This window comes from Ovis aries, chromosome 11, assembly GCF_016772045.2.
Source record: "Ovis aries strain OAR_USU_Benz2616 breed Rambouillet chromosome 11, ARS-UI_Ramb_v3.0, whole genome shotgun sequence".
Lineage (NCBI taxonomy): Eukaryota > Metazoa > Chordata > Mammalia > Artiodactyla > Bovidae > Ovis > Ovis aries.
Genome location: NC_056064.1, coordinates 40,034,809 through 40,171,825, shown reverse-complemented (window position 1 = coordinate 40,171,825; position 137,017 = coordinate 40,034,809). Strand labels below are relative to the sequence as shown.

Sequence of the window (137,017 nt, the reverse complement as noted above, 5' to 3'; positions counted from 1 at the left end):
AAGAGATTCATTTGGAAAGCAAACAAAATGAATAGCCCTCTGCTCCCTGGCTCAGCCCTTGGCGCACACAACGCCAGAGAGAGAGAGGGAGGGAGAGAGAGGAGAGACAGAGACTGCTGCAGCCTGAACACAACAATTGTAGAAACCATGTTTATTTTTAGGCAGCTGTAAGGTATGCTAGCACTATAATATCCCACCAACACAGCTTTCCTGATATCTGGAGTATGTTTTAACACATCAGGTGCCCTTAACTACTGCTACAAGGGTAATAAAATAAAACAAGTCTATATAGTCATGCTCCTCAGAAGTACAAAGAAATAATAAATGACTTCCCTACATCTTAAGATTCTAATATAGGGGAAAAAATTTCGGTCTGCTTAATACATTTAATAAACTTAATTTCCCCTGATGCCTTAAAACCCTTCCAGTTTCTAAACACCATGCTTATACAAGGGAGCTGGTCAGTAGGTCATGTTTTATAACTCCGATTCCTATTAAAACAAAACAAAAAAAAAACCTGTCTGAAATCAAAGGTGATGATTCTCCTAATATCATTTTAAAAAGCTAAAACAGGATTCCACTGTGAGTCACCTCAACCCCTCTGCCAATGAAAAGGCCTACTACTCTATCTAGATAAAGATGCTACAGCAGTGCTTAGAGCAACAGCTGCTATGGCCCTCTCCTCCAGAATGCATTTCTAACGCAAAGCTCTTTAATTTAACTCCTTCCATAAAGCAACCACATATGCATCCCACCTTTTCATTTTTCAACCCCTCACAAATCAGATCTTTCCCACTCAACGTCTTTCCCACAAGTCTGGGGCTGTCATTTTAAATTAACCCTTTGGCACCTGAAACCTCCCCTCCCCCTCCTCCTGGGAGGTTGCCCTTTAACCCTTCCCTCAAACCCAACGTGTCTGTGAGCCTGGCTCCCAAGGACCCAGCTACTGAGAAGACTCCTTTGCTGGTGGCCGACCTCCTTACCCCTAACTCAGGGATACCTTAACCTCCTACAGCCCCCTTCCCCCGAGCATGCGCACAACTCGCTCCTCGTCCCGAACGCAGATTAACCCTTCCCGTACCGTGTCTCTCTCTGACTTCAGCTCCTCGATCTCCTTTTCCTTGGCCTGCAGCTGCTGCTGCTGCTGTTCGATGAGGTCCAATTGCAGCAGAAGGATCTGTTTGAGGCAGGCGGCCTGACTGGAAGCTCCAGAGCCGCCGCCACCTCCGAGAGGGCTCTTCCTCATACTCTTCCATCGGCCCTCGCTGGCCGCCAGGGTTCCGGCGGCGGCGGTGGGCGCGAGGGGTGGCGGCCCGGGCAGAGGTAGTGGTGGGGGTCCCGCCGGGTCCGAGGCGGTGGCAGCTGGGGGAGCCGCCCCACCCTTGTCCCCAGCCCAGGGCGTAGGCTCTTTGGCCGCCGCCACGAGAGAGCCCGTCTGAATGGGCAGCACCGCCTGATACTTGGGTCGGGGACTGCAGCCGGCTCCGGCTGCCGCTGGCTCCCCCCCAATGCCAGCTTGTTTGGTGGCCGGGGGTGGACAGGGCAAGGGCACCGAGCCGCCCCAGCTCTCTTCCTGCTGCCCGGGGGCCGCCCCGGCCGGGAGTAACAAGCCCCGGCCCTTGCCGCCGCAGCCGGCCGGTGAGGGCGCGGGGCTCCCGCCTTGGGAGGAGGCCAGCGGGGGCCCCGGCTCCTTGAGCTTACGGTGCCGGGGGAGGAAGTGGGCTTCGGCCGCCCCAGGTTCGTCCTCGGGCCCGCCCAGCGCCGCAGCCCGCTCGTAGTCCAGTCGCTGCTCAGGGTTGCCGCCGGCAGGGGCCGCGGCCGCCTTGAACACTGCGGATCTCATGGTCATAGTGGTCCGGAGCAGCGTCGGGGACCGAGACGGAGGAGGGGGTGGGGAAGGGGTGAGGTGCGGGGGGTCGAGGACGGAGGAGGGGGAGGGGAGTTTGGCGGGCTCGCCTCAGCAGCGCGGCAGCAGGCCTCGGCTAGCGCGGCTCCTCCGGGGCCCGGGCGCCATCCCGCCGGCGTGCGGAGAAGTGGAGGCCGCGGCTGAGGCCCGCCGCCGGCCCATGGGGGCCTCGCCGCCGCCTCTGCTGCCGCCGCCGCCGCCTTCGCCTCAGAGGCAGAAGCTCGCACCCAGCCGCCCCCGAGCTCATCCCCAGAGCTCGCTTCGGCCCCCCCTGGCCCGGCCGGGCCCGCCTCGTCTCCCCACCCCACACCCCCCCTTCCCCGCCCCGGCCCCCCGCCCCGGAGCTCGCCTCAGCCGCCCCGAGCCTCCATTTTCCCCCCCCTCCTCCTCAGGAGGGGGTGGGAGGGATGGGTCCGCCCAAAGCCTTCCTACTACGGGAGAGGGTCTGTCGCCTCACCCGGGGGTCTCCGGACTCGGGGTCCCCCTCCCCCACAGTCACCCCCGATGCCTCAGCGTTTCCCTTTAAAAAAACGGAGCCGCTCGGAGCCGCCACAGCCGCAGCCGCCGCCGACCGGAGGGCGCATGCGCCGGGAGAGAAGCGGGCGGGAGTGAACCGGGAGCCGAGAGGAGGGAGGCGGGCCGCGCTATTGTGAAAGGGGCCGCTGTCGCCTGGAGGAGGGCGGGCAGGGGGCCGCGGGGGCCCCGGGCGCGGGGGGCCGGCGAGGGGAGGCCGGGAATAAGGGGCGAGGACCGAGGAACCCGCGGAGCGGCGGGGTGAAGGTGGGCTGCCGGAGGAGGGGCGAGCCGGGGGAGGGTCCGGAGGAGGGAAGAAAGGGCGAGGGCGGCGACGGGCTGCAGGCGAATGCTGAGGCTCCGGGAGAGAGAGAAGCGCGAGAGTGGAGTTGAGAGGAAGGAAGGGGGCTTCGGGAGGCAGATGCGCCCTCCGTGGAAGTGTATCGAGCGCTCCATGTACCCGGCCTGCGCTGGGCGAACCCTTTCCCGGGCACGTTGGCAACAGGCCTGGCCCTCACCAGAGGGGCCCCGCTGCTCCGCGCGCCGCCTGGACCAGAGTTAGGATGCAGGCTCCTGTTTGAGCCTGTGGGTATTTTCTGGGCATAGAATTCTAACCCCTCCAACCCTGCGCTCCCCAGCAACCCAACACTTGTATGGGAGAGAATGAAGTTCTTTGTCTCTAAGGGACCCAGATGAGAAACGGAGGGGACCTCTGGTACCCCGAGGGAGGAAAATCCATGATGTCTGCTGCCTAGGGAGTTGTTGCCACCACCTCCCTGAAATGAAGTATTGCCAACTACCAACAGTTCTTTCCCAACGGCCACCTCCCCAGACTTCTTAAGTCACTTCTAGCGTCTTCTGGGGGTGTTCATGAAAGACTGAGGCAAAGGAAGTCTTAGAAGGGATCTTTACCTTTACGGAGAATAGAAATACTTTAGGGTATTAACGTATGCTGAGCACTTTGACCTCTCTGTGTTCATTTTGTATCTGTCTGTAACCTTTCAGGCAGCTTTAGCCAACAAGTTCTTACAGAATTTCTCCTGGAAAGCTTTTAAATAGTTTTTATTGATTTTTCTTTTCTGTTTAGGTGGGATTTTTTCCCCCCCAGTCTATATGGAGATGACAATGGCAACCCACTCCAGTACTCTTGCCTGGAAAATCTCATGGGCAGAGGAGCCTGGGAGGCTGCAGTCCATGGGGTTGCCAAGAGTTGGACACGACTGAGTGACTTCACTTTCACTTTTCACTTTCATGCACTGGAGAACGAAATGGCAACCCACTCCAGTGTTCTTACCTGGAGAATCCCAGGGACGGCGGAGCCTGGTGGGCTGCCGTCATGGAGTTGCACAGAGTTGGACACATCTGAATCAACTTAGCAGCAGCAGCAACATTATTTGGCCTCATGTGAAAACCTCTAATTGAAACTGTGTCTCTGCCCTGTGAGCTCAGAGCATGAAGCACTGCAAACTTTAAACAAATGGATGGGAATGTGCTAAGAAGCCAAGGGAGCCACAGCCCTCTTCTGCCAGACTATATGGCCTCAGATCTGCAAAGGGAGTATTTGGGAGTTAGGGATACCAGTGAAGTGGGGGCCATGTGTGGCAGGAGGCATATAGAATATGGTGATCTTTTTCAGTGTCAAGACCTTCAATACCATCTCTACACTGCTCACGTGCTCAGTCATGTCCGACTCTGCAACCCCAAGGACTATAGCCTGCTAGGCTCCTCTGTCCATTTTTCTGGCAAGAATACTGGAGTGGGTTGCCATTTCCTACTTCAGGGGATCTTCCTGACCCAGGGATCAAATCGGAATCTCTATACTGGCAACTCCTAAATTTAGATCTTCTTCCTAGGCTCATTCCCTCACTCCAAATCACATATTCAGATGCCTAGGAAACATATCCACTTGGATGTCTAATAGGCATTTCAAATTTGTGTCTAAAATCACACTCCTGAATTTGCCTCACCTAAATCCTGCTTCTTCTATAGCCTTCCTCTCTCTCTCACTTCATATCCAGTCAGTCTTCAATACCATTGCCCTTCAATATGTATATCCAGAAACATACACCTTTGCAACATTTCCACAACTTCCACCTCGAGCCATAATCTTTTCCATAATCGTATCTCACCTTTTTTTATTGCAGTAACCTTGTAATTAGCCCCTCAGTTTCAACCTTTGCCTTCCCCCACTGAGGTCTGTTTAAAACACAGCAGCCACAGCGAACCTGATATGAGAACATGTTCTTTCTCATGACTTCCCATCTTGGAGTAAAAACAAAATTATCCAGAATCTGGCCCCCAGTACAGATGACTTTGGCCCCTACTACTCTCCCCCCTCACTCAGTCCCCTCCTGCCACACTCACCTCTTTGCTGTCCTTCACACACACCCAGCATGGGTCTGCTCAAGTTCTTTCACTTGCTATTCTCTCCACATGTGTCACTGTTTCTTCAGATATTCACATACCTTCCGATTCATTGCTTCAGTTTTTTACCAAATATCTTTTCATCAAGCCTTCTTTTCTGGCTATCTTATGTAAACCCACAACCTTCCCAAATTCCTTCCCGGGCCTTTCCTGCTTTAGTTTTTTCATATACTTATTACTATATGAAGTGAAGTCTCTCAGTCGTGTCCAATTCTTTGTGACCCTGTGGACTGTAGCCCACCAGGCTCCTCCATCCATGGGATTCTCCAGGCAAGAATACTGGAGTGGGTTGCCATTTCCTTCTTCAGAGGATCTTCCCGACCCAGGTATCAAACCCAGGTCTCCCATATTGCAGGCAGATGCTTTAACCTCTGAGCCACCAGGGAAGCCCCTAATAGATAATGTTAGATACTACTATCTAACATGTAATTTATTGTGTTTATTGTCCTCTTCCACTAGAATGTGAGCTTTATGTTTTCTTTCTCTGTTGTCTCCTTAGCCCGTAGAAATATATCGGCCTAAAGTAGGCAGTTAATAAATATTCACTGAGTGAGTAAATGAGGTATTTAGATATATTAAGAGAAAGCATCTACCCTTGACCTTTAGCTTGGTTGACAATGACAGCCTTATTAATAGGGTGTAAATAGTGAAACCTAGGGAAGAAAGAAGTTATCTAGAAGCATAAAGAAGATAGAACATACTATCTGGAGGGAACTGAGGAAGTGACAACTGAAGTGGGTCTTAAAGGTTGAGGCCATAGGAGGACATTTCAGAGTTGAGAACATTGCAGATACCTGGGATAAAAGGATGTATTGGAGTAAATGGAGAAGTCGCCTGGACTTTAGCTTGGATAGTGGGGGATACAGGGGATAAAATAGGTGAGGCGTATTGAGACTGGATTATTGAGGTCTGAAGGCCCAGTTAAGAAATGGATACAGTCGACCCTCCACATGCACAGGTTCCACATCTGCAGGTTCAGCCAACTGCAAGTTGAAAATATTCAGGAACAAAAATTCCAGAAAGTTCCAAGAAGCAAAACTTGAATTTGCTACAAGCCCAAGAATGATTTACATATCATTTGCATTGTGTTAGGTATTGTAAGTAACTAGAGATGACTTAGAGGATATGCATAGGCTGTATGCAAATATATACCATTTTATATAAGAGACTTGAGCATTCGAGGATTTTGGTATCCTGAGCAGGATTTTGGAACCAATACCTCTCTGAGGGACTTGAGACAACTGATTTATCAGCCAAGGTGGAACACTGAAAGATTTCCAGCAAAGTGTGGAATAATCAGATTTGTGTTTTTGAAAGCTAGTATATGTTTGTACTGAAGGCAGGAGACCAACTTGCAGGCTGTTAGTTCAAGTGAGAGATGATAAATGGTTAATCTAAGGCTTGAAAATCTAGTTTTCGCATTTTTAATTTACAGAACTTTGTAATCAATTGGAGAAGGAAATGGCAACCCACTCCAGTACTCTTGCCTGGAAAATCCCATGGACAGAGGAGCCTGGTGGGCTACAGTCCATGGAGTCACAAAGAGTCAGACACGACTGCGTGACTAAACTTTCACTTTCTTTGTAATCAATAGAAACAGTGAGGAGGGCATGAGGGAGAAGGAGGACTTTGTGGTCGACTTCTAAGACCAGGATTTGTTCCATGAACAAATTCCCTGTTTTCTTCCTCACTAGACCAAATGTTAGTCGCTCAGTCACGTCCAACTCTTTGTGATCGATGGACTTCAGCCCACTAGGCTCCTCTGCCCATGGAATTGTCCAACAAACTCAGGTTATTAGTCAAAGCTATGTTTTTCCCAGTAGTCATGTACATATATGAGAGGTGGGCCATAAAGAAGGCTGAGCACCAAACAATTGATGCTTTTGAACTGTGGTACTGGAGAAGACTCTTGAGAGTTCCTTCGACAACAAGAAGATCAAACCAGTCAATCCTAAAGGAAATCAACCTTGACTATTCACTGGAAGGACTGATGCTGAAGCTCCAATATGCTGGCCACCTGATTTGAAGAATTGACTCATTGGAAAAGACCCTAATGCTGGGAAAGATGGGGGGCAGGAGGAGAAGGGGGTGACAGGATGAGATAGTTGGATGGCATCATTGACTCAATGGATGTGAGTTCGAGCAAACAGAGATAGTGAAGGACAGGAAAGCCTGGCATGCTGCAGTCCATGGGGTTGCAAAGAGTCTGACACAACTGAGTGACTGAACAAGACCAAATCTCCAAGACTGGCATCACCTAGGAACTTGTTCAAAATGCAAATTCTTGGGTCCCACTCTGCTGCTGCTAAGTCGCTTCAATAGTGTCCGACTCTGTGCGACCCAATAGACGGCAGCCCACCAGGCTCCCCCATCCCTGGGATTCTCCAGGCAAGAACACTGGAGTGGGTTGCCATTTCCTCCTCCAGTGCATGAGAGTGAAAAGTGAAAGTGAAGTCACTCAGTCCTGTCTGACTCTTAGCACCCGCAGGGACTGTGGCCCACCAGGCTCCTCCATCCGTGGGATTTTCCAGGCAAGAATGCTGGAGTGGGGTGCCATTGCCTTCTCCGTGGGTCCCACCCTAGACCTAGTGAATCTGAAACCCTGGGTGGGATTAAGCAATATGTGTTTTAATAAGTCCACCAGATGATTCTGATTCACCTTAAGTCTGAAAAACACTACATTGGCATCTATATCAGGACCTATTATTTGAGAGCCAGATAGTAAATATTTTAGGCTTTGACAGCTGTAGAATTTCTTGCACTATTCAACTCTGCTGTCGCAGCACAAAAGACAGTGTAAATGAACAAATGGTGGCTGATGGTGAGTGGTTAAGGTACCCGTGGTATGGGGATTTAGAGGGAATGACAGGTTGCAGATTCACTGTTTGAAAGCAAAGGCTCTGGTGTGAATACTGCAAGCAGTGATCACATTTCTACCATGTTACAAAATTTTATTTATGGACACAAGTTCGAACTTCATACATTTTCATGTTATGTGAAATACTACTTTAGATTTTCAATATTCAAAAATACTTAGCTGAATTATTAGAGAAATGCAAATCAAATTATAATGGAGTACCACCTCAAACCAGTCAGAATGGCCATTATTTAAAAGTTGACAAATAGGACTTCCCTGGTGGTACAGTGGATGAGAAACCACCTGCCAATGCAGGGGATTCAGGTTCGATCCCTGGTCCAGGAAAATTCCACATGCCTCAAAGCAACTGAGGGTGTGCACCACAAGAGAAGCCATTGCAATAAGAAGCCCGAGCGTCTCAAGAAAGAGTAGCCCGCACTTGCCACAACTAGAGAAAGCCTGTACAAGCAATGAAGACCCAGTGCAAACAAAGATAAATAAATACGTCTACAAAAAACAAATTCACCCATGTATATGTAATGCCAGGCTCCTCTCTCCATGAGGATTCTCCAGGAAAGAATACTCAAGTGGGTTGCCATGCCCTCCTCCAGGGGATCTTCCCAACCCAGGGATCAAACCCAGGTCTCCCACTGATTCTTTACTGTCTGAGCCACCAGCAAAACCAAAATTTAAGGCAGGGTGGCTTAATACTGTCACTTACTCAGAGATCACATACTTCCTATTTTGCAAATGTTGAAATGTACCTTTCTAAAATGATGATAGTAAACAGCAATTGGTAGTGGTAGTTTTTTAATGTCCTTACTTGGCAAAATAAAAAGCTGGCAGTCCTACATCAGTTCCCTACATTTTTTTTTTTTCCTGAAAACTTTACAGCACTGAAATCCAAAATCTAGGATTTCACTGCTTCAGACTAAGTAAACATGCTTTTCTCCCCCAAAAGCCTGGCATTTTGAGTTTGATGTCTGATCTCCTTGATCTCAATTCATAGGATGAGGTGAATAAACTACCAGAAAACTGAAACTTGGGAAGAGAAGCTCTCTAAAAAGGAAGAGAATTTTTGCTTCGAAACCATTTTTTTTTTTTAAACTAATCGTATTTATTTATTTGGGCTGTATTGGGTCTTTAGTTGGAGAAAGTGGGGGCTACTCTAGTCGCAGGGCACGGGTTTCTCATTATGAAAGCTGCTCTTGTTACTGCGCACAGGCTGTAGGGCTCCTGGGCTTCAGTAGTTGTGGCCTCTCCGACTGTGGCAAGGCTCGGCAGATGTGGCCCATCAGCTTAGTTGTTCCGAGGCACATGGGATCTTCCCAGATCAGGGATGGATCCCGTCTCTTCTGCATTGGCATGCGGATTCTTGATCCCTGAACCACCAGGGAAGCCCTATCATTAGGTTTTAAACTGTGATAATCCCTAAACTAGGACACATAAGGACATAAGATACCAAAGAGTAAAGACCAACAGGGAGAAAATAGACCTGCTGGCTTGAGAAGGAGCCTGAGTAAAACCACAGGACCCGTAAATCGAGTCCCTAAAGAGGTCTCTGCCTATTTCATCCCTAAGGGGATAGTGACCATTTCCATTTGCCCTCTGGCTAAGTGTATGGATGGAGATAAAGCCAACACTTCAACCATTCTTCTTAAGATTTTTGGAATGACAGAATCGCATTTCCACGACCTACATTCTTTGAATGGAAAGCCTATAGTGTGGAAAGAGCATGTAGCAAGCCCTTTTACCAGTCTGGGTCCTGGTTTCCCCAGACCAAAAAGAAAACAGAAATAGATCACCTTAAGACTGCATGAAGTTGCCTTTCCCTAATAGTGGGGTAGAACTAAGTAGTAAAGAGACTTGCTTTGGCTTCTTCCCAGAAAAAGAGGATTCATCTCTGCAGCTTCCTGAGGCTCTCGGAAAGGTAAATAAAGACTGGGGCTGCGTAGCTGGTAGTAGCCCACCTCCACAGGGCACCGAAATGAGACCACGGTTGGAGAGGCTACTTTTCCCTTCTGGAGGATTGGGGGATGGGGAACCACCATGGAGCCACAGAAGTTTCCGGCTCTGAAGCTAGGCACCGGCCCAGAGCTTTCTGGCAAAGACCCTGCCCTGCGCTCCAGGCTTCCGCGAGCAGGATGCTTGCGTGCCGCTCCCCTTCTCCCCTCCGCGGGGGCCTCTCCGTAGGACACACCCTCCACCCTCTCTGCTGCCTTTTTTTTTTTTTTTTTCAAATAAAATCACAACTCAAACTCGGGTATTTTTCTCTCTCTGCCAGCCCCGCCAAAACTTTCAGCGAGTCCCGCCCACTCCACGTGGACCTCCCTTCCCTTCCCAGAAACCTCTGCGAGGACCCCACCCCCAACACGTGACCAATTGTTACATTTCCTTCTTCGGCTCCTTTTTCGCTGGCAAAAGGACTTTTAACGACTGAAACAAAAGTGCCCCCTTCAGGGTGAATGTAGAGCAGCAGCATGGGGAGGAGAGGAAAGCTGATTGAGGGCTGGAGTGCAAGAGGGGGCCGTTGCTGCCTCTACTTAAGATTATTTCAAACCCGCGTAACTCCCTGGCTGATAGCTTTACGGATCATACAACTAAAAGATGAGGCAAATTCAAGAGGAGAGATATCATGAAAGGAAATGGTTTTGGAGGAGAAGTTGGGTAGAGTTGTAATCCCTAGCTGCAAACTTGACTACCTGTACTTGATTTCCCCTAGAGTTCTTCACGATGTTGGCAGAGCTCTCGGAGACCCCCGAATACCAGCTGAGTTCTTTAATTATGTTCCGGATAATGGGAACGTGACCTCTCCTGGAGTGAGCGTTCTGTTTGTTGCCTCCTCCATCACCTCCCTTTCCCCAACAACACTGGAAACAGTTCTTCCTCTATGGGCTGTTTCCTCAAGCTGCAAATTATTCCCAGAATGGAGAATCCTCTCCCAGCATTGAGAACATTTGCCCAGGATAGGTAGAGCCCTGGAAGATCGTGTTGGAGGAAAGGGGAGGGCAGGACAGCAAAAATCAGTCCAGTGGGAAGGTTTGATGCAGAGCAAGGGGACTAACAGGAAAAGCTAGCCAGTTCAGTCGCTCAGGCGTGTCCGACTCTTTGCAACTCTTTGAACTGCAGCACGCCAGGCTTCCCTGTCCACCACCAACTCCCGGAGCTTGCTCATGTCCATCAAGTCGGTGATGCCATCCACCATCTCATCCTCTGTCGTCCCCTTCTCCTCCTGCTTTCAGTCTTTCCCAGCATCAGGGTCTTTTTCCATTGAGTCAGTTCTTCACATCAGGTGGCCAAAGTATTGGAGCTTCAGCTTCAGCATCAGTCCCTCCAGTGAATATTCAAGACTGATTTCCTTTAGGATTGACTGGTTTGATTTCCTTGCAGTCCAAGGGACTCAAGAGTCTTCTCCAGCACCACAGTTCAAAAGCATCAATTCTTCAAGTGAAGCTAAATAGAGGGAACTGTTTCCTTGGGAAAAATTCTCACAAAGACTTTGTCCATTTTTCTCTCCCCTCCTTTTCCCCAGGTGAGATGTGAGACTGAGGGTTTGGGTAGGAATTGGGGTGATGGAAAGTATGTGACTGAAGGCTGACTAGGAGAAAGGGTTGTACATTAAACAGTGCTCAGAAAAGGAAGGGTAAATTTAAAATCAGAATAGTCAGGTGCCATTTGTCCCTCCAGAGTCATAGAGGTCATGAATAGTAGATAACCCAAAGGCTAAAAGACTCTTGGAACACAAACAGGGGGACTTCCATTGTAGCCAAGAGGTACACTACCCAGGGGCACACTAAAGAGACATGTGTGGATGGGAATGGGAGGAGTCCTAAGGCACTTATTTTCAAGCGGAACAGCTCCAAGGTAATGGAGCTGGAACGTAAAGGACACTTGCTCTCCTATAACTCAGCATCTGTCAGCGCTCCCGTTACCAGGTGCTATTTCCAGAGTTCTGGGCCTAGTGCAGGAAAAGGGAGGGGGCCTGCTGGAGAGGCTGAGGGAGACCCGATGGACTCCTCCCCCAGCCCAGCTGCAGTTCCAGATTTTCGCCACTCGGGGTCTCCCGAGCTCAACCACAGCCCCAGAGTTAGGGACGCGGAGACAGAGAGCCTCCAGAGGACTGTTTGGGACGTCAGTGGTGACCCTGAGCAGAGAGGTGACTTAGGGGTCATTTGCTCTGGAGCTGCAGACCCTTCGCATGGCCGTTGGGAAGACATTCAGCCTCAGCCTTTCTTTCTAAAAGGGACTCGTGGGACCAAGAACTATAATAGTTCCCCACCTCTTAGCCTCCGAAGTCATTTCCTCCCCTGCGCGTTTCCTTCCCCTCCCCCATCCTCGCGGTAGGAGCACTACCACCATCCCCCACGGCCTGTCAGAATCCTGAGGAATGCTCTCACCCTGGCTGGGTGCCAAGCTCTGGACTTCCTGGGCTTTGGGGTGGGGCTTGGCCAAGGGGAAGCCCTTTGGACCGGAGAGCCACCCAATCCTGTATAGCCTGCTCGTGCTCTCTCTCTGCTAAGCAAAAGGCTCATCTATCATTCTCTGTCACCATCACCTAATTTCCTATCCCCATAATAGGATTTCCTTGCCAGAGCAAAACATCCACAATCTGGAGGTGGTGGGCATCCTAAACACTGGTTCATAGTGAGAGGAGGGGGTGGGGGAGAACTATTTTAGAACCTGTCTTGCCTGTTCCGGAAGGTTTATAGCTGGAAGCAGAGGTTCAGCTGCAAGGAGCCCTGCCAGGCTCCTTGTGGATCCTTCTCAGAGCCATTGGGTCTAAGGAAGTATGTCTCTTAATAGTAAAGCTTGGGAGTGGATTTCTGCATATCTGACTACTTCTACCAAGCCTCCATGTTCCTGAAATAAATCAGTTGAAATCTAAGCTTGTTGGTCTACCTCAGGGCCAAGGAGATCTTCCCAGCTGACTGGAATGGGCTCAGTGAGAATGGGTAATGGGCAAAAACTACTCCCAAATCTAATGAATATAGAGACCAGGCCTGTCAGAGACCTCTGGCTCCTATCCAATGGGTCACTGCTCAGAAATGTTTTTGCTTTGGAGGGGTAGGAGAGTCTTCTGATATTGTCCACAAATGACAAAGTGAGAACTCAACCCTGCCTCACAGTCCACCAGTGCAGATTTTGCATCCTGTCTCCCTGAAGTCATCATCTGCAGATCTGTGCTAGATTCCCAAGTTCCTGTCTTGAAACCTCAGCACCCCCCACATCCAGGGCCTAGGGGAGAGCCGATGTAGGTCATTGCAGCTGAGCCTGCAGGGCTGTCTGCTCCTTGAGCCCAGTGCCTTTCAGACACAGAGAGGAAACCTTGCAGAGAAGTGAGAGAAAGGGCTCTGTGAGAATTAGAGGAAAGCATCTTCTTCAAAAAATGAAGCATGGAGAGGCCATAAGTCAACTGGTCACATCTGAGACAAGTGATGGGAGCTCTGCTCCTGAGAAGCTACATGTGGGGAGGAGGGAAGTGGAGAGAGGCGAGGCTGAGCAAGGCCCCATCCCTGGCTTTCCCGCCCACGCTCCATTCTTTCTCTGCTTGCCTGTGTGAGGGAACCCTTCTTGTGTGCATCCCCCATTCTCCAGTCACCTTGCTTTCAAGGCTCAGGTTTCATTCTCAGAAGCCTTTGTGACTTGCCTCAGAGACCTTCGGCTTCCTCTGGTCAGTTTTTGGGTCTCAGGAAGCTAGAGTAGGCCACGGTTGTCCCCACCCTCCCCCATTGAAAGACTCTTCCTGCTTTTTATCTGTTAAACTCATTTTGCCTGAGGGTACTTCCAACCCTTTGGGACCTCCTTCCACTTCTTGACTCTCCCTACCCCTGCCATCCCACCCCCACCCCGCCCCAAGGAATGTATGTCTTTGTGTGCCTCTACGGTGCAGCCCATGGGGTCCCAAAGAGTCAGACACGACTGAGCACCTGAACTGAAGAGTATGATGGTGCTCATACTCTTGGTTTTGCATGGGGAGTCAAAGGACCCACGGCTGTAACAAGTTTGGGGTCCCCAAGGCCAGCAAAAATAGACAAGGGACCAGTTTCTACCTCTAGACTCAAAACAGTTTAAACCACAATCGATTGTTCTGTAGGAGCCTCAAGAAGAAATGTAGGGAAGATGGAGAAAGGATAAATAGTCACAGTCTTGGCCTTCTCTTTCCCTCATTCTTACCCCTAAGCCTTACCCTATCATGTCTCAGCTACTTATCCTCTCACTACTCATTTGCTCTCATTTCCAGAATCCTTGCACACAGTAGGCACTCAATAAATGCTTTTCACACTGAGTCAAACTGAATCAAGTTACGCTCCCTGGCTAAACTTTAAGATAAAGAAGCACAAAGGGAGAAGGAAGACCTTCCCAGATCCTGGGATAGAATCTCCTACAGGACTGTTTGCTAGAGAACAGAGACCCAGAGTCCTGGTTCTCCAGCATCAGACTCGCCTGTAGGACTGGGTGGAACTCAGACTGCTGGGCTCCACCACCAGAGTTTCTGATTCAGTGGGCCTGGGAGAGGACATGAGAATCTGCCTTTCTTCTAACAGGTGCCCAGGTGATGTTGACCCCACCACTAATCCTGGGACCACCAGTGGATCCTGAGCACCCCTGGCTTAGTCAACCACAGCCCCTCATCCCAGTGCTCACTCACCACGGGGACCTGGTTGGTTCTAATTTCATATGGTTTAGTAGGAAGGAACAGGTGAGAATTAGGAACACGTGACTCCTGCCCAGCCCTCCAGGGATCCCAGAGAGGGCAAGGAAGGTCAGAAGCGGGTCTCCGACTGATTATCCATTCTGTCTCTATTTAAATAGCCCATCGACTCCATCCTTATTGAAAGTCACTTCCCAAAAACATGTTTTGCAGCAGCAGCGGAGCACTAGGAATTTCCTGTGGCGAGGCAGCGCCAGCGCCGGGAGGGGAGAGGCCGTGCTGAGCGAGCGCCTTCCCTTGGCTCGGGCAGGGCCACGTGCCCCACCCCCTCGCTCGCACATGTCTGCGCCGCCACCGCCGCGGCAGCCGGGCTGTTTATGAGCGAGTTGTTGTGGTAGAAATGGAGCAGGCTGCACATGCCCGGCCCATGTGACCCCGGCAGCCCGCGTGAGTCTCGGGCCGGCACAGACACACTCGGCCCGGTCCTCCACCGACCGGAGAAGCAGGAGGAAAGATGGGGAAGAAATGAAAGGGCACTGGGCTCCCTTCCCCCCTCTCCTGGCTCTTTACCCTGCTTGCGTCTCTTTCTGCCTCTCGCTAGCCACCAGGGGAGAAAACACCCAGGAAAGCAACATGGTTTCCCCTGGGGCAGGTTCTCCTCCAAGGCAGCCCCTTGGCATTTACACAACCTAGAGCCCTAGGCCCCAAACGAACAAAAAGCCTCCCCAAGCCAAGAGCACAGAATGCCAGCCTCAGCCCTCCAACTGATGTGCTAATGGCAGCCCAGAGCCAAGACTTGGTTTCCCTGCAGTCTGGGCTCCCCGAGTCAGGCAGCAGGGTCCCTTGTTTCTAGGAAGGAGGATGCCACCCAGAGATACGGTGAATGCTGGGTCCAGGATTAGAACCTGGAGAGCTCAGGAATTTGTGGGGCTGGGGACTGGAAGCAAGGATTCTTTCTGCAGCAGTGATCTGCAGGGTGAGCAGACAGGAAAGGGAAAATCCCTCTGCCAACTGGGGATTGGGAGGAGCTGAGGGATGGGATGGGGGTGGGGGTGAGATCTGGAAGAACACTAACCCCGTCCAGCTGGAGAACAAACTCTTCCTTGCCATGCGAGAGACAAGTTCAGCCTCCATCCCTCCAGCTTCCCTTCTGCCCAGTCCTCCCAGCCCCATAGCGTCCTGTCTCAGCACTCTAACCCCAGACCCCTGCTCCCAGCCCTGGGCTCTGGCCCCCGGCCGTGACCCTGTTTCTGAACTGCAGTGCCTCTCGCTGGGATGTGAGACGACGCTGGAGTCAGGCGGACAGTAGGTTAGCAGGAACAAGCAAACGAACTGAGCACGACCCACATTTCCTCACCGCATCAAAACTTTGCAGATCCTGCATTGCAGAGCTAGCGCTTTTTTTTTTTTTTTTTTTTAATTCTCTGCTGGGCCCCTACACACGTCTGCATTTTTGCAACCAGCACAGATTTTTTTTTTCAGGGTGCAAACTGCGCATTCTAATGAGCCAAAGCTCCTTCCTGTGGCATTGAAAAATCTCTTTGGCAAATTGCTTCTTCCCACCCCCACCCCCAATTTAGAAAAAGGGGAGGGATCCCAAATTTGTGAAGTCGCATCCTCCCCCTTTCCTTCGCCTGCCCCCTCCCCCAAGATACTGCAGTCTTTCCAGACCAACTAACAGCTGCAAACCAGGGGAGAGAGATGGGAGGAGGGAAAACCAGCCTTGTTCCTTCTTTCCACTCAGATTGAGCTGGCTGTCCGGGGCTGCTTTTCTTCCCTGCACTGCCCATTGCATCCCTCTTTCCCTCCTCATCCCAGCCAGTGTTTATGTAAGCCTCCCAGAAGCTACACACGGCCCCTAATGCCTGCCTAGGGTGCAGCTCCTCCAAGGTCTATCCTGCTCACGAGGACTGTCATGAGCCTCTGGCCTCCCCCAGGCAGCTCCGAGGAGATCTGCAGAGACCCAAAGAATGAGGAGAGATGCTGGACACGGAGGTTTGAGACAGAGCTCAGGGTAAACTATGGAAATGGGGGCAGGCACACGGGCATCCCCACCCCCACCACTTCCCCTGCACATTCCCCTGTGTGTGCGTCCTACAGAGGCTCAAGGACAGCCAGTGGGCAGGTGCAATAACCTGGAAGATGACACCAGCCCTGGGCTCCAGCAGAGCATACAAAGGTCGGACAGGATGGCCTTGGCATAGCCTGCGCTGGATGCCACTGCCCTTCAACCTGGCAGGGGGAACTCCATGCCAGAAGGAGGGCATTCAGGGCCCTGATCCTGTGGTTTTGGTGGGATCCTGGGTTCAGAGAGGGGAATCCTCCTTTGAGTTCCCCAAATCATCTGCTGAAGAAGCATTGACCCAGGATGGTGAGTGGCTCTCAAAGGACTGTTTTTAGAAGTACTCATCTCTCAAGCAGGTAAATGGGGAAGCAAGATGTTGTTTCCTTATGGCATTTTATACAACTTCTGTCTGTCTTTGGTGGCCTTCCATACTCCTTTAACCAATCCATTCTTTTTTTTTTTTTTTTTTTTAACTGACGCTTATATTTGAAGTGTTAGCAAGGAAAGAGAACTTTGTTTCACTGGAAAAGTCAATCAACTCAGTGAATTATAAAGGTAACCAAATATGTAACAAGTCATTTCTAGCAATAGATCCATATCTATTGATTTCTACCAAGGGATCCATGTACATATGGTTACCACCAAAGGGTCTGCGCACACAAGGCTCCTAAGGGAGGGGGCCATCCACACAGTCTTCATTCATGGAGCCCCTGCTGAGGGTGCCTTCCAGCAAGATGGAGGTCATGCAACCCAGAAAACCATTTTTGTCGGGGGTGGGGGCCATCCCACACGTGGCTGGCGGGATCTTAATTCCTTGACCAGGGACTTGGCAGTGAAAGTGCTTTGTCGTAACCACTGGACCGCCAGGGGATTCTCATTTCCCCCCAACCAATCCATTCTTGATATACCCCTTAGAAAGAAGTGGGTTTCCTTGGTGGCTCAGATGGTAAAGAATCTGCCTGCAATGCAGAAGACCCCATTCGATCCCTGAGTCAGAAAGATCCCCTGGAGAAGGGCATGGCAACCCACTCCAGTATTCTTGCCTGGAGAATCCCATGGACAGACGAGGCTGGCAGGCTACAGTCCATGGGGTCCGAAAGAGACGGACATGACTGAGTGAGTAACAGTTTGGAAGGAAGTGCCATGGCCCTTTAAGGGGCCCAGACCTACATGTCAGTGTCCCTCTCCCCTCATCACCAGCTAAAAAAGCTCAATGCCTGCTTCAGTTAACATCTCTGTAGCAGATAACATTGAGCTCCGTCTTTTATTTACTTGGCTGCACCACATGCTAGTTGATATTTAGTTGTAGCACGTGGGAGGAGGTTCGTCGTCTTGTGTGTTTGTTTGTTTGCAGCTTATTCTGGCCCCCTTCTACCTCACCAGAAGAGGGGGCTGGAGGAGGGAGGAAGGGAGGAGTTTAAGGGAAGAAGAAAAGTGGTTGGAGTGAGTTAGAGGTTCTGGATAGCTAAGGTACTCGTGGGGTCAGGAGCCAGGGGTGCTTCAGGCTTCCCCTTCGTGGTGACACACCTCACTTGTAGCACCAGGTTGAGCTTGCAGCTCAGACATTCCACTCGATGTAATCCTTCTCTCCAGGAAGGGCAGTCTTGCTAGTGGAAAGAGTTTGATCCACAGGCTTGGGGTTGAATTTCCAACATCCCCATTTTCATTGTGTCTCTTGGTAGTTCCAAGAGACAGCTGGGGGAGTTTTAGTACCTCCAAAACCTCCATTAACTCCACTGTTATTTTTTTCCTACCATTATTTAACGTGACATCTCAGTTTTACGCACTTCACTTCAAATACAGCTTCAAGGCAAATCGCCTAGTCTCTGAAGCATCCTGGGCAAGTGAATAAATGTCTCTAGGTCTCAGACTCCCCACCTCTAAACTCAGAATGAGACCTACAACATAGGGTAGTTATGGATATTCAATGAAATAATGTGTGTAATACACTTAGCCCAGTGCCCGGCATATACTTGGTGTGAGTGCTAAGTTGCTTCAGTTGTATCCAACTCTTTGCGACTCCATAAACTGTAGCCCACCAGGCTCCTCTGTCCATGGGATTCTCCAGGCAAGAATATTGGAGTGGGTTGCGATGCTTTCCTTCAGGGGATCTTCCCGACCCAGGGATTGAACCCATGTCTCCCAGGCCTTCTGCATTGGCAGATGGGTTCTTTACTACTAGCGCCACTGGGGAAGCCTACAGTTGGTACTCAGTATATATTTATTATTCCCTTTCCTTGGAAAAAGGAGTACTGAGGTAAAGATAGAATCTGAGGCAAAACACATCCATGGAACCCAGCTCTGGATCATGCTTCACCCTCCCTTTTTCCATCTCCCTCAAAGAACAAATTAACTTAGACTTTAACCCTCCTACTTCATTCTCTTGAAATTCTTCCCAAGACATCAAAGCTCTGGGTGGGTTAGGGAAAGCTGGCTGGCCTTTCAGAGAACAGGAAAATAGATCTAGGAGGGCTGGGAATGAGTCTCTTCCAGCACAGGGCTTGCTGCCTGAGTGTGGGGCATTCCCAGGGTTTCTGTCTTGGGGTTTGCATCACCTGCGCAGGTAGGTTATTTCCCAGGGGCAGTGGTTCTCTCAGTGAGAAAGGGGCGGGGGAGGAAGACACCTACTGAAGCCTGACCTGGTTTCCAGCAAGGACCCACCCTCTGCAGTCAGTCAGTCATTCAGTCAAGAAGCAGGCCCAAGATTTAGGCCACCCAGGATTTGCACAGGGTGTTGTCCTGTTACCCACAGCGTCCTTCTGATGAGGAGAAAAGGTCTTGGATCAAACACACACATCCATACACACTCCTGCCATTCATGCTTATACTACATATACATGCTTATATACTACAGTCTCTACGATCGCATATACACACACTCGGGCCAGAGCTTAGAGCTCTCACTCTTTTCCTGTCTTCTACCCTATCTCTGCTGTCTTCCCCAAATCAAAGAAATCCAAGAGAATTTAAGACATAGTTGGAAACACACACATATAGAGGATCCCACCCTGTCCCTAAATGGTGAGGTCAGTCTGGAATCTCAGACTGTGAGGAATCTGTGCAGAAGTGTGGGCAATATGGAGCCAGATGTGCTTTGCTGTGCCAGGTCTTGGGTTCTATCTAAGCACCATTTATTAAGGGTCCAGATTCTTGGGCTGAATTTGGCTATGGGAGATATGGTACATGAGTGCACATGTGTATGTGTGTGTCTGTGTGTGTATAAAAGAGAACTGGAATGTCCAGTTGGCAGGAGGGGGTGGGAGGCCATGTTGATATACACCTGTTGTCTTAGGTCAAGGCTAAAGTGAAAGAGAGGCCAAAGCTAGATTCTATTACAGGTCCCCAAAGGCCAGACAACCCAGCCTTTTCTCCCTCCCTTTGGTGGCTCTGAGTCCCATAGTCTCTGTCCTTTTCCCAGCAGCTGTTGACAGAGAAAGGAGCAGGATGGATAGATAGAAGCTTCTAGAACAAAGGGAGAATCCTGCCTCTTCATTATTCTGTATCCTTCTCTCCAGTTTTAGAACGAAGATCCCAAAGTTACTTGTCAGGGAGAAAAGGAGGGGCCCTGTAAGAAGTTCAGAGGAAGGAGGACCCAGAAGGAACCCCCCTCCTTTGCCTCCTCCCTCCCAGCCTCCGCTTTCATACCTCACACAGACTGCAAAACAACCCAGCTTCTTGCCAAGAGTTAGGCTGACTGCATTTCAGCCCATGCTGTCTCTGCCTCCTCCTCCCTCTCACTGGCTGTAAACTCAGGGAGGGAGTCTTGACCCCTGGCCCTCCCCCCATGGGAATAAACACCAGCAAGCAGAACAAGGGGTGGGCAGGGTCACCAGAGCAGCAAACAGAGCTGTAGGTGCTAAACAGGGCAACTAAAGGGAGTGCTGAGGCTGATGGGGAGCTAGAGGTCACACCAAGGTCCCTGATTGTGAATCCAGCGGTGGCAGGTCCCTGGGCTTGGGTCCTGGCTCTGATGGAAACTCAGAAAGGGCACAGAGAGCATGCAGTGCTCTCACCTCCCAGCTTTCCCTCCAGAGCCCTGAGGGAGGAGGGAGAGGGGGTGGAGGCCAAGTTCAGAACCAAGTTTTCCTGAAAAGCCTCTTTCCTTGTTTGTCCTAGCCCCTCCCAGGCCCTCCCACGCTCTGCTGAAGCTTCCCAGCTCTGGGCCAAGGGGCTCGGGCAGCCTAGGGAAGAGCCCACTGCCTTCTCTCTCCCACTGTTCTTGGGGGCAAGGGAACAAAGCTAAATCCCAGGCCGTTGTAGGGAGTCCATCTGTCTTCCCCAGGGAGGCAGAGGGTCAGCGAGTGGTCAGGCCAGCTGCCCAGCTGCCTCCCCTTCAGTCACCATCACAGTCCTCTCTGCTTACTCACTTCCTCACCACCCAGCTTACTCCATCCCCGGGGTCCACACGCCTCCTTTTCTCTACCTCTTTGATGGCTGTGTCCAGGCATCCATCAATGCTGTCCCAGGAGTGGTCTGTGAACAAGTGGGGAAGGGCTTCCTGTGTGCAAAAAACAAACAAAACCCTCCCTAGGAGCAGTGGGACTGAGAAGGGATTAGCAGGAAGCAGCAGGTGGCGCGGGTTCACTGGGCTGCATCTAGAAGAGGCTCTCAGCTCTCCCCACACCCAAGTCCTCAAACAGGATAGACCTGGGGAATTCCCTGGCAGTCCAGTGGTTAGGACTCTGAGCTCTCAGTGCCAGGGATCTGGGCTCAATCCTTGGTCAGGGATCCCACAAGCTGCATGGTGAGGCCAAAAAAACCCCAAAACAAAACAAAACAAAAAAACATGATAGACCTCCACTGGAGACCTGCTTTCACCAGTGGGGTAGAGTTGCTCCTCTGAAGGGAGATGCTGGCTGTTTTTAACCCCTGTTCAATGTTTCACTTTCATGTCATTGCCTGATGGTAGGCAAGTGAAACTAGCAATGGATGTCTGACGTTGGGCCAGTCACTCCTTCTAAGCCTCATTCTCATCAGTAAAGGATAGGGGTTAAGATGATCTCTGTGTTCCCATATGAAACCCACACTACCCTGAAGCACTGGGGGTGGAGCTAGGGGGTGTCACTCTGCCCCCAAGCCCTGCCTTACCTCTGCTCCTTTTATTTTAGGACCTCAAAACACTTTCACCACAGTTTCCTTCCCTTGTCCTTTTTATTTCCTAGACAAAGGGAAATGACTCACGCCAAAGTCACCTTGAGTGGGTGGGGGTGGTGTCATATAAGCAAACAGGGAGTCCCCAGGGACATCCTCAACCCCCATGGCAACTCCATTCCCAAAGAGGAGTAGAACCTAAAAGGGGTCACATTTCCTTTCCCTCTCAGGACTTGGCTCTGCAGGACGTTAAGCTCCTGACTGTGGGGCTATCTCCCTCCCCAATCATCTCTCTCTCCTGTCACCACTAACCTCAAGACAGGGTCAGTCCCACAATCACGTGAAGCCCTCACGTTTGCAAGATTTGCAGAAAGGGGCTGTTAGCTTTGATCTCCCAGGGAGCCGCCAAGCTTGTCAGTCCCTCCCCAGGAATTCACATGCCTCTGCCATACAAGCTTTCCAAACACGCCACCCTGACTCTTTAACGCACTCCACCCCACAAAGCTCGCAGCTCCTCCCCGGTTCCAGCAAGAGCTTGTGCAAGGCAGAAATGGGGAAATAAACGCAGTCCGCCCACTTTGCCAACGGACTACATATCCCGACAGCCTCGGCTTTACGCAGGCGCACCGAGCTCAACGTGCCTGCTGCTGGAAAAGTGTGTCACTGGGGCACGAGGCGCTCCCTGGGATCACATGGTACCTGCTCCAGTGCCGCGTGCGGCCCGGGAACCCTGGGTTGCTGGCGCCTGCGCAGAGCCCTCTGTCCCAGGGAAAAAGGCTGGGGCAAAAGGCGGCTGAGATTGGCAGAGTGAAATATTGCTGCCGAGGGAACGTAGCAGGGCACACGTCTCGCTTCTTTGCGCCTGGGTGCCCTGTTTCTCCCCATCACCTACTTACTTCCTGACTGCAGCCTCTCTCCCTGTGGGACTTTTGCACAAGGAGCTCCAGATTCGATACCCTGCAGCGCTGCGGAGTCGTCAGGCAGTGGCACCCCGTGCACTGCAGAGACCCGACCCTCCTTGCTACCTTCTAGCCAGAAGTACTGCAAGCTGATTCCCTCCGCCCCCTTCCCCCACACTCTCTCTGCTCTTCCCATGCAAAACAGACCTCGGTGCCTCAGCGTCCTACCCTTCTGCAGGGCTGCAGTCCGGCCCCGCCAAGACCTTGCTGCAGAGTGCCTCGGATCCTGATCGTGAGCCGCGGGGGTCCACTCCCCGCCCTCGGCCAGTGCCCAGGGGGCGACAGCTGCAACTGTAACCTCCAGTTGTGTCAAGGTCCAGTTTGAATGACCGCTGTCAGCCAGTGAAGACATGACGACCCTGGACTCTAACAACAACACAGGTACTAAGATTCCTTTGCTACCATCATTCTTTCTCTGTCACTGTCTCCTCTCCTCTACGTCTTGAACAAGAGGAACTTTGAAAGGGACTGGGGACTCGTTTGGTCAGGGGATTTGCTAGTGATGGACATGGGGCTGGGATTTCCACAGCGGGTTGTTCGGCCTGGGAATGCGCCCGGAGGCGCCCCACCGTCACCCTTCAGACTCCTAAAGCTCCCTTTAGCTAGAAGGACTCAGATCGCGGGGAAGGAGGGAATGGAGAGAGTGGGTACGTGTGGTGAGACGAACAGTTTAGAGTAACTGGGAGTTTTGGAGCAGTGCCCCGAAACGCCCCCATCTATCCTGCCGCTGCAGCTGTGGCATGCCTGGACTTTTCGGAAGGAGGACCCCCTCTTTACAATCTTCCTCTTCCCTCAGAGTCCGCAGGAACTGGAGAAGCAGAGGGGCGACCCGGGTTCCAGGCAGGAGGGACTGGGAAAATGGGTCGGATCTCACTGGGGAACCCTCAGTGACAGTAGGGAGTGGCACTTGAGAAGCCCCAACAGTGGTGCTCTGCCCCAGGGAGGACACCCAGAGCGCCCAGGCAGCCCGGAGCGCTCACATGGCTGCAGAGCCGGGCCCACGTGCTGCGTTTGTTTTCATTCAGCAGAAGCCGTGGCCGCCACCCTATTGGTGGTTGCCTTCCGGCCCCGTTACATAATGAGCTCCGCCCCCCGGTTGCCCCGGCAACGCGTGATTTCCCCCCCCCCCCCCCCTTTTCTCCTCCCCTTGTAGTCCCGACCCACCTGGTGTTAGAAGCTCAGCCCAAGACCCTGACCCGGGACTCCGAGGAGGGGCGGGACGGGGGCGGGGCTACTGCTCCCGATTGACGGAAGTGGAGAGGGCGGAGCCTCGGGTACTGGGGTTCCTCGTTGGGGAGCCACGTGCAAGAGTCACACGTGGAGCTGGGACGTGAGGCCGGCTGAGGGCCTGGCTCCCGCCCCGCCCCGCCCCGCCGAGATCTGGGTGAAGCTGGGCTGACTCACCGCCCCCGCCTGCCTCCTTTTCCTGTCCGCTTGTCGGAGGGGGGGCCCCCCTTCGCCATAACCGATGCAGAGTAAGACGGAGTCATCCCTGACCTCTCGTGGCCTCATGTTTACACTCCTCAAAGAAACCTCACATCTAGCTTTCTCCTCACTCCTTTTCGATTTATTGTCTTTGCACCTACTTCACCGTACCGCCTTTAGAGTCAGCTTCTCCACAATACAAATTCCTTCTGTTCCCCAGCATCTCTTTTCTTAGTCCTGCAAACACTCTTGCCCCTTCCCCCATGAAACAAGAAGCAGCTTGCCTCCTAAGGACTTCCCCAGTCGGTAAAAAATCTGCCTGCAATGCAGGAGTCCAGGGTTCAGTCCCTGGGTGGTGAAGATACCCTGGAGAAGGCAATGGCAACTACTCCAGTATTCTTGCCTGGGAAATCCCATGGACAGAGGAGCCTGGCAGGCTTTAGTCCATGGGATCACAAGAGTCGGACACGACTTAGGGAATAAACCACCACCACCAAAACAACTAGATCTCAGAGACATAGCTGAAAGGATATAAAGTCTCTTTTCATCTTTCTTTTCTCTTCCCCACTGAAAGTAAAACTGGGGCTCTGAGAAGGGAGTTGGTTTCCTCTAGATCACAAATCAAGTTGGTGGTGGTAAATCTAGAGCTAAAACCAGACTCTTTTGAATGTGCCCCTCACTTTCAGGTTGGAAGTCTCTTTGGATGAAAATCTTAACTTGCTTTTGGGGGATGGCTGAATTAGGGCAGGTTTATTTACCACCAAACAAGTATCCCATCCCCCCCACCTCAACCCTGAAACTGTAGGAGCTGGTCTGTTGTGCAACTGTTTTACAGGGAACTGGGTTCACCCTGACCAACCTTGAGCTATTTTAGGGTGGCCCTGCCCAGCTTAGTGTGTGTCAGTGGGTGAGCAAGACATGCCTCTGTAGACGGTGGCATGGCCTGTGTCGGCTCACACGTGTCCTGGGATCCTCCCTTCTCCCACCCCACCGATGGCAAGCCAAGCGAGGTACTTGGCCAAAGGTGTGGCAGACAGGTCGCTTTTTTATCCTGCTAATGCAATGGGAACTCGGCCATCTGGTTGGCAATATAACTAGAGGGCCAAAGTCCCTGAATGGTTAGAGAGCCAAGGTCATTGTCAGCAGGCGGAGAGATCTAGAAGGGGGAATTCCAAAGCTTTAGGCTGGACAGTTTGTTCTTCACTTCCACCTCCTGCAGCTCATACTGTTAAGCCCTTGCTGGATTCAGAGATAGACTCTACTCTGACTGTTGATTTTGGAGGCCAGGGGAACAGCACCTTTGGAGATGATGTCTTTCAGTTTTGAGAGAATGTAATTGTTTTATTCTTGTAAGACCTCTGTTCCCCTCACTGTTGGCTAGCTGCCCCTCCATGGTCTCATCCCTGGCATGGTCTTGGTATTAAAATCAGCAGCTGGGCTGTTTTTCTTGAAGCTTGTGCATTATGAATGGTTTTCAGCTGCTCTCCCATCCCCAGGTCAGCTGCTGACAATTAAGTCATTAGCTGCGTTTGATACTCTAAAGGAAGGCATCCAGGGCGGAGGTGGGGGGAGCAGTACATATGTGAGATAGCCACAGAGCATCACAGAGGTCATGCCTCTAGGGAGGTACCTCACACGCAAGGCAGACGCAGAATGTCCCTGCCGAGAGTTGCAGGGCTTGGATGGCCATGTCTGGCTTATGTTGGGGAACTGCTTACTGTGGCTCTTCTGGGACTCCAAGAGTAGGGGTGCCACATGGTTAACTTCTGAGCGCCCCGCAGTTGACACCCCTTTCCCTTGTGTTCTCCTGCCAGGTGGCGTCATCACCTATATTGGCTCCAGTGGCTCCTCCCCAAACCGCACCAGCCCTGAATCCCTGTACAGTGACAGCTCGAATGGCAGCTTCCAGTCCCTGACCCAAGGTTGCCCCACCTACTTCCCACCATCACCCACTGGCTCCCTCACCCAGGACCCAGCTCGCTCTTTTGGGAGCATTCCGCCCAGCTTGGGTGATGATGGTTCTCCCTCTTCTTCTTCATCTTCCTCGTCGTCATCGTCGTCGTCCTCTTCCTTCTATAATGGGAGCCCCCCAGGGGGTCTGCAGGTGGCCCTGGAAGACGGTAACCGAGTGTCTCCCAGCAAGAGCACCAGCAACATCACCAGTAAGTCAGCTTCCAGCTGATTTGGGGGAAGGGAAGCTGTCCAGGTCTAGGCAGGGAGTTGATCCTCACGTGACAGCTATTCCAGGGCCTACTCAGGGCCTCAGGGGTTTCTCCTAGAGTTGCACCAGCTGCTGTTGGCCCCGTCTGGTCATCCAAGTGCCCCCTAGATACTGAAGTTCCTCCTCAGCTCTTCCCCCCACCCAGTCCCCAGCCAAGAAAACCTCCAGCTCTCTGGCCACTCAGAAACCCCCATTTACCTGCCTCCCCTCTCTTCCTGCAGAGCTGAATGGCATGGTGTTGCTGTGTAAGGTGTGTGGGGACGTGGCTTCGGGCTTCCACTACGGCGTGCACGCCTGTGAGGGCTGCAAGGTGAGGCAAGGAGGAGGGAAGGGCAGGGGCAGGTGACCCTCTCCCACAGGACACGTAGGCCTGGCCTGGACCAAGATGCTCACTCGCTACCCTGCTCCACAGGGCTTTTTCCGTCGGAGCATCCAGCAGAACATCCAGTACAAAAGGTGTCTGAAAAATGAGAACTGCTCCATCGTCCGCATCAATCGTAACCGTTGCCAGCAATGCCGCTTCAAGAAGTGTCTCTCCGTGGGCATGTCTCGAGACGGTGAGGCAGCACCATGGCCCCGCCAGCTTCCCCACACCCTCCCCCTTTCTTCCTTCCACTCGAGGTTTCTGAATTAGTCCCTCCCTTAAAAAGTCCCAAGACTGTGCGTCTCATTTGCAGAGGGGGTGGCCATATTTCATCAGGGCTTGGGTAAACACTTCTTTCCCATTTAGTCTCTCTGGTCCCCTCCTACCACAGCCCTACTTGGAAAACCCCCTCCATGGGTGTGGCCTTCTGGGTTTTAGTTTTGATATGGAACCCCAAGTCCTCGGGGGCTTGCCCTTTCAGGAGGAAGGAAGAGAAACATGTGAGTGTGCGTGAGAACTTCCTGACACTGCTCTCATCCTGTCACAGCTGTGCGTTTTGGGCGCATCCCCAAACGGGAGAAGCAGCGGATGCTGGCCGAGATGCAGAGTGCCATGAACCTGGCCAACAACCAGCTGAGCAGCCAGTGCCCGCTGGAGACCCCACCCACCCAGCACCCCACCCCGGGCCCCATGGGCCCCTCACCGCCCCCAGCCCCTGCCCCCTCACCCCTGGTGGGTTTCTCCCAGTTCCCACAGCAGCTGACGCCTCCTCGATCCCCAAGTCCTGAGCCCACAGTGGAGGATGTGATATCCCAGGTAGCCCGGGCCCACCGCGAGATCTTCACCTATGCCCATGACAAGTTGGGCACCTCACCTGGCAACTTCAATGCCAACCATGCCTCAGGCAACCGTCCGGCCACCACCCCACATCGCTGGGAAAGTCAGGGCTGCCCGCCTGCCCCTAATGACAACATCATGGCCGCCCAGCGTCACAACGAGGCCCTGAACAGTTTACGCCAGGCTTCCTCCTCCTACCCTCCCCCCTGGCCTCCTGGCGCTACCCACCACAGCTGCCACCAGCCCAACAGCAATGGGCACCGTCTGTGCCCTACCCACGTGTACCCAGCCCCCGAAGGCGAAGCCCCTGTCAACAGTCCGCGGCAGGGCAACTCCAAGAACGTTCTGCTGGTGAGAGCACTGGGGGTGATGTGGGCAGGGGGCTGGGGAGAACAGATTGAGCACAGGGTCGCTGGGTGTGTATGGAGGCTAAGTGCAGAGAGGATGTTCAGTCCAGTAGGAGGGGCTCTGCCTGGGAAACCCTGATCTCCACCTGGCACTTGATTGCTGCTTTACCTGAAAGACCCATCCTCCAAGGCCACAACGCTAACCCAGGCAGAATCTGGGGCCCAGACCTGCTAGGGAAGCCCCTCTGAGCTGACCTGGCTCATACTCCCCTCCCCAAATCCTTCCCTTTTCCAGGCATGTCCCATGAACATGTACCCGCATGGGCGCAGCGGGCGAACTGTGCAGGAGATCTGGGAGGACTTCTCCATGAGCTTCACGCCTGCTGTGCGGGAGGTGGTAGAGTTTGCCAAACACATCCCTGGCTTCCGTGATCTTTCTCAGCACGACCAGGTCACCCTGCTTAAGGCTGGCACCTTTGAGGTGAGTGACTGTTTGAGCTCCCTGCTCTCAACCTTGGGAAGTATCCAGCAGAATGGGGGTCTGGGGTGGGGAGGGGCCACCTTACTCTTGAGTGACTAGGAAGGGACAGAATCCCACCCAGTCCTGCCTGTGGATGGCCAGAACTTCTGTCATCCAAATGGGGTCTAATCACATCTTGCTACCGTAAAATAACACTTCAGAGTACAGTGCTACCCCCACCCCTCCGTTCTAGGCATGAGCAGATTCACTTTGGTGAAGGGCTTTGCCCAGGGTCACAGGGAGTGACAAGGCTGAGACTCAGATTCAGGCCCACTGGATTCCAAAGCCAGTGGGATGTTCCCCATCCTTCCACCCGCTCTGCCTCATTGACCACTCAGAAACTAGCCCCGGTCTTGACTAAGAAATCCAAGGCAGCACCTGTAACCCCTTCAGAAAAACGGTAGGGGAGATTTGGCAAGTCTTCCGCCCCACCCAGGACGACTGTCCCTGCTTCAGGTGCTGATGGTGCGCTTTGCGTCGCTGTTCAACGTGAAGGACCAGACGGTGATGTTCCTGAGCCGCACCACCTACAGCCTGCAGGAGCTCGGCGCCATGGGCATGGGGGACCTGCTCAATGCCATGTTCGACTTCAGCGAGAAGCTCAACTCCCTGGCGCTTACCGAGGAGGAGCTGGGCCTCTTCACCGCGGTGGTGCTTGTCTCTGCAGGTAGGTCAGGCTCTCGCCTGAGCCTGACCGGGGAGGAGGCGGACGCAGTTCGATTCAACACACCTTTTATGGAGTACCTACTCTAGGCCAGGCCCTGCACCGGGCACTGGAGATACAGACATGATTCAGACACAGTCTAGCTCAGGAGACAGACTCATGCCCAACTAATTATAAAACAGTGAGATAAGTGTCACAGTAGAAGCATGAACCAAGGGCTTTGGGAGCACACACAACTATTTCTGCCTGGGGAGCTGGGGAAGGAGGTGACACTCGAGTGGGGCCTCAAAGGACAAGTAGAGATACTGCCAGGCATAGGAGGGGGGAAGGGCGTCCCAGGCAGAGGGAACCACAGAGCAGCGGGGGAGCTAGGGCCCTGCTGGGCCTGTTCAGGGAAGGAGAGTGGCCTGGTGGGGCAGGAGCGGGGCTGGCCTTGCTGAGCCTGGGCTCCTGGTTTGCAGGCATCTCCTGCTTTCGGGTCAGGGCCTGGGAGAGGGCATTATGTTCCCCCTCCCGCCCCTTCCCCATCGGCCCTCTGAGGGGCTTCAGGGAGAGGCTGCGTGGCCACCGCTGCATCCTCGCAGACCTCCGCGTCCTCCTCCTCCTCGTCAGAGTCGGAGGAGCTCAGGGAGTCTGCCTCACTGCTGTCGTCTTCCCCACAGACCGCTCGGGAATGGAGAATTCCGCTTCGGTGGAGCAGCTCCAGGAGACGCTGCTGCGGGCTCTTCGGGCTCTGGTGCTGAAGAACCGGCCCTCGGAGACTTCCCGCTTCACCAAGCTGCTGCTCAAGCTGCCGGACCTGCGGACCCTGAACAACATGCACTCCGAGAAGCTGCTGTCCTTCCGGGTGGACGCCCAGTGACCCGCCCGGCCGGCCTTCCGCCGCTGCCCCCTTGTACAGAATCGAACTCTGCACTTCTCTCTCCTTTACGAGACGAAAAGGAAAAGCAAACCAGAATCTTATTTATATTGTTATAAAATATTCCAAGATGAGCCTCTGGCCCCCCCGAGCCTTCTTGTAAATACCTGCCTCCCTCCCCCATCACTGCACCTCCCCAGCCTCCCCTATTTAAACCACTCTCCCCCCACCCCGCTCTTTCTCTCTAGCCCCCTGATCTGTTCTATTCCTGTCTCAAATCCAATAGTTCACAGCTGAGCTGGCTTCTGTGGTGTGTGCTCGTTCTGGGGGGAGGGGGAAGGGGTGGTGGAAATATGGCCAAGGCTGGGGGCACACCTCTCCATCTGGTCAGTTTGGGGGTGGGTACTCTGCCAGCAGATGGGAGGATACAGGGAAACAGCACGCAAGTCTAAGGGGGGGGGGTGCCCAAGGGGGTTATTTTCATCATATATTTATTACATAAATATATAGTAAAATAGACGAGCAACAATTACCATAAAAATATCTTTCTTTAAAATCCTGACCCAAAACACAACGGGGGTGAAAAATCGCACATAACAGACATACTGATTGTCAACGTGGGGCAGGAGTAGGAGCCCCCAGGTCACCCCTACTGGCCCCAACCCCTCCCTGGGGAAGGGACCTACTGCCTTCCCTGTTTCTGGCCACAGCCCCCCTCCCCCCACCCCAGCACCAGCTTCTCATACATTCAGTAGCGCCTGCAGGGAAGTGTCCCCCTCCTCCCACCCAGGAGCTCCCAGGGCAGGAGTTGCTGTCCCCCTTCTGGACGGTGTCTGTGTCACATGCCCCGCCCTCTCCCAGCCCTGTAGACCCGCCACCAGGGGAAGGGGTAGGGGCTCCTCCACCCCCACCCTCCCCAGGTCTGAGCAGGGAGGAGGCTGGATGAGGTATGTGTGTTATGAGTGATGGGAGGGGGAATACTGAGATGGAGAGGCGGGTGGTGGGGGCGGGGTAGTGGTCATGGCTCTGGCACCCCCTTGTCCTGGCCTGGCCCCCTCCTCCTCGTCCCAGCAGCCCCTCCTCCCACCAATACTGCACCCGCTGCCCCCACTCTGCCTGCCCTAGTGCCCCGGGCCAATACTGGGGAAGGCAGGCTAAGCACCCACATCAAGGCCATCCCCCTCATTAGCACCAATGGCCCCCAAAAGAGGGCCCTGTCCCCCACTTCCAAAGCAGGGACTGGGACGGCTGGCTGCCCATCTAGAGCAGGTGCGTGGCACTCCTGAGTCCCCCAGCTCCTCCCCCACCACGTGTACTTGCTCACACATTCACACGGAGAAACACACACACACACACACACACACACACACACACCCTACCCCACTGAGAGTGGGGGGAGGGGTCAGGGGTTACGGGGAGGAGTGGGGGATCACAGCTCACATGACTGGGCAGAGGTGGGTGGGGAAGGAGGGTTTCCCAAGTGCCTGTAAGAGGCCAAGCCTCTTGGAGGCCTTTTCTCCACCATGCGCATGGCTGAGAATGGGAATGGAGACGTGGCGGTGGGGATGGAGGGACGGGGAGACAGCAGACAGGTCAGGAATTCCACTGGGCCCCCAGGGGTGGGAGGAGGGTATGAGAGGGCTTATCCATGGGACTGGAATAATACAGGAATCAGTACCCCAGAAGAGAGATGGGGATTGAGACAAAGACCGAAAGGGCAGCCCAAGAGCCCAAGGGGGCGGGGCAGGCACACGCACAGGTGGCAGCCTTGCTCTTCCAGGCCCTCCACCCCCCCGTCGGAACACCTGAACAGTGGGGAAAGGACATGCCCCGATGGGCTTCCTGTGTGTGTGTGTGTGTGTGTGTGTGTGTTTCCACGCATGTGTGTGCATGTGTATAGGGGGCTGTGGCAGGCTGAGGGTCAGGGTGGGGTGGCAGGTTCCCCACTGCTTAAGACATTTTGCCCCAATAGTGCAAAGCGCAGGAAGCCCTGGCCCCCCGCCCCCCGCCCCCTGCCCCATTCCCCATGGCTTCCGGGGGCATCTATGTCCACCCATCCATCCCTGCCGACATGCAGCCCTGAGCCCAGGGCCCTCCGGTCTGCTCTGTCCCTCCCCGCCCTCCCCTCCCCCACCCTCAGAGGGCTACCTCCTCCCTCCCTCTCTTCCCTGCGGAGTGGGCGCTGGCAAAGAAGGGAGGAGGAGGGCAGCTCACCCAAGTGCAGACCAACAGAGCACTCCTCCCCAGGAGGGTGGGAGGTGGCTCAAGCCAAAGTCCCTGAATTAGAGAAAAGAAGAGGGGGAAGGGGTCCCAGGGGCACAGGGGCGGCTGGCCTAAAGAGCTTCAAAGGAAAAAGGCGGAGCACCAACCGCCCTCTCCCCCAGGGCCTTGACTAAGTGCCACTGATCTAAGCACCCCATTCTGGGGCCCGCCCGCCCAGAGTCCGGGCTAGCGCTAGTGGGAGCAGGAAAGAAGGCAGGCAGGGGTTAGAGAGAGCCCAGCAGACGGATGCGAACAGGGGCCCGCGGGTGTGCAGGTTCTGGGAGAAGCTCAAACACACCCCTTTCGCCTCCCCCCACGCCGCCCCCCAACCCCCGCCCCGGGGCAGCAGCATCTGGATCATAGCTAATACTGCAGGATGTGAGGAAGGCGGGAGCTTGAGCCACAGTTTTTCCTGTGTGGGTGCCAAGGTGCAGAAGAGGAAGGGGGGTGACAGGGAGAGGCCCCCGGGGCTGGGCACTTGAAAGGGGAGCTGTGCGGGCAGCAGGGCAGGCTGGTGAGGGGCCAGCTGGCATCCAGAGTGAGAGGTAGATGGAACTCAGCGGGCACGAGTGGCAGAGAGCAGAGGGAGTACTGGGGCGGGGGGGTGCCAAAGGGCACAGAGGGAGGGGCAAGGCAAGGGGGCGTGGCCAGGACCCTGCTGTATTAGCTCACAGCTCTGATGGCAGCCCTACCCTTGGGGACCTGATGTGGGGGGGGGCAGTTCTCTCTGATTTGGGGGGAGGAGGGGCAGCTCTCAAAGTGCTCGGGGGTGGGAGGGGGGGTCCTCCCCTCTGGCCAGCCTCAGTTAATAACTTAATATCATCTCTCTATCAGTCGCTCGCTCTTTTTTCCTCTGTCTAGTATTTCTTCATTTATCTTCTCCCCTTGCCTGGTTTCCAAAGTGCAGTTAGAATGACTGTAATTTTTAACCTCCAGGGGAGGAGCCAAGCCAAGCCTTTCTTTGCACCAGGCATCTGGGGAAGCAGAGAGGCCCTCAGCCTGGAGGGGGGACCTAGGCCAAGAGACTGGGCAAGGGGGCTCTCTCGTGTGTGTGTGTGTGTGTGTGTGTGTGTGTGTGTGTGTGTGTGTGTGTAGGGGGTGAGTGAGGGCCTTTGCCCCCACCCCACATTCCTCTATCCCCTACGGTCAAGATGGCTTGTCCGCTCTTAGTTCTCCCTCCCTTCTCCTACCTTCTCAGAGGACAGGGTCCTGGGAACTGCAGGACACGGTCCCCCCGCCCGCCTCCCACACTGTCCTTTTCATAGCAAGTTCATTTGTTTGCCCTGTCCCAGGGCTGGAGGTTCTGAGGAGGGACAGGGCAGTGTGGGGGTGTGTGTGGGGAGCTGAATCTATCCAAGGATGAGAGGGAGGAGAGAAGAGGTGTGGGGGTCTCCCTCAGCCCCCAGCTCTGCCCCTTCTCTCCAGGCTCCTCCCCACCAGCTCCGCACACCCTCTGGCCGCCTGAGGCTTTAGACTTCCTGATCCTCAAAGACCTCGAGGAAGAGTGGGGGGAAGAGTTCGGTGGGGCACTCGACTTTCATGTGGAGGAAGCGGCTGGCGTGGCAGGCCCCGATCATGCGGAGGTCAGTCACCTTCATCAGCAGCTTGGGCCAGAAGTGCGGAATGTTGTGTTTGCGGTGGTTGACGTAGTGCTCGAACGCCAGCAGGTACGCCTCCTGACTCTTCTCAATCTTGTCCACACACAGCAGGCCCGAGCGGTCTGCAGGGAAGGAGGGGCACGAGGCTAAGAGGGTGCAGGGGGGCAGAGGCCGAGAGGCTGGGGGAGAATGGAGAAAAACATGCATTCTGCGGGGGCAGGGAGCAAGTCGGGGGCAAGCACAGGGCAAAGCCGGTGGAGGGGCTGGTAAAGCAGACAGAGGAGTCAGAGGTGGGCCTGGGAAGGGAGGAGACTAGGAGATGAGGCAGGCCTAGGGGGTGGAGAGGTGGGGTGGGCAGAGGAGTAGGAGGAGGTTGGGGGCAGGGACAGGGGTACTGAGAACAGAGGAGGGAGGGGAAGAGAAGGTGGATGGGAACAGAGTCAAGGGTGGGGAACAAAGGGGACTATGAGAGACAGAGAGCAGATGTGGGGCAGAGGTGAAAAATGAAGCCAGGATAGAAGAGGGCGTGGGAAGCTAGAGATGGGCCTGGAGAGAACAGAGGGGGGATGGGTGACAGAGTAGGGGACAGTGGACAGAGGATGGGCCTGAGGACAGGGATAAGCTTGGGGGACAGAGAGGTGGGCTTGGGGAGCAGAGAGACTGAGGGGTTAAAGAAGGACAAGCCTGGGGCCCAGCCAAGGTCTTGGGCCCTGGAAGCTCCGGAGCCCACCCAGCCAGGCTAGGTACCTGTTGACATTAGCAGCACAGCCTGCAGCAGAGCCACTTCCGTGTCATCCAGGTTAAAGGCAGAGAGTGACTTGCCCAGTTCAAAGATGGCGTCAGAGACGACACCCAGGCCACCATTCTTGAGCTGCTCCCGCTTGACGGCCATCTCCCCGCTCAGCGTCAGGGTGTCGCTCTCGGGGTCATAGCGGACAGCTGCCCGCAGGGACATGATCTCCATGCAGCACCCCTTCAGGAGGATGATCTGGTCTTCGCAAGGCAGCTGCAGAGTCACAGGAACACTCAGCATGACCCTCCCCATGAGTGTCCCCTGAAGGCGCCCCTGGGAACTGCGAGGCCACCACCAACCGGGAACACATACTCTGGACAGCTACCCTTGCACTGGGTGGCAGACCTACCTTGCTTCACTAACCCTCACAACTAGGTCTCTGAGTTAGGTCCTGTCATTACCTCCATGCCCACTGCAGATGAGCAAAGGGAGGTTTAGGGAGTTAGGCCATGTAGCCAAGCTCTCAAGCCAGTAGGGCAGCCTGTCCACAGAGTTAGAGCTCTTTAAAATAAGAATCTCCAGAGTCAGGATGGTCACGTAGACTTGCGGGGAGATGGGCAGGGGGAGGCTGGGGGTGCAGGGCTGGGCCCATGGAGCCTGTTAGTTCTTAGGAATCAGCTCACCCTGTGCATGCGTGTGTGCGTGCATGGGTGTGTGTTGGGTGTGTTGACCCATAGGAATTGCTCCCTGTCCAGAGAGCTTCAGAGAAGGATGAGCTGGGACTGGGGGACCCGGGGAGCAGCCCAAGGCTTCCCTCCAGTGTGACACCAGGTCTCTCCTCCCATCCATCACTCACCTCGGAGAACATGGGCAGTTTTTTGGCAAAGTCCACCACGCGGGTGATGGCCGGGGTGATGATCTTGGTAAACTCGCTGAAGGCCTCAAGGTCCACCTTGTCTCCGTCTGGCATGGAGACGATAGGTGACTGGCCGATGTCGTCCGGCTAGAGGGAGAGATGGGGGTCAGTTGGGGCTGCAGACCCCTTTCAACCACTCACTGAGGCTCCCTGCCCACCAGGGGGAGCTCCAAGGCAGCTTGGGGAAACGGGGGCCACCGCACCTAGGGACTCTGTGTCCCAGGCCTAGGGCTTCTCCCACCTCGCCACAGAGAACAAACTAGCACCAGAGCTCCAAGATGGCTAATAAGAACAAGGATCGTAACACCAGTAGCGGCAATGCCATAACAACAGAAGCTACATTTGACTAATATGTAGCTAGGAATTAGGCCATGTGTTTTACACATATTATCTCATTTAATCCTCACCATGACTTATCACCACTAGTTGATGTTATACTTATCACCATTTCACAGATGAGGAAACAGATAGAGTGCAGCTAAGTAATAAGCCCAGGTCGAGAGCCTAGTAAGCGGTGGAAACAGGATCTGAACCATTACACACACATGTGCTCGCTTTCAGAGCTGGTGCTCCTTCCAGTGTACTGTTTCACCCGCTGACACACTCCAGCCATCAGGAGTTCTCTGCCTTCCCCCGCCATACACAACCAACTGTCCATCTCCTCCCACGCTGACCATTTCCTTGGCATTCAGCTTTGCCAAGGCCCAAAACAACATGTGGCACCCAGGAGGCTCCTCAAGATACTGTCCCATGACTGTGTCCTTGCCCCTGCCTCCCAGTCACTGTGGAAAAAGGGGGAGAGATCCTCCCCACTTCACTGGAAATTTGATGAGGCAAGGCCCTGCCCTCATCAAATCAGATGGAAAAGGCAGTAACACATACACAGGTGTACAAATCAGAACTGCCAAGCTGTGCAGACTAGCAGCTTTGGGGTGGACTAATCTAAGAAGGCTTCCTGGAGGAGGCGAGACTCTGAATTCGCTCCCCTTGCCTGGCCACCAGGCTGCCACTCTCACTCATGCCCCTTCTCTCCTTACCAGGAATTTCCGCCTCTGCTTCCAATGGCTGCCCTGGGCGTTCGTGCTGCGATGGGCCTCCGTGGCAACATGGATCAGGTCCCACTCTTCAGGAGTGGGCTCTGGTCGCTGCTGCAGTGATCGGATCATCTCCTCCTTCCGTCGCCGCTCTCGGTTCTGCTCAATCAGCTTGCGCTTGGCCACCCGCTTCGAATCATCTAGAACCACTGTCAACAACAGACACAATGCCCTTTGCATGGCACACTCTGCCACCTGCTCAGAAACTACTCTTCCCAGTGTTCAGGTTGGAGAAACTGAGGGGAAGGGCCAAGAGAGGCTAAATGACTTCCCTAGTAATCGGGTGGCACAACCTGGCTCACGATCATCACTGGGACCACATCAACTCCAACCCAGAGGATACCATGTTCTGGTCTAAAGGTGACAATGGTTACTGGGAAACTGAGCCATCCAGTCCCCAGCTAACAAGAGGCCCTCTCTCACCCCACAGAGTACTGGAGTGCCTTCCCTGGCAGTCAGAGATACTGCGTTATGGTGCGGTACTCAGGACTTATTTCTACCCAACAACTCTCTGAAGACCCTTGACTGGCGAAAGGCAGGTAGGCACCAGGGCCCGTGCTCAGGGCCAATAGAGGAATCCTCTGTTTCCTTTTCTTCTGAGATGAGGGCCGCAGGGACTGCTGAATTCCCTGAAGATTCTGAATACTCATTCCATCACCAGCCTGACCCAGATGGTCACTCTGCCCTGTGGGTACCCTGGAAGGGAGCTGCCACATCTGAACACACCCCCCCTTCAGCTGCCTGGCCCGGTTCCCCCCACCCATCCCCTTACAGTCCATGGCCATGCCCACAGCGATGCACTTCTTGAAACGGCACAGCTGGCATTGATTGCGGGTGATCTTGTCAATGACACAGCAGCTGTCATATTTGCACGAGTAGGTGGGATGGAGGTTCTTCTGGATTGTGCGGCGAAAGAAGCCCTGGAGTGGGGGCGTGGAGGGGAGAGACAGAGCATGGTGTGATCATGATCTTCTCTTCCTGAACCAACCATGCAGCTCTCTGGCAGGGGGTGAGGGGCTAGGGGAATTAGTGAGGGGACCTGGCATCCTCTGGACAGAGCAACCCCAGCATCACCTGGGCTCTGCCAGGACTTAGAAACACACGTCTTCAGCCCCCAACTGCCTACGGGGTACCTGGGGAGTGGTGGTGGCAGAGGTAAGGATGGTGACCACGGAGAGGAGCTCTGAGCCTGGGAGGGTGTGAAATATGATGAGGCCTGAAGGAACAGCCACTGTGGACATCCAATTAATACCTGATTTTCCATCTTGCTAAACAACTCTAGAAACAACACTGGCCCCAAACCATTCTCATACACACTGCCTGTTGCCTATGCAGGTGGAATTCATGAAATGGTGGAGGGGCAGGGAGAATGTAAAAAAAAAATCAAGAAAAGGCATTGGGCATGGACTAGTATTAGCTTGAAAAGAAAACTTTCAATTTTATATACGGAGTTTAACCTTTGCTTTAAAGGAAAAAAAACCTCAAGACTCAAGATGGCAGTAATAATATGTAGGGCTAACGTCTGCTGCATACTTACAATGAGCCAGGAGCTTCTAAACCTTTTCTTTCATGTATCATCACCTTTAATGCTGGTGTCAACCCCATGAGGTAGGAACTGTTACTATCTCCATGTTGCTGACTAAGAAACTGAAGCTTGGAGAGATTGAGCCATTTGCCCAAAGTTATATGGCTAAACGGTCAGAACTGGACCTGAGGTATGAGACGCAAGGTTTGAGCTCTCAGATTCTGGGGTGCAATTAAAATCCACCGATCAAAAATACGGATTCCTGGGCCTCATTCTAAACCTATACCATCAGACTCTCTAGGAGTGGGAAGACATCTCTGTCCTTTTAGGATGACCCACTGGGACTCAGAGGGCCTTGAGGGTGTGACTCTCTGTTCTGTGCTACACTGCTGGTAATGCTTCCACGAATGCGGCTAGGGGACTCTCCATTCCTGGTGGTCTTGGCTTGACTGACAGCAAGAAAAGAGGATCTTGAAGCCTCAATGTATTCTTAATCTTTCTGTTTCTTGAAAGGTCTTATATTTTCAGGAGGTGATGACTCTAGACAAACCATGTAGGTTGAAATGCCCAAAGTGAGATCTAATTAAGTCTCCCCAAGTCTACGACCTTGTCCCCTCTGCCCAGGGAGACTCTGCCATCCTCTCCTCTGGGCTCCACCATGCCCCTCCCGAGCAAAGGTTCTCAACCTTTCACGGGCAGTGGAAGCAACTGGGGAGCCTGTTCCAAGGCAGATGCCTGGCAGCCACCACAGAATGTTCTGATTGAGCAGGGCTGGGACCTGCACTTAACAAGTACTATAGGCGGTCCAGGAACCACATTTAAAAAACACTGATATTGCTTTCAGCTGACGTCAGTCTTTCTCTGGTAGGCTGTGAGCAGCTTGAGGTCAAGGCAGGTACTATACATCTGACACTTAGTACACTGAGTGGATGGATGGAAGCAGACATTTGTTGAGTGCTTCTTTTCTGTTTGGCACGTGTTAAATACTCGATGTGCACTATCTCATTTAATTCCCCCAACAATGCTATGTGATAGGTATTATCATTATCCTAACCCATTTTATAGATGAAGAACCTGAGGCTCAGAGAGATGAGGCCTCTTGCCTAGGAGTGGCAGAGCAGTGACTATGAATGAACAAATGAATGAACAGGGGAAATGATGATGAAATAGGTGGGCTTTAGGTTACACGTTTATAGAGCTGTCTGTCGGGCCAGGTGCTGAGGGACTTAAGGGAACGAGTCGGGGGCTCAGGTGGTGGGGGAGGGGCAGGAGCTGGCTGGTCCATACCTTGCAGCCCTCGCAAGTGATGCAGCGATAGTGATAACCGGTTGCCTTGTCCCCACATACGACACACTGCTCGTCTTTGTCCAGGTAACTAGGGATATACCCTGGGAGGGAGGAAGGGAGGCAGGCAGGCAGGCATGGCTTGGGGCCCCAGCAGAGAGGCTTTGATACTCTCTCCATCCCCCCACTTTTCCTTCCTTGCCCAGCCTCCCTGAAGGGTTCTCTGTCTCCAGGCAGAGTCCTGGAGACATAACAGAGGTCATCTTGCTCATCCCCTTCCCTAAGAATATGGAGAATCCAGTTCTTCTGATTGCCCCTTCAGGGCTTTTCTCTCTTGCTGCATCCCAGGGGCAGGGGACACAGGAGAAGGAGAAGCAAATCTCGGCAGCAGCTCATCTCGGGGACCTCAGGCAAGGGCGTGATGGGAGAAGAGAAGGGAAGAGGCCCTTTCTGACCTACTCCATCCTCAGTGGCTGGGGCATGCTCCACGTCACACATCTCACCCACACAAGTCCATCCCAAGCTCTCCAGGAGGCTCTTCCCACAGGACACAGGACCTGCTGGTACAAGCCCAGGCCCCAGAAGAGCCCTTTGCTGGTTTGGTGGGGTTGAGGGTGGGGAGGAAGGGCACACACAGCCAGGCTCACCTGACATGCTGGTTTTCAGGGAACATTGGCCGTTCTTTCTTTTTCGCTTTCCATCTGGTGACCTGGTACTGGATAGGGGCAAAGTGGGTAGAATCAGAGAGCAGACCTTGGGCAGCCCCCCTTTGCATCCAAGGGGCTGAGGTTATGCCTCAGGCCTGACTCCCTCCATCTACCTCGCACCTTCAGGTCAGCTGACAAAACTGAGAAGGGTCCAGCTATCTGAGCAAGAAATAAGGGGCTTGGCTGGAGCACAAGTATGTTCAAGGGTCCCAACACACACTCACACACACATTAGAGAACCTTAAACATCCATCATCTATAAAACATCCACATATTTAAGCCTTCAGTGCTTGACACATATGCAGAAAGAATCTCAGGACATGAATCTTTAGGACACGCTTAAAACTATATAAGCTTAGAATACACACAAATATATGCAGCATAAAACCAGCACATATGAACATATGAACACCTATGCTGCCTTCAGTATAAACCCAAGCATGGTACATAAGCAGCAGTCTCTATTATCTATGTGGATGTGACTTTCAGGGCTTTCTCAAATGTTATACGGCCTCAAGGATATGCCCACGTGTTTCACAACCCTCTAGACAGGCACCTAATAATACCATGCCCCTCCCCACAGCGAGCATGTCATTTGATTTTCAGCTCATGCATACACGCTAGATAACCACAGTGGACCACCAGAACCTAGACTCAAGAACATGAGAAAAGGATGGGACTCCCAAAGCCACCCTGTCCATGGGCCCCATTTAACAGAACAGCAAACTGAGGCCCCACCTGTGCCAGCTGACACGGTGGGCAGGGGTCAGAGCCAGAACAAAGACCTAGGGCCCCTCCATGTAAGGTGTTATAGCAGCCCTCAGCCACTGCACATGCATGTGGCCAGCCTCTCCACATATGTGTTACATAACCTCAGCACACACAGATTACATAAGCTTCTACATGCATGCACGGATTGTATAACCTCTCACACCCACCCCGCGTGTGGCATGTTGCAGAGTCCTCCCTCCAGAGTCCCATGCAACTACCAACACACTGACACAGTGACCTTGGCCAGGGTCACAGTCACAGATAGCTCTGTGTCCCACACACCCTGGGGATTGCCCCTGTTTAATTTCTAGAACGGTTCGAGGGTCAGATCTGCCTCCTGTCTCCGGAGGGGTGGGTATGGGGGAATGCCTAGCTATCAAGGCCCCAGCTGAGCTGACTGACGGTCTTCAGCAATTAATCAGTTACCGCCTCTGGGTGCAGTACCAGAGCTAGCCACAAGGTGGCGCAAGGACATGGGGGAGGGGAGGCTGTCAGGGGAGGGGCTGCAGTCCTGGGGGGACCAGGAACTGGCATTCCCGCCTTTCTGTGCCTTAGGAGCAGACTCTCCCAGACCCACAGAAGTCTGGGCATGGAGGTACAGAGGCTGTAAGAGAAAGCTATGCAATGACAGGGTACATCTTTTTCAGAGTTCCCTGGGGTAGGGACTGGGTAGGGGGATACCCCACTGCCCTTACCTAACCACCAGCCCCATCTACTTACTCCACCCTTCCAGGGACCCAGTCTTGGGCCCCAAGGCTTTGCTGGCCCAGGACTCCAGCCTCCTGGCTCAGGATCTGGTCTCCTAGGCAACGGCCACACTGCTCCCCAGAGCACCCATCCCCCACCCTCTCCCCGGCCATAGGCACAGGCTGTACCCAGCTCCCAGGGCACCATGCCAACAGAGACGGAGCTCTGTGCTGCTTGGAGCCGATGGGAGAGGCAGAGACCCTCTGGGCTCCTGAAAGGCACTGCAGATGGTAGGTAAGCCATCCCTAGCTGTGTGTGCAAGGCTGATGTCTGCTCCACGTGGGAGCAAAATCTTCATAGCTGGTATTCACTTCCACTTCCTGGGAGGAGCTCCATGTAGTGCCCGCCCTTGCCCATGAACAAGGAAGAGCTTGTGAGGCTCCCAATAGCTTCCAAATATAAGTGTGCGCTGTGACCAACAGCTACTGGACCATGTTCCCTGAAATGTCATGTAACAGGCACCATGGCTTCTGGACTGCACAATGGCAGTCAGAAGGGAATGAGCTGCTAGGGAGAGGAGGAAAGGAGGCAAATGGCAAGGCTGTTTGGATTCCACAGATGCAGGTGAGGGTGGCCGAGGGGACCAGGGAGGGGGGCAGGATTTGAGATGCCCAGCACCATCCAGGGAGGGGCCATGTGTCTGCCGCCTGTAATTACTCTACATCACCTCCCCCTTTTAGAATGGGCATCTGTCCATCCAGGTGCCTAATTCCCTGCCACATGGGAACATGACCTCATCTCCTGGGCAAAGGTAGGCAGCAGGCTGGCTGGCCTCATGCCCCTGCCCTGGCCCCCACCACAGAGGTACTTAAAAGGCCCAAGCTCAGCTCTCTTGGGCCCAGCCAGGTGACCCTGCTTGCTGCCTAGGAGTTGGCACGACGTAGCTGCCGAACGCATTACCTGCTCTCCTCTGGGTCTGACCCACACTCCACCTTGCTTGGCTTCTGTTCCATTCACTTCAATTCCATCCAGGATGCCCTCCAGCACGCCGAGAGACTGGGGTGGGCACACTGGCCCCCCCGGCACACCCACAGGCCACCCACCCCCTGCCACCCAGGCCCTAGGGCACAGCACCCATGGTGCCTGCCTCAGCACTTGGCCTTTCACACCATGCCCTGAGCCCCAAGGGGGGCGGGCGGTGAAAGGGGCCAGGGAATGGCAGGTGGTAGGGCTGGGTCGGGGAGCAAGCTGGGTCTGTAAAGGGGTCCTGGGTGGGAAGAGTAACTTCTGAATCTTGTCCTGTCCAGAGGTCCCTGCAGAGAGAGGAGAGAGGCAGGGATAAGGTGGCGCCATGGTGGGGCTAGGTGAATAGGATTCCTTTGGTACCAACATTTTCGGGCTTATAATGAGATGATGGGGGACTTCCCTGGTGCTCCAGTGGCTAAGACTCCATGCCCCCAATTCAGGGGGCCCAGGTTCAATACCTGGTCAGGGAGCCGGACCCCACAGGCTGCAACTAAGAGTTCGCAAACCACAACTGAAGTTCCTGCATACCGCAAGGAAGACCTGAGATCCAGTGTGCCACCACTAAGGCCTGGAGCACGCCAAATAAATAAATACTTTGAAAAAGAAAATAATGAGATAGTGGTAGTCATAGAGGGCAGGCACAGGGAGAGGACTAGGATAACCATTCAAATCAACAGAGAGCAGGCAAAAAAATAAAGAACCACCACAGAGCAGGCAAGACTGGAGATCCACAGCCTGATCTCCAGACATGAACAAGGATGGCGGGAAAGAATGAGGTCATCCATGTACCTTGTCTCAATCCTCACAATCAAGTGAGGCCCTTGTGTGTGTGTTAAGTCATTTCAGTCGTGTCTGACCCTTTGCGACCCCATGGACTATAGCCTGCCTGGCTCCTCTGTCCATGGGATTCTCCAGGGAAGAATACCGGAGTGGGCTGCCATTTCCCTCTCCAGGGGAATCTTCCTGACCCAGAGATCGAACCCGCCTCTCTTGTGTCTCTGGCATTGGCAAGCGAGTTCTTTACCACTAGCGCCACCTGGGAAGTTCCTGGCCCTTAATATGCATCTATTAAACATCAGTTGCTATTACCAACCCCCTCGCCAAGTTTTCCTAAAACTCATCAGTAGTGTAAAGCAAGAGGCCACCAGAGATGGGCAGCTTTGAGCCCAGGCACAGGGCGGCAGGGGGTCGGAGGGGGGGAGGGGGGTGTACTGGGGAAGGAAGCCTGGTTTGTAGAGGTGGCATGCAGGAATCCTGAACACCCACCAGAGTGCCTCAATGAAGAGGGACGCTGAAAACAGTAGGGAGCTGCCCCCTCCCCCAGCTGCTGGCCCAGTTATGACTCCCCAACCCTGGCCCCACAAGGTGATTCCCATACAAGGTCCCACATCACACTTCCCAGTCTGAGGACCAGGCTTCCCCTTCCCCATTGGTTTAGCTGAGCTGCCACCCACCAGGAAGGCAAGGGAACAGGGAATGGAAAATAACCCCCGTTAATGGCACATAGAACATATGCCCTCTGGTATCAGAACTTCGCAGGTGAGTAAACGAAGCCTCAGAAAGCTTGAACATTCACTCAAGTGGGCGCAGCTAGTCAGCAGCCTGCCTCCAACGCTGGCCTTGTTCTGCTACCTGGGGTCTAGGGCAGTGCCAACCTGGGCCAACCATTCCCTCCACGCCACACTGCTGACCCCAGGCTGCAGACCTGAGGCTCCATGTCTGCCCACACAGGCAGGTGGGGGCACATGAGAGGGGACAAAAGGTGCAGCTTCCCACACACACCCCTTCATCCCTCCATCCTGCAACTGCTGCACCAGAGGCTTTGCCCCTCGGCCCCACCTCCAAGAACTGATAAGGAGTCTGGGTGGGAGGGGAAGGGAGAGATAAGTCAGGCCATTGGGCAGGGCAGGGCCAGGCCATGGGACAGGGCACTGGGGTGAGTCCCCATCCTGGGGAGCAGGGCAGGAGGACAGAAGGGTCGCCCATTCTACCTTTGATACCCCCATAGACCAGAACTGGGCACTGGGGGCTGGACAGGAGACACTGGGGGGGGGGGTGCGGCGCGGGTGCGAGCGGGGAGCCTTAGCCCAGGGAGCCGTCAAGAAAGTAGGTCAAGTTTTTCTTGGCTTGCGGAGAAATTCCTGTTATAAATTTATAATGGCGTAGCCAGCCCTAAGGGGTGGAGGTGGGGGAGAAAAGGAGTGGGTGGGGTTGCCCAGAGCCTGGGCACAGAGGCCTGCCGCTCCCAGCCAGAGCTGAGGGGTAGGGGGGCCAGGGTAGCCGTGGGGGTGGGGCTGACAATAGAGGGCTATTTTCTGTCGCCTCTGTTTCCACCTCTCTCTGTGCCCAGTGAAGCTTCCTTTGGTCTGTCTGTCTGCATCTGAATGTCTCTCTCTCTCTCTCTCTCTCTCTGGGGCTGGGTGTCTCCCTGTCTCCCCCTCCCCCCAAGACTGTGCCTCGGTGCTTGGCACACCCTGGCTGCGGTGCTGCCCCCGCCTGTCTCCTGCCCACCTGGCATGCTGCCACCACTTGTTTACAGAAGCTGGAAAAATCCACTCGCCAGCCTGAGGCCCGGGCGCCCCCGGGGAGGGGAGGAGGCAGGCACAGGAGTGGGCAAAGGGAGAGAGGGGCAGCCCTGGGGAGCAGGCCCTGGGGGCAGGTGAAGGCAGCCAGGGAGTGCAGGAATGGGTACGGACAGCTGTGGGCCAGGCAAGGCGGGGAGTCCTGGCGCAGCACGTGGCGTGGGCAGCTCCCTCTCAGGCCATAGAGCTGGAGGAACCCCCTCCCCGCTCACTCCTGCCACTGCCCCTACAGGGCACACCTGGGGCAGCGCCAACCTAAGCCACCATGTTTATCTTCCCTTCCCCCTCCCAGGCCCAGTCTTAACTCCAAATGTGTCTGGGCACTGCCAAGGGCTTGCACGTGCCTGCTGGGAGGGGCGTTGAGCAGACCGGTGCCTGCTGCCTGTCGGTACCACCTAGGATCCCCGGAGGCCCTGGCAGCGGGCAGTGGAGCAAGGTCCTGCCCTCGCTGCTCAGGGCACCCTCGCCTGGCACTTAGCAAGAGGCTGGCACCCCTGAGGGCTCCTTGTCATCTCTCTGGGGACATACCTGGGCCTCTGAGGCGACAGAGCGGGCAGAGAGCCCAGCATGCAGGGAGGCACACGGCACGTGGGCCAGGCCTGCGTTGGCCGTGGGCAGATGAAAGTCCACGGGGAAGTGGGGCGGGGACACCCACCCTGAAGGGCAGCCTCTCACCCCTCCTCCTGGAATCCTGTCAGTTCCCCAAGTGCCTGCCGGGCACAGACCTGCAGAGGAAGAGGCTCAGGCCCCTGCAGGCAGAGGGGCTGGAGCCATGCTGCAGAGGAAGCTGGACAGCCGGGAGGCAAGGCCCACCTGTCGGCGGGCCTGGCCACCCACTCCCTCCTTGTCAGATAAGAGCTGCCTGGTGGCAGTGTGGGCAAGGCGCCCGTGGAGGGGGAAACATTTCATTAAGCTTAAGTGCTTCTGGGATGGGGGGACAGAGACAAGAGGCCGATGCAGCATCCATAGGCACCATGCCAGGTCCCCGCTGCCGGGACTGTCCCACTCTGCAGTCCTGTGGACCCAAGGGACTCCCTGGAAGGATGCCGAGGGCTGCCAGAGGGGCACACTCTTTGCCCCTGGATCGAGCCCCCAGGTCTCCACACCAGACTCCTCTGTGTCTACTCTTGGCTTTGGCCCTACCTGTCAGGGCCTCTGAACTTTGTCCTTAATGCGCTAAGGAAAGCCCAGCCCTCCTCCTTGCCAAGCAGAGGGAAGGACACACATAGAGAGAGGGGGCCTGAGAAAAGGGGAGAAAGAGGAGGAGGAGAAGGGTGAAAGGGACGAAGAGGGAGAGGAGAGGAAAGATGAGGAGGGGCAAGAACAAAGAGATGGGCCGGGACTGGGGTAGAGGCAGGGATGACAATGAAGTAGATGGAGAAGCAAGGCAGCAGGGAGGTGGGGGTGGGGAGAGAAGGGTGGGGGAGACAGAAGGACAGAGGAGGGGAGGAGACACAGAGAGAAAGGTAACAAAGGAAGATGGGTGGGGGGTGCTCGGTGCCCCGCCCAAGTCCCACCTCAGAGGCTGGGGGGAGGGCAGAGCAGAAATGGTTTCCACGGTGACAGCTGGTTCTTGGTGGCCTGGCATGTGGGCTATTAATAGTGCTGTGGGGAGGTTCGCACCTCCCTCTCCCCTTCCCCTTTGCCTGCTGCTAGGGTGGGGGGAGACACTTCACCCCCACTCCCAATCATCTGGCACTGATGCCCTGACTGCACACCATGGGGGCCAACAAGGGTGATGCTAAGAGGCCCAGGTGGCCACTGCAGCCCACACACAAACACACACACACCAGACACACGCACGGGCATGCACAGGCAAACACGGGCATCTGTGTGCAGGCATGACCGCCTGTGCCAACGTGGGCTCCCATGGGCAGCCACAGACACCAACAGCCCCCGGGGGTTCTGGCGACGGCGGGGGCAGCAACACAGGCCCCCAGGTTGAGGGCTGGGTGCCTCTCAGGGCTGGGACCTTTATCTCCTTTCCCAGATCCGCCCCCCCGCCCCCCCCCCTCGCCGTGCTACTCTCAGGTATGGACTGGGGGGGCGGGGCTGCCCCACCCAACTCCTGTTATCCCAGTGCTGGGAGAGAGAGGAGGGGTGAAGGCGGGACGGGAGGTGCTATTTGGCAGGTGTGTGATGGCAGAGGAGTACACAGACAGACGCAGGCACCAGCTTGGCAAGCGGGAGGGGCCAGGGGAAGGCAGCAGCCTTCGGTGGGCTCTCACAGGGCCCCCATGAGAAGAGATTCTGGAGCTCAAGGGCAGTGACCCCTGATTTCTGATCCCCTGAGCCACTCTGGGGCCTTGGAGGCTAATGGGAGATGGGGGTGGGGGATATAAGGGGGAGATTGGTTACTTAAACAAAAGGATCCTCTCCCCCAAAAGAATATAACAGGAAATTCCCCCTGCAGGTCAGAGACAGAAAGACATCAACAGTAGCCTTGACTTGGGCCAGAAGCCCAGTAGGAACATCAAAGACTGGCGGGCTTCCGCCCACCCCCACCATAACCTCACCCACCTGCTGCTCTCCTGCCCCTCCTCCCACCCCAGGCCAGCTCCCATCAGGCAGCAAGGTGGGCACCCAGGTGTGGGGCTCACCTCCACACCCCCCACTGCACCTACTGACGATGGTGGTGCCCACAGCTCCTGCTCAAGAGCTCAGCCCCTTCCCTGCCAACCCACAGATCTCCATACCTACCCCCCACTCCCCACAAGGAATGGAGAGGGAGATCCAAATAGCCAAGAAGGCAGAGTTAGGAGCACCCCCAGGCTGAGAACGCTCTCCCTGCCCCCACCCCCCCAGCAGCCAGTGGGTAATCGGAGCTGGGAGCTGGGGCAGCTGAAGGCTGGAGGCATGAATGTCACGGGGCCAAGGCGCTCACTGCAGATGGCATCATGGGCACAGGGCTGGGGTCCTCCTTTCCCCACTCCCCTCTTCCAGGGAGGAGGTGGCACAGAGGAGTCTGCGAGCCCTGGGGAGCTCCGCCCAGGAGGGAAGGGAATGGTCGAGGGGAAACGAAAAGCGGGGATGTTCTCCCTGGCACCCCCAGAGAGGCAGAGATAGCCCCCAGCCAAGCCGAACAGGCACAGGCAGGGTTGGAGTGGTGGGGGGAGGGACTGAGAGGGAAGCGGGGAGAGAGGAGCAGGGAGACGAGGGAGGGAATGAGGAAAAGGGAGGAGAGATCGAAAATTGTGTGTGTGTGAGAGAGAGAGGGAGAGAGGGAAAGGGAGAGAGAGGGAGAGGGGGAGAGGGGAGGGAGAGAGAGAGAGCAGGCGAGAGCGAGCAAGTAAAAGCAGCCGAGTCTGCCCGCACACACACGGACACGTGCAGACACACACACTCACCCCGCATGCGCAGAGCCGCGGGCTCCGGTACCCCATTCCAGCGGATAGTCAGAGCCCTCCCCGGCCCACACATGCACAAAATGCGCACACAGGGATGCGCGCACAACACACCCACTCACTGCTGTGTACCAAGACGCCCGATAGCCACTAAAGCCTGGGGTCCGCGCACTCCCCTTCCCTCGCCCACGCCCCATGCGCCTGGGTGAAAGAGAAAATGAAACAGGCGGCTCTGGGAGCCAAGAGCTCATCTCCTCCTTACAAGAGGAAGCGAGGAGGAAGAAGAGGCGTGGGGGCTGGGTCCAGTCCCGCTGCTCTGTGCCAGTGCCAGAGGCGTGCTCTTGGCCCTAACCTTTAACCCCAGTCCCCGTGCCCAGACTGGGTGCCCGCCTCCAAAGCAGGGGAGCAAAGATAGCGTTTTCTGGGCACCGGTGAGTTCCATCTTGTTCCCCTTGTCTGCCCAGAGAACTGACGCCTCCCTCTGGACCACCTCACAGCCCCGCATGCCACAGGGTGGCCCCCCTTTGGTGCCCCAGCCGTGGCCTGCCAGGGAGGAGGGCAGGCAACACCACACGCCTGAGAACCACACGGTCCTCTCCCCACCAGCCCCAGCCGCCTCTGTGAGAGCCTGAGAACCGTCTCTGGTTCCAAGTGGCCTGTGTGTCCCCACCCACCCTGCAGCGTTCCAGACCCTGGGAAGAGAAGGGAATCCACAGGCCTTGTTGGCCATGACAGCTCGCAACAGGGGCTGACTACAGGTGTCATCTCACGTTATGCCATTTGCCTTCACTCTGCACGAGGTGGGCATCCCTGTCTCCAGATTACGAAAACCTAAACCCAAAGTCAGCAACTGGCAAGTGGCGAAAACCCAGCCTCCAGCTCCCAGGCAGTGGTCTTCCCACCACGGTCATGCATGCCTCCCTCCCCATGAGGCAAAAAGTCCCCCAAGCACCTTTGCAGTCATGAGAACTAGGGTTGAGATTAGCACCCCCACCCCAGAGGTTCCCCAGTGGCCCACCACAGGGCATATCCCTCCCACTGTCCTGGGGGAGCTGCATAAAAGGGATGGAGGGTGGAGAGAAGAGTTTTATCACCAGATTCACAGAGGATAAGAGGCAACCCAAGATAGACCCTGGACCCCCAGGTGCTGCTCCCAACACCCTCCTTATTCACTGCCCCCACCCTCCATGCAGGGGCGGGGAATCTGTCAGCCAAGGGTGGGTCCTGAATGACAGTTCGAAGGTAGGTGGCTGAGATTTTGGGTCCCCAGGAGAGAGGAAGGGTGACTTACTCCACACATAAGAAGTGAGAGGGGTTGTGGAGAGGAGCCTGCTTTCCTTGTTTTTCCTCTCCCACACTCCCAGTGCTCAGACTTGTCCTAACAGAGATGCAGTGATGCCCAAACATTCGTGCATTTGTCCCTATCTGGGGAGGTGTGTCCCAGGCTGAGATACCGAGGGCTCCTTTAAGAAGCAGCTAAATAAGGTGAGGATCAGAGGAAAGCACAGTGGTGGCAGAGGGGCTCCAGGCTGCCCAAACTCCTGGTGGGAGAGAGAGAGGTATCATGGAGAGGTGACAAGGAGGCTGGAGATTAGGGACCCACTATCCCTACCACCCCCACCTCATGCCTGTAATGTCCAGGAGATCCAATTCTCCACCAAGCTTCTCCAAGAAATCCAGGGGACCCCAGACCCACAGATTTCCTTGCTGTAACAGCTAACACATACAGTGCTTGTGCACCAGGCACTTTTTAAAAGCATTTCCTATATTCTGATTGCTGTAATCCTCAAAAAACCAAATGAGGTCGGTAGTACCATCCTCAGTTTACAGATAAGGCAAAGGAGAGGTTAAATTGCTTGCCCAGGATTATACAACTGCCAGTGGCAGAGCTGGGATTCAAACTCAGGCACTCTAGCTCATATATATATATATATATATACACACACACACATATATATCCCTGTTTTTAACCATTATAGCATATCACCTGCTAGAGGAACAATACCTTGTTCTTTCATCCAACTATGTGTTCCCTGTGACCCAGCCTCAGTTTCCCTTTTTTGTAGCAGCTATGGATTCTCTAGGGTGGAATCCATGCCAGTACCTCCTCATCCATCGTTCAGACAACAGTTAGAGGGGAGCATGGCCAGAAATGGTAAGTGCCCCCTGCTCAGATTTCCTCTCTGGAAGAAATGCCTGCCCTGCCAGCCCAAAGTGAAGGGCCAGCCCATGGGAGAGGGCCTCACACAGCCCCACACAAAGTCTGGGCAGCTGTACCCTCAGAACCAGGCTCAGAGGCTGGGCAAAGCGGACACAGCTGTTGGGCATCTCTGAGGTGGGTCTCAGCTGCCAGGGATGTGGAGAAAGGCCATTGTGAGTCCTGCTCAGCTGGGTCCTGCCAACTCCCGCCACTGCCCCTGGGCGGGGGGGGGGGGGGGCCGATTTTTTTCCAGTGGGTCAGTGTGGAAGGAGCTTCCGCTAACCATCCGTGGCTTGCCCACCCAGACCTTTCATCCAGGCTGAGCCCACCGGCCTGAGAAGTCAGCGTGGGTAGTGGTTGACCCCTTCTCTTCTTCCCCTATGCGCAGCCCCCCAAACTTGCTGGCCGCAGCTGCAGGGCTGAGGAAGTGCAGGATGTCCTGAGCAGCCAGCTGAGCCCCCCGCCCCCCACCCCAACCTCTCGCTGACCCCAGAGGCAGGGCAGGCAGGCCGAGGGGCGGGGTCTGAGTACTAGCAACTGGAGAATGGAGACCATCACCGCCGGTTCCCAGCTCCAAGCACGGAGGCTGTGGCAGAAACGGACACCAGAACAGGGGTCAGCGAGGGGGGTGGATAGGGACGGGGTGAGAGGGAGTTACAGACTGGTGGAGAAGCAAGGGGAAAGAGAAGAGACACAGAGAGACAGAGCCCCGGAGACCGCGGTGGAGCAAAATTCCAAGTCAAAAATACACAGACTCACCCAGACACTCACCAGCACACGGCCTCCTAAGGGAGGCTTCCAAGTTTAGACAGGAGGGCAGAGCTGAGAAAAGGGGCCAGACTCCCGGTGGGAGGCAGGAACTCGGCGAGGGCTGGGGGGAGGCCAGTGAGCATCCCCAGTAATGGCCCAGACCAACGAGCCCAGCAGGGGCACTGTGCTTTCGGGGTGGGGATGGGGGCTGCTCCCTAGGAGGCAGGTATCCCCAAGACTCCCTTCCCACCCCACCCCCCCCCCCACCCCCCGCCCCCGGCAGCCAGGGTCATCCCAGCTCCTGAAGTCACCTAACACTGCTTCACGAGCCTAACTCGGCCCTCTAGAACCCCCTCCCCCTTACTCTTTGCTCTGATTTTCCTGTCCCTCAAAAAAAAAAAAAAAAAAGAGCCTGGAAAAAGAAGGCAGGAGGAAGCTTGAGGGGAAAAGTCTATGACTGCGTGTGCATCTAGGGGTGTGCCTGACCGCACAGCTACAGTGTGTGCATCGGGGTTGTAGACCTGTGACTGTGCGGTCCTGAACCTTCTGAGTGCCTCCTGCACCTGAGCCCCCGGGACTGTGTGCAGATGCCTGCACCTGTGTCCAGAGTTCCCACAGTCAATCAGTTAAAAAGGATTACGGAGCACTTCCTATGCTCAGCTCCGGGTGGGATCCAGAGCAATTCCAGTGACTCTCCTGGGTCTCAAGGAGCTCACCATCTAGGGAGCGGGATGACAAGGGAAAGAGACAGAGAATGTTACCTATAGTGACTGCGTGCCTTCCACCATTATGGGAGCTGGATTTTTTGTGTGTGGTACACAGCACCTCAGAAAGCCACAGTAAGAGTCCAGGAAAATACTTGTTGCTGAGTTGCATATATGTGGGTTGATGTGCAACTGCGTTTGCGTTTGACCGAGTGACAGCGACTGTCACGGCAAGGCGATGATGCCTGTGTGACTGGGCTCATGCGAGCACGTGTGTGCCTGTGAGTGACAGGGTCTTTTGTAATGTGTGGCTGTGTGCAATTGCTCTGCGTTCATGCATGCAGGCGATAGTGACTTTTTCTGTGTGGGTGATAGGACTCCTCCTTGTTGTGTATGAGAGCATCTCCCCGTGACCCTGTGCCTGGGTATGTGCATGGGTTGGTCTCCCGTGGGTGTGTCCCACCCTTCTGAGCTCCCCTGTGCAGTGGCAGCGTGCCTCTTCCCTTGTCCCCATGTGGGTGTGTCCAGCAGTTCCTGTCCTTGAGTCTGCCTGGGTGTCCCTGGGTATGCATGTGGCCGTGTGTGTGGGCATATCTGTGTCTGCATGGCACATTTGCTTCCCCCTCATCTTGGACCACAGCCCCCTATACCCCTCCCCTTCCTGGGGCCTGAGCCAGCATTGAGGGGTGGGTTCCCATCCCACTGGTTTTCCTTCTGCGACCTCCAGACCTCCACCCCCCCCAAAACCCCCCTCGCCGGAAAACGGGAGGCTCTCTCCATTGCCCCGATAACCCCCACCCCGCAGGCTTTACCTTCACACTGGACAAGGGAGGGCCCCAGGCAGAGAAGGGGCACCAGAGACACGTTGCAAGGGGAGGGAAGCGGGTGGCACACAACACGGGCCCATTCCTCCCTCTCTTCCCCAACCACCCTAGCTTGCAACTCCCCTAATTATTCAGGGACCCTCAGATACACCCCCCCAACACACACACACACACACACCCAGCCGCGTTTTTGCAATTAGTTGTGTTGCAACCACAGAGCCATGTTCAATTGGGGAGGCGAGTGAAGTGGGGTGGGGGGAGACTTCTCCTGGGGCTCGGGGAAGCCCACCTCCCACCCCCCTCCTACCGCCCTCCGCTGCTGGAGGTAGCCTTGCAAACGCCACTCGGCCTCGGCCTGGGAGGCTGGGGGTGGGAGCTGGGGGGGCAGGCCTCTGGCGCACCGTAAACAAACCGCGGCGCGGCGGGCGGGGGAGCTCCGGCGGCCGGCAGCGGGGCCGGGCCCGGGAATGCGCAGCGGACGGGCCGGACAGAGGCCGGGCGGGCCCTCGAGGGGGAGGCCGGGACGCCATCTCCGCCGGCGAACCCCGGGGCCCACCGACCTCCCAGCAACGCCTCCCTTCCCCAGGGCGTTGAAGCTGCAAGCTCCCGGCCAGTGACAGGGTCACTGGGGCGCCCGGGAAGGCTGAGGCTGGCCGCGGGTACCCCCCGGACGCCCCCAGCCCGCCTGGGAGCTGGCCAGAGAGCCCCGCGGCTTTGCATAATCAATCGCGAGGCATTTGCATATTAATGCCCCCTCGCTCCCTCCCCCTTACCTCGGCGTGGCGCGCTGGACCGGGCTGGGCAGCGACGCGGGGGTCTCAGCGCCCCGTGCCGGGGGCGTCCATGGGGGGCCGGTGGGGCCCGGGCCGCCCGCCTCCTGCGCCCGGGTGTGAGTGCGAGTGAGCGCGGGGGGGCGGGGGGCGAGTGTGGCGGCCCCGCGGCTCCTCCGGCAGAGGCGGCGGCCGCTCTTGGCTCCTCCCTCCCCCGCCCCGCTCTGGCAGGGGCTCGGGCTCGGCGCGCCCAGCCGGCTCGCGGCTGCTCCCTGCAGGCCGCCTCGCCGCCGCCGGCCCCCCCCCCCCGCCCCCCGCCGCGCCCCGGGACCCCGGCCAGCTCCCCGGCCGCCCCTCGGCCGCCTCTGCCCCCTCCCGACCTGCACTCGCCCGCCCCACTCCAGGCGGCTCCGGCAGGAGTGGTGCTTGGTGACATATTTTGGAAGAGATGTCATTTAAAACATAGCCTTCGCTTGCTGCAAGAATTGGGGGGTTGGGGGGGGTGGCACCACGGAGATGGAGAAGGGCACATCGGGGAGCCGAGCCTCCTGCACTTTAGAAGTCCGGGAGAAAGTCTAAACACCAAACCGCAGGCGGTTTAGAGTTTGTTTTGAGTTCGGGTCCCTTTTCTGCCAGTAACTCCCTGTATGACCTTGAGCAAATCACCACCTCTCCAGGTGACAAGCTTCCTCAACCTTACAATTCGAGGATTGAGCACGTGACCCCTGGGGTCCTCTTAAATTAAACCATCCTGTGTTTTTAATCCTTTTGGGGGTATGCTTCCCCATTACTTCCCTTGCAGGCTCATTTTTAACATCATTACCTGCCTGATCCACTGCCTCCCCTTTCAAATGTCACCCTCCTCCAATGTAGGCTTTTTCTATTCACTGCCACCAGTCATTTCCTCGACAATCTGGTGCTCTTTCTGAGCTGGGGAGGGGGCGAGGCTTGCCCTACCCCCTTAACTCTCAGCTTCAGGACAGCGGGTTTTGCTTCCACGTTTGCCCCTCCCCATCCAAATGTACAAGGCCAGTCCAGAGAGAAGGGTGGGCTGCGAAAAAATAGATCCCCTTCCCCAAAGGAGAGGTCTCCATTATGCCAGCCCCACCTCTGATGCGCGCGCACGCACACACACACACAAGCACACACACACACACACACCTGCATTCGTGGACATGAAACCAACCCGGTGACGCCAGAGCCCCTTTCATCTTGAGATCTCCCAGCGGCAGGCAGGACTCTAATTACCCCAGCACCCCCTCTGGGCCCGCCGGTTCCCCCGCTGTCATTAGCCCAGTTTTACCAGCGGGGGCCCTAGCCTTCCCACGGCTCCCAGGGCGGAGCCCTGCCTCCACCGTCTGCTCTTGGAAAGGGGTGTATGTGTGTGTGTGTGTGTGTGTGTGTGTGTGTGTGTAGAGCTGGTGTGTGTGTGTGTGTGTGTGTGTGTGAAGGAGAGCTATTCTACCAATAGCCCAGATTGTACTAGGCAGAATCACTTCCAAATGTGGGGTTCTGACCAACAGCCTATGGGAGTTGGGCTGCCCTCGCTTTTCTTAGTCTCAGCCACCTGCATCCTGGCTCTGTTGCAGCCACTTCTTTTACAGGGGGTCCTGGCATTTGCAATGCATGGATGAGGGGAGGATAATTCTCTTGGGACCTCCCTGGAATCACAGGGATGAGAAGGGCAGTTAGGGAGAAACCCTTGGGATGCAGAGTGGAGTGCTGGTGATGAGGGGTTTGCAGATGGGGGAAGGGAGATGGCAGCGGGGAGCTAGAGCTACAGCCTGCAGAGTCAGCATGCAGTCAGTGAACCTGTGGGTTCTGCCTGGGCTCATGGTGAACATGCAACAGCTGCAGTGTGGGGCAGGAAGCTGATCGTGCAGGGTCAAGGCAGCGTGCAGTGGGAGGAGCACCGAGGGTGGCTGTCTGCCAATCGATGCCACCTCCTCAGTGATGGGATTTGGCTGATATCCTGGGGTAGGGGACAGGGCTGTGCTGTGCAGTGCCCAGGGTGCAGGCTGTGCCATGTGTGGAAACAGTCCTTTGGGACTGGGTTGCCCAGGGAGCTGGGAGATAATCTCAATGCATAAGACATATTTATGAGATGAGCTACTGTATCTTCTGCCTCCATCAGCCAGAACCAGAGGCAGTGAAGAGGTCTAACGACAGTCAGGATTAAGGCAGGGTGATGGAGTCCAGAGCGGGAAGGTGAAAGCACTATGGTTTTCCTCTTCCCTCCATTCTGGCTTCCCCACCACATCTCTCTAATGAAAGGCCCTAAAGTTATTGGACGTGGGAGACTTTATGAAATCCCAGACCCAGAGCCATAGATAATGAAGTGCCTCCTGCTCTATCTGTTTTTCCCCAGGGCCTGAGTAGGCACTTTGAATTCAAAGAGGAAAGTCCACCCGACCTACCTTCTCCTTACCTCTCTCACTTTCCTTCACTCCCGACCTGGGCTGGTAACAGACCTGGACAAGGGCAAAGTGAAGGGCACACTGCCTCCAAAGCAGGCATCTTGCCAGATGCCAGGATCCAGCCCAAGTCTAGGCGCTTACAGACCCTGGCCCTGGGTTGCGTCATTCCCCTTCCCACCCCACTCACCCTGCCTACCCCCATTTCTCAAAGCTTCTAGCTCATCTCAGAGTCATTTCATCCCCAGCGTGTTCCTTCCTTGTCACGAAATCCTTATCCAGGCTGCTCCTCCCATCCCTGCCACCTCTTCAGGGCTGAGTCCAAGGGGAGAGCAGAAGGGTGGGGCTCAAGTGAGGAGGGATAGAGACCCTGCAGGGATATGTCTGACAGCCCCCTCCCTCTTAGACTTTGGTTACCAAGGAGGCAGCAAGAACAGCCTGTTCTCTGGGCTCCCATCGGAACAGCTATGCCCAGGCCTCTCCCTCTCTTTCTTCCATTCCTTCTCTCCCTCTCAGACTGTTGCTAGGAAGCACCCCAGGACTGATCAAGGGTCTCACCCCTAGAAACCTGGGGATCCAGATAGCTTTCTAAAGAGCTTCTCTCAAATCCTGGAAGCCAAGGCCCCACTCAGCATTCTCCACTCCCACCAAGAATCTACAAACAGTTTGGAGGAACAGGGACAAGGCCTCCGTCATCCTGCCCTGGAATGAACGAGCCCTTCAGTGGCCTGGGCCTAAGTAATTCCCCTTCCTGTCTCCCTTTGACCTCCTGGGCCCTGGGTGATGTCAGCAAGTGACAAGGTGTCTAAGAGACACCCCCTGACTCTGCAGATACAGCCCCACTTATTGGAGAGTTCTGGAAAGAAGAAACTGCTGCTGCTACTGCTGCTGCTAAGTCGATTCAGTTGTGTCCGACTCTGTGTGACCCCATAGATGGCAGCCCACCAGGCTCCCCCGTCCCTGGGATTCTCCAGGCAAGAACACTGGAGTGGGTTGCCATTTCCTTCTCCAATGCATGAAGGTGAAAAGAGAAAGTGGTCACTCAGTTGTGTCTGACTCTTAGCGACCCCATGGACTGCAGCCTACCAGGCTCCTCCTCCCATGGGATTTTGAGGTATCACCAACTAAGAGAACATAAAACCTAAGTATTTCTCTCTCTTACTGATTTTTTAATCAAGAAAAGATAGTGGAAAAGGAGGAGACAAAAGGAGGTCAGTTTATGCAATTTGGGGATCAGCAGCTGGCAGAGATGAGAGACTGAGAAATTAGCAAACAGTTGCCCAACTAAGAGTAAAGTGACCACTTATTGCTCCCTATCAATCACCTTTGTCCCATCAGATGCCCTGTTTATGGGTCACAAAAAAGAGAGCCAGGGAAGGGACTCAGGCCTGGCTGAGCCTTGCTTTGGTATCTGAGGGTAAAAGTAGAAAAAGAAGCTGACACCTTCTCCAGGTTGTCTTTCAGAGCTTATTCTAATTTTGTTCAAACCTTTAATACATCTCAAGTATCAGATCCCCTAAATGTTTCCAGCTTCTGGTCTCAGAAGGTTCCCACCTGGAACCCCTTCATCCTGCTTTGCCAGGAGAAGAGGTGGGGGGCAGTCTCCTTTACCTGCCACACCACAGCCCTCCCCCTCCAGTTAAAGGAGAGATGGCACAGGCAGCTGTGGAGGTCAAGAGGACAGAGTGGCTCTCAGAGCCAGAAGGGAGGAGCAGTGGCCTGTCCAGGGTTCAGGATCACGGCACTCTCTTCTCCTCCTTGCTGGAAGGTGTGGAGAGAGAAGGCATCCTTCAGATGTTAGAGAAGAAACCACTCTGAGGTTCAGAGCGGTTCAGTGGTTCAAAGGTTCAGATTCTGCCTTTCACTGTCCTGGCTGGCCTCTTTCTGGACCTCTCCTGGGGCCAGTGGGAAGACAGAGGCAGAACTGGGGGGGATCCAGGAACTGTCCCTAAGGGGGGACCACCTTGCAGTCTTCTCCATCCTCCCCTTTCCCAGATAGACAGCGAGTGGAGAGCTTAATGTGGGGACGGGTAAGGGGAGGGAACTGGTTTGGAGCCAGCTGTGTACAGAGTGTGGAGTGTGTGGGAATGACTTGCTTTCTTTCCCATCCACCTGCTGCCAATTAACTCCCCATAGTGGGGGGACCCAGGCAAGCTTCCAAAGGAAAATGTTCTTCCCTATAGACAGAAGGGATGATGACACCCTTTGTGCCTTGAGTGCTTACCAAGTATTTCAGAGTTTCTTGGTTTAGACTTGCCATTTTTCCCTACACTTCTTTCCAGCCTAGATGAGGAGTGTTCCCATCTCCTTGGGTACCCAAACCCTGATTCCTCATAGCATTTTACCCCACCGCAAGTCCCCACTCCAACCTGGTTCCTTTTCAGCTACTCCTTCAGTGTTGCCGTGTCACTCTGCCTGGCTGGCTTTTTTGGTTTGTTTGTTTTTATTCATTTTTAATTTGAGGGCGCTGGGTCTTAGTTTCAGCACATGGGATCTTTACTTGCAGCGTGTGGGATCTTTAGCTGAGGCATGCAAACTCTTAGTTGTGGCATGTGGGATCTAGTTTCCTGATTAGGGGTGAAACCCAGGCTCCCTGCATTGGGAGCACAGAGTCTTAGCCACTGGACCACCAGGGAAGTTCTACCTGGCTGGCTGGCTTTTACTTGCCCCTCTTCTCCAGCCAGTCCCCTTCCCCAGCCAGCAAAATGAAGCGCTTGGACCTTGGGGCTAAGAGGGTGGAAGTGAGAGCTCAGCTTCTATCGGTGCTGAGAGAGAAGAAACAGACAGCCCAGGAAAGTGGAGTAAAGAAGAGGGATATTTGAGAGGGACTGTGTGTGGGGAGGGTTTCCTTCTACTCCCAAAGAGGATATTGGCATCTCTTCTCTCACCCACTGGAGGATTATCATGGAATGCCGGTCTTGTGGAGGGCAAGTCAGAGAGCCTGCAGGGCCCTAGAAGCTCTTCTGGTTTCGGGGAAAGAGGTGGGGTATGGAAAGGCAGTCTCTGAAGCTGACACACTAGAGAGGACAAAGTAGAAAAACTGCAAATAGCCCTTACCCAGAACTAAGGGAATCCTTTTAGTGAATTATTTGGCAGTCCAGTGGTTAGGACTTCATGGTTTCATTGCTGAGGGCCCAGGTTCAATCCCTGGTCAAGGAATTAAGATCTCGCAAGCTGTACGGCACAGCCGAAATTAAATAAATAAATAAATAAATAAGGGTGTCCTTTTAAATTCTTAGAAGTCCAGTCCTTGGGGAAACCCTGCCAAACCAAGAGAAAGAGCTGCTGGTGAGAGGTGGGGGACAGGGAAGGCAGATGCTCTCATGACAAAAGCTGCCTCTCTGCCACTGTAAAGTGGGGGAGAAGGCACCCCTCCCCAGAGGTCTGCTAGCTTCCTGCCAGAAGGGCATGGTCTGAGTTCAGAATGCCACTCTTCTCAGGGCCCAAACATTCTCCACTCCCATGTGGACCAAGTCAGGAGCAGTCACAAGGTTGACAGCTTTTTTCTAAGAGGACAGTTTGGGTTCTGTGGGATGGGAGTGGAGCTGCAGGATGCATGAATGTGTCAAGGTGGGAAGCCCTGAGCTGCAGTGACAGCAAAAGAATAAGAGGAGGGAGGCGGGCGAAGGTAGAGTTGGGGGCCTGGGAGAAGCAGGGAAGCCAGGTACATGAGAGACTGCTGAGAAACAGGGTCTGTAGCCGGCTTCGATGTGTGTGGCTGAGGGGAGTTTGGAGGTCAAGTGTGAGAAGTCTAGGTTCTCCCTCCTTCCTGCTTTGGAAGCTTTGGCTACACATATTTGGCAGCTGTTTTGTATAAACATTATTCCCCAGCGGTGTCGCTTGGGCAGGCACTAAAGGGAGCAGAATGGAGGGGGCTGTGGGTGGGTTATGGGGAAGGAGGAAGCTGAAGGCAGTCATGACCTTAGAGGGATGTGATCTGGGTCTCCTCCAGCTGCACTCTCCTCTTCAGAACAGGAGTTCTGGTCTCCCTGTTTAGACTATGCTCCAGACACCCAGGATTCTGTCATTCTTTGCCCGGAGAGCTGCAGGTTTGCTTCCAGAGTCTGAGGGGGACTGTTCTTCCAGATTCATCCCTCTGAGAACTGAGTCTGACACTTAAAGGGTGACCAAAGAATGGGGATTGGGAAATATCGATGGAGCTTGGATTCATGGATGGGGATCTGAGGCTCCTTGTGGTATGGGCTGAAAATAGGGCTGGCAGGACACTGCCTTGTTCCAGTTGTAAATGTAGTTCTGGTTGTAAATGTTAGTGGCGATCTGTCCACAGGGCAGGACAGGGATGAGGGCTGTGTGTGGAGAGGCTCAGCTGTTGGAGTCAGAGGTGGGTAGCATTTACTTTTGGCTTCTAACTGGGGAAGGGGGGTTGGAAAAAGGCTAATACTGCAAACACTGGACATAATTATCTATAATGTGGTTCCATAGGTTAGAGCAAGACATCATGTTTTTAAAGTAATTAATTTATGTTTGGCTGTGCTGGATCTTGGTTTCTGAGCATAGGCGTTTTCTAGTTCAGGTGAGTGGGGGGTTACTCTCTAGTTGTGGTCTGTGGGCTTCTCACTTCGGTGTCTTCTCTTATTGCAGAGTGTGGGCTCTGGGGCCTGTGGGCTTCAGTGATCGTGGCCCTTGGTCTCTAGAGCCTGGGCTCAGCATTTGTGACCCATGGGCTTAGTTGCTCCTCGGCAGGTGGAATCTTCCCAGATCAGGGCTAAAACCATGTCCTCGCATTGGCAGGCAGAGTCTTAACCACTGGACCACCAGGGAAGTCTAATTATACTGCTTTTTTTTTTTTAAATTTTATTATTTTTTTTTATTTTAAAATCTTTAATTCTTACATGCTTTCCCAAACATGAACCCCCTCCCACCTCCCTCCCCATAACATCTCTCTGGGTCATCCCCATGCACCAGTCCCAAGCATGCTGTATCCTGCGTCAGACATAGACTGGCGATTCAATTCTTACATGATAGTATACATGTTAGAGTGCCATTCTGCCAAATCATCCCACCCTCTCCCTCTCCCTCTGAGTCCAAAAGTCCGTTATACACATCTGTGTCTTTTTTCCTGTCTTGCATACAGGGTCGTCATTGCCATAATCATACTGCTTTTAAGAAACATTTTTTAAAAAAGAATTTTAGTTTTAGATTTATAGGAAAAAATTAAAGATAGAGAGGTTTCCTATATACCTCACTTTCAATCCCTACCCCTTTAACCTCTTACTTAGTATGGTAGGTGTTACAATTAATGACTGACATTGATACAGTATTATTAACTGACATTGATACAGTATTATTAGCTGAAGTCCATGCTTTATTCAGATTGTTTAGTTTTCATCTAAGGTTCTTCTGTTTAAGGATCACATCCAGGATAGCAAGTTACATTTAGTCATCATGTCTCCTTAGGCCCTCTTGATTGTGACAGGTTCCTAGACTTTTCTTATCTTCGATTTCCTAAAGCTGTTTCCTCCTTGCTTCTCCCTTAGTAAAGCAGTTGGCTGGGCCAGGAGATTCTGAGAGAACATTTTAGGGTTAAGGGGTGGGTAAGGTGTGTTCAGCTGATAGAGACTCAGTGTTGCTTTGGAACATAGTTGCGGAAAGGAGAACAACTCTGGGAAATCCGGGGGTTTCGGAGGGGAAAAAAAGCCAGGAAAGAGAAAACCTATGGATGAACTCATGCCACACCCGTGTTGAGCCTACTAACTAGCGGGCAATGAAAGGGTGTCAGAATTTGATTTAAATGCTCGGTCGACAATGATGTCACTGGAAGAAACTTAATTGCCGTACGCCTTTTGAGAGCCTTTCTCCCTAAGCTTCCTGAGTCTTCGAGATCCTCAGCTCCTACTCAGCTTTCCCTCAAGGAGAGAAACAATGCCGACTGACTAGCTTCTCGTAGCTTCCGCGCTAGCTGAGTCCAAGGAACTGCAATTCCCAGAAGACATAGTGGTGTGACCGGTGTCTCGCTGCCTTCCTATTGGCTCATGTTTGTTACTGTCAGCCAATAGAAAGCTAGCTCTTTCATAAGTGCCAAAATGGCGACACCTAGAATCTAGAACTAGATTGTCCGGTAGGCTTAAATTTGGGGAGGTGATGGATGGGAAGGAAATAGGGAATTATAGTTTCAGGGTTGGGGAGGGTGGAGGAAGTAGGGGGAGAAATCTGGATTTGGGGTAGTAATGGCCGAGGGACGCAGCCAGAGCTAAGGGCATATTTAGGCAACCGGAACTGGCTTAACCCCTTACTGCCCATTTATTCTTTGTATTAAGCCCCTTTGACACTCTCTTCTTACTGCTCTTGTTTAAAGAATGTTCAGGTGGGAATAACCTAATAGGATCCCTGTTTTGCCCCTTTCCCCTTTTTTTTCCTTTGTAGTTCTACTTCCCTTGAATCTTCCTATATCGACTCCATTCCATCTAAGTCTGCGCTCCACCCCCATCTCCCCGCTGGGTTCTTTCCTTCAGAATCCCTTTCCCTTTCTCTAGCTTGATTTCTCCAACCTCAAGGCTGACTGCTACCGGCCCGGTCTCCTCAGAGTGAAATCATGAAGGTGGTGAACCTGAAGCAAGCCATTTTGCAAGCTTGGAAGGAGCGATGGAGTGACTACCAGTGGGCAGTCAACATGAAGAAATTCTTTCCCAAAGGAGCCACCTGGGACATTCTCAACCTAGCAGGTCTTAAGTGAAGTAGGAAGGAAGGATGGGAGGGCTAAACCCAGAAATGTTGTACCACTGAGTCTTCCTTTGTTATTCTCCTTGCAGAAGCGCTACTGGAGCAGGCCATGATTGGACCTTCCCCCAATCCTCTCATCCTGTCTTACCTGAAGTATGCCATTAGTTCCCAGGTAAACTCTTCTACCTATTCCAGACAGGGTTTGAAGGTGAAAGGCTTGGAATATAGTTGTCAGCTCAGATTTTCTAGGTGAATTTGTTTGAGCACATCGTTTCTCTGAGCCTCAGTTTTCTTGTGAAAATAATAATACTCCATTGGTTATGATGAATATTACATTAATTTACTCTATCAATAAATATTCACATATGCCCTGGGGATTTAGCTGTGAACAAGGTCTAGTCCCAGTGCACAGGTATTTCGTGAGTAATATAGGCATGTGAATAAGCAGTCAATCACAGGATAGGATTACGATATAGGACAGAGTACTATGGGAGTACATGGGAGGGATACCTAATCCCAGGTTGAGCAACCAGGGAGGAAGTGATGTTTAAACCAAGACTTGAGTGTTGAATGGGAATTAGCCAAGGAGATTGATGAGAGTGTACAAAGCAGAGAGAAAAGAATATGCAATGGTTGGGAGACAAACATCACATGATATTTAGGAATTGAAAATAACGTGATATGGCTAGAGTACGGTAGGGCTTCCCTGGTGGCTCAGTGGTAAATAATCTGCCTGCCAAAGCAAGAGACACCGGTTCGATCCCTGGGTCAGGAAGATCCTCTGGAGAGGGAAATGGCAACCCACTCCAACATTGTTGCCTGGGAAATCCCATGGACAGAGGAGCCTGGCGGGCTACAGTCTATGGGGTCCTGAAAGAGTTGGAACACCACTTAGCAACTAAACAATAACAATGGCTAGAGTAGCAGTTTTGGCCTTAGAACATTTTATGCTCTTAAAAATTGAGACTCCTGCAGAGCTTTTGTTTATATGTATTATATCTATTCATATTTACCACTTTAGAAATTAAAAAAATACTTATGTATTTAAAAGTAACAAAAAGTAAACCCATTGTATATTAACATACATAACGTTTTAATGAAAAAGTAACCATATTTTCCAAAACAAAAATGAGTGAGGAAAGTGGTATTGTTTTACAGATCTCTTTAATTCTGGCTTAATAGATTACAGCTGAATTCTCATAGCTGCTTCTGCATTCAGTTGTTGCAGTAGGCTCTTTCAGCTGAATAAAATCTGGCCTTGCACATCAGATATTTAGCTTGAAAAAGGAAGAATATTTTAATAAGCCTTTCAGATAAATGTGGATATTTTGAAAGGTTTATTAAAATATTTTTCCCTTTTAATTAACCTTGAGTTTTAGTAACTGTATACCTATGTCGCTAACATCCAAAATAAGATAAACCATTTCCATTCTCCCAGAAAGTTTCCTTGTGCCCTTTCTAGTCCATCTTCCTGTAACCACTAAATGTTTTCTATTCAGTTCAGTTTAGTTCATTCACTCAGTCGTGTCTGACTCTTTGCGACCCCATGGACTGCAGCACACCAGGCCCCCCTGTCCGTCATCAACTCCCCAAATTTACTCAAACTCATGTGCATTGAGTTGGTGATGCCATCCAACCATCTCATCCTCTGTCGTCCCCTTCTTCTCTCACCTTCAGTCTTTCCCAGCATCAGGGTCTTTTCAGATGAGTCAGTTCTTCGCATCAGGTGGCCAAAGTATTGGAGTTTCAGCTTCAGCACCTTTTTCTATACCCATAGATTAATATTGCCTGTATTTGGATTTCATAGAAATGAACTCGTGTTTAGTATTAACTCTTAATGCTCTGTCCTCTTTTAATTTTTTTTTTTTTTGAAATGACAAGTTATTTAATTAGGTTCTTTGCAAGAAGTTCAGAATACTACTTTGTGAGGATAAATTCCATTTGTGAGAGCAAACACAGAGCGGAGGTAGCCCTGGAGCTGAGGGACAGCTTTGATTCTTTGCAGAATTTGCGAGTCCACAGCTTTCTGGTCAACCTTGCGCTGCTCTGTGATCTCGTATTTCTCTCTCTCTGTGTCGAAGACCTCACCCTCCTGGTGTCTGGGTTTACGCAGCTTCTTCTTCTTGAAGTAAGTGTCAGTGAGATATTCCGGAATTTTCACACCACTGATATCGATTTTGGTGGAGGTGGCAATGACAAATTTCTGGTGTGTTCTACGCAGAGGAACTCGATTGAGGGATAGAGGCCCAGTCACAAGTAGCAAGCCACTGCCCAGCTGCTTCAGGAAAACGACCCTCTTGCCTCTGTGGCACCCAGTGAGGATGATCAGAATGGTCCCAGGAGTGATGCTGGCACGCAGCTTCCTCACATGCTTACTGAAGGGTTTTCTGCCATGACTCAACAGTTTCCGAGGCACATCTTCCGTAGGGTAATACCTAGGCATTTTGCGAAGTTTGACCACTCGCGTACCACCATTCTTGTCGCCACCAACTGGTTTTGTGACAGTAGCAAGAGCACGAACCTTCTTTTTCTTTTCGACCTTGGATTTAGGTGCTGAATATTTTCTCTTGTACAAGGCCTTTCTGGAGTACATGGCTGATCGGGAATATCTGCCAATTCCTCTGACCAGGACAGGATTTCGGCTGCAGTGGGGCTTCCCCTTCTTAACCTTCTTCACCTTTTCCACCTTTTTAGCCTTCTTGCCAGCATCAGCCTTCTTGGCTTCAGGTTTTTTCTCCTTAGTATCTGGCTTCTCAGCCTTTTCACCCGCCATCTTACAAGATGGGAAAGAGCTCTGTCTTCTTTTAATATAAATGTTGTTGAGCTTTATGTTATTGTATATGTCAGTAGTTCATCCTTTTTTAAACTTGCTGAGTAGTATTCCTCATCTGGCACGTAGTTCTTATGCTTCCTGTTTCCCCTTGGCATCAAGTCTCATTTCCATGTTAGCACATATTCATCTACTGTGTGTTTTTTTGGCTGCACTGGGTCTTCACTGTGGCACACTGACGTTCTCTAGTTTTGGCTCTCAGGCTTCTCTAGTTGCAGAGCACAGGCTCTCGAGCACTGTGACTCAGTAGTTGCAGGCTCTCTAGTTGTGGTTCCCAGGCTTAGTTGCCCCTTGGCATGTAGGATCTTAGTTCCCCAGCCAGGGATCAAACCTGTGTCTCCTTCACTGGAAGGCAGACTCTTGACCACTGGACCACCAGGGAAGTCCCTACCTTGTTCTTTTTAACTGCTGTGTACTGTTCCATATATACTTAATTTCAGTTCGGTCGCTCAGTCGTGTCTGACTCTTTGCGACCCTGTGAATCGCAGCACGCCAGGCCTCCCTGTCCATTACCAACTCCCGGAGTTCACTCAGACTCATGTCCATTGAGTCAGTGATGCCATCCAGCCATCTCATCCTCTGTCGTCCCCTTCTCCTCCTGCCCCCAATCCCTCCCAGCATCAGGGTCTTTTCCAAGGAGTCAACTCTTCGGATGAGGTTTCCAAAGTATTGGAGTTTCAGCTCTAGCATCAGTCCTTCCAATGAACACCCTGGACTGATCTCCTTTAGGATGGACTGGTTGGATCTCCTTGCAGTCCAACGGACTTTCAAGAGTCTTCTCCAACACCAAAGTTCAAAAGCATCAATTCTTCGGCGCTCAGCTTTCTTTACAGGCCAACTCTCACATCCATACATGACTACTGGAAAACCATAGCCTTGACTAGATGGACCTTTGTTGGCAAAGTTATATCTCTGCTTTTGAATATGCTCTCTAGATTGGTCATAACTTTCCTTCCAAGGAGTAAGCGTCTTTTTTTCATGGCTGCAGTCACCATTTGCAGTGATTTTGGAGCCCCCAAAAATAAAGTCTGACACTGTTTCCACTGTTTCCCCATCTATTTCCCATGAAGTGATGGGACCAGATGCCATGATCTTAGTTTTCTGAATGTTGAGCTTTAAGCCAACTTTTTCACTCTCCTCTTTCACTTTCATCAAGAGGCTTTTTAGTTCCACTTCATTTTCTGCCATAAGGGTGATGTCATCTGCATATCTGAGGTTATTGATATTTCTCCTGGCAGTCTTGATTCCAGCTGGTGCTTCTTCCAGCCCAGCATTTCTCATGATGTACTCTGCATAGAAGTTAAATAAGCAGGTGACAATATACAGCCTTGACGTACTCCTTTTCCTGTTTGGAACCAGTCTGTTGTTCCATGTCCAGTTCCAGCTGTTGCTTCTTGACCTGCATATAGGTTTCTCAAGAGGCAGGTCAGGTGGTGGTGGTTTTAAATTTTTTACTGTTATAATCAGTGTTTCATTGAATGTTCTTATACTTAACCTCTCTGCATATCTGGCACTGTTTCCCTAGAATAGATACACAGAAATGGAGTTGCTGGTTTGAAGAGTGCGCATGTGTTAAATTATAATAGATCCTGCAAATTGCTCTCAAAAGATGATTCTCTCAGTTTACACCTGCTCCCCAGTGCTTGAGAGTATTTCTCCACACCTTTTCCAGTGTTGAATCTTTTAACATTTTTTTCCCCAGAGAGGCAAAAAATTACAACATATTATAAGATGTATTTCCACGATTGTGATGATGAGTGTATTTTTTGAAATGCTTATTGGCTCTTTGTATATATTCTGTGAATTATGAATTTCATTTGCCCAATTTTCTATCATTAGTTTGTTTTCTTTATTTTTTAAGTAACAATTTTGTGTGTGTACGTAAGTGGTAAGTTGCTTTAGTCATATTTGATTCTTTACAATCCCATGAACTGTAGCCCACCAGGCTCCTCAGTCCATGGGATTTCACGGGCAAGAATATTAGAGTGGGTTGCCATTTCCTTCTCCAGGGAACCTTCCTGACCCAGGGTTCAAACCTGCATCTCCTGCTTGGCAGGCAAATTCTTAACCACTGAGAAACCCGGGAAGCCCATAAATCACATACCATACATTTTATGCATTTAAAATGTACAGTTCACTGATTTTTAGTATATTTAGAATTGTGCAACCATTACTGCAATCAATTCAGACCATTTTCATCACCCCAAGAATTCTTACTTACTGATTTTGGTGTCTTTTAATATGTTGTAACTTGTAATTGTTGTCTGTTATTTATGTTTTAAATTTTCTTTCTATCAGTTTTTAAACTTGTTTTCTTTTCTTAGCATGCAGAATTTTATTTCTATTTTTTGCCTGGAGTGTAGTGCCATGTGGCTTGCAAGATCTTAGTTCCCCAAACAGGAGTTAAACCCAGGCCCTTGGCAGTGAAAGTGGAGAGTCCTAACCACTGGACCACCAGGGAGTTCCCTAGAATTTTGAAAATGTATTTGTTTTCAGATTTAATTGCCTTTTTTCCTCTCTATGACTTTTGTCTTTCATAAGTGCTTCCCTTCTCCAAGGAACAAAATATAATCTTTAATTTCTGCCAACACTTCACTTCGTTTAACTCATTTAGAATTTATTCTGATATGAGGAAGAGATCCAAATTTATTTATTTTTCTGAATAGATAGACAATTGGCTTAACTGCTTTAATTGAATAAGCCATTCTTTTTTATATCTTAAATTCTCTGATAGTTGAGAGTCTATCTCTTGACATTCTAGTATATTTCATTAACATATTTGTCTTTTCTTGGACTGTTGCTTTACTATTTTAATTACTGTACCTTTGAAGCATTTTTGATGCTTGTTAGGCAAGTGTTCCCTTAGTTGTTTTATTTTTCAAAATGTCTTGGCTGTTTTCAGGCATTTTTCTTTTCCAGTCAGATTTTAGAATCAAGTTAAATTCTTAAAAAAGCCTATTGCATTTTGATTGGAGTTTCCTCGACTTTGTAGATTTGGGGAATTCGTAGGTTAATTTTGGAGAGATCACTCCAGTTGTAGTTTGAAGAATGAGTTGGAGGGAGGCAAGACAGAAGGCAGCGAGACAGTTTAGTGTGGCTTTTTTTTTCTGTAAAGGACCAGATAGTAAATACTTTCAGCTTAGCTGGCCGTATGGTCTCTGTTACCACTGTTCTATCATTATTGCTCAGAAGCACATACTGGTGACATATAAATAAATGGATGAGGCTGTGCCCTGACATAACTTTATTTACCAAAAAAAAGGTGATGAACCAGATTTAGCTTGCAAGCTGTCATTTGCCAGCCCTTGATTTCTGCTGTTGCAGTGATTTAGGTAAAAGATGATACTGGCTTAAACTTGAGAAGTGGCAGCAGGGAAAAAAAAAAAAAGATGAATTCAGGAACAATTTAGGAAGTGGTACTGGCAGGGTTTGGTGATTAATTAGATGAAGGGTGTGCAGGAGAGGAAGAAGTCAAGGCTAGCGTCTTAGTTTCTGATTCGGATATCAGATGGCTGATGGGATCTCAGGGAGACAGTGGGAGAAGACACTGTCAGGGTTTGGTTGCAGGTAAGGGGGGAGATGCCTTATTTGATTCTGGCCTCAATTTCATGGAAGGTGCCTGTGTGGGTTTTCCAAGAGTGGACACTCAGTACGCAGCTGCGCATCAGTGTTGGAGACACAGAAGGAGAGGTGGATGCTGGCGTGGCAGTTTAGGAGTTGTCCGCCGCAGGTGATAATGGGAGCTATGGGCATGGATGAGATTTACCCAGAAAGCATGCAGAGGGAACAAAGAAGTGACCAAAGCCATATTTCTAAGGAACCAGTTACACTTCAGGAACATACAGAGGAAAATAATTCCTCATAGGAATCTGCAAAGAAGGGACCAGTGAGGGAAGAAGGAAAGCAAGAAGGTGTGATATTAAGAAAAGCCCAGGGGGACCTCCCTGGGGGTCCAGTGGTTAAGATTCTGAGCTTCCATTCCAGGGGGCGCAGGTTTGATCCCTAGTCGGGGAACTGAGATCCCACATGCTGTGCAGTGTGGCCAAGAAAATACAAAAAAAGAAAAAAGGAAAAACCCAGGGAGGGGAGGGCCGAAGGATGAGGAGGTGTTTCCTGGTGTGAGATGCTGCTGAGAGGTCAGTGAGATCCGAACTGAGAAGTATCTATGGGGTTTGACAACAAGTTTGTTGATGAGCTTAATGAGAGAGTCACGCAGTGGTGGTAAGGACAGAAGTGATTGGAGTGGGTCACATTGAGAACAGAAGCTGGGGAGGTAAAGGGTAGAGAACCCTTATGACTGAAGAGAGTGTGGTGGTTAATTGGAAGTATATGGTCTGCGGGAGGTTCTTGTAAAAATAGAAGAATCTTGAGATATGTAAACTGATGGGAAAGGCAAGAGAGGGTGGAGGCTGAAGTACCAGTGAGTGAGAAATAAATATATTTGAAAGACCTCCCTGACTTACAAAGTGCAGTGCAAAATTAGTGATTTATTCTCCCCTCAGAGTCAAGAGGCTCTTTGGTCCAGTGCTATCTCTGCATGTAGAGGGCACTTAGGAGCAGTTGAGGGCGTTGAATATGAAGAAGAGAGAGGGGATTAGAGAGCAGCTGCAGGGTCCCTCTGGGCCGGCCAGGTGTGCTCTGGGCCTTGTAGATGGGCTCCAGCCTTGGGGGCTGGTGGTAGGTTAGAGCTTCTGTGTTGGTAGATATATTAGGACTGGGATAGGTTATAAGTCCTGCTGTGAAAAACAGTTCACCATGTGGAAAGTATTTTTAGGTCTCTGAAGTAGCAGGGCTCTCTTGATACTGTTAGCAGAAATTTACGGAACAAAATTCTCAATTTGGAGACCATAAATTGGTAGTAACTGATGGCATCCCTTAAACGTACAGATTTGGGGGTTTCCTCTTGTAGTTTGGGGTCAGTTTCCAGTGGGAATGTCCAGCTCCCCCTTCAGGTTGGTATCCAGCAAGGTTCAGTTCACTGCCAAGCTCTTGCTATGGGGACATCAGTTATAAATAAACAAACACTCGCCTGGAACGTTACAGTCATCCTGCCCAGGCAGGCTCCCAACTTTCTGGCCACTGTCAGACACCAACTATGGCTTCACAGCATGACCCACTGAGAGTGGCACTAAACAGTAATTTGTGTGTTTAAGTCTTCTGTGTGTTTTGCTTCTCTTCATCCAAGAATACTGGTTAAAAAATGTCTGAACGGAGAGCAGCCTGTTCACGTGATGGAGAAATTATACATGGGAGGCATTGCCAAGCATGTAAAATTCACCATACTGAGTCACTGAGGGTGACTTAGCTTTCTTTTAAATCTTTGGAAATTTCTCTTCTTCTATGAGGCAGGTGATTAGCCTGACAGTTTCTATCATTGTATTCTGCTTTTTATTTTGATATATTTTGCCACTGACTTTGAGTGTAGAGTTGGAACTATTTTCTGTAGTCTTATTCATATTTGATCAGCATGCTATAATTATTTTTTTAAAATACAACAACTTAAAAGCTATTGGTAAAGTTTGGTTTAATTCAGGCCAGATTATTTCTTTTGAACTACATCTCCGATCTTATAATGGTGATAAGTCGGTTTTACTAATAGAAAATTGTGTTAAGGTAAAAGTTTTTTTAGAATGCTAGTTACTAGAATTCGTCAATCGAAAGCAATAAAAACTTCCTGAGGACCTACTCTGTGATAGTCCTTGGGCTAAGTTCTTGGGAAACATAAATTTAACACCGTTTCTATTCTCAGGGAGCTCACTGTTCAGGTGGCATTTTGCAAAATATGCCTTGCAGTTCTGTTAAATGAGATACCTTGGTCAAATAAGTTGGAAAAGTATTGCTTGCCTCATCTCCAGTGATCTTAGAGATTTTTATTGTGTACAAGTTACACTAATGGGTAAGAGGAGTCCTACAATAAAGAAAGCTCTTTACTGAAAGAACCCTTTTCTTTAAAGCTAGCTCTTTGTATATGTTTATTTCAGAGTTTCTCAAACTCATATCACACAGAAGCTCTGTGTATGTGTGTGCATGTATAAAATTTCTTAACATCTTGAGGACCCTTTGGAGCAACATCTGCCAATAGAACTTTCTACAATGATAAAAATATTCTACCGAGTGCAGCCAAATAAATAAAAATACTAAAAAAAATGTTCTATATCTGCACTGTCCAGTACAGTAGCCACTAGCCCCATGTGGCTGATGAGCACCTGGAATGAGGCTAGTATGACTAAGGAATTGCATCTGTAATGTTATTTAATTAATTTAAACAGCCAAGTGTGGCTGGCTGGTGGCTTCCCTACTGGACAGTGCAGCTTTGGAAGCTACTTTGGGAAATATTGCTCTGAGGGTGTGTTTCTACTTTCATTCTGCAGACACTGTAGAATGAAGACACACAGACTGTCCTCAAGGAGCTTCTAGTTTGGTGGGCATCAGGTGTCCATGGTGTCATGACAGGTCTAAGGGGATTGCTTAGAGCCAGAGGTTAAAGCGTCTGCCTGCACTGTGGGAGACCTGGGTTCGATCCCTGGGTCGGGAAGATCCCCTGGAGAAGGACATGGCAACCCACTCCAGTACTCTTGCCTGGAGAATCCCATGGACAGGGGAGCTTGGTGGGCTACAGTCCACAGGGTTGCAAAGAGTCGGACACGACTGAGCGACTTCACTTTGACTTTAGAGCACTGAGGAGGATTTCAGCTTTGGGTGATGTCCCAGAGGCATCCTAGAGAATGAGTGTGTGTAATGAAATTTCCACTACCAATTTCAAAGTGTAAATGCTACCTGTTCATTGAGGGAACAGTTTGTATGTCTCCAGTTCTTGTCCAAATAAAATCACTCTTGGTTGGAGTTATAGCAGTATCACGACCTCACGTGTTTCCATTCTTCTGCCCACCAGCAATCAGACCTTGTGCTATGTGGTGAACAGTGAGCGGCAGGCAGGCATGAAACACGGCCCCTTTGAATCCCCAAATGATCCCCCCATTTATGCTGGTGCTGTCAGTCACAGTGAATTTGACAGAAGCAAGGATGGGCACAATGCCTGGTGTTACTGCCTGTCTTTGGGGCTTGAAGGCCTCTTGAAGGGGTTGAGATTTTCAGATAGCTGCAGCAACTCTAAGTGTCAATGTTTGTTCCTCTCGATTGCACACACTGGTTGTCTGAACTTTATCTTTCTTCTTTCCCTCCAGATGGTGTCCTACTCCTCCGTTCTCACAGCTATCAGCAAGGTACGACCACAGCCACTCACAGCCTGGATGGGGGGCAGGGGACAGAGATACGGTGGTGACACATGGGGGCCCACCTCCTTGACTGCTCCGATCATGTGACCTCTGGGCCTGGACCATGAGCACAGCGTACCTCTGGCTGGTATGGCCGCCTTCCATGAGAGAGTGGGGGATCATGGCAAGTGGGGGCTGGCAACTAGGAGCCAATTTCCAACACTGAAAGGATGCCGAGTGTGAATCTTGGGGTTGGAGGAAAGATGAGCAGGGCTCCTGAAGGTGCCAGCTGCCTCATGTGGGAGACGGGGAGGTGGGGTGAGCGGGACACTCCATCGCATCGCCTTTGTTCTCTCCACAGTTCGATGACTTTTCCCGGGACCTGTGTGTCCAGGCTTTGCTGGATATCATGGACATGTTTTGTGACCGACTGAGGTAACGGCAGGAGCGAGGGGCTTGCAACCTTCCAGCATTAACTGAGTGTAGAGGAGAAGCTCCTGGCACGCAGGCTCAAACCATCTCTGTGGGTTCCCACACTTGTCCCCGCCTTGCTCTTCTGCACCCACCCATCCCCGTCTTTTTCTACTTATTCTCTTAGGGCTAAAATGCCTCTGCTCTATTTGGAGTAGCTCATTTGAAATCTTATCCAGTAGAAGCCGACAGGGCAGTCTTCCCCAGGACTTTGCTAGCTTCCCAAGTCTCTTCCCTAGTAAGGGAGGGCCAGGCACTCTGGGGAACATGGGTGTGGGTCGGATTTCAGCCTTTGGAGCGGAGACAGATTTTGCATCCTTTCCTGGTAGCTGTCACGGCAAAGCGGAGGAGTGCATCGGGCTGTGCCGGGCCCTGCTCAGCGCCCTCCACTGGCTGCTGCGCTGTACTGCGGCCTCTGCAGAGCGGCTCCGGGAGGGGCTAGAGGCCGGCACCCCAGCGGCCGGAGAGAAGCAGCTTGCTATGTGCCTGCAACGCCTGGAGAAGACTCTCAGTAGCACCAAGAACCGGGCCCTGCTCCATATCGCCAAACTGGAGGAGGCCTGTATGTCCCCTGGTTCCTTGAGCCCCACCCGCCATCACTCCCATAGCCAGGTCTTTAATTGAGAGGGGAGAGGCAGGATGCCATCCCACTTTTTTCCAGGAGGATCTGAAATCATCCCACTTCCTTTTTTTTCTCCCCATAAGCATTGCATACATCCCAGGGACTTGGGCAGGGTGGCACCCGAGCCAATCAACCAACAGGTATTTACTGAGCATTATTGTATGCCCAGCACTGTGCCAGGTGCTGGGGGTGGGGGGTGGGGGGCTACCAAAGGAGCATGTGGCAGGGTCCCTGCCCTCAACGAGCGTACCTGCTAGTGGGGAGCAAGGCTAGCATCTAGTATTCATGGAAAAAATGAGCGGACAAGACAAGCACACCATCCATCCTTGTGTTTGTCTCCATGTGTTTGTACTCATCCTCTGAAAGCAAATGACGTTTGTGTTTGAGTGTTGCCTAAAAGATCCCTTTAAATGCAGTACCGGTCTGCTGTCGGGCCTGTTGTGCCATTTGCTTCTCAACTCAAGTGCAGATATTAAATCCTGGAACCCTCCAGAGCCCAGGGATCAGACAGATGACTTGGTGGGAGGGAGGACGGGTATTGCTGGACATGGGGCCCAGAGACCACAGTCTTGGTGATGAGGCTTGGGATCACGGAAGGAACTCTTGTTCTTTGTAATGAGAGTGCTGGAATGGGTTACACCCAGATAGATCTTTAGGACCTGGTTGAAGAACTAGTTCTAGGATTCGTGTATTTATCACTTCTGAAAATGTGGTTTATTGCCTGTGAGAAGTCCAGAAAGATGATCACTATGAAAAAGTGGGCTCTGTGGACGGTTTCTTATCTATCTTGAGCACTTGCTGAATGTTTATTGGCTGAAAAATGAATGAATTTTTGACTTAATTTTATTGGCTCTCAGGTCTTATCTTTTTCTTCTTTTTTTCCCCACTATGCTACATGGAGGTTAATGGGCTAGTTGGTGTCATTATTCATCATTTGACCCTCTGGAAGTGTTAACTAGGATAAATGACTTACAATTAAGTGCTAAACTCTGCAGTGTAGACCATGAGTTCAGGCATTTAGGAGTAGGAGATCAGTGGGTTGGACTGTTGGGTAAGTTGTTAGAGGAGCTGGGGCTTGAACAGTGACTTAAAGGACAGTGAGAGTGTGAGAGGCAGAGGTGAGTGGAGGGGCTTTTCGGAGGGGCCCAGCGAGAGCAAAGGCCCAGACGGGGAGCGGCTGAACACAGAGGCTCTTTAGGCCTCCAGCTTGACTGGGGTGGAGAGCAGCAGCCACTTGCAAGGCTGGCCCACTCTTGCAGTGACTCGGGGCCAGCTGCTTGTTCCGGCCGCTGGACTGCAAGCCCGCTGGGCCTCTCTCTCTCACTGCCTGTGTTCTGTTGTGCCTAGTCTCTGAAGTCAGCTGCGGGCGCCCCCTAGAAGTCGGGCCTCTGGGAGTCGTTTCTAGTGGTCTCATCATTAGTGCTCACCCCCCCTTCTGGAAACAGTGCATGCTGCCCTCAGGTCCCCAGCCTCCATGCCATCCTTAGGGGAAGCCTCCCCACGCGGTTCTGTGGGCCGTGGGGTTTGGGGCCAGTCTCTCCCTCTCCTCAGGTTCCCATCCTCCTCCGCATTTCCTCTCTCTGCCAGCCTCCTGGACGGCCATCGAGCATTGTCTCTTGAAGCTTGGAGAGATCCTGGCCAATCTCAGCAACCCCCAGCTCCGGAGCCAGGCTGAGCAGTGTGGCACGCTCATTAGGAGGTACCCGCGCTGGGGGTGACCCCGGGGAAGGGAGGGACGGAGGGCTGCGGGGGTGGGAGGGCAGACGTGGCCCCTGGCCCCCACGCCTCTGCCCTCACCGCCTCGCCCCCTGCACTCTGTCCCCTCAGCATCCCCACCATGCTGTCGGTGCACTCTGAGCAGCTGCACAAGACTGGCTTTCCCACGGTCCACGCGGTGGTCCTGCTCGAGGGCACCATGAACTTGACCGGCGAGACGCAGCCGCTGGTGGAGCAGCTGATGATGGTGAAGCGCATGCAGGTGGGGGGCCGGGGTGGGTTCTCTGTCCCCACCGCGGGCTGGCCATGGCAGCAGGAGGGAGGAGTCTTCTGGCCTTTCCTGGGAGACGCAGGGTCTCTCCTGCTTTGTGGCGGATCATGGATCCCCGTTGTGGTGGTTCTGTCTGGTGGAATGGCTCTGCTGTCTCACCTGCCGTCCCAGGCTCTCGCTCAGGAGTCAGGGAGGTGTCTGTGCTGCCTGGCTCTGACCTGCCGGATCCCCAAGGGTCAGGAGACTGGAGTGGGATGGGCACCCTCTTCTTCCTCACCCTTGGTTCTTCCCACAGCATATCCCCACCCCACTCTTTGTTCTGGAGATCTGGAAAGCCTGCTTCGTGGGGCTCATTGAGTCTCCTGAGGGCACAGGGGAGCTAAAGTGGACAGCTTTCACCTTCCTCAAGGTACCTGGGCTATGGGAGCCACAGAGAGCCACTGTTGGGATGGTTCTCAGGAGGGGCGGCAACCCCCTGGACCTTTGCCCCAGGTTTCTCCCCTCCAGCTTCATGCCTAGTTTGCCAGGTCCCCCGTTATCCAAAAGCCCCAAGGCTCTTCTGCCCGCTTGGCAGGCCTCTTCTGTGTCTTGGCACACAGGTGCCATGAGAGCAGTCCTCAGCCAGGTTGGCGTGGGGCAGCTCTGGGAGCCCACTCTCACAAAGGGCACTTCTTCACTGAGCCGTGGAAGCGGGGCTCCCAGGCTCTGAGGCTGAGCACCGGCATGTCTGATCTGGCTCTTAGAATGCTGTCACTCCCAGGGCAGGAGCGGCCCTGTCTCCACCCAGAGAGGGGGACTCAGGGAGTGTGCCTTTCGTTCTGGGTGAGAGAGAGAGGAGATTGAGCTTCCTGTTTTTCTCCCGCCTCACCCTCCAGATTCCACAAGTTTTGGTGAAGTTGAAGAAATACTCCCATGGGGACAAGGTGAGTTACAGAAATGAGATGGTGGAACTTCCTGGTTGTCCAGCAGCTAAGATTCCACACTTCCAATGCAGGGGGCCCAGGTTCAGTCCCTGGTCAGGGAACTAGATCCCATATGCCGTACCTAAGAGTTTGCATGCACGACTAAAGATCCCACGTGCTGCATGTGAGACCCGGCACAGTCAAATAAGAAAAAAAAAAGAAATGGGGAGTGGGCATGGGAACAGGTGAATCCTTGGTTCTGCTCTGGAGAAAAGGGCCAGGGAAGAGTCGTGTGGCCCGAGCTGGGCAGCAGTGTGTTCTTGTAAGGAGGCGGGCTGGAGGTGGGGCCGTCCTTGAGCTTCTGCGCATCCACACACAGAAGGCAGCCAGGCTGCTCTGGAGGCGAGGGTGCCTGAGATGCCCAGGGCCGGAGTCCCAGGGCCAGGGTACAGGACACTGACACCCCACACTATTCCCGTTCGGTTGCTGGAAGCCAGCGGTGGGCACAGCCGACTTGTTGGCTACTGTACCCAGCAGTGTGTCCTTGTGAGCCTACAGTGCAGGCCGTGGGTGGAGCGGAGGGCCTGGAAGCCAGATGGCAATTTCTGGCTTTACTTTACTCTGGCAGGACTTTACTGAGGATGTCAATACAGCTTTCGAGTTCCTGCTGAAGCTCACACCGTTGCTGGACAAAGCCGACCAGCGCTGCAAGTACGAGGCCCCCTGCTCACCTGGCTTTACTGGAAGGAGTTCTGGCTCTCCCCCGCCCTTTTTTCCCCGTCAGTGCCAGGGGACCGTCTGCTTGTTCGTTCCCCTTGGCAGAGGCAGGAGGCAGCTACTCCATGGTTGCTGAATGCCCAAGCCCCTGTGCCTTCCCTCAGGCGCTCACAGTGTTCTTCCTCGGGCAGGGCCTCATTTCCCACCCCCACCACCCAGTAATCCCTGCAACATGCCCCAGGGATGTTGTATCCCATCCCCCATCATCTTTTTCCCTCACAGCTGTGACTGTACAAATTTCCTACTGCAAGAATGTAGCAAGCAGGGGCTTCTGTCTGAGGCCAGTATGAACAACCTCATGGCCAAGCGGTAAGTGGGAACTCCCTGGCCTGGCCCAAGGGCCCCTTGACCACCTGCCTCGTGTCCAGCCTGGGCCGCTGGGTGCCTTTTCTCTCCTGTCTAGAGTTTGGTTGTGGGTGACAGGAACCATGCTAAGGGTTGCCAGGGACAAGAGACGCTGATTTCTGCAGACCAGGGTTTTGCACTGTCAGGGTTTTAACTGTCATCCTCCTTTGCTTCTGGACTGGACTAGGGTATGTGTCAGGAATTCATCTCTGTTCCTCTTACCTTCTCTGGACCAACTGGTCCTGGCTACAGCAAAGCAGATCGGGAGCACGCCCCTCAGCTGAAGTCAGATGAAAATGCCAACATCCAGCCCAACCCCGGGCTGATCCTCCGTGCGGAGCCCACAGTCACCAACATCCTGAAAGTGAGCTCGCCCATCCCTGGCCACCAGGGTCAGCCCTTCCCTCTTTCTAGGTTCCCTCTACTGCCAGATGAGTAAACAGGCCCCAGACCTCTCTCTCTTTTATTTTCTTTGGAAGCTGAGAAAGGGGGAAGGTGAGGGAAGTGTCCTGGAAACAAGTGTGTGTTGAGCATCGCCAGTCAGCCTGGCGCTGTGGTGGGTGCTTTGCTTGCTTATGTGGAAACAGTGCCGAGTCTCTCAGCAGAGAGACCCCAGTCTGGCTCACACTGACCCCACTGCCCTCACCCCAGTCTAATTGAGAAGGGTGGATCTGAGAGCAGAGGATTCAAGGAACAGAGTTCCAGCTTGGAGTCAGTTGTAGGGTAAATTGTAAGTCGTGGTCTCCCATAGAATGGAGACAGGCAGAGAAAGAAACTGCGGCTAGGCTGTATCTGGGAAGTTCAGTGTTCTCCAGGACTGGTGTCCTGTCTCGTCCCCAGACGATGGATGCAGACCATTCCAAGTCCCCGGAGGGGCTGCTGGGCGTCCTGGGCCACATGCTGTCCGGGAAGAGCCTGGACTTGCTGCTGGCTGCTGCCGCTGCCACTGGGAAGCTGAAGTCTTTTGCCCGGAAATTCATCAAGTAAGAAAGGTTGAGCCCCTGACCAGGGTCTGGGAGGCATGTCCGAAGGAGGAGAGGGCAGAAGAAGGGCAAGGTCTCCGCAGACATGCCAGGGCAGAGCATCCTACCCGGAGACTGGGGAAGGGCTGGTTTTCTGAAGTGAAGAGTGTTTTGTTTTTCAGCCAAGGCTGGTGCGGAGGAGGTGTTTGGTGAGGCGTCGAGGTGTTGAGCAGTGATGGGGAGAGACTGCTTTCATACCCACTTATTAATAAGGGGCTCTCACATTCTGCTGACCTTTTGGATTGACCTGGAATTTGATGTATAGAACATGGCTCCATTCAGCAAGCAGTTCTCTAGGGCTTGGAATCTTTTAAAAATAGAAAGAGTTCTTGTCTCTGTAGCAGTGGTGTTCCTTTTAAGTTGAACCCACAATTCAGACTCCATTGATCGCCTCCGAGTGGGCAGAGCCCCCGACCCCAGCCGCTGCTCAGCCCTCACCCTGGTTGATGCCACCTGTCTCCATTCCTTCCACAGTTTGAACGAATTCACGACACACCGCAGCGAAGAGAGCAGTAAGTCAGCTCTGCACACTGCAGACCCGGGGGCGCTGAAGGAGGGGTGTGGGGGGAGAGAACAGGGGAGGAAGAGGATGCCTTTGCTCATCCTGGGGAGGCTGTGTGCTCCCCTGGGGATGACTGATTGGAGCTTTTGGGGAGCCTCAAAAGAGGGTCATGCTGGGAAAAGCATTCTTCCCACACCACCGTCTGTGTCTCTCCATCAGCATAATGATTTGGTCAGGTGTTGCGGGGGAAGGAGGGTTTAGGAGTCTTTGGTTCCAAGGAAGGGATGATGTTCCAACTGAAACTCAAGAAAAGGATTCTGAGCCTCAGAGCTTTGAAGGAGCCACTCATTCCCTGACCTTCCTTGAGGTAGTTCCTGAGCCCCTGGCGACCCAGCCAAGGCCTTCAGGCCCATGCCTGAGGCCGTGGGGTCAGCCTTCTCATCCTTCACAGCCAAGGCGGCCTCGGTTCGAGCCTTGCTCTTTGACATCTCCTTCCTCATGCTGTGCCACGTGGCCCAGACCTATGGCTCAGAGGTAAGTGAGGGGGAGCGGTCAGGATTGGGGCACCAAGTGGATATAAAGGAGACATAAGCAACCAATAACTTCCCACCTCACCCCTGCCCCCAGTCTGGGTCCCAGGCCAGTTAGTTCTCCTGGCTGCAGAAAATCAGGTGCCAGCGCCCCAGTCAGTAGATGCTCCCTTGTCGTTTCCTGAGTGCCATACGCACCACCAGGTGGCAGCAGAGCCCCTGTCTTTCTCCCTTAGACCAGTTAGTCCCCAGTTCTTCAGGCTGGGAAGGGCCAAACCAGTGGGCAGGACACGAGGTCCAGGCTGCTGTGCCCCCCACCCCTCCTTTCTCAGGTGATCCTGTCCGAGTCGAACACAGGAGGGGAGGTGTTCTTCTTTGAGACCTGGATGCAGACATGCATGCCCGAGGAGGGCAAAATCCTGAACCCCGATCACCCTTGCTTCCGGCCCGACTCCACCAAAGTGGAGTCCCTGGTGGCTCTGCTCAACAACTCCTCGGAGATAAAGCTCGTGTCAGTGGCTGGGCGCCTGCCCCCGGGGTGGTGGTGGGGGCAGGCTTGGGCCCTCTCCCTCAGCCCCGCCCACGCCCGCCCACCCCTGTGGTGATGTTTTCTCCCACCCCCATCCCCATGTAGGCAGATGAAGTGGCACGAAGCCTGTCTCAACATTTCAGCGGCCATCCTGGAAATCCTCAACGCCTGGGAGAATGGGGTGCTAGCCTTCGAGTCCATCCAGGTAGCTCCTCTTTTCCGCAGCCTTCCCTCTTCCCTAAGGCACAGCCAGTCTTTGATAGTTTGCTACATTTCATAAAAACAAAACGACCCTTCCTCCAGAAGCCCGTGTGTGGGCATTGGCCTCCCCTGTAGTCATAGTCTAAGCTACCCTCTCTCACCAGGTGACTTTGGGGAAATCAGACTTGTGGTGAAAAGAGGCTTGGACGTGGCCCCAGACCCCACTGCTCTGCTGAGTTGCTCACGGAGGCCGGGGAAAGTGATGGCCAGGGAGGGCGCGAGAGGCCCCAGTCACTCTTTTTCCCTCGCCCAGAAAATCACAGATAATATCAAGGGGAAGGTGTGCAGCCTGGCAGTGTGCGCTGTGGCCTGGCTCGTGGCGCACGTGCGGATGCTGGGACTGGACGAGCGAGAGAAGTCGCTGCAGATGATCCGCCAGCTGGCAGGGCCGCTGTACAGCGAGAACACGCTGCAGTTCTACAACGAGAGGTCGGTCCCTTCTTGAACTCTGCAGGTCTGTGGTGAGAAGTCAGCCCCTCCAGTAACCACTCTTCCTCCTCCTCTCTCTCCCTCTTTGGAAAAATCAGTCATTTATTTATGTAGCGTACAATGAATAAATGGGGTCTTCACTGCGGTGCGCAGGCTTTCTCTAGCGGCGGCGGGCAGGCGCCACTCTCTGGTTGTGGCGTGTGGGTTTCTCACTGCGGTGGCTTCTTGTGTGGCGGCACACACGGACTTGGTCGCTCAAGACACGTGGAATCTTCCCACACTAGGGGTCAAACCCGTGTCCCCTGTACTGGCAGGTGGGTTCTTAACCACTGCACCACCAGGGAAGTTACCCCTCTTCTCATACCTCCCCAGACATGCCACTTGCCTGCTCACTCACATTCTCAATCACATCTTCACTCACTGACTCAGCAGTGCTTGTATGTGTCTTCTTGCCGGCCGTGTTTATAATCCAGCATCTGCTGTGTGTGTGCCAAACTCCAGACCCCAAACGGCCAGGATTCCTGCCCTCGGAGAGCTTGAGTCCCAGGTGCTTGCTGGTGGGAACAGTCTTATCTCAGCTCTGTCCCTCTCTAGGAGCTGTAGAGCCCCTCTATAGTGTTTACAGGCTGTGGGCCTGTCCACCCCCTCCCTACCCTGCCCCCACCCCCTCTTCTGTGACTTTTTCTTCCCTGGACTTTTCAGAGACTTGGAAGACCTCCTTAGCAACTTCAGCTATGTTGAGTCAGGGGGTGTGGGTTTGTTTACCCATCCAGTAAGCTTTTTTAAAACATTGTGGTAAAAAAATACATGATCTAAAATTTACCACCTTAACCATTTTTAAGATAACAGCTCATTTTTATTTTTTTCTGACTCTGCTGAGCCTTTGTTGCTGCACGTGGGCTTTCTCTAGTTGTGGTGAGCTGGGACTACTCTTCATTGCAGTACACGGGCTTCTCATCGTGGTGGCCGATCGTGGTGGCCGCTCGTTGTGGCGTGTGGGCTGTATAGGGCGCTTGGGCTCAGCAGTTGTGACTCTCAGGCCCTAGAGTCTGGAGGCTTCAGTAGCTGTGGCACACAGGCTTTTTTACTCTGAGACATGTGGAATCTCCCCAGCCCAGGGATCGAACCTGTGTCCCCTATACTGGTGCGTGGATTCTCCACTGTACCACCAGGTCCAGCGGTAGGGTTCAGTAGTGTGTTAAGTATATTCACATTGTTGTGAAACATCTCTAGAATGTTTCCATCTTGTAGCTCTGAACCTGGACCAACAACACCCCTTCCTGTCTTTACCCCAGCCCCTGGACCCATTAAACACCACCCCTTTCTGTCCTTCCCCAAGCACCTGGCAACCGCCACCCTAGCTTCTGTTTCTGTGAATTTACTATATAAGTGAAATCATATCACGTTCATCTTTTGGTGGCGGGCATGTCTCACTTTGTGTAATGTTCCTCAGAGTTCAACCACACCGTTGCATGTGTCAGGACTTCTTGCTTTTTAAAGGCTGGATTATATTCCATTGTATGTATATGTTGTATTTTGCTTATCTGTTCCTCAGCTGATGGACACATGGGTTTCTTGCACTTCTTGGCTGTTGTGACTAGTGTTGCTATGAATGTGGGCTTGCACCAAACATTAAGTTATGAGTGATGACCCGCAAGGTAGCCATCAAAATGTCTTTTAAGGGAAAAAATGGAAACACAGCTGATATGAGATCGGGAGGGTCTTTTTCCCCTGCCTCCTTCTCTGTTCCTCCCCTCCTTCCTCATCCTCCTCCCACAAATCAGGGACTATTTTCTTTGATATAATTGATTGTGAGCACCCTAACTGCTGTCTGGGAAATCTATGGCTCCATCCTGCAGGTGGGAAAAGTGGCTATGAAAGTCGTGGTGACTTTCCCAGAGCCATGCAGTGTTCCCTGAACGGTTAGCTCTCAGGCCCAGACCTGCATTCACCATCAGAGACTCCTGTCATGAGGAAATTCCTGGATGTACTTACATTTGCCCAGCTACCAAGGGCCGGGAAGAGTCTTGTGGGGCAGCCCTTGGGCCCCTGTCCTGGAAGTAACAGTTTACTTTGGGAGGAAGCCAAGGCCGGGTGGGGAACCCCCCTCGAGCACAGCCTAGAGGGAAGTGATTGTATTTATCAATATTGACGCCAGAGGATTGGCAGGCCCGGGCTTGGAGGGTGGGGAAGTTGGAGGGAGAGACTGAGAGAGGAAAAAAAAGTATGAATATATTGCTGAAATGACCCGAGAGGCAAGTGCCCACCAACCCCCTGTAGGCTCGGTGCTGGCACAGGGCTGGTGGGGTCACATCTGCTCAGGGTTTGCAACTTCCTCTTGTCCCCTCCCTCCCTCAGCACAGAATGAGGCTGATTTCCCGGTTCCTGGTTCCGTAACCCTAATCCTGGGAGGAGTGGGGCCTGGGTGTTTCCGCCCCGACTCCCACCCCCTCTGTTGAACCTGTACCACTGGCCCTCCCCCGCCCCCCCCCAGGGTGGTGATCATGAGCTCCATCCTGGAGCACATGTGTGCGGACGTGCTGCAGCAGACCGCCACGCAGATTAAGTTTCCCTCCACGGGCATGGACACCATGCCCTACTGGAACCTGCTGCCCCCCAAGCGGCCCATCAAGGAGGTGCTGACGGACATATTTGCTAAGGTGCTGGAGAAGGGATGGGTGGACAGCCGCTCCATCCACATCTTCGACACCCTGCTGCACATGGGTGGTGTCTACTGGTTCTGCAACAACCTGATTAAGGTACGGGAGTGCTGGGGGTGGGCTGTGGGAGCAGGCATCCTCAGACTGCCAGAGACAGGCCTGATGAGACTGAGCTAGGTCTGGCTGGCTGGCTCCCCAACCCTCAGCCTGGCGAATCCCAGCTCAAGAAGGTTCCTTGGGCTCCAGAGGCCATTCCTCACCTGGGGCGCTCCTGGGCTCTGAGGGGAGCTGTGGGATGTCATTGCCCTGTGTTGAGGGTCCTCAGCTCCTGGGTCCCCCTCCCCTGCCCCCCCAGGAGCTGTTGAAGGAGACACGGAAGGAGTACACACTGCGGGCAGTGGAGCTGCTGTACTCCATCTTCTGTCTGGACATGCAGCAGGTGACCCTGGTCCTGCTGGGCCACATCCTGCCAGGCCTGCTCACTGACTCCTCCAAGTGGCACAGCCTCATGGACCCCCCTGGCACCGCTCTCGCCAAGTAGGGTTCTGTGCGGAGCCTCCAGTCCCCCAGCCTGGTTTTGGGTGCCCCGCCTGGGCCCCAGCCCGGAAGCTGGACTGCGGGGAAGCCCTGTCGGGTGGGGCCTGGTCAACGGGCACAGAAGCCCCCTTTGATTTTCCCCCCATCTCCTGGACCCCTTTGCCAGGCTGGCCGTCTGGTGTGCCCTGAGTTCCTACTCCTCCCACAAGGGACAGGCATCCTCCCGCCAAAAGAAGAGACATCGGGAAGACATTGAGGTAGGAGGGCACCCCTTCCTGTTCCCTTGCCCACAGACGTGTGCTGAGCCTTTCTTTTAAGAGGCGCCTTCCTGGGCACAGGCAGCCAGGCATGGCTCCTGCCCCTGGGCCACTGTATTGGGTGACTGCGTGGGAGTGTCTCTCCCTAGGGTGGGGGGAGGGTGGCGAGAGGGAAGGTGCCCCCCAGGAGATACTGCCTGCGGCCTGTGGGGACTTGATTCCCAGCTGAACTCCAGCTGCCTCCCTCATCCTGGGAGATGTCAGGGTGCAGGGGTGGTGACGTGACTCCTCTGCCCCTTAGGATTACATCAGCCTCTTCCCCTTGGACGACATGCAGCCCTCGAAGCTGATGCGCCTGCTGAGCTCCAATGAGGAAGATGCAAATATCCTTTCGAGTCCCAGTGAGTGTGTGGACAGAGCCAGGCGGCCGCTTCCTTTCTGGGAGCTCACGCCTGCAGAGAGGCGCTCTGCTCTGGCCCCAGCGTCCCTCTGGCTGGGCCAAGGGAGTGTGGTGGGCATTTGCCCCAGTCTGCCCCTCCAGCTGCTCGGTTTCCTGCCCTGGAGACCCTAGAGGTTGCTGTGCTTTCTCCTTCAGGGTTGGCTCTGTCCTACCCAGATCTCAGCCAAGCCCAGGGTGCACAGCTGACCCCTCCCCACCCCTCACCCCAGTGAGTTCACTGCCTCAGGCACAGACTGTGCCCTTGACTCAGCCCTGACCTTCCTTCCCCTGAAATGGGCCCTGAGGCCTGGAGCAGCCTGGACTGGGGCTGGACTGCTCCCCACTCTTCCTGTCAGGAGAACAGCCCTCCCCCACCTGCTTCCCTAGATGTCCTCACGCCTCCCTGCCAAGGGGTCTCCCGTGGTGTTTAGTTTTTCCTGTTTCCAGAGGTTTCTCCTGAGGCTGGAGGTTCTCTGGGGCCTTGAGGGATTAGGGGACCAGTGTGCTTAAGAAGAGGAAAGATGAAGGGTCTGCCACGCACAGACCCCTTGGCTAGTTACTTGGTTAGTGACTCTTGGCTAGTTACTTAGCGAATCTTAGCCTCTGCTTCTTTGTCTGTAAAACGGAGATGTGCGGATTTATCGGTTTCACCCGTGTACAGCCTGCAGCTTGGTGCCTGGTGGCGCTGACCTAACATTAGTTCTTCTCTCTTATCTGCTTGTGGGGGTGTCTGTGTTTGGGGCCCATGTGACTGGACCCAAGGACCTCTCTGGGTGGGCCCTCCACTCCTGAGGGGTGAGAGCTTCCCCTGGGACAGTGGTTTTGATTACAAGAGGCCATTTCCTCTATGCTCCCTCATTTGTCCCCACAGCTGACCGGTCCATGAGCAGCTCCCTGTCGGCCTCCCAGCTCCACACAGTCAACATGAGAGATCCACTGAACCGAGTCCTGGGTGAGGCCTCCCACCCTGGTTCCCGAGCCTCGTCTCCTCTGCCTCATTCCCTTCGTCACCTCTGGCCCATCTCCCCTGGCCGCCAGCTCTCCTGTCTCCCCCAGGCCCCCATCGAGTCCTTCTCTGGCTCGCCCTCAGCTTTCTTAAGTGCTTTCTCTTTCTGATGTCCCCATTTTGGGGACCCCCTTGGCACTTCTTTCTTCTCCCGGAATCTGACTGCTTCCCAAGCCCTTCTCACGGAATTCTTCTCCTGCCCCCCTCTTTCCTAGCCAACCTGTTCCTGCTCATTTCCTCCATCCTGGGCTCTCGGACCGCTGGCCCCCACACGCAGTTCGTGCAGTGGTTTATGGAAGAGTGCGTGGACTGCCTGGAGCAGGGCGGCCGAGGCAGCATCCTGCAGTTCATGCCCTTCACCACCGTGAGTGTCCCACCCCTGCGGGCCCCAGCCGGCCCCCTCTAGCTCAGAGCGGGTCAGCAAGTCTCAGGAGAGCTCAGGGTCCAGTGGCCAGTGGGGAGGGGCTTGTTCCCCCAGACATCACGCCCACCACCACCCCGCTCAGCAGCTGTCTGTCTGACAGGTATCAGAACTGGTGAAGGTGTCGGCCATGTCCAGCCCCAAGGTGGTTCTGGCCATCACGGACCTCAGCCTGCCCCTGGGCCGCCAGGTGGCCGCCAAAGCCATCGCCGCCCTCTGAGGGGCCTGGGGTGGCCACGGGGGCTGGCGGGAGCGTTCCAGCCCTGTGCGCCTCAGAAGGGAGCTTGCAGGACGATGAGCCATCGTTGCTCACGTCCACATGACGTAACCTCCCCCGGTCGCTTTCCAGATCGTTCCCCCTGCTCCTGACTTCTGACCTCCAGGACGGCTCCCAGTTTCTTTCATAATTTCCTCTCCCCACTGTCAGTACCTCATGTGCGTGCGCAGCCTGCTTCTTAACTCAGAGCAGGCTCTTCAACACCCCCGCCTCACCCCCACCCGCCTGCTTGTCCCCCTTCCAAGAGTGGACTTACCTCCAAGGAACTTTATGGGTGCGGGGTGTGTGTGTCTGTGTGTGTGTGTATATATATGTATATATATTTTTTTACATGAGGTGTGTTTGCCTCCTCTCAGTTGTAAATAAAGACCTCGTGGATCCCTTTATAGCCATCGGTGCCCGTGTCTGGCGTGGGCGGAGAGCACTGTCTTCTCCTTGGTCCCCTGCCGTCTGGTGGTAGAGGAGGCAGGCGGAGAGTTCAGGGGAGGGCTGGGCACGGGCTGGGCTTCCCGTGTTTGTCCACGCGGTAGGGGCAGGGCAGGGCACGGGAGCAGCTTCCCTTCCTCATACCTGCCAGCTGCCTCCCCCTGCTCGCAAAGTCTGATTTACTCTGCAAAGGGAAAGGTTTTGGCTGAGGGCCCCGCTGGTGCTGGGGTAGGGTGTCCTGTTCGTTCCGATGCTTCCCAGCCCTTCCAAGCCCCACCCAGAGTCTCACTGGCCCGGAGTTTCCTCTCCGGAGGAGGACTGACTTGGGGGATGAGGGGTGAGGGGGGTGAGGAACCACGGGGGATGAGGGCAGGAGCTCTGTTTAACCCTTCCTTGCCTGTGTCCCACATCTCCAAGCCCTGGTTTTTTCAGGACCAACCGCAGGGGGGAGGGCACCCTGAGCTGCACAGCTGGGATTCCAGCCCCCTCAGCCTGACCCTGCTTCTGAGGAGCCAGTGGGGAAGGGGAGTGGGAGGTGACTTGAGCCGCGGATGAGAATCTTGAGAGGGGACCCGGGGACTGGTTGGCTATCTGGGTGTCCTGGGTCTGGTGGTAGCAGCCCAGAAGCACATGTGCCTCCTTGGCCGAGAGGTCTGCCTCGGACCTGTGCTGTGAAGCGGCCCCTCCAGCCTCCCCAGATGTGAGTTCAGGCTGCGGGCTCCCCGCCAGGTCAGAAGCAGAGCTCAACGAGGGAGAGAAGCGCAGAGCCTGGAATTTGGGGTCTGATCCAAGCTGTCGCCCTGACTTCAGCTCCCTGGTCTGTAAAAGGCCCTTCATAATCCTATCTTTATGGGCAGCTGTGAGCACAGGAGGGGGAAGGTTTATGGAAGGTGGTAGACCGAAGCGAATACTAAATCCTCCTCGCATCAGGCCCACGTCCATCTGCGTCTGGACTGTTGAGCACCGCCAGCCCACTCTCTCCTCTCCCGGTACTGCTGACCCATCTGCTTCCTGTCCAGCCACTAGGCCGTGGCTCCTCGAGGGCAGGGACCACGCCTGCCTCATTAACTCCGCGCCCAGCACCCGGCCTGGCGTCTATGCCAAGTGGGTGTCAAGGAATGACCGTACCTCCTCTTCCCTCCCTTGGGCCTCGCCCGCCATTCAACTCCCCACCCGCAACCCCTGGCCAGGCACCAGCTGGACTCAAGAAGGAGGAAGGCCATTTACTGGAGACAAACACTTTATTATCGTGAAGTTTGGCTACAGGGAGAAAGTGGGGGCCGGGGTGGAAAGTGAACAGTTGAGTGTTTCTCTCTCACCTCGTCACACAAGCCCCCTCATCTTTCCTTTCCATGTTCCCAGTCTCACCCAGCAAGGCAGAGACACACGACCATCTGCCTAGCCCGAAAGAGAGTCAGAATCCTGACCCCAACCCCGGTGGGTTGGAGCAAGGTCATGAGCCTCATGGCGTCTATAGCGCATCCAGAAAAACAAGAGGCGTCACTGATGCCTGGGCTCCCCACACGAGGAGTCAAAATGTGCCTGAAAAAAGTCTTAAAAAGAAGAAGTTTCCCCAGCAAATTCATGGGACCCCAGGGTCAAGCATCCCACTCCAGCTGCCTCTGCTGGGCTTCATGCCCGAATGCAGGGCTGGAGCCAGGGGGCAAGGACCCAGTCGGGGAACACTGCTGTTTAAATATTAAACAGGGCTGTCTCGTCTCCCACCTGGGAGACTTCCCGATGCTTCCAAGGGCCCCGAGGAGGGCACCCTCAGGGTAGGGGTTCACTGCAGCTTTCCCCAGAACCCACAGCGGAGCCAGACCTGGAGCAGCTACAAGAAGTAATACTTGGTATTTACCAACTCCCTCCCAGTCCCAGTACACAAGACGGGGAGTTTTCCCCACATGGAGGTGGAAGGAAGGACCCAGGAGCCTGGGGCTCCTTTCTGTGCTTCCCTGTCTTTAAATATTAGATTTAAATAAGCATAAATATTAAATACAGAGATAAATACACAAGAGGGGAAGAGCTGTGCTCAGGGCTCGGCAAGGTAGCGCAGGCCACGGTATGCCAGCCCCAGGAAACGCTGCAGCTGGGAAGCAACCAGGACTCCTCCTGCTCGGCGCTGGAAGGCCGACGTGAAGGTCGGCATGGTGCCCTGGGTGGGCTGCACAGCAGGGGCCACCCCCAGGTCCTCCATCTGTGGGGGAAGATGAGGTCAGCAGTCAGGGCAAGTTGGCACAGGGAGGGAAGGCCGGGGGCTGATGGGCTGTGGAAGATCCAGGGTTCACAGTGGAGCCAGGACAAGAACCAGGTCCAGGGACTTGGCTCCGCCCTAGAGAACTCCAGGGCCCCAGGCTTGCAGCACTACCTTTGGGGACCAGCTCCCAACGAGACTCACCTGCAGCCAGATGTTGGTGGCAAAGTCGGTGACGTCCAGCTGCAGTGTGTCCAAGGTGGGAGCCAACTCTGGGGAGATGCCCGCCAGGGCCTGCAGGAGGCCCTGGTAGAGAAAGAGGCCGCCGTGCAGTTGGTCTAGGCAGCTCGTCTGGGGGGTCGGGTGGGAGAGTCAGGGGACGCCGCCTGGGATGCTCCCCTCAGGGCCCCTGCGTGGAGCCTAGAGAACTGGGGAGCCTTCCAGGTCAGCCTACCCTTCCGCCCCCTCATCTCCCTTCTCCCCTTGGGACACTCACCAGCTGCAGGGACTGGCTGGAGCAGCTGCTTAGGGGAGCCTGGGGGATGCCCAGAGAGTGCCCGAGCAGTACCAGCTCCTCCGGGTGGCACAGCTTGTGGGTGGCACACTGCGGTGGGAGGGATGCTGGGTGAGGGGCCAGCTCCTCCTCCTCCCCGAGCGCCCCCACCTCTCCACCCCCACATCTCCGCCTCCCCACCCGTCCTGCCAGGCTTCTCAGCCCCCTTCTTCCATCCAAGCTCCCAGCCGACCCTTCCCAGCACTAGAGGCTCTTCCCCCAGTTCCTCGCCAGCCGCCCTCCGGGCTGGGCCTCTCCTGATTCTCCTTTTCCCCCAGTGTCTTCTCTCACCGTGTGTCCCTTCCTGCTGCCCTTTCCCACGCTGCCCTTCAGCCCTGCTCTCTCCCTCAGCTCCCCCCCTGCGCCTCCTTCCCTCCCTGCCCTGCTACAGCATCTGTCCCCTCCCTGTCCCCACGCTGGCCTCCCTCACTCACCAGCCTCTCCTGCAGCTCGGCGCCATCAGCCTGGATTTTCCTCACTTGCTCTAAGCACTTGAGCAGGAAGCTCTGGGGCAGGGAACGGGCAGGGCCAAGGGGGGTGGCTTCGTGCACCGTCCAGAGCGCGCTGTGCCAGAGGAGCAGCTGCAGGGCTGGGAGCAGACAGGGGCTCAGGAGAAGTGCAGACCTTTCTGGAAGCCCAGGCATCCCTGCCCGCTGCCACAGCTCTCCCCTCCCAGGACCCAGACACTCACCCATCAGCTTCATGGGGCTCTGGGCAGAAGGCTCAGCCAAGGGTCTGGGTGAGGCTGTAGGTTCTGGGTTCTGTCAGGGACCAGCTCCGGGGGCCTTTATACTCAAGCCCATGGAGGCCTGGGAGGAAATTACCTGGTGCTGCGACTAACGCTTAGTAATAGCTTCCCAAGTTTTATGCAAATTTGTTGTCCAGGACAATGCAGGGGGGTTGGGACCAAAAAAAAGTGTTTGCGAAAGTTTTGTGAAATTGTGGAATCTCTGATTCTTCTTTGACGTCTTGCCCCCCTCAAACTCCCTTCCTCCCCTCAGCCCCACCCAGGTCTGAATTGCCCCAGAGTGTTTGAACTAAACCTCTGAACCAAACTGAGCTAATGATAAAAGGCCGGGAGGCTGGAGTCTGGTTGAACCTCAAGGAAGAGGCAGGCCTGGGGCCCTCCTCCGTCCCTCCCTCCCCTGGCATATCTCCTGGGTCAGCCCCATTAGCCACTCTCTCGGGATCCTTAAGCCACCTGCTCCCTAGGCCCCCAATTTGGAGAAGGAAGAAGCTAGTTTCCTCATTTCTATCCCGCCAGGTCCCAGGCGATAGAGATCGCCTCTCTGATTGCCCTCTTGAGGGGCCAGAGGCCTGAGGTAGGGACGTTGGGGTCCGGCCGCCTGTCCCCACCCCACACTCTGATGGGCATCCTCCCGGTCTCCATCCTGAACTGATTAGCTGGGAACTCCCCAATCCCCCCATGACTCATCCCTTTGCCCCCGGAATCCTGGCAGAGACCAGAGGAAACCGGATGTCTGTCCCGGATGAAGCAAGACCCTTCGAGGCTCTTGGGTCACCTGACCTTGTCCCTCCTCCTCCTCTTGCACTGACCGCCCCCCACCCCCACCCCCGGCCAGTGCCTCAGCACTTTGGAGTTGAGGGTCTGGGACAGGTGGCTTCCCTGGCGGGGTTCACTGCCAGCGGGCGAGTGTGTGCTGCCCTGAGGGGAGAAGGGCTGGGGTGAGAAAGAAGAAACCTCCTGGCCTCAAACCCAAGAACCACGCGCTGTCCAGGCTGGGAGAACTTTAGGCGTCTGTTCCAACACTGTGAACTGGGTCAGTGAATGAAGAGGCTCGCCCAAGGTCATGGATAGCAGAGTTGGAGTTATAACCCAGACCTCTGCCTCCAGTATGAGCGTTTTCCATAGGCCATGGGGCCTGCCTGGGGCAGTGTGGCCGACTGCATCTGAGACTGTCACTTTCTCTCCCAGTTAAGCCCACCAGGTGCCTTAACAGTCTTGGGAAGAGGAGTGGGTGTGTCTAACTGGTCCAGGCCATCTCTGGGGTGGGGGTGCCCTCTGGTGGTCACAGCTGGCAGGGCCAACAACCATGAATCAATTCATGTCCTGCTTCTGGTCCTGGCCACGCTGGACAGCCCTGGCCCTGCTGGACAGCCCTGGCCCTGACTCTACCTTAGGCCAGGACACTGATTAAGCCTAGTTCTATGCCCACCTTCATGGGAAGAGTGAATTTAACAGAACTGTTGGGAGTCAGGGCAAGAGTTCTCACAATCATGCCTTCTCTCCCTCGCCTTAACCTCCAGAGTGCACAGCCCACCCCAGATAATGTGTTGGGCACTCCCCGTTGTTGTTCAGTCGCTAGATCTTGTCCGACTCTTTGCAACCCCACGGACTGCAGCACACCACGCTTCCCTGTCCTCTGCAGTCTCCCGAAGCTTAAATTCTTGGGCATTGAGTCCATGATGCCATCCAACCATCTCATCCTCTGGCACCCTCTTCTCCTGCCTCCAGTGTTTTCAGCATCAGGGTCTTTTCCAGTAAGGCAGCTCTTTGCATCAGGTAGCCAAAGTATTGGAGCATCAGCATCAGTCCCCCCAATGAATATTCAGGGTTGATTTCCTTTAGGATTGACTGGTTTGATTTCCTTGCAGTCCAAGGAACACTTCCTGCACATTGGCAAATGCACTCTTTTAATAAACCTTATGACAAAATTACCAGAAAGATCTCCCCCTTTACAGAAGATGAATCTGATCTTGAAGAGGTTAAATGACGTGTCCCAAAATAGCAGAGCCAAGGTCTGCCCTGTGCCAGAGTCTTCAGCTCTTAGCTATCGAGTCTCTGCGTTCCGCCTTCCTCACCTGGGACCAGGCCAGCTCTGGACCCAAACTTTAATTTTCGCTTACAGTGCAGCTGTGTCTGATGTTTGGCTCAGAAAATGCTGATTCTAACAAGGGTGGCCGGAATGGTGAAAGGACTCAGGATGCTGATTTGAAAAAAGCAGACTTAAAAAAAAAAAAGCTTTTTTTGGTGAAGGGGCTGCTCCTTGTGGCACCTTAGTTCCCAGACCAGGGATCGAACCTGTGTCCCCTGCAGTGGCAACACAGAGTCTTAACCCCTGGACCACCAGGAAATGTCCACAAACTGGCAGTTTTGTCTGGCAAAGAGGAGAGGGTTGTTGTGTGGTTTCAGGGACCAGAAGTGGGATAGGGAGTGGAAGCCACGGCCAGCCAATTTTCAGCTCAAGAAGAGAGTGTTCTAACTACCGGAGGTGTTGAAGGATGGGGTGAGCTGCTTCCAGAGAGAGTGGGACTGTCTGGCCAGGGAGGTGTTCTGGCCTCCATCCCATACGGAGAGAATCTGGGTGAATGCTGGCTGACAATTAGAGGGCACCTCTTATATGCCAGGCACCTTCCATTACACTTTCTTCTTTCATCCTATCAACCGAGTGTGCAGAATCTCCATTATAGACAAGGGTTGGCTTCAGAGCAGGGAAAAGCCCAAGATCACAGAACAAACTGGGGGCAGGATTTGTGGCCGCCCTTCCTGAGCCCCCGTCATTCTCATTACACTGTCTTCCTATTCAGAGATGCACTTCTTGGATGACAGCTCAGCCCAGGTTTCAGCCCCGCCCGTGAGAGAATAAAGACCAGGCAGAGAGAGAGTTACTGGTTCTGATACATGTGGGCTGGGCCAGACTGAAACCGTCTCTCAAAGGGCCTGGCCCCAGAGACCCCTAGCTGTTGTTCATCCTCCCAGCTTCCTCAGGGCTTTCCTAATTATTTCTCAATAGCCAGAGCGGGTGGGTAGCTTCCACTCACACTTCCTGTTTTCATCTGGAACTGGGGCTTAGAGCACATCCCACCCCCCAACCCCTTTATTTTTGGCCACGACATGCACCGCATGGGGATCTTAGTTCCGTAACTAGGGATCAAACCTGTGCCCCAGCTGTGGATGCCCTGAGTCCTAACCACTGGACTGCCAGGGAAGCCCCAGAGTGTCTTTATACAGGCTCTGGAGTAATGCCTTTGCTGCAGACTTGGCCTGTGGGCTGAGATATGTACACCCCAAGTTGAGAGTGAGTGTTACATTTTTTGAAATGGCTGGAAAAAAAAAAGAATATTTTATCACATGTAAAAATCACAACAAGCCAGTGTTCATAAATAATTTGTTTAGGACTTCCCTGGTGGTCCAGTGATTAAGAATCTGCTTGCCAATGCAGGGAACATGGATTCAATCACTGGCCTGGGAAGATCCCATAGGTCGCAGGGCGACTAAGCCTGGGTGCCACGACTACTGAGTCTGGGCTCTAGAGCCCACAAGGCAACGACTGCTGAGCCCACACGGCAACTACTGAAGCCTATACACCTAGAGCTTGTACTCAAGACTAGAGCAGCCACCGCAACGAGAGGCTTCTGCACCTGGAGAGCAGCCCTGCTCGCTGCAACTAGAGAAAGCCCGCTCAGCAGTGAAGACCCAGCACAGCCAAAAACAAATAATTTGTTTACATATTGTTTATGCAAGTCCCCTTTCAAGAAGGACAGAAGTGAATAGTTGTGACTGCGGATATGGCTCACAAGTCTAAAAAACGTACTGTCAGACCCTTTAAGAACAGTTTGCAAACTATGTCCACAGGACACATGTACAAAGGGACACACAGAAATGTCCTCTGGAATGTTGTTTGTAACAGTTGGCCAATGGCCACCAGTAAATTAATAAATCGTGGCCCATTCATACCACGTATGGCTCCCCACCCTTCCAGAATAAAAACCCACGGGGAAAGGAGTTTGTTTTATTCAGTTGTGTTTTCAGTCCTTGGAACAGTGCTGGGTGTGGGTTTAAAGATGATTAGACCTCAAAACCCCTACTGAGTGAAAGGAACTTACTTTCAGGTGATACATCATTTGCAGAGATTTAAAAACTCAAGACAATACTGTATGTTGTAGTAAAAGTAGAAAAGTGTAAACTGGAAGGCTAGCCATTGGATTTAGCAGAGTGGCTGTCTTGAGGGAAAGATGGGCTTTAAACTTACCTTTAAAGATGGGCTTTTAAACTTTTGTTATTCTTTGTACTTCTCTGTAGTTTTCTAAAAAAAAAAAAAGACTGGAAGGTAGAGAACACAGTGAACTCTCCAAGCATAAAAATAACACTGAATTTCTCCAGGAAAAGGAAGCCAAGCCAAGGAGGATGGATTACAAGAAACTTCCAGATGCTGAGCAGACAGAAAAATGGTCCACAGACTCAAGGCGGGTGAGAACCAGGAAATCATGACAAATAACCCCACCTCTGTGAACAGCACTGATACACTCTGATCCATTACCAACCAGGAAAGGGTCTGGGGCACTCTGGGCTGGTGGTGACTTCAAGATCTGTCATTTTGAATGATAATAATTACAACTAATTATCACACACTCAGAAAGAGTCATTTCATTTATTTATTTTTGGCTGTGCTGGGTCTCCGTTGCTGTGTGGCTTGCCTCTGTGGTGAGCTGCGGCTACTCTCTCACTGCGTGGCAAGCGCTTCTTATTGTGGTGGCTTCTCGTGAAGCATGGGCTCCAGGGTGCGTGGGCTTCAGTAGTTGGGGCTCTGAGCCCTGGGCAAAGCCTCAACAGTTGTGGCACATGGGCTTAGCTGCTCTGCAGCATGTGGGATCTTTCCAGGTGAGGGATAGAACCCGTGTCTCCTGCACCGGTAGGTGGATTCTTTACCACTGAGCCACCAGGGAAGCCCCAGAAAGTCATTTTAAAGGTCAGGCAAAGTGGTCAAGGGCCAGAAGGACAGCAATGTGAGGACAAAAACCAACCAACCAGCAAGAAAACAGAGCCACAGGCTGAGACTGGAAGGCTGCACACACCCCACAGAACGGGACCCTCACTTGGCATCACATAGGCCAGGGTTCACGGCCCACCTAAGCCTGTCCTCACACCCTGGAAGGGTGTTGGGGCGGTGCTCACCATCAGTCCTCATCCTTTCTGGAAGGGAATTAAAGATCTATTAGATTTTTGAATTGGCCTATAAAATGAGGAAAAGATTGAATCCTTAAAATAAATTTTGGATGCAAGGAACTAAAGCAAGACCAGTCTAAAACATGCCTTTAATGGAATTAGGGCTATCCACAGATGAAAATGCAGTGCATGCCTGCTGAGTTGCTTCAGTCATGTCCGACTCTCTGCGACCCTATTGTATGGACTGTAGCCCGCCAGGTTCCTCTGTCCAGGAAAGAATGTTGGAGTGGGTTGTCATGGCCTTCTCCAGGGGTCTTTCTGGCCTAGGGCTTGAACCTGCGTTTGTCTCTTGCGTTGGCCGACAGGTTCTTTACCACTACTACCACCTGGGAATACACAGCGGACCTTGCCTAACAAACAAGACTTTATTCAACTCAGTGTGCTAGGCACTGGGCAGTCCTGGAGGGACAGATATGCCTCAAGTTCTCTCAGAATCTGCAATCTAGTTGGAAAGATAAGGCTTTCATACAAACAACCTCCTAAGAGAAGAATTCCATTATCAATAAGTGAGTGGTTCAGAAGCTGGGAAGTTGAATCACTAAGAGGCAGGATGTCCGGAAGACGTGTAGAAATCAGCAAGGTGGAGGGACTTCCTTGGTAGTCCAGTGGCTAAGACTTCCCACTCCCAATACAGGGGACCTGGGTTCGATCTCTGGTCAGGGACCTAGATCCCACACACCGCAACTAAGAGGTGGCATGCTGAGACTGAAGATCCCGCATGTTGCAACTAAAAAGACAGATCCTACAGCTGCAGTGAAGATCGAAGATCCTGTGTGCAGCAATTAAGACCCGAGCCGTGCTAAGTTGCTTCAGTCGTGTCTGCGTGACCCCATGAACTGTATGTATGTAGCCTGCCAGGTTCCTCTGTCCATGGGGTTCTCCAGGCAAGAATACTGGAGCAGATTGCCATTCCCTTCTCCAGATCTTCCAGACCCAGGGATTGAACTGGTATGTCTTATGTCTAACCTGCATTAGCAGATGGGTTCTTTACCATTAGCGCCACCTGGGAAGCCCAGTACAGCCAAATAAATATATATATAAAAAGAAAATCAGCAAGGTGGAAAGGAAGAGACCAATAAGAGAGGGAATGCAGCTGAGAGGGAGAAACCCATGAGGCACTGCTCAGATGACAGAGCTGGCAGGAAGGTATGGCACGTGTATGTCCCAGGTGCCAGCCCGGGAACACGAATATCGCAAATGACCCAACGAGGGGCGCACCACTGGCAGTGGCTGAAGCCTTGGAGAGCCGGGCAGGCCCACTGTCTCACCATATGCTGCTGGAGCAGGTGGGCTGGGGGCCACAGGGAGCCCCCTTGTGCCCGACCACTCCTCCCTGCCCTTAGGGAGGAGCCCATCCTCCCCTCTCAAGGGCCAGCTGGGCAGGACCCTGCTCCCAACATGGTGCAGCCTTGCTGGAGACCCTTCTCTCCTCACTCAATCTCACCTGAGGGCCAGACTCTCACATTTTGTTTGATTCATTGGAAGCCTAGATTCCTCATTTTAGAGCCAGGAGATCACTGAGTATAATCATTTATTTGACAGATCTGGCAAAGGAGCCTGAGAGGTTTAGAGAGTTGCCCAATTATTTGAGAGCCAGTTAGATGCGAAAGAGTAAACCCAGGCCCTTCTGACCCCAGATCAGAATCTCTTCACCCAGCCCCTGGCCGCCTCCTCATCTACAGCTGCATCAGGTCCTCAGATCATGCCTGGGGCTGGCACTCCCAGGCCAGGAGAAAAATCTGGGCCTGTTAACACTGTACCTGTGAGGGCAAAATAGAGTAACTGATACATAAGGAGCTTTGGAGAACTTTTTATTGTTTAAAAATCATAATTGAAGCTTCAAAAAACATACAGCCTAACACATGTCCCAGTTCCGGTGCCCTACTCCCTGGAGGAGGGCACAGGGCTAGTCCTTCCCATCGTGCTGCCCACACCACTAGCCAGGACCCTGCCCTGGGGAGGCTGCCCGCCCGCCCGCCTGCCCCCGTGTGCTAAGTCACCGGCTGAGGAGGGGCCCTGGGATGAGGTAGGGTGACCGGCTCCCTGCACCCCTCACCCCCTGCACATAGCAGTCTGTGTGCCCCATGTGGGAAGAGGAGCCAGTTCCCTGGGCAGGGGACCCCCATGGGGGAAAGACAGAGCCAGTCCCCACTCACCCCACCCCTCCCCAGCCCCCCAGCTCAAGGGAAGCTGTCGTCGTCATCTTCTGCCATCTCCTTGGCAAACTCCAAGTCCTGCTGCTCCCGCTCTCGCCGCTCCTGGGGAAGAGGACCAGGGGGCGGGGGGGCTGAGGACCAGCCTGGGGCTCGTGGTCTGCACCCAGTCCGACCCACCCAGGCTGCTGAGGACCAGCCAGGCACTCACTTGGTCTGCACCCAGCCCGACCCACCCAGGCTTTCCAGAAACTTCCCCTTCCACCCAAAGCAGAAAGCAGCTTACCTCTGCAGACTCCAAGTCCTTGTTGTAGGATTTGGGAGGAAACCTCATGGCCTGAAGCACAATGGAGAGAGGAGTGAGTGAAGAGGAGGCAGGCACCTGGGCGCTAGGAAATGCACCGGACAGGTGACACTCCTCAGTTTAGTCTGCTGGGGCATGGTGACTAATGACCCGTGACACCACATGATAAACACTAAAAAGAAAATCCAGAGGGATAAACGACCAACCCTCTCAGTCAGGCAGGGAGGCGGACTGACAGTGAGAAGGAGGAAGAATGGATGGCCTATGGAAGCGGAAGGAAGGGCATTCTAGGCAGACATTCAAGGTGTGAGAGGTTAGGCTGGAGCTCAGTGGGGCCAGCTGGGAGGAGGGGAGAAGGGGGGGAGGGGCTGACGGGAGCGGTCCTGGGGAGTGAGGCTAGAGACACAGGGGACCAGTCACAAAGGGTCTTTCATGCACAGCGTTTGCCTGATTTCAGACAAAGTGATATGCCTGGTTTCCTGGGGGGAGAGACCAGGAAAAACAGTGTCCGACAGTACCAGCACCTGACCCACAAGGGCTTAGGAGCCTTTTGTGGACCAAGATGGTGGTCCCACCCTTTACACAATTCAAACTTAGCTAAGTGCCCCAAGACAGTGATTTCATCCAATCTCGACAACTCTGTGAAGCAGGCAGGGCAGGTAATACCTCCCTATCAGTCTCACAGATGGAGACATGGAGACTTCACAGAAGGTAAACGACTCAAATTTGGAACCAAATCCAGAACCGCGCACTCTAAACCCCAGTCTCATCCTCCCTGGCAACCAGACCCTTTAAGTGCACAGAGGCATTGTGGTCCCACAAGCCAAGTCCTTTGCCCCTCCTGGACCCCCAGTGCTTTAGAGACTGGGAGCCGGGCCCCAAACCAAACCGGTCTTCGCTAGGAGCCTGTGGGTGTGGCAGCGTGCTGCCCAGCTGGCTCTGCAGCTCAGGGCCCCTCACCTTGACAGACATGTTGTGAATATCCAGGCAGAAGGAAATGCGCTGGTGGAAGGCCAACTGGGGCTCGCGGGTGGAATAGATGTCAATCATCTCCTTGGACTGGACGTAGCCCTTCTCGTGGTTGATGCTGGCCTCAATGACGCCATCTCGAATGGCCTGCAGGCCCCAAAGGGAGGAGAAGTCACCAGAAAGTCCATCTTCTAAGTCTGAGAACATCCCGTCTCATCTCTTTGTCCTCGCTGATCTCTCCTACATTCATTCACACAGACACTCTGGCAACTTCCTGGCTTCACTGTAAGCTGGGCATGCCGCCGCTTTAGCCGTCAATCCCCTCCCACCCCGCGCCTGAAACAGCGTCTGCGGCCCCCGAACCAGGCCCACCTTGGCGACAATGAACTCTGCATCCTCTGGGCTATCAAGCTGCAGCTTCTGGGCGATGTCCGCCAAGGAGATGCGGGAATAGGAGAGGCTGATCATGCGCACACCTGGGAGGAGGGGCGCGGGGACGACAGGCTGGGCACAGACCCTTCACCTGCCCGGGCAGCCACAGTGCTGTCCCAGCCCCAGAGAAGCAGAGTCCCAGTCCTGCTTCCAGGCTCCCTCAGACCCTGACCCACACTTGTCTTTTTTTTTTAAGTGATCAGGTTACCTTTTCTTTTTTCTAGTTTGGCTGCACTGGGTCTTTGTTACAGTGCAAGGGCTTCTCACTGCAGCGTGTGGGCTTAGCTGCCCCGCAGCACGTGGGACCTTTGTTCCCTGACCAGGAACTGAACCCGCGTCCCCCACCCTGGAAGGCAGATTCTCAAGGCCGACCCACACCTGTCTTGATGACGTTGTGCCGCAGTCGGATGATGAGGGTGTAGGTCCCATCTGCTTGGAACTTCTCCCCAAACTGATCCAGGACCTGGTTGAACTTGGCTAGGTTTCCTGTCCTGACAGCTGCGGTGGGGAGAGGAGTGGGTCAGATGCTGCCCGTGGCGCATACACCAGAGGGGACACAGTGCTGGGGGGCGGCACGCCCTGGGAGGGGACCAGCCTTACCCTGGGTCAGAAGGAAGTAGGGCATGAGTGAGCGCTTGAGGGATGGTTGACGGAACTGCAGCCGGTCTGGGATCTCCCCCAGCAACAACTCCACCACAATCAGAAGCTTGTGCACCTGGAAGGCAGTGGGCAGGGAGCCCACAGGGTGAGAGGAGAAAACCAAGGGGGCTTCAACTCAGCCAGACACACAGGAAAAGAAGGACGGCGGCACTGGACTGGGCCCATGAGAGAGGAAAACACCCTCAAGCTGTGCTGCATGTGGAACTGAGGCTCTGCCTTGGGATCAGGCCCTGGGAGCCTCTGACCCTCTGACTACACCAGGCCCTCAGCTTCATTTCACTTAGCCAATCAGTGCACAATGCTCCAAAACGGCAAAGCTCCAAATTACAGGCTGGATGGGCAGGTTCTATGGCTCAGAACCAGTGAGGAAGCAGGGCCCAGAGGCCTCGGGGATGGGATGCAAGTCAGCCTAAAGATGCTGGTTACGGAGGTGAACCGTATGTAAGCTAGTCATCTGGGTAGAGGAAGCAGCACAGGAAAGGGCCTGCAGAGCCTCAGTGAATGAGCTGGGTATGAGGGACAGGGTTGCCTAGGAAACCGGGTCCCTCCTCCTGATGCAGCACCCTGCAAGGGAGACTGTGGGAGGAGGGGATGACTTTCCCCACAAGCAAGAGGGACAGGAGCCCAGACAGCTAAACTACGGGCAAGCAAGTGTCACAAAGGAGGCGAGGGGTTAAAAATGCGGGTGGGTGATGGTGCCCACAGCTGGGCAGGGAGGGCCCCGCCTTCTGGGGTGGTCCCCTCGCTCACCACTACTCTGTCCCTCTGCGTACTCCATGAGTGAGGGGAAAGCCACGGTGATGGCAGAAATTAACATGAGCTCTGAGGATTCTTTTAAGCAATGGCAGACTGGTACTTTTTTGGCCACACCTTACAGCATGCAGGATCTTAATTCCCTGACCAGGGACAGAACCTGTGCCCCCTGCACTGGGAACGCAAAGTCTTAACCACTGGATCATGAGGGAAGTCCCAAGCTTGAGAAATCTGATGAAGCAGAAAAAGGAGGGAGAATGATTCAGCCAAGGGGACAGGCTGGAGAAGAGGCCAGTGTACTTGAGGAGGTGAGGGGGTCTGTCAGGAGGGATGCCTGGGGCACGTCTTGGGATGCCCAGTTCTGAGTGCCAAGCTGAGTTCTGAGCTCGGAGACAGAATGCCAGTCTTTACTTGCTAGCTAAAAATGTCGAGTCTCTGGATTCCTCCTCCCTAGAATGGGTGTAATAATAATACTACCTGAACTACCAGATCCACAAAACTCACAATACTTTACTGGGTAGGAAATGGGAAAAATGCAAGCTTTCTGGACCAGGTAGACCAGCCAGGACCTCCACTGAGTCAGGCAGGGGAAGCTGGGCTGGCAGAGGGGAGGACGGTGACCAGCAGTGTCAGTGGCTCAAACAAGGGTGCGGGCGCCATCAGAGAGGAGATGACTACCAAAGGCGTCAGGCAAATCAACAGACGGCTCAGTGACAGGGAAGGTGGGGACAAGTCCAAGATGACCCAAGGCTTCTATGCAGATCAGGAGAGCAAGAAGCACTGTAAATGGCACACAGGCGGGTCTGGACAAGGTCAGTGTGAGGAGCCAGCAAGTATCTTAATGGAGATGTGTGTTGAGAAGTGGAATTTGCAGGTCTGGGTTTGTGAGAGGGCTCAAAACTTGTATTATGGGCAGAACTGGGAACCCCCAGATTTTTATGGTGAAGTCCTAACCTGAGTACCCCAGAATGTGACTGGATTTGGAGCTAGAACCTTTAAAGAGGTTTATGAAGGGAATATGAAGTCATGTGAGTGGGCCCTAATCCAATTATGATTGGGGTCCTTACAAGAAGAACTAGAGATACAGATATGCACGGAAGGAAGACCATTTGGAGATGGCAGAAGATGGACAACTCCAAGCAAAAGAGAAGCTCCTAGAACAACCTGGCCACACTGACATCCTGAATTTGGACTTCTCACCTCCAGAAATAGAACGAAATAAATTTCTGCTGTTTAAGCCAGCCAGTCTTCTTACAGCAACCCGGGCAGATTAAGACAGATTAATGGACTTTGGTGATGCATTGTGGCGGAGAGAGCTAAGCCGTGAAAACAAATGAGATTCCCCCAAGGCGAGAACGTGGAACAGTTACGGATGGTACACTTTCAGCGTGCTCTGCTTCAGATGCCATGTTAAACTCCACATCTGTCTCTACCCATTCTCACCTGCCCTGTTTTTACTTAAAGCTAGCTCTCCACTTGGGCTCTCTAGCCCATTCCTCCTACCTCTTCCCAGGCCTCGGCTCATCACCCATCTGCTTCAGCCTCTCTGGGTGGGAAGTTCTCCCACCTCTGCTTCTTCACCGCTCGAGCAGCCCTTCCACCTCTTTCCTGGCTCCTTCACCAACAGTCCACGGGCAAGACCTCACTCCAGCTCCCTCTGCTCCTTCTTGCAACCTGGGTCTGCCACAGAAAACTCTGAGACCTTATCCATCCACAGCAAAATCTGGTTTGAAAACACCGCTTTACCCAATGAGACCTCTCCTTGGTGTGCACCACAGCCTGTATGTCAATTACGTACATTTTTACTGATTTTTAGAAGAAGGTTTAGTGTGTGTCCTACATTGTAAGCAATCTTACATTCTGCAATGTACCTTATGTGTCTGAAAAACCACCCCTTTCTATGAAAATTCAACCTATCTTTCAAAAACCAGATCAAATATAACTGTTTAAAGATTTATTTTACCACAACTAAATTTGCCTTTCTCTGAACTGCTGAACTAAAACCAAAGCTCCTACCAAACTGAGGTGGTCGGTGTACATGCTCATCCTGCTCTCTTTCAAGGGCTAGGAGGTGCCTGTGTGTGAGTGTGGGAGCAGTCATCTGTGGATGGGAAAGCTGGGTCCTAATTCTGGCTGCTAGGCTCTGTGATTTTACACAGCCCTCAAGCCATTCTGCTTCAGGTGTTCTGATTCCATCTCTGAGTGCGAATACCATTTCTAATCCTTCTTTTCTATCCCTCACAGTGCCCAGTATCAAGGTCAGCACTCAAGAAATATACCTGGGGACTGACAGCTCTGACGTGGCAGAGGTTTGCCTCCACCTGAGTCGGCCACCTTAAGGAGGGCCCTGGGTTCCCTGGCCACAGACACCACTGCTCCCAAAGGGGCACCTGAGGGACCAGGTAAAGAGTCCAGAGCTAATCAACACAAACAAGACCCTTGCATGAAAAGACTACAGGATCTTCTGGGGAGTCAGGAATATTTAAAACCTACCTACCAGGGAGAAGACTGGGGATATATATGGCCAGAGGTGCAGGCAGTGTCTGCCTAAGGTGCCCTGAACAACGTTATGTGGAAACAGACATGTGATGCCACCTTTAGGGTACGAAGACAAAGTAAAGATGCTTTCCTGGCTCCTCAGATGGGGAAACAGCACTAACGTGGTATCAGATGAGTAAGGGGGTCAAAGGGGAGAGAGAGCTGCTGCTCACCGTCTGTTTGAAGCCGACAGCTGTGTGCTGAGGGGCCTTCCGAAGGGCATTGGTCATTGTTCTTCGGGCCTCTGAGTACTCCAGCTGGATGGCTTTGATGCGCCCTGGGTGTGAGAAGAGGAGAGCTGATCAAGATGAGAGCGTTATCCAAACCCTGGTCCTCCACAAACCAGAGCACCTCTTAGGCACCACGGGCACCACATTCTTAGCCAATTTGTGCCGAGTGAGCCTGAGACGCCTCCTGGCTGGGGCGGGCCCTGCTCACCTGTGTAGTAGAGGTACCTCGCCCACTCGTTGTTGTTGGCCTGCTCGGGGAACACAGACTTGGACACCAGCTTCTCGGCCTGGTCGTACAGGCTGTAGTGCAGGTAGTTCCGCAGCAGGAGGTTCAGCAGTGTGGCCTGCCCGTCTGTGTCATGCCGCAGTGTGGCGGTCCGGAGCCGAGCGTGCAAGAAGCTTCAAGAAGGGAAGAGATGAGGTCAAAGGCCTCCAGTAACAACTCTGAATAGTCAACTAGTAACGCACCAGTGTGGGTGCACAGAGGACCTGCACTCAGATGGGGGAGACAGACAACTCTCATGATGAATAAGCGTACCGTGAGGCCTGACAAAAGGTGGGCGTGGGGGGTGACACAGAAATCACGGTAAGTGCGATAGGGGCACAGGACAGGAGGGAGCTGTGGCTTTAAACAGACCGGTCAGGGTAGGACTCACTGAGAAGGTTACAGTTAAGCACAGGCTTGAAGGACGCAGGGAGGAGGGCACTCTCAGCCAAGGGAAGTGTGCGCCCGTGGAAGAGCGAGGCATCGGGGAGCGGGGGGGCCCAGACCCTATGAGGCCTCAAAAGCTTTTATCAGGAGGGCTTTTCCCTGAGGGGAATGGGGAGCCAGCGCAGGTTCCAAGCAGAGGAGTGAAAGGCTTTCCAGCCTGTCCTTATACCTTTTTTTAAAAAAAAAACCCTTTTATTTTACATTGGAGCACAGCCAATTAACAACGCTGTGATAGTGTCAGGTGAAAACAAAGAACTCAGCCATACTGCCCCCGTACCTCTGACCCAGAGGTCAGAGGTAGGAGGAGCCTGGGGGCAGGACTTAGCAGGCCAGTGGTCATCTCTGCCTCAGCCTCTCAAGCCCTCCTGCAGCTCAGGGTGTGTTAGCCGTCACCCCCACTTCCTGCTGGGCCCTTAGCGCCTCCCAGGCCTCGGCCCCCTGCAAGTCCACAGCTCTGTGCAGCGCCTGACCATGTTGCTGACCCTGAAGGCCGCGAGTGAGACCCCTGGCCACCGGTACCTGCGCACCACATCCAGCTTATCCAGGAACTCATAGACCCGGGCGTGATAATAGTAACACTTGGCAGCCACAAGGTCCAAGGCCCGGCGGTTCTGAGTGCTGATCTTCTGCATCAGGTCATCAGAAATCTTCTGTGCCTGGGGAGGCAGCCAAAGGAGAGTCAAGCGGCGCTTCAAAATTCAAGCACGGAGCTACCACAAGAGCCAGCAAGCCCCTCCCAGGCATATATCCAAGAGAGCTGGAAACGTATGTTCACGTAAAAGCCTGCACACGAACATTTATATCAGCGTTTTTCACAATAACCAGTAAGTGGAACCGGCCCCAGTGCTTATCATCCAATCAATGGTTAAACAAAATGCGGTATATCCATGTGATGAAATAGTACTCCTCCATAGAAAGGAACAGAGTACAGATACACGCTACAACATGGATAAACCTAGAAAACCCTAAGCTACAGAAAGAAGTCAGACACAAAAGGCACAGAGTATCCATGGGACACAAAGTATTAAAAGATTACTGGGCTGTGGGGAGGGGAGAACAAGGTGTGATTACTAACAGGTACGGTATTTTTCTTTGTGGGGGGCGGTGGGGGTTGGTGGGGTAGTGACTAAGCTTGTCTGGAATTAGACAGGAGGGCAGTTGTACAACCTTGTGAATACACAAAAAAGCCATCGAAATCTAGACTTTCAAGTGGGTGAATTATAGCTAAAGAGCAACCAATCAAACAAAAACCAACCAGTGGCAAAGCAAGGAAAAAATAAAACAGAAGACTGAGGCATAAGACCTGTCACCTCCTGGGTGTGCCCCGGGAAAGAAGCTGAGCCTGCCAGGGCAGCTGCCCCAGCTGGAGGCGGTGCTGGAAGAGTCGTATCCACAATGGAGTCTTTCAGATCCACAGTAAGAGCTGCCATTTATTAACATGTAGGGAATGCTGACTTTGTGCAGGTCATTGTGCCAAGTTATTTTTCAAATGTATTATTTTCACTTAATACTAATGATAAACTTGTAAGAATGGCAGCTCGTCTTATTTTACACACAGCTGGAAGAAATCAACTTGCCTAAGGTACAAATGGGATTTGAAGCCAGGTCTTTCTGCCTCCAAATCTACTCTTTCCAAAGCATCCCCCACCCAGGGACTGCGCCACAGAGAGGCAGAGTGGCTATGGGCAGGCCTTTCCCAGAGCCGGAGCAGGAGTTGAGGGGTCTTCCTCGGATGTGGGGCTGGGCGCATCCTCATGCTGGGGAAGAGTCTGGGGGGCAGTGAATGACCCAGTGATGATCTATTTCTTCACAAGAGGCGATCCCCCCCACTAACCCCACGCACTGCCTGGGGTGCGTTAGTCACACGCTCTGGTCTTGGATACCTCTTTGTAGCGCTTGCTGTTCATCAGGAAGATGACCATGAGAAGCTGGAGGTAGGCTTCCACTTCAGGCAGGAGGGGAGCCGACGCAGCTTTTCCTGTGCGGGGACGGAACTGTAAATCGGCTTCTGTGTCCATGGGCTAGGAGAGGACGTGAGTTACCGTGGAAGAGCTCAGTCAGATCAATACACCAGGAATTTCTTAAGCACTCACTATTATTTCAACAGAGATTTACTAAGTGCCCACTGTGTGCCAAGATTTTTCTGGGTGCTGGGGATACAAAAATATTGAAGGGAGTCAAAAAGGCTGGCGATAAAATCAATACAGAAAAGAGTTACAGAGGTATAACATCCTTATAGAAGAGAACGGGGACAGAAAGGATGATGTAAGGACCCCTCAGAGAACCTACAATCTAACTAGAGATTAAACCACCATACCTGAAACCACTGCAAATTCTGTCAGGCAGGGTTTAATAAAGTGATATACTTCTAGAGATGAGATCAAGAATAATGAGACAGGGAGTTCCCTGGTGGTCTAGTGGCTGGGATTCTAGGTTTCACTGCTGTGGCCTGGGTTCAACGCCTGGTCGGGGAATTGAGTTACGCAAGCTGTGAGGCTTGGCCAAAAAAGAATAATGAGACAAAAAAAAAATTTTTTTGGTGGTAATAAAGAAATTTAGGGGGAAATTGACATATATATAGTATTTATTTTCAGACCTAGTCACTAAAACTGGAATAATGTGTAACAGATCAAAAAATGATCTTGGTGGGGGACTTCAGAGATGTACATGTTAAAAAATATTCCAGGCAGGGCTGGGGGAGGGTGCTTTTCCCCTTTCCCAGACAGTAAAGTCTTACTGTCCACCTCAGGGGATTTCCTGAGTTTTACATCTACGAAACAGATTGTAAGCATACAGAATTTTAGGGAGGTGAAGGTAGCTGAAGGGCCAATGAAGTTTAACAAGGGGCAGGACTTGAACTGTACCATGAATGATAAGAGAAGTTTTGCAGTCAGAAAGGAAAAGGAGAGGTTTCTCCTGGCATGCAGACAACCACCACCAGCAAACTAACGTCATCAACATGCACTCTGTGCCACACACTATTCTAAGAGCCTTCCCCGTCTTCCTCAGCAACTGCCCCACAACATGCCCCCAGAGGTGTTCATCACATACATCAGACGAGGCCCAGGGAAGTCAGGTCAGACACCAAATGGTAGAGCTGGGATTACAAACTCAACCTTCCCCCAAAACCTGTGCTCTTAACCACGGTTCTCTTTTGGGTGGGGCCACACTGCAGGGCATGTGGAATCTTAGTCCGCCGTCCAAGGATCCAACTACAACCCCTGCAGTGGAAGCAAGGAGTCTTAACCACTGGGCCACCGGGGAAGCCCCTTAACCACTGTTCTCTACATCCTCCATGGTGAAGCTTCAGAGGCAGAGAGATGGTAGAACCTTCTCCTAGGCCCTATGTTGGGAGTGGTGGGAAATGAATGTAGTTGGAAGGGTCCTGATTCTCAGATCCTTTTTCTGACTCAGAATAAGGACCCTACAGGGCAGAAGGATGGTCCCCCTGTTAGAGGGCAGATGAGTTATTTAGAGGGGCTGCTTTGCTTCGTGTCTCTGCTGTGGCAGGTAATGAGACAGGTCTCCAGGATGGGACACAGCTACCCAGGGTGGAATGTGTGTCCCTGTGTGTCTCAAGCCAAGCCCACACTCCTGTGCCAGCCTGACTCCACTCACCTCTTCCAGGAAGGGTAGCAAGAAGTCTCGAGTAGCATTGTTGGAAGTGAAGAAGCCGTGCACGGCCTTGTACAGAACGTAGTGGTTGAGGCGGCGGGACGTGGAAGGCAGCATCCGCAGGGCCCGCAGCACAAACCGAGGCTCCTTGCCCGACACTGCCTTCTCCAGCTGTTTCACGTGCTCCTTGATGTCTGTGGAGGAGCAGGGGAGGAAAAATGTGAATTCCAACTCCTCCTACCCCTCCGCCACTCCAGCCAAGCAGTCTTAGGAAGCCTCTTACAAATGTCAGGATGTGGCCAGTCCCCTCTTTTGCTCTGACAGGGTTGAGCAATACTTATGGATGCCATATGCTGATTTTAAGACATAACCAAGAGACACAGAAAAATAAAGCTGGGTTGGGGAAGAAGTAGAGAGTGACATAAAAAGGAAAAAAAAAAAAAAAAACAATGAAAAACAAAAACACGTGGGAATTTAGCAGATCTTCAAATAGGAAAACACTCTCCAAATGCGAACAATGGGAGAAATCACGCACCTACACACACACAAGACTGAAAGAACTTCGTAGAAAAAGCAAACAAACAAAATCCTTCTAATAACTGTAGCAAAAGAAAAGTATCTGCAACAAATGTGGCCAGAATGCATATTCAATAAAGAGCTTGTAGAAAGGATTAAAATAAATACAAATGAGTATGAATGGTCAGTATGAAAAGAGGAATGACAAATAGACATGAAAAATGCTTCATTAGTATTCAAATAACCACGAATGAAAACATTTTTCAATAACCATTCTAACAGTATTTGAAAAATGATAACATACAGAGTATAGGGGTGACCAGGACATTTCTGTTTGCATAATGTGAATCAGTACAGTTTTCCTGCACATATCTACCAAGGACCTTAAAAATATTTATCCTTTCAACTCAGGGATCTATACTGAATGAGTAATTATAGAAATAGATCAAATACGTGGGCAGAGATGATGGCTGCAAAGCTATTTATAATGGAGGAAAATGGAAACAAATGTCCAGAAATAAGGGAGCACCATCAATTGGTAGCTTCTCAGTTTCCCTTGTATTCGTATTCCTTTGTATTAGAATAGGAGCTGATGCAGTCAACACTATCACATCCTCAAACCACCACCCAGGAGCATAACTTTGCTTATTTCAATGTTTTTGAGCTAGTTTCTCATGTAGTTAAGCAGAGAGAAAATCCAATGAATAGTCCTATCCTACTTGATCCAGAAGTGGGAAATGGCACCAGGGTCACAGTGGGGAGTCTTCACTCTACCCACTCCAAATATGGACAGGATGCTCTAAGTTGGAAAAGTGAAATATAAACTTGGAGGAACAAGAGGAGGATGGAAACAGAACAGGCACCAAGGAAAAGAGAAATGGGGGACTTGGCATATAGTTTAGGTGGGAGGTGAGTATCAGGAACTCAAACAAATGACAACTAAAAAGTTGAAAGTGTATCATGTGTTTTAACTCTTTAGAAACAGAGCAGGAGTAAGTGTTTGAAGGGAGAGAAACACGAGATAGGATCGTTTGGCCAGCTCAATTAGAGAGCAACGAGGAAGCAAGATACTAAGCAGAAAGGGCTCTCTTAGCGGAGTCTGTTAAAGTTGGTTAAGACAACAGAAATCATTCTTAAAACACAGGAATCAGTATTCTGTGTTATTCTTATCCCCCTTCAAAGATAAATACAGACACTGGTTTTTATAGAGATCGGTCATGCACTGGGATCACTAGAATCAGTCTGATGAGATATAAGTGGAATAATAAGGTAAGAGGAGAGAACTTAGAAGAGGGAGTCTATGGGCCCAGTGAGACCTAATTCTAGATGCAATTCCCCGTGGAGGGAAGGTGTGTGAGAAGGGAGGAGTCCAGAGTCTAGAGAGACTGTTCAGTTATCCGGGCCGCGGTCGGGAGTGTCAGGGTAGCGGGAGCAGGCACTTGGGGGTGATCCCAAGGAACCCCCAAGTCACGGTGGTGGAGGCTACGCTGGGGTCCCAAAGAGAGGCTACATCATCGGGTGCTGTCACCCATGATCAGGGCACGTCCCCGGCCCAAGCTCTCGTACCCTCCAAGGTGACGGTGTCCAGCTCTCGCTGGGAGTGCTCAGCCGTCGCAGCCGCCGTCTTGCCAGCGGTCTCCCCGGTTGATCCGCCACCCGCCGCTGCCTCCTCTTTCATCTCCACATCCTGGGGGGCCGGGGGCGGCGGTGGTTCTTGTTCCCCTCCGCCGGGCGGTGGCTTCGCCTTGTCCGCGCCGCGGCGCCGCGCCGAGCCCTCCTGCTTCATGGCGCCCGGGGTCGCGGCCTAGTCCGGGGACCGAGGCCGGGGCCTCGCGTAAACCCTCGCACCGGAGACCAGGAACCGAGCCGGGCCTGCACACGAGCGCGGGCTCGCGTCGGGCCGCACGATGACGGAGCAGCTGCAAACCCCTTCCCGGCGCTGGGCCTTCTGGGAAACGACAGGCAGGGCTGGTCGATGGCCGAGTCATCAAAGGGGGAAAAAGTCAACCACCGAGACGCATGATGGAGGCGGATCTCCACGGAAGGAGCGGGGAGGAGCTTCTTTGAGTCTGTAAGGCTTGTTTTAGAGTGCTCCACTGTGTTGATTTTCTTGCTTGCATCTCTCACATTGTACTTCCGTGAATGTCCACAAGAGGTCCACAAGCGGTCACATCAGGCTCCAGCTGGGTTACAGCGGAGCACCCCACCCAGCAAAGAGAGGGTAGGACCTACCGGAACGCAGGGCGTTTTGACGCCATGAGTTGCTGGGCGGGTTTCATGCTTAAACTCTCAGTTTGCCCCCGGCAGAGTTCACTTTCGAGAGCCACGAGGCTGGTCCTCAACCGTAGCCCGGTGCATCGGGCACGAGAGAAGAAAAGAATCTGCGGAGGGTTGTGGAGCTAGGATGTTGTTCAGTCACTTGGTCTGTCCGATTCTTTGCGACTCCATGAACTGCAGCACGCCAGACTTCCCTGCTCATCGCCGTTTCCTGGAGTTTGCCTGGCGTGCTGCTATCCATGGGGTCGAAAAAAGACTCGGACACGACTGAGCAACTGAGCAACAACAAATGTCCACTGAGTCGGTGATGACACCCAAACATCTTATCCTCTGTCGCCTCCTTATCGTGCCCTCAATCTTTCCCAGCATCAGGGTCTTTTCGTGTTATTCGGCTCCTGGCATCAGGTGGCCAAAGTATCGGAGCTTCAGCTTCAGCATCAGCCCTTCCAATGAATAGTCGGGGTTGATTTCCTTTAGGATTGACTGGTTTGATTTCCTTGCTGTCAAAGGGATTCTCAAGAGTCTCTTCCAGGACCACAACTGGAAAGTATCAGTTCTGTTGGATTTGAAATAAAACTGAACTGGAGACGACAGAGAATCCTATGGGATTCAGAGTTTGAAAAGTAAAAGTGAAAGTCACTGGATTGGGTAGCCTTTCTCTTCTCCAGGGGATCTTCCCAACCCAGGGGTCGAACCCAGGTTTACCTGCTGCATTGCAGGCGGATTCTTTACCAGCTGAGCCACAAGGCAAACCCATCTGTGTTTAGCTAGTGCTGAAAATAAAGCATAAAATCCGCAGCGGAGGAATGCGGATAGGAGAGTGTCGATCAGTTCAGTTGCTCAGTCGTGTCCGACTCCTTGCGACCGCATGAACTGCAGCACACCAGGCCTCCATGTCCATCACCAACTCCCGGAATTTACTCAAACTCATGTCCGTTGAGTCAGTGATGTCATCCAACCATCTCATCCTCTATCATGTCCCCTTCTCCTCCCGCCTTCAATCTTTCCCAGCTAGGGTCTTTTCAAATGAGTCACTTTTTCACATCAGGGGCCAAAGTATTGGAGTTTCCAATGAATATTCAGGACTGATTTCCTTTAGGGTGAACTGGTTGGATCTCCTTGCAGTCCAAGGGACTCTCAAGAGACTTCTCCAACACCACAGTTCAAAAGCATCAATTCTTCCGCGCTCAGCTTTCTTTATAGTCCAACTCTCACATTCATACATGACCACTGGAAAAACCATAGCTTTGACTAGACAGACCTTTGCTGGCGAAGTAATGTCTCTGCTTTTGAATATGCTATCTAGGTTGGTCATAACTTTTCTTCCAAGGAGCAAGTGTCTTTTAATTTCTTGGCTGCAGTCACCATCTGCAGTGATTTTGGAGCCCCTCAAAATAAAGTCTGTCACTGTTTCCATTGCTTCCCCATCTATTTGCCATAAAGTGATGGGACCAGATGCCGTGATCTTAGTTTTCTGAATGTTTAGTTTCAAGCCAACTTTTTCACTCTCCTCTTTCACTTTCATCAAGAGGCTCTTTAGTTCTTCTTCATTTTCTGCCATAAGGGTGGTGTCATCTACATATCTGAGGTTATTGATATTTCTCCCTGCAATCTTGATTCCAGCTTGTGCTTCATCCAGCCCAGCGTTTTTCATGGTGTACTCTGCATATAAATTAAATAAGCAGGGTGACAATATATAGCCTTGACATACTCCTTTCCCTATTTGGAACTAGTCTGTTGTTCCATGTCCAGTTTTAACTGTTGCTTCTTTACCTGCACATACAGATTTCTCAGGAGGTAGGTCAGGTGGTCTGTTATTCCCGCCTCTTTAAGAATTTTCCACAGTTTGTTGTGGTCCACACAGTCAAAGTCTTTGGCATAGTCAATAAAGCAGAAGTAGATGTTTTTCTGGACCTCTCTTGATTTTTTGATGATCCAACGGATGTTGGCAATTTGATCTCTGGTTCCTCTACCTTTTCTAAATCCAGCTTGACCACCTGGAAGTTCATGGTTCACGTGCTGTTGAAGCCTGGCTTGGAGAATTTTGAGCATTACTTTGCTAGACTGTGAGAGGAGTGCAATTGTGCGGTAGTTTGAGCATTCTTTGGCATTGCTTTTCTTTGGGATTAGAATAAAACTGACCTTTTCCAGTCCTGTGGCCACTGAGTTTTCCAAATTTTCTGGCATATTGAATGCAGCACTTTCACAGAATCATCTTTTAGAATTTGAAATAGCTCAACTTGAATTCCATCACCTCCACTAGCTTTGTTTGTAGTGATGCTTCCTAAGCCCCACTTGACTTCACATTCCAGGATATCTGGCTCTAGATGAGTGATCACACCATCGTGATTATCTGGGTCATGAAGATATCTTTTGTATAGATCTTCTGTGTATTCTTGCCACCTCTTCTTTATATCTTCTGATTCTGTGAGGTCCATACCATTTCTGTCCTTCATTGTGGCCATCTTTGCATGAAGATGCAAATTTGGTATCTCTAATTTTCTTGAAGAGAACTCTAGTCCATTCTATTGTTTTCCTTTATTTCTTTGCATTGATCACTGAGGAAGGCTTTCGTATCTCTCCTTGTTATTTTTTGGAACTCTGCTTTCAGATGGGTATATCTTTCCTTTTCTCCTTTGCCTCTCGCTCCTCTTCTTTTCACAGCTATCTGTAAGGCCTCCTCAGACAGCCGTTTTGCCTTTTTGCATTTCTTTTCCTCCTGTACAATGTCATGAACATCCATCCATACTTCTTTAGGCGCTCTGCCTATCAGATCTAATCCCTTGAATCCATTTCTCACTTCCACTGTATGATTTTCAGGGATTTGATTTAGGTCATACCTGAGTGGTCCAGTGTTTTTCTCTACTTTTTAAAATTTAAGTCTGAATTTGGCAATAAGGAATTCATCATCTGAGCCACAGTCAGCTCTCAGTCTTGTTTTTGCTGACTGTATAGAGCTTCTCCATCTTTGGCTGCAAAGAATGTAACCAATCTGATTTTTGTATTGACCATCTGGTGATGTCCATGTGTAGAGTCTTCTCTTGTGTTGTTGGAAGAGGGTGTTTGCTATGACCAGTTCGTTCTCTTGGCAAAACTCTATTAGCCTTTGTCCTGCTTCATTCTGTACTCCAAGGCCAAATTTGCCTGTTACTCCAGGTATTTCTTGACTTCCTACTTTTGCATTCCAATCCCCTATAATGGAAAGGACATCTTTTTGGGTGTTAGTTCTAGAAGGTCTTGTAGGTCTTCATAGAACCATTCAACTTCAGCTTCTTCAGCATTACTGGTCAGGGCATAGACTTGGATTACTGTGATATTGAATGGTTTGCCTTGGAGACGAACAGAGATCATTCTGTCATTTTTGAGATTGCATCCAAGTACTGCATTTCATCTCGGACTTTTTTTTCGGGGAGAGTGTATTTGGGTGTAATTACTTCAGTGTAATAAAATTTAGGAGTCTGGTCTCTATGAGACCCAGGGATAGCATATTTAGGGGGCGGGGTGGTAAAAAATCAGCTTCAGAATGTGGTATGCTGGAAGCTCTGCTCTGGGCTGTGGTGTATTGTGAGGCTGGAGGAAACAGAGAGGCTTCAGGGGTCCTCTGGGGAGATGATATGCATCCAGACAGACACTGTAGTGAAATGGGGAACAGAGTACTAGTGCTTAAGGAGCACCTAAGTGTTCTTGCCTGGAGAATCCCAGGGACGGGGGAGCCTGGTGGGCTGCCGTCTCTGGGGTCGCACAGAGTCGGAAATGACTGAAGCGACTTAGCAGCAAGAGTCCCCTTGGGAAACTGGACCTGAAACCCCATCTACTCCTTCAAAGGGCTACTCCAATGATTCTGCAGGAGTATACAGATTCCAGTTTCCTAAGACACAAAAAGCAAAAAACTCCTTTCCTATCTTGGAGCTTTTATCTCTCCCGTAAATGGAAGGCCTGCGTTTAGACCAGGTCAGACCCTGCAAGGCAACCTAGCCCTGCTGTAAGGTCCTAGAGGGCAGAGAATGTTTTGACCATATTCTCCTTTATATTTTTACAGAGAAAGGATATTCTTTGTATCCCTCCTTTTATACTGTTGCAATGAATAGCTAGCTCCTTGTACTAAGTAGTGACTTCCTAAATGGAAAATTGTGTTCTCCAGTTTCAGTGAAAATGATCAATTCTTCCCGAAGTGTACCCCTGTGCTCTAGGGCTGGGAGATTGGATAACAGGACTTTTGAATCATCATTGGAGTAAACTCATTAAAATGTGTGTGTGTGTGTTTTTAATCTACTTATTTGGCCATGCTGGGTCTTAGTTGAAGCATGCTGATCTAGTTCCCCGACCAGGGATGAAACCAGGGCCCCCAGCACTGGGAGCTTGGAGTGCTAGCCATTGGACCACCAGGGAAGTCCCTAAAGCGTGTTCTTTATAACACCATATCTGTAACTGTAGGTAGATGAGAATGGCAAAGGAAGAAAACAGATGGGCTTTGTTGTTCATCTTTATGAGCTTACCCTTCTGGATAGTTAGAGTGTTAGCTCACTTCATTATTAAGTTTACATCACAAGGGAAAAACAATCAAGTCAGCAGAAAACTACCTAGTATGTCCTTGAGCAATATATCCAGGCCTTGGAAAACGCCCCAGCATGGGGGAGGATGGCTTAACACAAAGCTTTTGGCAGTTGGTCTTGAATTCTTTGTGAGTGAGGGAACCAGCCTGGAGAGGGGTGGCTAAGAAGGGGAAGAGTCTGACTCCTGGGGCCAAAAACCTTGGAGAAATTATTCCATCCATAAAGCTATGTTAAAAGAGATCAGTGAAAGATGTTAAAACCCAGTTTTAGGCAGAGGAGGCTGGTATAAACCTAGCAGTTTTACGAGACTGAATGTGTATGTTAACCCGTCCACATGCCATTCTATCCACCTCACTTCCTCCTTCAACCACCCTAATTGAGGGCAGAAGAAGGAAAGGTGGAATGAGAAGATAATATTATATTTTCTTTTTTAAATTTTTGAATCAGTCTTATTCTTTTGTATGCTCCGTCCTGTCTGACTCTTTGCGGCCCCATGGACTGTACCCCACCAGGCTCCTCTGCCTGTGGTATTTTCCAGGCAAGACTACTGGGGTGGAGTGCCATTTCCTACTCCAAGGGATCTTCCTGATCTTCCTGACTTGGATCAAACCCGAGTCTCTTGCATCTCCTGCATTAGCAGGTGGATTCTTTGCCACTAGTACCACCTGGGAAGCCACCCAGTATTCTTGGGGTACCATTTATTTTTCACTTATCTGCATTAAATATATATATATATATATGGCTGCATGGCTTGTGGTATCTTAGTTCCCAGACTGAGGATAAAACCTGGCCACCTGGCATTGGAAAATTAGAGTCCTAACAACTGGAGAGCCAGGGAATTCCCCTGCGTTTTCTATTCCATAAACTTGGAAGTTGTCTCACTCTTGTGCTTGTACCACATATCTCTAGGTCTTCACCTTTCCCAGTCCCTCAACCCAAGTCCAGAGAACCTCAAAGGCTCCTCTTGGAAGACAAATTGCTTTGATGATCTTCTGATTCTAGAGTCTAGAGTCCACATTCTACACCTTCATAGTTCTTCTCTGAGCATTTTCTAGCCAGTCTGAGGCCATCATAATAGTGTTCATGTACAGATAATCTGTATAGAGTATGATAATGCCTTTGTCTTTTTCTGGCATAAATTAAGAATTTCCTTAGGATAGAGTCTTTAAGGAAAAATACCAAAAGACGTTTCACTCAAAGTGAAATAATGTTTTTTTCATCAATTCCAGTAAAGTTTGATTTTTGGAGTCATAAGTGGGAGGGGTTGGGATAGGAAATTAATTTGGGGTTTGCTGAAATGGTTCATAGTTTTTCAACTTTGAGTGTTTACACTATTAGAGAATTTAAGCATCTGTGGATGGGCTGTGGAGCAGTAGGGATGGGGGATGTACAGAGTTGGACAAGTGGGAATTGAGTGATCAGCTACAGTTTCCATTATCCTTAGCCTGGTGGTTCTGAAATGCCCTTGGGTGTTCACACAGGGTACAGTGAGGTAGGGAAGGCATTAAGGAAGCAGGAGTTGAATCAAAGAGGCAAGTTAGGAGGCCTTGGTCAGTAGCTGCAGGAGGGAGAGGCCAGCGTATAGGGCGCAGAGGCGGGGGAGGGTGTCTGGGTCCCATGTGTACTGGGGGCCGGATCTCTGCACTTCTAGGCCACTCAGCCCCACTAGGGCCTCTGTGAGGGTCAGTTCCTCTTCCCCAAGGGAGGAAAACAGCTCAGGTCGCAGGGGGAATACACCCTCTTTATCCTGGAGGAAATTCTGTTCCATTGTGCTCTCCACCTGGAAGGAAGCAAAGTAGCGTGAAAAGAAAGAACTGGAAACCTCTATTCCTTTCTCCCAACTCACAAAATCCAGAAAGAGGGCTAACTTTCTCTCAGTATAACCCCTTAGGTTACATTACATGACAACTCTGCCTGGGTTTTTTAACAGCCTTGTAGGATGGGCAGCACATTTATTTTTAGACCCATTTTACAGAGGAGTGAATTGAGACAGACTCAGAGACATTAAGATTGACTCACATCACTTGGCTAGGAATAAACCAAGCTAGAGTTTTCTGTCTCTTCTCCCAGGATCAGGCTGAAAAACACAGATAGTTGCCCAGAAATGCACTCCTCTACCTCTACTTGTGAAATAGCAAATAGGAAGAAACATGGAGAGAAATGAGAAGTAGGCATGATCTCCTAGGATAAGACAGAGACCCTGTAGGATGGTTCTGTCATTAGGTTAGATCGTATCTTTCCACCAGTTACAGCTGACTCCCTTCCAAAGTCTCCCTAACATCTGCCATTTTTTTCTTACCAGCTTTAGCTGCACTGGTAGGATCTTTTTCTCCACGGATTTTACCAGCAGCTTCTGCTGGGCTTCACTTAGCTCTGGAGAAAAAAAAGCAGAGGAAGCGATGTGTGTTGGTGCAAAGGGAACTACAAGTTCCAAATGGATGTACTTCCAGAATTTCAGCATTCACTGATTTATATGTTCACCCACGGTGGAATGCCTGTTCTGGGCCAAGCGCCTTTGCTGGGTGTGTTAGGTAAAAATCATGCTCACTCAGGGAACTTCTCCGCATTGTAGCCGAGAAGACAAAATAACTTGTAATTATAGTGTAGGCTGTGACAGGAGCCATAGCTGAAGACCTACCTTGGTCTTGGTGTTTGAGGGCGGGCTGCTGCTTCTTTTTTTAAATTAGTTAATTAATCTGTCTGTGCTGGGTCTTAGTCGAGGCATGTGGAATCTAGTTCCCCGACCAGGGATCAAACCCGGACCCCCTGAATTGGGAGCATGGAGTCTTAGCCACCACCAGGGAAGCTCCTAAGGGCAGCCTTCTTAAAGGGACAAACATCTCAGCTTACATGTGAAGGATCAGAGTGTTTTTCAAAGTGGGACAATATTTCTTGCAGAGGGAAAAAGAATTCATGGGTAAGATCAGAAGATGTTATCCTCAGATTAAAGCTATCAGATATTGAAATGAAAATGACAAGCTTAGCGATATGCAGAAGTGTTAAATATATGGCTGATAAAACTAGGATTATTTCCCAACCTCTGTTAGCAAGACTAGGGTATGGTGACCATGTGAATCTTAAGGAATGAAACCAATGTTTTTAGAATGTAGATATAAACTACTTAACTGCAGTATAATTTGCCTGGCATTTATTTACTCATTCATTCATTTACGAATTCGTTTAGTGACTCATTCCTACTGCTGAATAGGTGTATAAATAAAGACCTCACTCCCCACTTACCTGCTAGGGCTCCAAGGAAATAGAGGATGGCGTCCATAGCCCCCTTTGATTGCAGGACATTCTTTGGGAGTGCCTCCAGGGTCTCTTCATGTCCTTTGCCTAGAGCTCCTTCAAGCTGTGGGGAAAGCTGGGTGACTATTTAGGAGAACATGGGTAGAGCTCCCAGTGCCTGGTGCATGACAGTCCCTTGAGATGTGTTAATTCTCTCCATTTCCTTGTTTCTTTTTCAAGATATCAAGTCCTGAAAAGTATTAGACTCTTGGGTTCCTTGGTTCCTGAGTCTTGGACTCTGGAAAAGAAAGGTCGAGCCCCCCTCCAAAAGAAGGTTCTGCTGGCCTGCTGCCCAGCCTGGGAACCTGCACTGTTTGCCCATCTCCAAAGAGACGCAGGGCGCAGTGGCAACCCTGGCAGCCTGAGAGGGGGGCACTTGACCAGCCTTGGAGAAGGCACCCACTGCCGACTCCTCTGGCCACTAGCCATCTGCCAGGTCCGTGGGCTCCTCCCCCAGCTCCCCCACCTCCATGTTCCCCTGCATCTCCTGCCTTTCCCTTGGGTCCTCACCGTCAGCTCTAGGTCTTGTAGCTCCTTTTTCTTCCCTAGGAGTTTGCTGAGGGAGCTGAGCAGGGAGTTCTTCCCTTCCGGGCTCAGTTTCTCCACTTCCCAGGTCTCCCTTTGAACCTCTTCTTTTAGGGTCCTGAAGTCCTCGTGTACCGCCCCTGTGGCAACAGTAGATGTGGCATCCTCTTCATCAGTTCAGTATATGCTCTCCTGGCGGGTCTCCTTCACTCAGCTCTGCTTAGGCCCCCAGGCTCTGCTGCCCCTGAGCTCTGCTCTCAGCTAGAGCCTGGCTTCTTTTTTTGCTTGACCAAGGTTTACAGTTATAAAGTTATTCCCCAGACTTGACTTATGGTGTTGAGTGGGGAGATGGGGAATCGAGGGGTGGGCCAGGACCCACAGTATCATCTAAACCAGGCGTTCATTCCCCCTGAGATCCTAGGCTCCATCCCAGATCAGTAGACAACTGACTTCCCTTTCTCTAGGACCACCACCTCAGAGTTGAGAAGGAAGCTCTATTTTCCCTTCTTAAGAGTCAGTTGACAAAGTGATTTTGGTGACTTTGTGAAGACCAGGAGGGGACTGCTCAGAAGTGTGTGCGTGCTGCCTGCCAAGTCGCTTCAGTCGTGTCCAACTCTTTGCAACCCTGTGGACTGTAGCTCACCAGGCTCCTCTGTCCATGGATTCTTCAGGCAAGAATACCGGAGTGGGTTACCATGCCCTCCTCCAGGGGATCTTCCCAACCCAGGGATTGGACTCGTGTGTCTTATGTGTCCTACACTGGCAAGCAGATTCTTTAGCACTAGCAGCACCTGGGAAGCCCCAAGCGTAGTGGGTCTAAATCCAGGGGCATGGGCCGGCTAGGGATAGCTCGAACCTTGGCCTGCCCCTCTAGCGGCCTGGCATCCTAGGAACACATCCAGCCTGCTTTGGAAAGAGTGGGCTTCCTGGAAGTGGCTCCAAGCCCCACCACCAGGGACTCAGCACTTGTCTTCCTCTCCCTTCACCCCAAGGTTACTTCCACTGTCTTCCTGCCAATGTCTAGGGAGAAACACAAGTTTCCTTACCAACATCAGATGCCTGGATAACTGCAGGAAAAAAAAAAAAAATCCAATTAGAAGGCAATCCTCCCAAACAGGAGCTATACCCAGGGAATGGGACATGAATGGAGGTTAGGAAATATATCCTATCTCCTGCGATGTCCCAGCTGTCTTAAGGATACTCTTGTTCCATTTGTGGGAGGCAGAAATGGGGCAGCAGAGAAGCTAAGGCATTGTGAAATGGGGCACTTGGATTGAGTTGGCATCAGTGTGACTCAGTGGCTCCTGCCCCAGGTGCTGGGCAGCAGAGACGCAGATGCGCGTGTGACAGGTCGTTATTACTAAGGCCTTGAGGACAGAGGTCGGAGGCGTCTGACCACCCGGGAGTCTTGTCCAAAGACTTTCCCCCTTCCACTGCTTTTCCCCAGGCTATTGGAATTCCTGCCGTGTTTCAGAGAAAATAGTTTTTCTGAGATCTGCTCTGCCACATTCCTTTTCAGTCCCAGACAGAAGGGAAGAAAAACATTCGAGTTTAAAAATCCTATCAAGAAAGTTGCAGTGAAATGACAGGAAACACTTACGGGTGAACTTCTCGTCTTCTGGCTTTTCTGAAGACAGAAACAACACACATATGTCAGCATAAAACCTCTTTGTGCCTTTTTATCTAGAACAGTTGTCAAGGCAGCTTTATCAGTGATCATTATAAAAACAGAGCTCATCCGCCTCTGCAATTTTGGGAACACACACTGCCTCCAGTGTTGCTGCTTCTGATGGTGCCTTCCGGTCTCTTTCTGTTTCTCTGTCTCTCTTGGGCACATTTCTATGCCTCTATTTGCCTTTCCTAAAGCTGAAGATGGACATTTTTAGAGCCTTGGGAAACAAAACCAGGGGGCTCCTTGGGGGCTTCTGGTATACCCTATTAGAGGGTGCAGGATGTCAGCAGATAATGTCAGGGGTAGGGAGGAACACATGGGGAGCCAGGAAGCAATTTTTACTTACCTCCAGGAGGGAAGGTGTACATGTTATCATTGTAGATATGCGGGATATCTATAAGGAACAAGAGCGGGGAGGGCAGAAGGACTTTTAACAGCTGCCCCAACTTTCTTTCTCTGGCCTCAAGCCTATGGACTCTGCTAAAGGCTAAGAACCTGTCTTTGAGTACCTCAACATTATCCTCGATCTGTCTCTACGGCTGGAAGTAATCTTTTCTTCCTCTGTAAATCTTTCCGTATGATATCACTGTTTTCTACTTTGCATTCTAGTACTGGTATCTGTGTCTGTTTCCTCCATCAGAACCAGACTTCTATTTTTTTGGCCATGTGGCATGCCAGATCCTAGTTCTCTGTCCAGGGATCAAACCCAAGGCCCCTTCAGTGGAAGGGAGCAAAGGAGTATATTGTATTGTGGTCCAACCTCCACTGTAGGGGCTGCCCTGGGAGTGAGGAACCCTGGATTCTGAGCATCTCCTGAGTGCTAGCTAGGCACCTTTGTTAGCAGGGAGAAGGGAGTACAGAGATGAACAAGCACAGCCTCTGTTCTCAAGAATTCTGGGGCCAGGAGTTTCCTGGTGGTCTAGCAGTTAACTCTCCGTAGTTCCACTGAAGGGGCCTTGGGTTTGATCCTTCCCCAGTGTTGCCACAAGAGGGGAGCAGGATGCCTTAGGAGTGTGTGGGTAACTCTTGTCTGCAGGGGAAAACATGCTCACCCCACTCATCTTTGCCTTTGACCATCAGCTGTCTCACTCGAAATGCCAGGACACAGCCCTTGGGGATGGTGACAGCCTCCTTGTGGTTTACGGATCCCTAGGAGTAGACAATGAGGATTTGTGAGTCTGCAGAGATCCTGCATGTGAGATGTTGGGAGTGAGGGGGTAAAGGGCAAGTGGAAGGCCAGGCCCAAAATCCTTTGGGGAGATAAGAAGTTAGGAACCCTTCAGTGGTGTGCTGATCACCTTTCCATCCAGTGTGGAATGAGTTTCAGAGCTCCTCTGCTCATTTCTGCTGATCACCCCTTTAATGACCTCTTTCTGTCTTCTGGGTTCAGACACATGAAGGAACTGGGCAGACCTGTTCATCACCTGCCTGTGCACCCCTGTCCCACTTTAGAGCGTCCATCCAGGCCCTGGTTCCTTCCTCCTCTTTGCCATGTGTCCCATGATCACCTTCTTCAGGAAGCCTTCCGTGATTAATCCTTACTCCTGGTTCCAACTCAGCCCTTGAATATTTACACAGTATGTTGTTCAGTTGCTAAATCATGACTGTCTCTTTGTGACCCCGTGGACTGCAACATGCCAGGCTCCTCTCTCCTCTATCTCCCAGAATTCGTTCAAATTCATGTCCATTGAGTCGGTGATGCTATCTAACCATCTCATCCTCTACCACCTCCTTCAAAAGCCTTCAGTCTTTCCCAGCATCAGAGTCTTTTCCAGTGAGTCAGCTCTTTGTATCAGGTGGCCAAAGTATTGGCGCTTCAGCTTTAGCATCAGTCCTTCCAATGAATACTCAGGGATTTACTTTAGCATTGACTAGTTTCATCTCCTTGCTTTTTTTTGGATCTATACTTACACAATATAGATATAGGTAAGTAAAGACTACTTATTTACATTGAATTTTCCAAGCCTGCATTCTCTGGCCTTTCACCTCTGTGTCTCCTTCATAAGACTGAGATCTTTCTGGCAGCAAGGACGTCTTTCCCAAGATTGGGAGCACTGTAAGGGAAGACTGGTGGCTGTGAGTTTCCCCTTCCCTAGTAGCTCCCTGTGGCAGCTGGCACAGGAATCTACCCAACTGGGCACCTTGACCATAGAGATGATTGGTTCCTGGCCAACTGGTGTCTGGATGTTGAAGAGCAAGGGGAGGGAGGGAGTGGGTCCTTTTCAGTATCCTGGGGCGGAGGGCGCTGACTGGGGAAAGCAATGCAGCCTCTGAGGGTAAAGTCAGTGTAAGTGTGCGGGCAGCAAACCTGTAACCCCAACGGGGCAAAGAATGGGAGGGAGAAGCAGCCTTCGGCCCTGCCAGCTCTCTCCAGGGTCACCTCCTGCACGGCCTCCACTACTTCCATCACCACGTACAGATTCTCTCCTCGACTTCGCATCTCCTCCAGGAACGGGTGCTCTGCCAGCAGCTTCCTGTGACAGGAGAAACAGAAGGGGCCTGTCCAGAGCTTTTCCCCATCTGGGCCCTGCCCTTCTCTTTTCTTCTGTCATTCCCAGGAGTGAAGCACGGGGGTGTCAAGAAGCGTGAGGACTCTGGAGCAAGACAGGCTGGAACCCAGCTCTCCCGGCTCCTGGCAGGGCAGCTTCTCTGAGTCTGGGTTGCCTCATCTATAAAACGAGGATAATGACACCTACCTCCGGGGAGAAAGAGAGAGAGAGAGACTGGGGAACCCTCGGGCACAGCACCTGGCCTAGAATGGGGTCTCGTGCTTGTTTCTTTCTCCCTTGGATTCCCCTCCTTTTCCTCCCCATTCTTAGTTCTGTGCCTCTCTCCTGGGTCGGGGGTGGGGGGGGGGGGGGGGGGTGGGGTCCTTTCTTTCTCTCCACCTTTTTTTTTGGCTTGTGGAATCTTAGCTCCCTGACCAGGGCTTGAACCCGGGTTCCCGCCAATGAAAACTTGGAGTCCTAACCACTGGACCACCAGGGAATTCCCTGCAACGTAGAAGTATTAACATGGCCAGGCGGCACATTAGATCTCTCCCAGGTGCACTTTTGACAAAATCCTCTCCCTCACCCTGCCAAGTCCATCCACTCTGTTGTCCTCGAGACTTTGCGTCCATTCAGCCCTTTTCTTTCTGTCTGCTCCTCCCTACTGAGTTTCTCTCTCTGATGGGCAGTGGAACACAGTCTTGCCTGATCTGCCTGCCTTCCCTGTTCTTTATCCCGTGACACACTTCCTCCGTCTGGCCAGATTAATCCTGGCACATCGGAGCATCGTCAAGTCTCCCCGTACATGGCACAGCATAGATGTGTCCTTGTCCTGGGTCCTCCGTGGTCTTGGCTCTCCCTACATTTCTCCCTTGTTTCACTCTTACCTGCTTCTACCAAACTGGCTATTCATGGCCCCTATAGGTTAAAACAATTTTTTTTTTAATGGATGGATTGCATTTATTTATTTATTTTGGCCACGCTGTGTAGCATGTGGGATCTTAGTTCCCTGACTATGGATGGAATCCACACCCCCTGCATTGGAAGCTTGGAGTCTTAACCACTGGACCATCAGGGAAGTCCTGTCGCTATAGGTTTTGAGATTTCTCACCTGTGTGCTTTTGTAATGCCATTCTCCCAAGCCCTGCAGGTCCCATTTCTGCTCATCTTTCAAGGCCTTCCCTAGGGCTTCCCTGCTGGCTCAGATGGTAAAGAATCCACCTGCAATGCAGGAGACCCGGGTTCCATCCCTGAGTTGGGAACATCCCCTGGAGAAGGGAATGGAGAAGGGAATGGCTACCCACTCCAGTATTTTTGCCTGGAAAATTCCATGGAAGAGGAGCCTGGTGGACATGATTGAGTGACTAACACTTTGACACTTTCAAGGCCTAGGTTGTGGGCTGCCTCCTCTGCGAAGTCTGTTCTCATTTCCCCAGCAAGAAGTCCCTCTGACCTGCCACAAAACTCAGGCAAAGCCCTCCTCAGGCACTTACATTTCTGGCCTTGGATTAGAGTTACTGTTGTACATTTCCCCCCACTCTGAAATCGCAAGGCAAAGGTATTCTAGTGCAGTCCAGCACCTAATAGAGTGCTTTGTACTTAGGCGGGCTGAGTTTACTCATGATTCCCCAAGCACCTCAGCCCTTTCTTCTTGCCTCCCCAGCACTCACCTCCTTTCAACCACCACTTAACTAGTTAAAAAGTCAGTTCCCTTGTCAAGTCAAACATCTGAGGAAACCTGCAGACTTGGCAACTGCCACACCCCTTGTGCTGCTGGGGCAGCGTTCCTGAGGGCTGCTCCCTGCAGGCTGGGGCTGGGTGGGGGGCTTTGTTTACGCAAGGAGAATGCTGTGCTCAAGTTGCAGTAGGGAGCTTTTAAGGTTTCTTCCCTTTTTAGTGTATTTTCATAGAGTCTTATGGTAGGGAAAAAAACCCTAGAGAATTTCATCCAACACTTATCATTTTTCAGGAGAGAAAGCTGAAGCGAAGTGACTTTTCCAAGGCCACATAACTCGTTAGTGTGAAAACACTCACCCTCGGGTGTTCGTGATAGTGGGGAGGTGGTGGAAGGATGGGGGTGAGGTTGAGAGGAGTGGTTAGGAAATGGCCCGGAAGCACCCACAGGCTGAAGGGTCATCTTCAAGAGCTCCTCTGGGGTGACCGTAGGTGAAAGTTCAGCGTGAGGGCCCTGCCCTTTGGCTCAGGCCCAGAGCACCCTTTCACTGCACAGCTTTGCCCCGAGTCTCACCGCTCCTGGTGCAGGGTCTCCAGAGCCTTGGGTGCCACACTGAGGGTCTGGACCTCCAGGGTGCTGTTCTGGGACAGGCCGGCCGTCCCCTTCACCTTGACCGTCTTTGGCACATCCACCTCTCCCTCCACTCGGGCGTCCAGCATATTCTTAAAGCCAAAATTCCCCGAATCTGTTGGGTCTGCAGGAGGGAGAAGATGAAGGGGGCTGGGCTGAGGGGCGCTTCCTCCTCCCTGCCTCCTTCGAGAACTTTCTGGCTAGAGGATTCCCACCCCTGGCCCCTGGGCAGAGACAGCTTCAGGTCTTCCTGGTTGGCTGGCTCTAGCCCCTCCCTCAGTCCCCAAGTCTGTGGCCAAGGCTGACCTGAAGGAGAGCTGCCAGGTTCGAGAATGTCCAGGAAGGTGTAGTCGGTGCGGACATACCGGGCACCCCAGAAGAGGGTGCTCTTCCGCTTCCTCAGGACCAGGCAGAAGGGATGGAAGCGCTTGAAGTCTATGAGGCTGTCCAGGGGTGTCAGGTCCCCTCGAGGGTTTAGTTGTCTGGTCAGGGCCCGGGTGACATTTTCAAACATGGTCATTGTCTCTGTATGGGGAGGGAAAGTGACAAGTTGGGAGGAAGGGTGACATCTTCCACCGAGACAGGTCCATGGGCTCTGCGGTAGGGTATGCCCTTAAAGACGCCTGAATCCTCTGGATGTCAGAGCTGAAAGGGACCAGAGGAGTCTTCGTTTTATGGTGAGGAAATGAGGCCCTGAGAGCTGAAACAACTTGCCCGGCTGCAAGGCTGGCTAGAGGGGGCAGCCCTCCCCTCTCTTTATGAAGGGCTCTTTGCTCACTCCCTGCTCACTTTCTTCATGGACTTGGAGCCTGACTGGCACATCTCATTAACGTGGAAGTAAAGCTCCTTTCACTCAGCTACGCCCACCTTGTCTCCCCACCAGTGAACCGTGAAAACCACCACCTGGGGAATCTGGGGGAGGGAGGCAGCCACCGCTTGTGCCTAGGAGGACCCAGGGGACAGTGCTGCTCACCCAGTTGCTCATTCTTTGGGTGGGAGTCACTTCCCTGTATCTTAATGTCACTCGAGCCCTGCTCCTGGCTCACAGCTGTGGGTAGACCCACTTCCCTCCAGGTACCACTCAACAAATCCAGACATCTTGCTGCTCTTTGCTTTTGCCCCGTCTGCTTGTAATACCTCCTCTCCTCTCTGGAATCCCAGTTCGTCTAAGACTCACTTTGGGTTACTTTGGGTCACTCCTCTGTGACCCCTTCCTTCCCCGCTTCCAGCAGCCAGTGACTCTACCCCATGTCCCCAAAGCACTGTGTACATACCCTTCTGAAACACCTGCCACCTCATATGGCTGTGATCTGTTTACTTGACCCTCACCTATTTGACCGTGACCTCCCTGAGTCCAGGAAGTGGGTCTTAGTCATCTCTGTGGCCTCGGCTCCAAGCACAGTGCCCAGTGCAGACGCGGAGCTTGACAAATGTGTGAGCAAAGAATGAGCGAAGAGGTGAATGAAGAAATGCAGCCCTGTGGCTCAGATGGTAAAGAATTTGCCTGCAATGCAGGAGACGTGGGTTTGATCCCTAGGTCGGGAAGATCCTCTGGAGGAGGGCCTGGCAACCCACTGCAGGATTCTTGCTGGGAAAATCCCATGGACAGAGGAGCCTGGTGGGCTACAGTCCATGGCATCGCGGAGTCAGACACCACTGAAGCAACTAACACTGGGAGACATCAGCTAGGATCGGAGGGCCCTGGAAGTGCGGGGCCAGCATTAGGGTCATGGCCTCCAGAGGTTCATGGCCTCTGGTCTCTGCCTTTGAGGTTCAAGTCCAGGTGTTTTAGCTGGTCAGCCAGCTGGCCCAGCTGAATTATCCCCAGGGATGGAAGAGGACATACCGGCTGGCTGGAAACCACCTCACACCCGCTGTGGGCACCTCACAGAGTCAGGGAGGCCGGGGGCACACTCACAGGTACATAAGGCCATTCTGCCAACCATACAACCATGCTTCAATGCGTTTTTTAATCCCTCATTCCTTGGAGAGCTCAGGTGGGACAGGCAACCTGGCCATCCAGGAAAGTCTTGGGTGACTACTGTCTCCTCCTCACCAGAGAAGTGCTCATGGGGCCATCTCTCCCTTCCCTCCCCAAGGCCGGTCAAGATTCCTACCGCACGGGCTTCCCTGGTGGTCCAGTGGCTAAGACTCCATGCTCCCAATGCAGGGGACCCCAGGTTCGACCCCTGGTCAGGGGACTAGATCCCACATGCTGCAACTAAAAGATGTAGCCATACCCAATGCAGCCAAATAAATACATAAATACTAAAAAAATTATTTCTACCCCACTGGCCCTATGGGACTCCTGGGCCCTTCCTGTCCCACCCATGTTCTTATTCACCCCTAGAATCCCCCCTGCCCCCTACCCCCTGGTGTCATCAAGTTCTTACCAGGGAGTAGTGCTGGGTCCTGTCTGGCGACTGGGTCTTGGGTGAAGGTCAGGAGCCCTCTGGGTCTGCGGGCTGAGAGAATGACCGTCCCTTACCAGGTCAGGCTGTGGCTTTATGCCTCTGTGGAGGCAAGGATGTAGGCTTGCAGGGACCCCGCCTGCCTCAGTGACCCCACCCCTCAGCTGCTCCACTTCCGGGAGAACAGCATCAACCTGTTCCACGTGCTCCCTGCCCCGGGCCCTGGCCTCCTGAGGGCTGAGGGGAGGGGTGAGGTGCTGCCAGGCAGGTGCCAGCGTGGGTTGGGGAGAGGTGGCGACTGAAGTTTGGCTTGATGGGCTGAGAAGAAACGAAGGAAGGTGCCTTGGAGGGGGCTGCAGAGAGAGGCAGTGGGGACAGGCAGGTGTATATGTGTGTGTGTGTGTTCATGTGCGTGTGTGTGATGTGCGACAGGCATGTCTGTTTTATCATCATGGTCATCAGGAAGCATCTAGGATTCATGGTGAGGCCTTGTGGGTGTGATGAGGGGATAAGAAACCCTGTGTGCCTTCAGATTCCAACAACAAGCAGAGCAGCTGAAAAACTGTCCTCTGCCCTGTTTGTCAAACAGGGACCTAACTACGGCACTGCTAGCGGCTTATATCTGTGTAGGGGGAGACGGAGATACACCAAATGTTTCTCTGCGTTGCTTCCTGTTCAGCATCTCTGTACCTCATGTAGTATTGTACACACACATATGCATAGGCAGAGGCCCGGTGGTGTTAATGGAAGAGCCCACAGTGTGTATTTGCCGTGGGAATTCAGACTCCTCACCATTGGTTACTCAGGTCTTGCTCTTATCTTCTTTTAATTGAAGTATCATTTTTGAAAATTTCATTGTATAGTTGATTGACAGTGTTGTCCTAGCTTCAGTTTACAGCAAAGTGATTCAGTTATACATATATGTGCCTATTCTTTTTCATAGTCTTTCCCATTATAGTATACTATAGGATCCTGAATATAGTTCCCTGTGCCATACGGTAGGACCTTGTTTGTCTGTTTTATATGTAGTAGTTTGTATCTGCTAACCCCAAACTCCTAATTTATCCCTCCCCATCAAAGTCTTGCTCTTATCTTAAATCTCTGCCTGGAAGGAATTGTGAAGGAGACTTTACACACATGACAGGTCCCTAGATGACAAATCAAGACACTTACAAGCAAAGCTCCTATGTTGTTGGGATCTGTGACTGTCCATCCGCACATAAATCTGAATACCACTTAGCCTTCATGCTCTCACCTGTTGGCTTTCCTCAATATCACCCACCAAAACTGAAATGTGACCTTGAAGGCCATGAAGAGTAAGTTAGGTCTTTACTGGAGGTTTTCTTGAGGGGTTGGTGGTGAATGGGAGAGAGTAGATCACAGCACCCTCAGCCAAGGTTTTAAAAACTTGACTACTTCACCTTTATCCCGAGAGTCTCAGTTAGTATGTCAGCTGCTCCCAAATCTCTCTCCTCTGGGTCCTGAAACAAGACAAGACCTTGCCCTTGCTGGGCCTCTGGTTCCTGCTTCCTATCTTCCTTTTTTAAATTGATTTTTAGGTATTGACTTTGCATGAGTACAATTTCATTTTTTTTAAAAAATTACTTTAAAAAATTTTCGGCTGTACTGGGTCTGTGCTGCTGCATGCAGGCTTCTCAAGTTGTGATGCATGGGCTTCTCATGGCGGTGGTTTTTCTTGTTGCAGTGCACCGGCTCTCGGGGGTGTGGGGCTCAGGAGTTGCTGCGCACAGGCTTAGTTGCCCCCCAACATGAGGGGTCTTTCTGGCCCAGGGATCTAACCTGTGTCCCCTGTTTTTGCAGGTGGATTCTTAACCACTGGACCACAAAGGAAGCTCCCAACCTTGTTTTTAAAAAACGTTTTGGCTGCAACCTGCAGCATGTGGGAATCTTAGTTCCCTGACCAGGGATCCAACCCAGACCCCCGTGTTTGAGGGTGATATCTTAACCACTGGACCATCAGGGATGTCCCCTGCCTCTGTCTTTTGGTTCACCTCCTTTTCTACCTACCCACTCTCATCTTGTGTAGCTATCTAGTACATCCTCCTTCAACAGCTCTAACCATCACCTTAAGCAAACATCCTTCCCTTAGGAGAAGAAAAGCTGGGAGCTGGAGTGTGTGGGAGGGCTGTCATTAGTCACGCAGTTCCCATCATGAGAGCATGTGTATGCAGAAATGTGTGTCTGTAATATCCTCTCCATGTTTCGTTTCCTGGTTCTTCCTGGATTTTCATCTTTTCCTCTCTATAGCTCTTATTCAGCACATGGATGTGATTCCATAGCAACCAGCATGTGGTCCTGGGCTGTGCAGTCTCCCATCCCTTAATAAGTTCCAGAGTAGGTGGCCCCACTCCCCACCTTCTTCCCAGCCCACCATTGCCTTGGCCAGACTTTGGAGAGTTTCTTCCTGGTGTCTATCTTCCTCCCACTGACTGTAAGTCAACGTTTCCAGTTCAGCTCGTTCTCCAGAGATTTGGAGAATAGTGGTTTCAAGAAGTCATGCCTGGGGACTTCCGTGGAGGTCCAATGGTCAAGAATCTCACACTTCTACTGCAGGGGGCACAGGTTCGATTCCTGGTTGGGGAACTAAGATCCCACATGCTGTGCAGCGTGGCCAAAAAAAAAACAGTCACGCCTGTATCTGCTCTTCCCAAGGACCCCCAAAATCCATCTAGCCAGCTTTCTCTCCTCTGGCCTAGCAATATTGCTCCTTTATTTCTCATTCCATCCTTTCATTCTGAACTCTGCCAGGCTTGCTCCCACCGACCTCCATCCCATTGCTCCATTCCCCACACTGCCTGACGGTTTTGCAAGCAGGAGCCTTTGAGGGTTCAAGGCACAGAGAAGAAATAAGGGTTTGTGAGGCTAGCCGGTTGAATGTCTTGTGCTTTTGGCGTAAAAACATCTCTGTCAGCTCGTCCCTGTGCTACTCCTCCCATCCACCCAAGATATCCCGTCTTTCTGTCCACCTCCCCCTCTGCCCCGCCCCCATCACTACCAGTTCCTCAAGAAAACCTCTGGTAAAAGCATTAGGAAGAGACCACAGAATTCCTTTGGGGCTTCTCAGGTGACGCAGTGGTAAGGAATCAGCCCAATGCAGGAGATGTGACGCAAGAGACCTGGGTTCCATCCCTGGGTCAGGAAGATCTCCTGGAGAAGGAAATGGCAATCTACTCCAGTATTCCTGCCTGGAAAATTCATGGACAGAGAAGCCTGGTGGACTACTGTCCATGAGCTGCAAAAAGTACAACACACACACACACACACACACACACACACACACAGAATCCCTTTAGGGTTCAGAGACTTCTTTTCCTTAGAGTCCTTGTTTATGTTCGGGGGAATCTGGGGCACAATTGTACTGGAGGAAACTTAAACTGTACTAATGTGTAGGAACGCTTTAGGTCAATTAATAGAGATTTGTTGAAACAGGAGCCAGGGTGGGGCAGCTGTGCTGATGCAAGAAACAGACTTTGCTCTCTATCTCCCTCTGGTGGTAAATTAGGGAAGGTAAAGGGTGATAATCACCCCTGAGCTTTGCGCCAAGCTTGTGATTTGTGTGTTGCTGCTAGGAGATGGGGGATCAGCCAAGGGGATCAGGAAAGGGAATCCACTTAGGGGAGGAAGCCCCAACCACCTGTCCTCTGAAAACCTGAGCCACAGAGTGCACTGCAAACCCTGCAGACAGATACAGACATTGGGACAGGGCATTACTTCCTTATCCACTTTCTTCATTTATGCAATGTGTGTGTGTAGATAGACCAGATGACTTCCCAGGTGGCGCTAGTGGTAAAGAACACATCTGCCAATGCAGGAGATATGAGACATAGGTTCAATTCCTGGGAAGATCCCCAGGAGGAGGAAATGGCAACGCACTCCAGTATTCTTGTGTGGAGAATCCCACGGACAGCTGGGCCTGGTAGGCTACAGTCCATAGGGTTGCAAAGAGTTGGACATGACTGAAGCCACTTAGCACATGTATGTAGGCCAGATCCCATGGATTGTGTAGCTTGCCAGGATCCTCTGTCCTCCATTATTCCCAGAGTCTGCTCAAATTCATATCTATTAAGTCTGTGATGCTATCTAACCATCTTATCCTCTGCTACCCCCTTCTCCAGATTGAAGGCAAAAGGAGGAGGATTTGGGAAGGTTGGAGCATTTAGGGGAAGTGACCCCCTGCCCAGACATGCTTCTAGACCTTTGCTGAGTAAAAGGAGGTGGACTAGCTAGGGATGAAGACAGGCCAGAGTGATGGAGGAGCAGAAAGAATGTGCCCCTAAGGCATCGTGTTTTATATTTCTCCTGGGAGGTTGGAAGTTTTGGGGTGCAGATTTCAGATTGTGAGATGAATGAAATAAAACCCCAGACTCTTTTCTTACCCCTTAAAAACCTTTAAGTTTTCTTCCCAAATTCCCAAATCAGCTTTGGAGCCCAAAACATCTCCCAAATTCTGGCTGAGCAGACACTGGTCAATGGCCTGTGATACTTACTCAAATCAAAGTTATGCTGAAGAACTGAAGAAACGCATCAAACTCAATGTCCAACTTTAAGGTGCCAGCCCTCACTGCCCCCAGCCCTCTGCTGCCAGGTTCCCTAACTGTCAGGCTGAAGATGCAGCTCCATCAAGGGCTGGAACTCCATCCATTCCCTGGCTGATGAAAGAGAAGCTTTCCTCCTCAGTTGTGATTCCTAGGCTCTCCAGATGGGACAGAGTCTCCAGAGCCTGGTTAAAGAGACTGAGTCGAAGGTGGAGCCTTTGAAACTCTGCTTCCAGGAAAACTTGGAGACGAAGCTCCTCTCCATTTCTCCAGCTTCCTCAGTCTGTGCCAAGCCCTACTCTGCTTTTCCCTCTTCCAACTGGGAAAAGCCAGGTGTTGTTGGCCACACCTGAAAGATAGCAAGGATGGCATGGAGGACACAGAGTGGTGACGAGGCCCGGGCTCCTGGGTATAGTGGGGTCCATCCCTTTGTATGTCAAGGTTGCAGAGTTAACCAGGGCTGGGTGACCTTCAGCTCCTCACCCTAAAAGCCCCTGGGCAGCTTGAAGGGAAGACAGAAGAGCACGGCCTCCCACCGGAAGAATTTGTTCCAGGATGGTCACCACCTGCATGATAGAGAACAAACATCACAAGGTGCTTTGCATCTGGGGACCTACCAACTTCAGAGACGGTCTGCAGTAAAATTTTAAATTTCAGTCCCTGCCCCTTCCTTGACCCCTTCTACCCAATTGTGCCATATCACAGAAGAAATGGGCATGCGTTAAGAATCTGGAGATGGGAGATCTGTAGAGAGCTCTGCCAAGGGCCTGCTGTGTGGCCCGGGAGAAGTACCCTCTGTTCTCTGGTCCAGAGTGCTCATCATGAGAGAGGGGGTGGAATTGGGTGCGCTCCCACATCCTTTCTAGTATTCAAGTTTACCTTTGTTGTCATCCCTGACATCCACTGTGCAATCCTCAGATCCTCACCAACTCTGCCTGTTGGAGAAGGAAGACTTTCTCCATGGACACGGCCAGCAGGTGCTGCTTCTCTTGGCTCAGCTCTGCAGAGGGTACAGGAGAGGTGATGGCATGAGGGACAGGGCTATGCTCTCTCCCTCTCTGGTGGGCAGGGGATTGTAAGGCAGCTCTGGGAGTTGTGGCTTGCATGTGTGTGTGTTTGTTTGTTGGGGGTGCCGCAGATTCACTCCCCTCCAGGAGAGGATAAGAGAAGATTCTTAAAAGGATATGTTCCCCTCTCCATTGGGAAAAATGAGTGGGAGTAGGGGGTGGGGTAGGAAGACTTGCACCTCTTATTTTTCTTTGGAGGGGACAACTGGAACTTGGACCCTGAGTCATTCTGCTTTGTTGCTTGGTACCATAGCTGGCTGGACGGGCATGCAAGCTGTGCATGGGTCCCCTGCTTAGTTTAACACTGCTGTTGTTAAGTTAGGGCTTCCCTGTTGGCTCCGCGGTAAAGAATCTGCCTGCCAATGGCTTTGATCCCTGGGCTGGGAAGATCCTCTGGAGAAGGAAATGGCAACTCATTCCAGTATTCTTGCGTGGGAAGTCCCATTGTCAGGTGAGCCTGCTGGGCTACAGTCCATGGGGTCCTCCCCATGGATACGACTTAGTGACTAAAAGGACAACACTTGTCATCTTAAATAATAACCCAATAAATTTTTAACATATTTCTCGTTTTGCACTGGGACTCATAAATTATGTTTCAGGTCCTCCTTCTTGGTACCACTGGGCCGAGTCCAGCAGGGCCGTCAACCACATCAATAACACCCTACTCCCACTCGTGACCCTTACCGCCCAGAGCCTCCACAGGGAGAGGATGTATTCAGACAGTATGGGGCTGAGTTTGCCAGAAGTCTCTTACAGTCATTTGAGGACCGAGTCCCCGGGCCTGCCCCTCGGACTCCTAGAACTTCTGGCTTGTTAAGATCCAAGCCCCCCTCACCCATATGGTAGAGAGGTGAGAACTAGTCAGCTAGATATTCCCGTAGTTAAGAGAGACGGAGTTCTGTGAGGGAGAAACAGGTCTCCCCACTGAGAGGGAGGGTTCCCTCGGCGCAGGAGTCTAATCGCCACCTTAGCATAAAGAAGCCTCCATTGAATTGGTTGTGCTTGCCGAGATCTCTCGGAGGAGGCCAGTCCCGCCCAATCCGACCTGCGTCTGGCCCCTACTGTCCCTAGCCCCAACCCAGGCCGCCCACAACTGCCCCAAACTGCGTTAAGCCCCACCCTCATTCCGTTGTCCCGCCCCCACCACCTGGGCCCGCCCTCAGCGCCGAAGGTTTAGCCATCACCAGCACCCCAACTCCGCCCTCAGAGACCAACCTGGCCCCCAGCCGTTTTAAGCCCCGCGGTCCTGCAGTCACCACTGCAGCGTGCTCCGGAGCTCCTGTGTCGCCCCACCCCAAGCCTCCCGCAATCCTGCCCATTCCGTCTAGGCCCCGCCCCCGCGAGGCCCGGCCCCGCCCCCGCGAGGCCCGGCCCCGCCCCCGCGAGGCCCGGCCCCGCCCCCGCGAGGCCCGGCCCCGCCCCCGCGAGGCCCGGCTGCGCCAGCAGCCACTCGTCCACCTCAGCCTGTAGCTCCCGAAACCCCGTGGGCCCTCCGGGGAACGGCTGAGGCCCAGACAGAGCTTTGAGTACAGGACAGCAGTGACCAGAACCCTACCCTGTGTTAACTTCCATGTAACTTCATCCAGGGACGGCGGAGCCTGGTGGGCTGCCGTCTATGGGGTCGCACAGAGTCGGACACGACTGAAGCGACTTAGCAGCAGCAGCAGCAGCAACTTCACCCGAAAGGCCTGCCACTCACAGGCACTTGAGTGTGGGCTTTGGTGTTCTGGTCCTCCCTCAAGAAGCCCTCCGCAGGGAAAGAGGATCACATCAGGGCCTGTTGTGGGGTGACGGAGGAGCTCAGCTCCTTACAGTATTTTTCGATGGGCGTTGAGGATTCTGCCGAGGGGAAAGGAACATTACAGGCAACTGCAACAGAAGCACGACTGAGAGCCCTAAGGGTAGAGGCGTCCTCCTGCCCCGAGATGAAACCCAGCCTCATCCTGCCTGGCAGAGTGGTGGTGGAGGCTGGGCGCAGGGAGAGGATGCACTTAAACGCCCAAGAAACCCGTGGCTGGGATTCCTGACATCACTACATCCTGTCAAAGTCTGCGCGACCCCTCTGCATCCCAGCCACCATCACCCCAAGGGACTCTGGGAATGAGGTCCTCACTTGAGCAATTTCTTTCCTTTCTGGAAAAGGGGGGTCTTTGTGTCCCTCTCGCCTTCTGAGACTTTGTCCACCTTTTCCCAGCCTCCATCATATTATGTGGTGGGAGGGAAGAAGAGTCCTTCAGTTTCTCTCACCTTCAGAGGGGAACAACATCAGGTTCTGGTCCTTGAATAGGAACATGTCTGTGGGGGTCAGAAATGGGGCACTGACTCCCTGCCTCCATCTTGCCTTCTCTGACCCACTCTCCTCACCGCATATACCCACATAGTGTGGTCTCGGAGAGGGGAGGAGTGGTGTGAGCTGTATGCTTTAGGGAGATGCACAGAAAGGGTTGGAAGGGGCTGAGAAGGGGGTCTAGGGTCATCAGTTAGTTTGGGGAGCAGAATTTAAAGAGGAATGGAAGACCTCCACTGCCCAGATTTCAGCCCTGAGGCTGGGGGACCAGCCCTGGGGGGGCCTGCCTCCCCTCCTCTCCTCCGTGTTCACCCAGGTTCCACCTGGCACACTGCCCACCCCCTTCCCCCTAATGACTGCTGCTTGGGGCAGGCTGATGGTGGTGATGGGACTGAGAGAGCCCTGGGGAGAGACAGGCCATCAAGGGGCAGGTGGCGCAGGGGGGAGCATGGGAGAGAAATGAAGACAGGGGAACCTGGCAGATGGGGTGAGAACTCTGGCAGGAGGTGGAGCTGTGAGGGGAAAGCACCGGTTGGTGTCTCAAAGCCTGGGTTTTGCTCACAGATTCCCCACTGAGAAGGTGGTGACCCACTGGATTTTTCCCAGGTAGTTTCTTAAACACATGAAATGGGGACTGCAGCAGCAATGTAGCCTAACCTCACAGGATTCCTGTGAGATAATAGATGGAAAAGTCCTTAGAAAAGAGAAGAAAAGAGCAGGGGAAACTTCCTGGTGGCCCAGTGGTTAAGAATCTGCCTTGAAATGGAGGTGACTCCGGTTCCATCCTTGGTTGGGGAACTAAGATCCTACCTGCCGCAGAGCAACAAAGCCCAAGCGCTCAACTACTGAGCCCTGTGCTCTGGAGCCGATGTGCCTCAACTAAGATCCAGTGCAGCCAAATAAATACATATTATAAAAGATGTGGTATTATGAAAGATGCCCAGCAGCAGTGAGGAGGTGGATGGAG

At 52.6% G+C, this 137,017-nt stretch overlaps 8 protein-coding genes and 1 non-coding gene across 24 annotated transcripts in view; 3 read left to right on the top strand and 6 right to left on the bottom strand.

The window, feature by feature from the left end:
* MSL1 (MSL complex subunit 1) overlaps nucleotides 1–2,167 on the bottom strand; it is a 12,143-nt gene extending 9,976 nt beyond the window's left edge. For both annotated transcript variants that reach the window (XM_012186058.5, XM_015098764.4), the window contains exon 1: nucleotides 1,082–2,167. In XM_012186058.5, the coding sequence (XP_012041448.1) occupies nucleotides 1,082–1,849 (768 nt within the window). In that variant the 5' untranslated portion in view covers nucleotides 1,850–2,167. The remainder of the gene's footprint in view (nucleotides 1–1,081) is intronic.
* A 20,650-nt stretch (nucleotides 2,168–22,817) lies between these two features.
* On the top strand, nucleotides 22,818–29,707 carry NR1D1 (nuclear receptor subfamily 1 group D member 1). The gene is given in 8 exon segments (NM_001131029.1): nucleotides 22,818–22,848; nucleotides 25,707–26,054; nucleotides 26,335–26,423; nucleotides 26,526–26,670; nucleotides 27,025–27,665; nucleotides 27,957–28,142; nucleotides 28,638–28,848; nucleotides 29,508–29,707. Coding segments are annotated over 8 exon segments (1,851 nt in total).
* Nucleotides 28,897–53,612, bottom strand: THRA (thyroid hormone receptor alpha). Of its 2 annotated transcripts, XM_027973954.2 has the most exons (9): nucleotides 53,485–53,612; nucleotides 42,242–42,594; nucleotides 39,764–39,831; nucleotides 39,120–39,220; nucleotides 37,080–37,227; nucleotides 36,251–36,456; nucleotides 35,154–35,300; nucleotides 34,312–34,570; nucleotides 28,897–33,686 (listed from the first exon to the last, which is right to left on the bottom strand). In XM_027973954.2, the coding sequence occupies exons 2-9, from the start codon at nucleotides 42,292–42,294 to the stop codon at nucleotides 33,436–33,438; spliced, it is 1,233 nt and encodes a 410-aa protein (XP_027829755.1). In that variant the 5' UTR covers nucleotides 42,295–42,594; nucleotides 53,485–53,612; the 3' UTR covers nucleotides 28,897–33,435. The 2 variants fall into 2 exon arrangements, with proteins under 2 accessions (XP_027829755.1, NP_001094389.1); NM_001100919.3 differs by lacking the exon at nucleotides 53,485–53,612 and having other exon boundaries at nucleotides 32,746–33,686; nucleotides 42,242–42,596.
* A 6,278-nt stretch (nucleotides 53,613–59,890) lies between these two features.
* On the top strand, nucleotides 59,891–86,982 carry MED24 (mediator complex subunit 24). Of its 11 annotated transcripts, none has more exons than XM_042256714.1 (27): nucleotides 59,891–60,237; nucleotides 62,390–62,578; nucleotides 62,666–62,748; nucleotides 72,591–72,629; nucleotides 72,982–73,055; nucleotides 73,421–73,653; nucleotides 73,797–73,853; nucleotides 75,301–75,412; nucleotides 75,541–75,691; nucleotides 75,996–76,109; nucleotides 76,576–76,623; nucleotides 77,231–77,313; nucleotides 77,602–77,688; nucleotides 77,977–78,088; nucleotides 78,565–78,707; nucleotides 79,221–79,258; nucleotides 79,700–79,782; nucleotides 80,111–80,289; nucleotides 80,413–80,512; nucleotides 80,822–80,997; nucleotides 83,492–83,756; nucleotides 84,013–84,194; nucleotides 84,361–84,451; nucleotides 84,753–84,852; nucleotides 85,762–85,842; nucleotides 86,112–86,260; nucleotides 86,421–86,982. In XM_042256714.1, exons 2-27 carry the CDS (start codon nucleotides 62,449–62,451, stop codon nucleotides 86,535–86,537), a joined length of 3,027 nt encoding a protein of 1,008 aa, XP_042112648.1. In that variant the 5' UTR covers nucleotides 59,891–60,237; nucleotides 62,390–62,448; the 3' UTR covers nucleotides 86,538–86,982. The 11 variants fall into 11 exon arrangements, with proteins under 11 accessions (XP_042112648.1, XP_027830392.1, XP_042112649.1 ...); XM_027974591.2 differs by lacking the exon at nucleotides 59,891–60,237 and adding an exon at nucleotides 61,928–61,974 and having other exon boundaries at nucleotides 62,440–62,578; XM_042256715.1 differs by lacking the exon at nucleotides 59,891–60,237 and adding an exon at nucleotides 61,928–61,974 and having other exon boundaries at nucleotides 62,411–62,578.
* LOC101106344 (large ribosomal subunit protein eL6-like) lies at nucleotides 64,458–65,369 on the bottom strand. The gene has a single exon (XM_042256719.2). It carries the CDS (start codon nucleotides 65,347–65,349, stop codon nucleotides 64,486–64,488), a length of 864 nt encoding a protein of 287 aa, XP_042112653.1. The 5' UTR covers nucleotides 65,350–65,369; the 3' UTR covers nucleotides 64,458–64,485.
* LOC114117100 (small nucleolar RNA SNORD124) lies at nucleotides 79,517–79,620 on the top strand. The gene has a single exon (XR_003590890.1). It is a non-coding gene; the product is annotated as a small nucleolar RNA SNORD124 (small nucleolar RNA).
* A 1,260-nt stretch (nucleotides 86,983–88,242) lies between the features above and the next one.
* CSF3 (colony stimulating factor 3) lies at nucleotides 88,243–90,590 on the bottom strand. 2 transcript variants are annotated; one of them, XM_042256711.2, is made up of 5 exons: nucleotides 90,459–90,590; nucleotides 90,202–90,356; nucleotides 89,711–89,818; nucleotides 89,419–89,565; nucleotides 88,243–89,217 (listed from the first exon to the last, which is right to left on the bottom strand). In XM_042256711.2, exons 1-5 carry the CDS (start codon nucleotides 90,469–90,471, stop codon nucleotides 89,053–89,055), a joined length of 588 nt encoding a protein of 195 aa, XP_042112645.1. In that variant the 5' UTR covers nucleotides 90,472–90,590; the 3' UTR covers nucleotides 88,243–89,052. The 2 variants fall into 2 exon arrangements, with proteins under 2 accessions (XP_042112645.1, XP_042112646.1); XM_042256712.2 differs by having other exon boundaries at nucleotides 89,419–89,520.
* Nucleotides 90,591–97,529: 6,939 nt separating this feature from the next.
* Nucleotides 97,530–110,567, bottom strand: PSMD3 (proteasome 26S subunit, non-ATPase 3). Of its 2 annotated transcripts, XM_027974595.2 has the most exons (12): nucleotides 110,184–110,567; nucleotides 108,105–108,295; nucleotides 106,370–106,507; nucleotides 105,006–105,142; nucleotides 103,983–104,173; nucleotides 103,718–103,821; nucleotides 100,194–100,308; nucleotides 99,972–100,091; nucleotides 99,534–99,637; nucleotides 99,153–99,308; nucleotides 98,175–98,225; nucleotides 97,530–97,993 (listed from the first exon to the last, which is right to left on the bottom strand). In XM_027974595.2, exons 1-12 carry the CDS (start codon nucleotides 110,401–110,403, stop codon nucleotides 97,916–97,918), a joined length of 1,605 nt encoding a protein of 534 aa, XP_027830396.1. In that variant the 5' UTR covers nucleotides 110,404–110,567; the 3' UTR covers nucleotides 97,530–97,915. The 2 variants fall into 2 exon arrangements, with proteins under 2 accessions (XP_027830396.1, XP_060251566.1); XM_060395583.1 differs by having other exon boundaries at nucleotides 97,530–98,225.
* A 6,074-nt stretch (nucleotides 110,568–116,641) lies between these two features.
* GSDMA (gasdermin A) lies at nucleotides 116,642–135,046 on the bottom strand. 2 transcript variants are annotated; one of them, XM_060394891.1, is made up of 15 exons: nucleotides 134,979–135,046; nucleotides 133,576–133,696; nucleotides 133,180–133,262; nucleotides 128,123–133,045; nucleotides 126,036–126,254; nucleotides 125,673–125,853; nucleotides 123,244–123,409; nucleotides 121,988–122,084; nucleotides 121,282–121,329; nucleotides 120,864–120,890; nucleotides 120,310–120,330; nucleotides 119,249–119,403; nucleotides 118,688–118,802; nucleotides 117,747–117,820; nucleotides 116,642–117,227 (listed from the first exon to the last, which is right to left on the bottom strand). In XM_060394891.1, exons 5-15 carry the CDS (start codon nucleotides 126,247–126,249, stop codon nucleotides 116,985–116,987), a joined length of 1,341 nt encoding a protein of 446 aa, XP_060250874.1. In that variant the 5' UTR covers nucleotides 126,250–126,254; nucleotides 128,123–133,045; nucleotides 133,180–133,262; nucleotides 133,576–133,696; nucleotides 134,979–135,046; the 3' UTR covers nucleotides 116,642–116,984. The 2 variants fall into 2 exon arrangements, with proteins under 2 accessions (XP_060250874.1, XP_004012902.1); XM_004012853.6 differs by having other exon boundaries at nucleotides 128,123–133,262.
* Between the last annotated feature and the right edge of the window lie 1,971 nt (nucleotides 135,047–137,017).

Excerpts from the sequence above, each read along its gene's own strand:
- THRA (XM_027973954.2), bottom strand. The coding sequence starts at position 42,294 with ATGGAACAGAAGCCAAGCAAGGTGGAGTGTGGGTCAGACCCAGAGGAG. Across the intron at positions 36,457-37,079 it reads TGTGGGCATGGCCATGGACT|TGGTTCTAGATGATTCGAAG; the intron begins GTAAGGGGATGG and ends TGTTGTTGACAG. Across the intron at positions 35,301-36,250 it reads AGCAGAGGCGGAAATTCCTG|CCGGACGACATCGGCCAGTC; the intron begins GTAAGGAGAGAA and ends CTCTCCCTCTAG.
- MED24 (XM_042256714.1), top strand. The coding sequence starts at position 62,449 with ATGAAGGTGGTGAACCTGAAGCAAGCCATTTTGCAAGCTTGGAAGGAG. Across the intron at positions 73,056-73,420 it reads ATGTTTTGTGACCGACTGAG|CTGTCACGGCAAAGCGGAGG; the intron begins GTAACGGCAGGA and ends CTTTCCTGGTAG. Across the intron at positions 77,314-77,601 it reads AAAGCCGACCAGCGCTGCAA|CTGTGACTGTACAAATTTCC; the intron begins GTACGAGGCCCC and ends TTTCCCTCACAG.
- LOC101106344 (XM_042256719.2), bottom strand. The coding sequence starts at position 65,349 with ATGGCGGGTGAAAAGGCTGAGAAGCCAGATACTAAGGAGAAAAAACCT.
- CSF3 (XM_042256711.2), bottom strand. Across the intron at positions 89,819-90,201 it reads CCGAGCTGCAGGAGAGGCTG|TGTGCCACCCACAAGCTGTG; the intron begins GTGAGTGAGGGA and ends CTCCCACCGCAG. Across the intron at positions 89,566-89,710 it reads CCAGCCAGTCCCTGCAGCTG|ACGAGCTGCCTAGACCAACT; the intron begins GTGAGTGTCCCA and ends CCGACCCCCCAG.
- PSMD3 (XM_060395583.1), bottom strand. The coding sequence starts at position 110,403 with ATGAAGCAGGAGGGCTCGGCGCGGCGCCGCGGCGCGGACAAGGCGAAG. Across the intron at positions 108,296-110,183 it reads GGACACCGTCACCTTGGAGG|ACATCAAGGAGCACGTGAAA; the intron begins GTACGAGAGCTT and ends GCTCCTCCACAG. Across the intron at positions 105,143-106,369 it reads ACAGCAAGCGCTACAAAGAG|GCACAGAAGATTTCTGATGA; the intron begins GTATCCAAGACC and ends CTGCCTCCCCAG.
- GSDMA (XM_004012853.6), bottom strand. The coding sequence starts at position 126,249 with ATGACCATGTTTGAAAATGTCACCCGGGCCCTGACCAGACAACTAAAC. Across the intron at positions 122,085-123,243 it reads TTGCCCCGTTGGGGTTACAG|GGATCCGTAAACCACAAGGA; the intron begins GTTTGCTGCCCG and ends GTCTACTCCTAG. Across the intron at positions 120,891-121,281 it reads GTACACCTTCCCTCCTGGAG|AAAAGCCAGAAGACGAGAAG; the intron begins GTAAGTAAAAAT and ends TTCTGTCTTCAG.